The sequence below is a fragment of the Xenopus laevis genome, chromosome 9_10L (assembly GCF_017654675.1).
Source record: "Xenopus laevis strain J_2021 chromosome 9_10L, Xenopus_laevis_v10.1, whole genome shotgun sequence".
NCBI lineage: Eukaryota > Metazoa > Chordata > Amphibia > Anura > Pipidae > Xenopus > Xenopus laevis.
The window spans coordinates 59,453,632-59,597,056 of record NC_054387.1 but is presented as its reverse complement, the minus strand read 5'-3'; the positions used below and the strand labels follow the sequence as shown (position 1 = coordinate 59,597,056).

The window sequence follows — 143,425 nt, the reverse complement described above, 5'->3', positions numbered from 1 at the left end:
TCAAAGGAGAAAAGGCCCCACAGATACTGTAGCAGATAAGCTCTGTAGAAAATGGTGTTATCAGTAATCCACTATACCTGTGCCATATAGCTATATATATATATTTCCCCTGGTCACTATGGCAGCCTTCACACCAAGGGTTATTTCCCACCTCTCAGGTCGATAGGACAGGTTAACACAAAACTCCTCCCCAAAAAAGAAACAACAACACCCCTTAACCCTATATACACCCCTACTTCCTTCTTACTCTTGTCTTTTTTCCTGTCCTCGCTGGAGATAGGACGAAAAATTTTTTTTAGGGCTTGGAATGCTCTATAGAATATTTTATTTTATGGCTCACCAGGAACCCAACATGAGATCCATTAACCTAGGGAGTTTTTGCGCCTCTCTCCCTGGAAGGGTTATGCAAAAGTGTTGCCTCACAGAGGAACAAGCTAACCATAGCCCCGTTATTAGGCAGCCCGGGGTATATATGCAAGATATCTAGAAAATTACCTGCGTGTTACACCAGGTTGCGGGCGGCACCAGGGAACTGTCTCTCTTTCTCTTTTGCGCATAGTATAGGGAAGAGGCGGACGGCGCCATTTTCTTTGTGGGCACTAGCGCAGGACGTGCGCATACTTCAGGCGCTTACCGATGACGTCAGTTTCAGTGCGAAACAAACTTTCTATGCGCTGGAAAGTCAGGCGCGTCCTGTGCTGCACGCAAAGAATTTGGAGCATTTGCTACTGAATGGGTAAGAGAATAGGCTTATGGTTTAGTGAGCGTTTTATTTTTAAAAACTCTCATGATTGTTTCTTTTCGTGTGTTATTAGATTGCTCAATGATGGAGCCACAGGTGCCTAGTAGCCCAGAAAATGCTGCCCAGAGTATTAGGAGGTGAGCCATGTAAAAAGGTAGGTTTGTGTTCTAAAAAGGGTAAAAGAGTGCAGCTATTGTAATGATATTTTTTTTGGTTTTTTCACTTGTCAGTGTGCCTACGCCTAGGAAGAGGAGTGGCAAGGAGAAGAACAGAGTCTGCGTAGCATGCCAGAATACAGCACAAAAACACTCAAAATTCTGTGATCGTTGCTCAAGAAGGCTGGCTGGGGATTCAGCAGCAGATACAGCAGACATCTTAAGATGGATAAAAGAAGCTGTTTCAGAAGGGGTGCAAGAAGCCAGAAAGAGATCCAGAGCTGATCTGGAAACAGAAGTAGAGAGACCTTTACATAGTGGTGAAAGGCAACACGTAAGATAGCTGATGTCGGACGATTCATCAGAAGAGGGGTCAGAGGAGGAAGAGGTTAAATCTTCATTTGATCTCTCACTAGTAGAACCATTGATAAAGGCAGTCAGAACGCAGTTAGAGTTGCCAGAACCACAGGAGGCGCACACATCTTCATTTAATCCTTTTAAGTCTTTAAAAAAGGAAAAAGCAACTTTTCCAGTGCATGAAGTGATAAAAGAGATTATATCAAAGGAATGGGAGAAGACAGAAGGTAGATATCCAATTCCAACTAAGATATTTAAAAAATATCCTTTTTCTCTGCAAGAAGAACAAATACTAAACAAACCCCCTAAAGTAGATGCTGCAGTAGCTCGTTTGTCAAGAAGAACAGCATTACCAGTGGAAGATGTGGTAGCTTTTCAGAATCCCATGGATAGGAAAATTGAAACATCATTACGAAAATCGCATGTGGCGTTAGGGGCGACTACAAAGCCAGCACTAGCATTAACATCGGTTTCGAGAGCATTGCAATGTTGGATTCAAAATATAGAAAAGGCTCTAAAGGAGGGAGTAAATAGAGCATATATTGTTGATTCCTTGGAGGAAGTAAAGCTTGCGACGGATTTCATTGCAGAAGCATCAGTCGATTTGGTCAAGGCATCATCCAGAGCAATGGCGTTATCTGTAGCAGCACGAAGAGCGTTGTGGCTGAGATCGTGGACAGCGGATAAAGCGTCAAAGATAAGCCTTTGCAATTTACCTTTTGAAGGTACAATGCTGTTCGGAGAAAAATTGGAAGAAATAATCAAGAAGGTTACAGGAGGTAAGAGTGTGTTTCTTCCACAAGAGAGGGTATCAATGAGAGGAGAAGGGAATAAGAACAAACAGTTTTTTCAGGAGAGAAAATTCCCTAGGGATCAAAGGTTTAACAGAACGACAACAAAAACTCCACATCCAGTCAGTGGAGAGGAGGTCAGAGTTCTCTTTTTAGACAACAGAGAGGAAGAGGAACAAGAGTTGCAGGACAAGACAGAAAGATGTATTGAGGATTCGGCAGTCCAAACTTCGTTGATACCCAGAAGATTAGAACGTTTTGTGGAGGTTTGGACAAAGTCTACAAAAGATCAGTGGGTATTACAGATAATAAGAAGAGGATACTACCTGGAGTTCGACAGAATGCCGAAAAACAGTTATTTTACAATATCAAATATTCCAGTGGAGAAGGAAAAGAGAGAGATTATGTTGAGTTATGTGCAACAACTATTGATGGATGGGGCCATTGTTCCAGTACCTCAGGAAGAGAGAGAGACGGGGTTTTACTCTACGATGTTCCTGTTGGAAAAGAAGATGGGGGACTACCGGCCAGTCTTGGATTTAAGGCCCATAAATGTCTACCTGAAGGTAAAGAAATTCAGGATGGAATCAATTCAGACAATTATTGCGGAGATACAACCAACAGATTGGATGTTGTCGTTAGACCTAAAAGATGCATATTTGCACATACCGATCGCAAAAAGTCATCGGAGGTTTCTTCGATTTGCGATAGCGGCAGACAAGCATTTCCAGTTCACATGCCTGCCGTTTGGATTAGCGACGTCTCCTCGAGTGTTCACAAAAGTCTTGCAAGCTCTGATAGCAGAAATCAGAAAGAGAGGTATACTAATATACCACTATTTAGACAACATTTTGCTAAAGGCGGAAGATTCAAGAATATTAGAAATTCATCGAGATATAGTGATAGATATCCTTCAGAGTCATGGATGGAGGCTGAATATGGAAAAGAGTCAATTTTGGCCTACACAGGATCTGGTATATCTAGGGGCAAGGTTCTTGACAGAACAAGCCTTAGTAACTTTACCAGAGGACAAGAAGATCAAGGTAAAGATGGTCATGACACAATTTCTTCAAAAATCCACTTGGCCAGCAAGGAAGATAGCCAGTGTCTTGGGACTGTTGAATTCAACAATTCCAATGGTAAGATGGGCGAGATGGCATATAAGACCACTGCAACAAAGTTTCATTCGACAGTGGAGACGATCAAATCAGTCGTGGAGTCAAAGATTTCTGATTGCGAATCAGATTCAAGAGGAAATGAGATGGTGGCTATCACAAGAAAATCTGACCAGGGGAAAATCCCTAGTAGAGGTGCATTGGACGGTGTTGACAACAGACTCAAGCCCGTGGGGCTGGGGAGCACACCTAAATCAAATTTATGTTCAAGGGAGATGGAGCACAGTAGAAAAGCACCTATCATCCAACAGTTTGGAACTAAGAGCTGTCTGGAAGGCAATCCAAACTCTAAATCAGCAATTGTACGGAACTTCTTTGATGGTGAAGATGGACAATCTAGCAGCAGTGATGCACATCAGGAAACAGGGGGGTACTCGCAGCAAGGATTTGATGGAGGAACTAAAACCCATTATGAGATGGGGAGAGAAATATCTTCAAGATCTGTCAGCATTACATATCCCAGGAAAACTCAATCAGTTAGCAGACTTTTTGAGTCGTACGACAATCACCAAGCACGAGTGGGAGCTGAGTCAGGAAATATTCCTGAAGATTGTACAGAGATGGGGGCAACCAGTTGTGGACCTAATGGCAACAGCAAAAAATCGAAAGGTAAAGCAATTTTATGCGAGGACGCATTGTTATCAAGCACTAGCGACGGATGCTCTGGTGCAAGATTGGAGTCGAGGTCTGTTATACATCTTTCCTCCATACCCATTAATTCCGAGGGTACTCAGGAAAATAAAGAGGGAGAGGGCCAATGTGATAGCAATCCTTCCAGATTGGCCCAGGAGAGTCTGGTATCCGTTGCTAATATCAATGCTGATAGACAATCCATGGACGCTTCCAATGAGGACAGACCTACTTCTTCAAGGTCCAATGATACATCCAGACCCGCAAGGATTATCTCTGAAGGCTTGGAGATTGAAAGGAGTAGGCTAAGAAAAGAAGGATTCTCAGAGGCAGTAATTGAGACAATGTTGGCCGCAAGAAAACCTTCAACTAATAAAACTTATCAAAGAGTATGGAAGGTGTTTTTGCCGTGGTTGCTTAAGAAAGGAGTCACTCCTGAACAAGTAACAGTGTCCCATGTATTGGACTTTCTCCAAGCAGGATTTGATAAAAACCTGAGTGTGAGGACTCTAAAATTACAGACATCAGCAATTTCTGTATTAACAGAAAAGCAGTGGGCGAAAGACAAAAAGATAGTAAAATTCTTAACAGGAGTACTACATCTGAGGCCGCCAGTTAAAAAACTCTCAGCAACATGGAGTTTACCTCTAGTCTTGAGAGCATTAACAAAGGAACCATTCGAACCACTAGAAACAGTGGCAGAGATGTTGTTAACTCTAAAGACAACCTTTTTAATTGCAGTCACTTCAGCTAGAAGAGTAAGTGACCTGCAGGCACTTTCATCAGAAGAACCATATACAGTCCTGCAAGCAGATAAGGTGGTGATGAGAACGGTGCCGGAATTCTTACCAAAAGTGTTAAGAGAGCATAATTTAAACAAGGAAATCATCCTACCAGCTTTCTATCCAGAGCCAATATCTGAAAAGGAAACAGAATGGCATACTCTGGACGTAGTAAGATGTTTGTCGATATATCTTAAGAGAACAAGGATATGGAGAAAAGAGAAAAAGTTGTTAATTATTCCAGCTGGGAATAAAAAAGGCAGAGCAGCGTCCACGACTACAATAAGTAGGTGGATAGTAAATTGCATTAAAATGGCCTATCAGGAAGCCGGGGTTCGTTTTCCAAGAGGAGTAAAGGCACACTCCACAAGGCAATCAGTGCTTCATGGGCTTTTCAGGCAGAAGCTTCAATGGGAGAAGTATGCAAGGCAGCATCATGGAGCTCTGCAAATACTTTTTTGAAGCACTATCATTTAGATGTGCGTTCCACTCAAGAGGCTAATGTTGCGTCGAAGATTTTGGAATCAGTATGTGAATAAAGATTTTTTCGTTCAGCAAGATAAAGAGTTTTTTGATTTTTTCCCTCCCTAAAATATTGCTCATGTATATCACCCTTGGTGTGAAGGCTGCCATAGTGACCAGGGGAAAGAAGAAAATTTAAATTCATACTTACCGAAATTTTCTTTTCCTGGTTACTATGGGCAGCCTTTACACTAAACTCTCCCTAACTATGAGCTCGGACAAAAGACAAGAGTAAGAAGGAAGTAGGGGTGTATATAGGGTTAAGGGGTGTTGTTGTTTCTTTTTTGGGGAGGAGTTTTGTGTTAACCTGTCCTATCGACCTGAGAGGTGGGAAATAACCCTTGGTGTAAAGGCTGCCCATAGTAACCAGGAAAAGAAAATTTCGGTAAGTATGAATTTAAATTTTCTTCTATATATAGACGGACAGCACCTCTTCTTCAAAAAAGCTAACTGGAACAAAAAACCAGCACCAAGGGACTTCTTGTGCAAAAATGTTACATTTGTTAAAATTTTGGTTACATTTGTATGCCCTTTTGGGACCTTTTCCATATATATATATATATATGAACTATAGTAGTGTTTCTAAAGCAAACAGATCAGTTTTACCAGTGCAGGGCAGTGTGGGGAGATTGTCGCCCCCCCCGATTCTGCCCATGTGCTTAACCCTAAAAATGTGGCTGCTTGTTTAGGATGCACTGAGCTCCTAAATTTTGGTTCCAAGTGCGGCTAATCTGAATCCAAACCATTAAAATCAGCTGACTTTTATCCACATGACAAAGAAAGTAGTTGATTTTGTGTGTGCTATGACAGTAGGGTCACACTTGCTGGCTTGTGCTGAATCAGCCAATCAGAGCAAGGGGAATCTGTCAGCTACTTGCAGCATGATTTGGTCACAACTGGGAAAATAATCGTAGCTCAGACAATATCCACTGCTGCTTTGTGATTGGTGTATAATTATGGCTATTCCCATTTAAGCAAGGTTTATCTTAAAGGGGTTATTCGTTTTGAAATGAACTTTTAGTACGATGTAGAGAGTGATAGTCTGAGACAATTTCGCGCCCCACTGTAGTGGGGGGGGCAGCTGCACATCCTGCACTTAGTTTGCAATTTTAACATCCAGTTGCTTCGGTCCAAATTATCCTAGCAACCATGCATTGATTTGAATAAGAGACTGGAAAATGGATAGTAGAGGTCTGAATAGAGAGCTGAGTAATAAAAGGTGTCAATAACAATACATTTGTAGCCTTACAGAGCATTTGTTTTTAGAAGGGGTCAGTGACCCCCATTTGAAAGCTGGAAAGAGTCAGAAGAAAAAGGCAAATAATTAAAAAAACTAGAAAATATAAATAATGAAGACCAATTTAAAAGTTGCTTAGAGCTGTCCATTGTATAACATACTAAAGAGCCACCCGTTTAAAGTGGGGTCCCTAGGTGCTGAACCAAGACTGGGGGCAGTGATTCTTAGTGGGATGTTAGTTAGCCACAGGTGTTTGGAGCTACAGCAGATCTTTGGAGAACTGCAGTGAATTGCAATTGTGTGAAAGGATGCAATGTAACAAAGTGTTTCCAGCCCCGATCGCACAGCACACTAATTATCCCCAATACAGGTTCCTGTGAGTTGCCCTGACAATCCTGACAGGTTGTACCAACCAGGTTCCACACTTAGGGCAATATAACGCAAACCATTCCTTACCCAGAAGAACAGTTACAATGGATTTTTTGAAACTAGCTGGCATTTCCTACAGACGTGCCCCACTTCATTGCATGGCAGAACTGCCTTTTAGCAGCTAGCCTCTCAATGAGCATTATAAAAATGCTCACTTGTACCTGAAATTACTTTGTAATATTTGTTATAAGTTGTACAGGCAAGGGGGGGAGGGGATTCTTAATTTAAAGGGGAACTTCACCTTCACCCAATGTTATATTTATATCATTCAAAGCATCTTCCCATTAGATACATATTACACATTCTCATTGGGTTTACAGTTATGTATAAATGTAATTTATTTTGAGTTCAGTGCCTGTATGTCCCTTTCTGCTCTCCATTTCTGATGCTCTAAACCAGCGGTGCCCAAAAAGTAGATCGGGACCCAGTGTCGGACTGGCCAACCGGGATACCAGGAAAACTCCCGGTGGGCCCAGGTGGGTCCTCATGCTGCTAAACATTTATTTATTTCATGGCGATGCCGTATTTCTATGAGAACAAAGAGGCTAAATAGATAGAATAATAGATTATAGTATAAAAAGAAAAGAGACTATAAGAATAGTGGGTTGAGTGAGGAAGAATATTAGTACTGAGAGTGGGCCCCTGTACTAAGGTTTTTGGGTGGGCCAGTGGTATCCCAGTCCGACATTGTCGGGACCTACCAGTAGACCTTTAGCTGGTGATCAGTAGATCTCAAGACACTGTCCACAAACAGCTTTTCTAAATCACCCTCCTATTTCATGCTTTTCATTCAGATATTTATTATGTTAAGGTTACATAAGACATGGTGGTTTGTTAAATATAGCAATATACATTTTCCCATAAATTAATATTAAAGTAATATTTTCCATGAAACAGAATGCCAACAATGCCTTTATGGATGTAGTTCATAATGGGACAATATCACTAAAAGTAGACCTCGCATTAGTAAAGTATGGTCATCTAAACAGTGCAGCAGGAATTCATCTATTTCCTTGCTTTCATAGTCTCAGCACTCATGTGACTATCTATAGCTTCTGTTTTGCTTTAATGTAAAAATCACATGTGGTGCATTCTGTTACCTATACAGCACTCTGACCGCTCAGAATAATTTGTGCATGTGCCAATTGTTTCAGAAGAGAGGGGCAACCAGTATTGTAACTATAGAGGAAGCAGACCCCCCCTTGACACAGGGGGAGTGGGCAACGGCTGGGGCCTGCTTCCTGTATAGCTGAAAAGAATATCCCCATAACCCAACTGCTCTCTTAGGCTAGGACTACATGGACGTTTTCGTCGCGAAAAACGCAGCGTGCAGCGTCTGCATCCGACATCGTGTCACGTGGGATCAACACTGCGACTTCATCCGACATTTCTATCTCTTAAGGTCCCCATAAACGCAAAGATTTCTCTTGCCGAACGACCGATTTTAGGGAAGCCTGACCAATCCTTCGAAATTATTGTGCGGTTAGTGGGATTCGAACGATCGTACATCTTACGATTTTTCGGCCGACATCTGTCAGGAAATTGATCGGCCAGGTCAAAAAATCTTTGTCGGTCCCAGTGCAATCTATCTATGTTTGCAGGGCCAAGCAGGCAGCTCCCCTTTGTTTTCCTGGCAAATTGGTCTTTTTAGTTGATGGTTAATTTGTATGATCTTACGATCGTTCCGAGAAGATCTTCGTGGTCTCAAGATCAGGATCTGATCTTTTAAAAATCTCAACATCTATGGGCAGCTTTACCTTATTTTTGTCGCAGAGCGTCAGATCGCAACGAAAACGTCCATGTAGTCCTACCCAGTCCCAGTCAGGTAAGGAGGATGCAGGCGGTAGTTGGTGATCGCAGTGCACTGGGCCCCAAACATTTTTTGCAGTACTGCGCACTGTAGTTATGCCACTGGTGGCAGCCACCATCAGGGAGGTATAGAGCATACTGCAGTCACATGTCCTATAGAGGAAGGGGACCCCAAGGTGGAATAATAACATTTATTGGTCATGAAAGGGGCAGGGATGGGGTTAAAGTAGATTGCGCCAGTCCATTCAAGGGCCTTTTTTCCTTAAACCTCTATTTTACTTGTTGGCAGGGACCACCACCCAGAGGGCCCAGGTGACCAATGGGTTAATAATGTGGACCCCCTGGGTGGCCCCGCCATCTTAGTAGTATAGGGCCCCACTGGTCTGGGCATTAAAATAGGCCCTGGCATTCCAAGAACACAGAGGCCCATTAATAATGACTTTCTATGGCATCTTACAGTAGCCCCTCTGCCTTTGCCAGAACCCACAAATTGCCAGTCTGAGCCTGGGGCCCCTTGATTACTGATGGTGGCCCAGGAGACGAGTAACCCAACTTCCCCTCAGTAACGTTGCTGGATTTAACTGCAAGTGTCCAATGGAGAGCTGCCATGGGCCCCCAGGTGAATATACAAAAAATACTCTCCTGACACTGACATTTTTTGCCCATGAGAAAGCAGATTTCATCTGAGTGACAAAGCACCCTGTGTGCTATCACCCTTACTTTGAGCTATTTCAGTGTCAAGGGGGGGGGGGCTGCTGCATTCCCCTATGATCACAGTGCCAGATCTATGGTTGTGTCTTTATGTGTGTAGGCCATCTGCCCCTTTCCTTGCTCTCAAGCAGTTAATGTGAATAAAACTCTGGAAGAACCTTAAAAGCTAATTTTTCCCACATGTGTCGGGGAGGGAGCGCACCTCAACTTGCAGCCCTGTGGAAACCACATTTTCTTATGGTATTTTAATGAGCAAGACTGGCCTTCATCCCTTTATTGCTGAATTCTGAATTTGCTTGGATCTTTATACAGGTATTTGCAAAGTAGCGAGTTTGTAATTACCTGAGCCGAAAATAGGGCAGAGTCAAAAATAAACTGGCATGAAACCTAAAGGCCTAAAGGAAATTTCAAGCCAAAAATAAAAATCTGTTTAATGAAAGAAAATGTTATTCTAAGCGACTTTCCAATATTCATTCATTCCTCATGCTCACTGATTGTAACATTATGGGGCCTATAAACTAACATTTGAATTTCTATTTTTTTCTCAAATCAAATTTTTTTTCTCTGAAAACTCCTGTTTTTCTTTATGTCTCTAAAAACTCTACAAATTTGAGATTTATAAAGTGTAAAAACCATAAAATAAAAACTCTAATACAAAACTTTGGCAAGTAAAAGCAGTCGAGGTCCTGTTGGACCGTCATTCAGACTTTAAGTGGTTTTCAATTTTTTTTTACTAGTAATAGTCTGAAAAACACATTTTTTTTAAGGTTTTCGTATTCGTTCAGCATTATTTTATTCGTACTTTTTATTCACGATTTTAGACAAATAGAGTTTAATCGTAATTTTAAAAAAGATATAACCACTTGATATTGATAAATTGTCCTCCCCGTGTCAATGTACTCACTATTCAAAGCATGGTCTGTCACTCCTTTTCTGTTCTCTGCTTGCAACTCTTGAAACAATTTGCCAGAAACCAGGATGAGCTTCTGCTGGGTTGTTTTAGTAGCAATTACATTGCAAATAATTTTAAATCCATTGAACCCTTTTAATAAATGTGTACAGGAAAGTTGATTAGAATTCTATAAAAGTTTCTGGGTTGCGTTCCCCTTTAATACACCCCTACATTGTTACTTAAGCCTTAGTTGGTGGGCCTATTTGACTTTTTTTTTTTTGGAAAGCATAATAGGGGACTGGGATTTTTGGCCTTGTCTGTGCCCCATAGGTAGGGTTGCCACCTTTTCTGGAAAAATATACCGGCCTTCCTATATATTTATCTTTTTTCTCTATTAATAACATTGGGATCAGCCATCATTTTTACCAGCCAGGCCACAACCCTACCTGTAGTTACCAGCGCTGAGGTTCAGTAGCCTTATAACAGTAATTACCCAGGCCTTCAGAGTTGCCCCAGCAGCTCTCCATCTTGGATCTTGTTAGGTCATCTTTTGTGTGCAATGGCTGTTGATTTCAAGCTTAGCTTACGGGTCGTCAGAAATCATCAAGCAGAAATTGAGTTTACATCTGTCATAGAAGCTCAGGTAAGTGACAGTAGCATGTGCTGGGAATCAGCAGAAAGGTACAGACCTGCCCTGCTAAATGGCTGTGGGAGCCTTGGGCTGGTACTGAAGCTCAAACCATAACATAGAATTTACAGCTGAATGTTAGCAGTTGGTCCTCAATATTTTTGTTTTTGCTTTCTTTATCTGTGCAATTTACCCCCAACTGCCTTAAAGCAGCCATAAGGAGAGAAGTCCAAGTGCTGCAGCGAATGAATGTGCTTCCCTCATCAGCTCTCTCTCTCTATTGAAGATCTAGCTGAACTATAACAGCTGGGAACTAATGATGGCTTACAGTAAAGGTAACGTCCAGACCTGCTTAAGATTTTAGGTAAAAAAAAGGACCTTTAATTGTAAATAAACAACAAATTGTATTAACACCCCCTCTAACTGTAAATTCCGAATTTCTGTTGTTTAATAAAGAGCTCAATGGCGCTCTCTGTTCAGGGAACTTAGATGGGAGGGGGAAGGCTGCTAACACCCAGTTCAAGGAAATAATTTATCTCTAATCCACTATTTGGGGAATGGGGTGTGTGTGTGTGGGGGGGGGAGGTCTAACACAAATTGGTCAAAAGATCATGATTTAGTGAATCAAAGTCACCTGGTGTTTGTCAGAGCGGATGTGGAGAAATTGGCCCAGCATTAACATTATTCTCCAGCCCCCTCCCCTTCCATGTTCCTTTGGGGGTCTCTTTGTTTGCAGAGTGTGGCTATGAGCAATTGGGAGTTTGAAGTCATTTGAGAAAGGAGGAAATATAAAGAGCTGGTAATGAAATAAGATTAATGGCTCTGGTCTTGTGCTTGACTGGTTTGGTAGAGAGACATTGCTTTGTGCCGCAGCTGGGCATCTCAAACAGAAGGTTCATGATGGAGCCCCCATATATATTTGTGTGTGTATATTCAAAATATCAACAGTAAGGCAAATGAAGGTTATCAGGGGATGCTGGGAGTAGCAATATATATTATGCATAAATATGCCCCTTGGCTCATTTACACATTGGGGGGGTTATAGCACATTTTGCTCAACTTACCCCCAGTTTTGCACCCAGAATAGAGTGGAAAGTGCAGGGCTGCCATAAGGGGGGTACTGCAGTCAGGGGCCTTGTGGCAGTTGGGGCCACAAAGACATGTGAAATATGATATTCTTAAGGGGTCATGGCTTGCGGGGGAGTGGGTGGTTGGATGGTGGGCATGGGTTTGGCATGATGGGATGTGACTAGAGTAGATCAAGGATGTGGCTCTGAATGGGCAGCTCATTTTTTTCACTGGAGCTTTTTTCTACTTGTTGGTAGGGCCCTAAAAATTTTTAGCGCCTCTTATAATTGGAAGGGGGGGCCTGATGAGGGTGGTCTTGGAAAAAGTTCCACTTTTCCTAATATGTAGTGCTGCCTGTGCCTAAAAACATCCTGCCAATGAGTGCCAAGAGACACAAAGGAGCCATGTGCCTGTGATTCAACTATATATGGGGAGCAGACCTTGAGACTGCAGGGGGTGTCACAGGAAAAAGGAGGCCAAGTATAGACATAGTTACATAGTTAAGTTGGGTTTAAAAAGACCAAAGTCCATTAATAAATAAACCCCAGTGTATGTATATATATAGATAGATAGATAGATAGATATACACATATAACACCAGTAATGGTGTTATATAGATATCTATATCTATCTATATATCTATATCTATCTATCTATCTGTCTATCTATCTATCTATCTATCTATCTATATATATATCTATAACAAACAAGGGAAAGTTGTGCTCACCACTATTTTTTAAAACCATGAGTGCAATGAGGCTGTGACCACAAAATACATATAGACAAATACAAGAGTCCTCTGCACTCAACCCATTATCAATATATTTAAGACAGAGACATTTTGTGCATACTGCTACTGAAAAATGCCTTACCCTTTAAACAAAACAGGGATTGTTTGTCCATATATTGCAATATATTTAAGCTGGCCAACTACGTCAAAGTCATCCCATATCTGACCAGTCCTATGCTCAATTTTATCTGATTCATTAAGAATTCTATTGCTTCATTATACATTTTACAAAGGGACTAGGTTTTACCTGCAACTTACTTGCTGCTATATATATATATATATATATATATAGACAGTATACACACATACATATAACACCAGTAATGGTGTTTGCTTTGCAGACATAGCGGCGATAACAGGTATTCTGATGAGGTTTATGCACCACACAATGAATCTGTTCCAACACCCCATTAAACACTCAGATTGCTCCAGCATCCCATGTTGGGCCCCTCCAGAGCTGAAAGGGTTAGTATAGAGCTCTGGCAGCAAACAAAGAGGTTTATGTGCTGTTTGTTATAGATGGTGTCTGGGTCTCTGCAATGGGACCTGCTTTGGTTCTGGAATTCTCAGCAAGATCTGGCCTACCACTTCCTAAATCTCCCCTTTGTCTGCAGTGAGTGTGTAATGTGAAGCTGGGGGCTGAAAGGTGCAACGTGCGGGGAAGTGAGATTTGCAGGGTGGGGGGAATCATAAAATCCGCAGATGTTTTGGCGACACAGATGTCCTGCAAATGCGCTCAGGAAATTTTATAAAGAAAGGTTAATATTGAGGATCTTTTTCAGCAGTTTGCTGCTAGAGGCAACAGGATCCTGTTTGCTCTGCAATCTGTTTTCTGCCCTCCAGCGACATATGGATAAAAGGAGAATTCTAGGGATCATGATTTTAATATCTTCCCCCCCCCCCCCCGAGGAATACAGTAATAGATTGTGGCGTATGACGCCCCTGCAAAATATCTGCTTGGTAAGCACTATATATCTGCCTATCATAATTGTGTATTTAACCCATTTGCACCAGGAATGTAGCTTTCCAGCTCCTCCAACTTCCAAAGACCATGAAAATATTTAGGAGGGTTGCATTGGTTTTTCCCTGGCACAAGAAGGAGAAAAATTCCAGCGCACAGTTTGTCTTTAAAAATAATTAGAGCAAAAAATGGGGTATTGGTACCACACTTTGGCCAAAATATGTACTCTCATGTGCCACATTAAGGCCCATCATTAAACATGATTTCCACACTGCCTATTTGCATTCTGTAGTTTGTAGTGCATTTAAAATCATGTCCCTCAACAAACAGTGTGACTGAGTAGTAAGACTATGTTGCACTTACACTTAAGGGCTAGACCACACGGGAAGATTTCAGGGAGATTAGTCGCCTGGCGACTAATCGCCGCGTCTAATCTCCCTGAATGGCTTGCTGTTATCTTGCACCCGCTAGCGGGTACGAGATACCAGCAAGCCATTCAGGGAGATTAGTCGCCTCAAAGACGCGGCGATTAGTCGCCAGGCGACCAATCTCCCTGAATCTTCCCGTGTGGCCCTAGCCTTACACAGGAGCTCTAGTGAGCAAGCAAAGCGCTTTAAAGCCACAGCTAATTTTCCAACACCAGTAAGTAGTTCCCTGTTCTAAAGGCTGAATGGCAGCTAGAAGCAATATTTGGCTACAAATCTCTTTGGAGATGATGGAGCTAGCAATAGTGACCCTGGACCTTGGCAGCATCTAACACAAAAGCAATCGTTTCTGAAAGTTCAATAACTATTTGGAGATAGTAGCAATTAGGAGTGCTCAACCCTCTTGTATACCTGTGTAGGTTTCAGGTGCTAAACTGGAAGACCCTTGCCTGCTGCTTGGGTCAACTGCTACATCCAGAGAAAGAAATCCAGTAGCACTCTGATAATGATGCAAAATCTTCAGTGATTTTATTAGCCCATATACAAACGAACAAAGGGCAACGTTTTGGACCCCTCTGCACCCAGGGGTGTAGTACGCTAGGGGTTAATGCAGGGATCCCCAACCTTTTGAACCCGTGAGCAACATTCAGAAGTAAAAGGCGTTGGAGAGCAATACAAGCATGAAAAATGTTCTTGGGGTGCCAAATAAGGGCTATGATTGGCCATTTAGTAGTCCCTATGTGGATTGTCAACCTACATTGAGACTCTGTTTGGCAGTGCACCTGGTTTTTATACAACCAAAACTTGCCTCCAAGCCAGGAATTCGAAAATAAGCTCCTGCTTTGAGGCCACTGGGAGCAACATCCAAGGGGTTGGAGAGCAACATGTTGCTCACAAGCTACTGGTTGGGGATCACTGGGTTAATGAATGAATATTCAATTTATTTGTTAATTAATGGCATCACTGAGAGGGAGAGGTTTGTGACTACACCCCTGCAACACTCTATATATTTCACTGGTGAGAGTAATCACATTAGGCTTGACAAAGGGTCCAGTGGGGCCCGAAACGTTGCCCTTTGTTTGTTTGTATATGGGCTAATAAAATCACTGCTACTGGATTTCTTTCTCTAACTATTTGGAGATGGCCCACCAGCACACCAAACACCTACATATAATAAGAAAAATTGAGTACTTTCATCCATAATGTAAGATTTGTGCCCTGGCCTTAATACCCTGCCACCACCATGTCTTTTACACTTACCCTAGGCCACTGCAGGAGTTTTACAACAATGGTAGATCAAAGTGTCACATGCTTCTGTCCAATTACAAAGTGGTATGGACGGGGGAATGTAATAAAAGTCGTTAGCAATGCGAAAAGTTATGCCTTTGTGCGAACAAATTTTGCTTTGCACAAATTTAATATAGCTTTTTAGCTTTTTAGCGACCACTTCCGACAGTGGAAGAATGTTTGCAAATTTTATAATTTGCACCAATGTGCAGTCAATGTAATAAAACTTCTTACTGAAAAAGTCGTTATGTTTGCTCCAAAAGATTACGACACCTTCAAGCACTTCTTAAGAGTACACAATTAAAAATCGCAATGCGCAATTAGAATTCGCAATGTAATAACAGTTTAAGGAACAATATTACATTGCGAGATGACGATTTTTATTCTCATTGGTGCAAATTGTTTTGCTCTTTGTGACTTTTATTAGATTCCCTTGTATGCCTTTAAGGAGCCACAAAAGAGACTGCCCTATATACAGTCTCCTTACTATGGATTTTATTTAAAGCAGCAAAAGGTGAAACCTTCATACATTGACTGGGGGTTAGTGTCTGTCACAATTAATTTACAGGAATCCATTGAGACAATAAGCAACATGATCCCCCAGAAAAGCTGCCATCTTCAGGCCTCTGCCCCAAATACATTTGTTTCCTTGGGCTCTGTCCTGTTATGTTGCCCTGTAACCCAGTGACACAGCTCAGTAAGAGTTTTACTTCAGACATTCCATAATATCCCTCTGCTGTGCACCCCAGGCTATTATACGTTTCCTCATAGTCTGTACAGAGAGATACCATAAAACTATGCCAGTATAGGTATTTTGCTGTACTAAGCTCAATTCAGCAAGAACAGCACCCTAAGTTTGCTTTTAGTCTGTACAGAGAGATAGTATAAAACAATGCCAGTATAGGTATTCCACTGTACTAAGCACAATTCAGCAGGAACAGCCCCATATGTTTGCTCATAACCTGTACAGAGAGATAGTATAAAACTATAGCAGCATAGGCATTCCTCTGTTTTAAGCAAAATTCAGTAGGAACAGACGATATGTTTGCTCTTAGCCTGTACAGAGTAATCCCATAAAACTATAGCAGCATAGGCATTCCCGTATACTAAATACAATTCAGCAGGAACAAACCCCTAAGTTTGTTCATAGCCTGTACAGAGAGATCCCATAAAACTATGGCAGTATAGGTATTTCCCTGTACTAAGTGAAAGGTAGAAAATTCTAAAGGTACAGTCTCCCTTTACATGACTATAATTCCTTCTGAAATCTGTTCCACCCAAGTCACATAAAGTCACAGAAGGGAAATGGGAATGAGATGCTCAGCACAGTATCCCAGCAGGTGGGTGCTGGTGTATCAGCAGTCGGATCCATGGCAGATGTGTGACATTTGCCCTCTGAAGAGAGGAAGCTCCGTGTATAGAAATGTGTTTATAGTCTGGCAGGGACTCAAGTCTTGTGTAGGACAAAGCAGAGTTGATACAAGAGCAAAGTCACTTTATGTTCAGCTTGTAAGTGATCCCTGGCCCCCTGTATCATGCACACATGGGTGGGAGCTGCCATATTGTTAACTTTGGGGAATAGAGTGTAAGGGTATAAACTGTTATAAAGCATAAAGAAGGGACCATGCAGGGAGTATATATATATTCCTTTGTGGAAAGTGGAATCAAATCTAGCACTACATAGCAGTAATGTAACCAAGTACCCAGTGTGCTGCCCATAGTTACATAACATTCCTGCTCTCAGGTACAGGAGGTGAGAGCCAATTCCTTGCAATAAAGAAATTCTCCAGTGGATCTGCCATTACCTTCTTTATTTATATCGCTGCTAAAGAGCTACAGTGTTGCACTGGTGATGAGGAATCTGTCTACACAATGTGACTTGGGGAGGGAGAACCCCACTAAGCAGCCCATGTTAATCATTGACACCCAGATAATAAGACCATCTGTTAGCAAAAGTGTAAAATGTATTATTATACTTTATTTCTGCCTGTTTGTTGGATCTGCTACTAAATATGTTACATTTAAAGGGGCAATTCATTACATATATACATGCCCAACTGGCAGCTGACTGGCCTCTCAATTGCAATCATTGTAAATTGTGCAGGTTGGTGTAGCCAATGACCCGATTTACTAAAGGTTGAACAAGCCCTGACTAAATTCTAATGCTTTGATTGGCTAATGTTTTTATAATCTGATTGGCTACAGGTTGGTCTAGCCCTGACTAAAATGTAGTGCTCCCAATGCACAGACTGGGTACAATTTGGTTTTATCCCATAAATGTGATCAATTGTAATCATTGTACTGAACTGGTGTCTACATGCAGTCCTAGTCATATGAATTTTCTCGTGATTGGCTATGCTCCTTGCAATGCAGTTCCACTTGAGCTTCCCTGGGTGCCAATACAACGGCCTGGCAATGCTGTCTTTCACTGATTTGACTTCTGAAACAGTGTAGTAGAGGTTAATTCTCCTCCAGGCCTGCTAATGAGCTACATTAATGTGCTACAGTGTATCAGGAGTCAGAACTACTGGTGCAGAGAATATGAATAGCCAGTCAGATGGTGTTTTCAGTAGCAACTACATTTTTCTTTGGAGGGTGGAGTTCCCCTTTAAAAGTAACTAACTTTATTCCTTGATTCTCCTATCCCTGTGACTGTCTCTCTCTCTTGTCATCTTCACTTATGACCTTTAGCCTAAATCTTTAACCTGGGCTTTGTTTTTTCCCTTAGCATTTCAGACTCTGGCCAGGAACAAATCACTTTCCCTTTAAAAACGTCCCTGGCAGGTCTGGACTGGGAGTCAATATAGGCTCTGGCATTCCAAGCACAAAGAGGCTCAAACAGATCCCAGCAGCCCACTAAATAGCGACTTTCTATGGCACCTGATAACAGCCCCTCTGGCATTTGCCAGAACCCAGGCCTAGTCCTCATTAGGACTACCCCAAATCCAAACTCCACAATATTGCCTTCTGGGACATGTGGAGGACCTGAGTTTGTTAGACGGTGGCAGAGTCTGTCTACAGCAACTTCTTCATTTTGCAAGGAAAGCCATTCCTCTGACTTGGAAGGCCTGGAACCCCAACTCTGGACTTTTGGATCAAGTTGATAGACGATATGCTTCCGAAACAAAAACTGCCCAGCCAAATTTGGGAAAATATGGGACTAGTGGTTGGATGATCCACAGACTGGCACTGCTGATTAGTATATATCTTGGGCTGAATGTATTGATATGAACCTGTTACATTACAAAATGTAGGTAACCCATCCCTCTCCACTCTTTTTCTTCTCCTTCTACTTAACTCTCACTATCTCTACTATCCATGTTAAAATGAAAATCAATAAAGAAAAACATTTTTTTTATTTTAAAAAAAGGTCCCTGGCACTATTGTCATACAGTAAGCTGCTTCCCTGCAGGCCCCTTTACTCACATGTCTGGCGTCTTCACTTGTGGCTCCAACAGTAGATCCATCAGTCTTGGGGTCTAGCAAAGAACCACCAGTGTGTTGGGACCCACCACAGAACCTGAGCTAAAGGGCCCTCTACCCCAATCATTGCTAAATCCACCCTCAGTTCAGCCACCAAATAGTCTCCCATTTGCCACTCTTAACACCACCGGCCACTACCAATCTTCCCCACGCTGCATGCTAGCAGTCGCTGACACCCTCCACCTAAGGTGGTAGGGCCCACCAGGACTTTTTTCAAGGTGTCCCAGTGGACCCCCACTTTTCAGTTTTTTGTCATGCCTCCAAGCCCCTCTATTAAGAATATCACAAATAATATAAAATATATTCTAAACTTAATGATGTACTGTAAGCAAATAAGCAGAACATCTATTTATAGGATTGGATTGACTTTATTTTCCTGCCCAATGAGTACTATTTATCTGCATATTTGCTTCCACGCATATTAGTGGAAGCTGCCATACTGTTGCCAGTAAGAGCAAATAATTATAGGTCATCTGCAGTGTCCAGGGCCTGTAGGTGATAATTAGTCTTGACCAACAGTAGAATGCAGTGCAGCTGAGAGCCAGAGTATATTGTCCGTTTAATAAATCAGGGGGTGGTACATATAACCTATATAAGTGGACATTGGGGCTGGACTGGAGGCTCCTGGGATCTCTGGCTCTGTTAATGTTTGCTGGAGCTCACCTGGAGAATGCAGAGCAGTTTCACGCATTGGTTCCTGTTAAAATAAATTCCAGAGCTGCATAAAGTTCAAAGCCAGTAAACAAGAGTAGTAAAAGGAATTGAGCCTGAGTTATGAGCCCAGGCAGTGAGATGGGGGTCTGTATCCCAATATTTTTTCAAATGGCGCTCAAAGGACAACCCCCTTCTTGAAGCGCCTTACAAAGTGCAAGTACATACTAGAACTTAGAGGATAGGGGTTTGCCTTCAGGGGGAAGGATATTCACTGAGCACAATAAGAAGATATGGAGTGCTGACATCAATCTTTCTGTATGGTATGGTTAAAATAAATATATATATACTGTATATATATATATATATAACTAGAGTTGCCACCTTCTTTGAGGCAAAATACCAGCCTTCACGTCCAGATAGGGTTCCCACCTTTTCTGCCGAAGTATATTTGCCTGACTGGGGGTGTGTCCATAAAGGGTTGGCTTATGCCATCGAGTGGGTGGAGCAATGACTTTGAGGGGTCGGAGCCTGACACAAAATGTTGGCTGGGTATTTATTATGCATAGGGGCTAGGACTGCCAGAAAGGGGCAGATCGGAGGCAAGCTGGCAGATTGATTGGTTAGTACAGATTTATCGGCAGATCCAAATTTGTCGCCAGTATATTAGTAATACTGTCCTGGCCCTGGCTGGTATTTTGCCAGCTAGGCTGGTAAAATATGGTGAAAATAGGCAGGGCCGGATTTACATATCGGGCGCTTCTAGGCACGCTGCTGTTAATATCCCTTGTCCCCTCCCTTTTATTCAAGCAAATTTTCATCGGGATTGAAGCAATGGGGATGGGCGCACAGGAAATGTATAAAACTATTGTATCTTCTGTGCATCCTCTGTGTTTCTAAACCAATGTGGGTTGTGGTTGGGCAGAATGCCGCCCCCTAAAATCTTGACGCCTAGACCCGGGCCTTGGTGGCCTTTCCACAAATCCACGCCTGAAAATAGGGCAGGTGGTGATGTAATTTGGAGGCTGGGCAATCAGGCCCGGATTTGTGGAAAGGCCACCTAGGCCCGGGCCTAGGGTGGCAGGATTTTAGGGGGGCAGCATGCTGCACAACCACACCCACATTGGTTCAAAACCACTGGAGATGCGCTTGGGATACAATGATTTTTTTAAATTTCCCATGCGCCAATCCCTATTGATGATGAAAATTTTCACGAATAAAGGGGGGGACAGGGGCACCCACTATGTAAATCCGGCCCTGTGGGCAATGATGTCATGGGGCAGGGAAATGGCCAGGGCAGGTGGGGAAATGGGCAGGACAGAGGTGGGCTTCTCCTTAAAAGGGGTAATCAGGCAGCAGAGATAGGGTTGTCATCCAGTTTTTTGAAGGGCTGTTCAGGTCAAAACTGGAGATTGACACCACGATTGGCCAATCGTCACAGCCCTGCCCCTGATGCCACAGTCCCGCCCCCCATCACATCACGGACCCGCCTCCCCTGGAGTTCGAGGGGGGGAAGGGAAGATGGCAACCCTAAGCAAAGAGGGTGAGGAAATGAAGGATTTAAAAGGACATTACAAATTTACCGACATACATTGCTGATAACTTTGTAAGCGCCAAACGGCAGGATGTTTAACCAGAGCTTAGATAGTCTTTGCAATAGTCTGGTGCAAAGACCGGCCCAATTAAAAACAAAGCAATCTATTTCATGTCCTTTAACATGTATTTATAAGACACCAACATATTCCATTGAGTTGCACAATAAATGGGCCATAAACATATAAAACAATTATTAACAAAAACAAGTGGTAAAGTTGGTCCAGGTAGTATTTGCGACCAAGGAAATAATACTTAGCCTGGATCTCTACTTGTTTTCCCTCCACACACTTGCTCACCTCACCAAACCACCTCCAGTAACTTGACCACTTGCTCACATACTGCAGGTATCCACCTCATTTTGCTGTGCCCCATCTCCTTTGTTGCACCCAAGCACATGACTCTCCTGCCTACCCATAGTTCCAGCCCTGGTAACATGAGTGCAGGCATGTAGCTCTTCACCCAGGGTTCCCAGATAATCATCATACAGCACATCATATTCAGGTCAGGTAAGTGCTACAAGGCTGCTTAAAAAGAGGGCCAGAACTAGGGGTAGGCACAAGAGGCAAGTGAAGTGACTAGGGCGCAAAGCTTGGGGGAGCCAGGCACTTCCCTAATATGCAGCCTACTCCTAGTCCGGCAAGTGTTACCACATTGAAAAATGGGTGCGGTCTGTGAAGTTGAAGTGCTTTGCGCACGACCACTATGCGCGCCGTTGCGCACGCGCGTCCTCGGTTGCGCACGGTTAAGCACGCGCGTCCTCGGTTACGCACGCGCGTCCTTGGTTGCGCACGATTACGCACGCGCGTCCTTGTTTGCGCACGGTTACGTACGCGCGTCCTCGGTTGCGCGCCCATGGGGCAACTGACAGTCCTGTCCCGGCACTGGTGCAGCCTGCAGTAGCAGTGCAAAGGTTACCATCTTACCACCACTCCTAATACCAGCCATATATAACCCCCCCCCCCATGGTACATGGCTAAATAGTAATATATTTTTACAGTGGCAAATGCCAACCCTATGCCAGTCTGTGCTCTGGTACAGTATAAAGCCAACCTGCCTGTAGTTAAAGGCATTTCCAGGAGAAATTTTGTAGCGCAGATGCTCAGAGGATAATTATCCAGAGACAGATCATTAGCAGAATTGACATTTCTTGCTAGCCCCCAACCACAAAGAACTTAGTGAACAGTGATTTCCCATATCTCTTACCTGGCAGGTATTTGTGCATCCCACGTAGCAACGGCTCCTGGCAAATCCCACATAGAAAAATGGTTATGGGCTGTGTGTTCACACACATGCACGTACAAAGCGGGGAACGCCTAATCCACTGCGGTATGCTGTAACAATGCTGATAGGTCTTGGCACCCTCCTCTCTTAGTCTTACAGTCATTCAGGGGCATATTTATTAAACGTACAATTTCCAAGGAAAATACCTGCATGATTGCAGATGAACCACTACCGCATTTTCCATTATTACTTAAATTCTCCAGTGGGCTCATCTTGATCGTGTTTTGTTCCAGAGAAAACTGTGACACCACAACTGCAATGGGGCTATGGGGATAGGGGTGCGTGGATGGTCAGGGTCTGCTGTAAGGTTCTAACCCACCCACAGCAACGTGCATGCAAGGCCCGATAGTGCAAGTCAAATTCCATTTCAACAGACACCAGAGGATGTGCAACCCAGTACCAACCTGATGTCCAAATTATGCTGTATTCTGTAGTGTCACAAACAGGGCTGCAATTAGAAATCCTGGGGCCCCATACTAGCAGGGCCCAGTCTGCCAATTATTAACACATTGGTCACTTGGGCCCCTGCCAAAGAGTAGAATGGGGCCACAATTGAAAAAAGTCCTGTGCACCACACGACCCTATTATGTCTAAACTACTCTCACATTCTACCCAAACCGCACCTACTTCTCCGCAATACCTGATTCGCACATCCACTCTTTTCCATGCACCACCCTGATTGCGGCCCTTGTGAGAGAGCCCCTTGAGTAGGCCGATAATTCACAGTTCATGTAGAGTCACGAACCGTATAAGTTGGAGGGTTTATATTTCCCCCCAAAACTGAAACTAGGGGTAGGCAGAAGAGGCGTGTGCCTAGGGTGCAACACTTGGGGGACAGCAGGCACATATTTGTACCGTTGCATTCCCCCTAGTCCAGGGCCTTTTGTCCCCCCACCACCGCTCTTCTTTCACTGTTGTCCCCAATGGACGGCACGTCTGCATGAGATTCGGGGGGAGGGGATCACGTGCCTCACCAGGTTTGCCTAGGGCGCACAGCCATCTTGGCCCAACCTGGTTTCCCCAAATCTTCTCAGACGTAATCACAGACTGGCGGCCAATTGTTTTGCATTATTTAATTACTCGATCCCCTGACGACACAGGAAGTTACCCAGCCATGGCGCTATTCACAAAGGTACTAGCGGTAGGTGCCAATGTGCCATATGCTGAAATTGATGCTAAAGAGACAAGAAATTACTGCCACCCTGGACCTTGGGTTAATTCTAAGGTTTCTCTAGCACAGGGATCCCCAACCTTTAGAACCCGTGAGAAACATTCAGAAGTAAAAGGAGTTGGGGAGCAACACACAGCATGAAAAATATTCCTGGGTGCCAAATAAGTGCTGTGATTGGCCATTTAGTAGCCCCTATGTGGATTGCCAGCCTACATTGAGGCTCTGTTTGGCAGTACAACTGGTTTTTATGCAGCCAAAACTTGCCTCCAAGCCTGGAATTAAAAAATAAGCACCTGCTTTGAGGACACCGGGAGCAACATCCAAGGGGTTGGAGAGCAACATGTTGCTCACGAGCTACTGGTTGGGGATCACTGCTCTAGCAGGTCAATCTGCACATGATATAAGGAAGGTGGGTGCTAATTTGCTCCCATATTTGTGCATCGAGTGCAAGTTGCACCACTTACTGCTAAATGAGTGCCAGTAATTACCCTGGAATTGTGCATTTTAATTACTGCTTTTTTTTTTTTGTTGCGCTGTATTCCTAAATGGGCCCTCTGGTGCTGATATATGGCCACTGTTTTCTCCAACCAACTGTTCCACTCCAGGCAATCGACAGACCGTTTATTTGGGATTTTGGTCAAAACATGTTTGTTTTGAGTTGCTCTTGCCTCTCCTCCACACTCCAATAACTTGGTCAATAATTGACACTGGCTGCAGCCCAAGACTGGTCCATTTAAAGCAATTCCCAATGAGATTATGGTTAACCTCGGTGCCCTTTTGTTCATGTAACACTTCATGGAAGGGATAGGGCATGCCAAGTGGATCCATTAACATTGTGTTTACTGCTACAGGCACTGACCTCGAGTTCAGATTAAACCTTGCGCTCACAATAAACTTCTCCTTTATCTGCCGGAGGAAGTGGCTTTCTTTTCTTATCCGTCCACTAGTAAAGGCAACACGCACATGATTATAAGTTATGTTTTATTATATTAACATTTAAAACATTTTGAGGCCACTCCCCCTTCAAGGAAAAAAATACAGTAAATCAGGGAGTGAATACAAATATCAGCTTGAGTAGCGACTGCCGGGTGTGTTTGGAATACAAATGTTGTACAGTAAGTCTGCTGGAGAGTGTATCTTATAGAAGAATTGCCCCACAAGCCAAGATGCTAGCCAATAGGTACCTTGATCAGTCCCCCCCCCTTGGAGCATGCATGCTCAAACCCAACCCCCCCCCCCCACCCCGGTGCGGGTATATCCGTGGGTCTCATCTAAATTTCTTATCCTATGTAATATTTTACTCCTTTAAAGTTTTACAAAACGTGTTTCTGTTCCCGCCCACTTGACTTCACTTCCAGTTTGCAGCACCATCACTTTCTGTTTGATGGTGGTCGGCGAGCTGCAGATGAGGCAGTTGCAGGTCCGGGTCGGGTAGCGGATCAAAGTGGGGTTGCAGTTCGGGTCGCGGGCTTGGAGTCTTAGAAATTGGTTCCGCGCAGGACTCTACCCCGTGGTGTAAGCCCCCTTGGGTTGCGTTGTCTGTATAGCTACTTACACCACTGGTGCTAGCACCTTTTATTCTGGAGGGCACAATAGGGTGACTGATCCTGCATAACTTGGTTACAAAAAGTCACAGTGGCACAAAGAGGGTGGGGGAAAGTTTATTTTAAAGGGGTTGTTTACCTTGAGTATATGTCTCTATTTGTCCTCTCAAAAATCGTACTGTATGTGTCCAAAAAAAGACATATTTACGATTAACCCTAAATATCTTATTTCGCCGTGTGCCTGTTTCGGATCAACCTGAGAGGGAGGATCATAATTTAATCTGTGAGAACGGGTCACATGATTGACATGATTCAGATGGGTTTTTGGCCTTCCTCTGGATCAACTAGCAGTTAGGCAGATAAAGAAAAAAACTAAAAAACAAAGCTTGAACTTGATGGAAGTGTGTCTTTTTTCAACCTTACTTACTATGTTACTATGTAAATTGCTGCCTATTTGTCACCCTTTTCTCTTACCATCTACAGCTCTGCAGAAATATAAATGTGTTGAGATAACTTGTCACAATAACTCATCTAACAGAAGCATGGCCAAAAAATATGTTGTGCTCGTAAAAGGGTGAGTATTTTATTTAGCTTTTTTTTGTTGTTGTTAATTACCAAATCGGATTACAGGCAAGAAAATTTAATTATTTTACTGCCTGTGCTGTATGTTATATAGAACTGCTGTAAGGCAATAGGTGATTTTATTGTGGATAATCTCCACTGAAACAGTGACACACGCTCCTTCTTTTACTTTATTCACATCTAAGTGAGCCTGTCCAGCTTGGCAGATATGGCTAGGGTAAAGCTCGGAATCTCTACTAAGAACTTGGGGCAGAACAAGGCACTTTAGGGCCCTGGTGGAATTCAAAAACTGCCAATGTATACACATTGCAAATATGTTCAATACATTTTGCAATGCTGTGAATGTGAACAACCCCTTTAATTAAAGCGCCTGTGCAATTTAAAGGCTTATATCGGCCCCTGCAGGTACATTATGGCAGTGCTGATAAAACCAAAAACCTACTTTTTAAACAAAGAAATACAAACAAATCGCAGACAAAATCTGCATAAATAAAATGATTTCCTCATTCTGAGTAGAAAAGCATATAAAAAGCCAGTTTTAAAACAAAGTAAACAAAAAAAAAACCTATCACATACACGTGCACTTCTGCTTAAGAAGAGAAATTAAGTTCCTAAATGCATTTTATATTACAGCGGAACAACACAAACTTGCAACCCAAAATGTCTGTGGGTATTAAAAGGTCACTGCAGCACAGATAATTGGCTAATCTGATGCTCATTTCCTTTTTGGCTTTGTATCTGGCAGAACCCGCAATAGTCCCATCTCTTTTATGCATTCATCTAGTAGATGGTCTGCATCACTCTGTTCTGGGGACTTGGATGCAACAAGGTCACGTGGGTCCTGTTGAAGTTCCAACAACTCTTCATCCACTGCAATGAAACATGAATAATAGCAGTGTACTTGCAGGATAATACCCACATAACAACAGCCCCTCCCTGCTTTATGGCTGAGATTCTAGCTATCTGTATAACAGAGCATTCTGTCACAGTGACACAGATCCTATCTGATACCCATTGTAAGCAGCAGTCCTGCCCTGCTTTATGGCTGAGATTCTAGCTATCTGTATAACAGAGCATTCTGTCACATTGACAATGATCAGATCTGATACCCATTGTAAGCAGCAGTCCTGTCTTGCTTTATGGCTGAGATTCTAGCTATCTGTATAAGAGAGCAGTCTGTCACAGTGACACAGATCCTATCTGATACCCATTGTAAGCAGCAGTCCTGTCCTGCTTTATGGCTGAGATTCTAGCTATCTGTATAACAGAGCATGTTGTGCTTTGGGGATGTTCCTACTGAAACTAGTGTCAGATGTTATGGCCTTAACAAGATTAACTAGCTGAGAGACTTAAAGTATCAGTAACATCAATTTTTTTAAAAAAAACCACAAGCACAAATTAAACTTTTAAATCGCCAAGTCTTTATTAAGAAATAACTTACCAAAACTCTGTTTGCACTCCTCTTCAGAAAAGGCGATCCAGCGATCATCGTGTGGTGCTCGATTTGTCCTCCCTGCTTTCCTTATAGGAGATAGCCAGGTAGGAGAAATCTAGCACCGCATGATGGATCGTCGCCGTGTCGCCTTTTCTGAAGAGGAGCGAAAGCAGAGTTTTGGTAAGTTATTTCTTAGCAATTTAAAAGTTTAATTGTTCTTTGTGGTTTTTTTTGTTCTATACTAATGATTTTTTTTTTAAAAAATATCTGTCTGAGAAATAGTTACATACTCAAATCAGGGTTGAAAAAAGACAAATTCCATCAAGTTGAACCCTTCCAAATGAAAACCCAGTATCCATACATACACCCATGGATAATAGTCAAGCATAGATGGTCACTACAGTAACTAATATAGCAGCTCCCACTCAAATATATAAATACACACAGGCAGATAAATTCCAATATGCAGAATGAGAATTACAAACACTTCACTGAAGATTTCTGGAAAAATAAAGTGAATGTAAATTCTAGTGATTAAGGAGACATGGGGAGGAGTACTGAATACTGGTATAAGGCTACTGCAGTACAGAGAGACAGTTCACCTCAGTAACTCACATTTTTGCTGTTGGAGCTGAGCCTTTGCTAGAGCTGCCTGAGTATTTTGCAGTTGGTTCTGTAGTTGGTCTCTCTTCTCTAAGAGCACCTTCTCCTTCTTATGATAAGAGGCAATGGCAAACTCTCTGTCCACGTCAGGCCTCTGCTGGTGACGGTCACTCCGAAAGTCGCTGGACACACGGACACTGAAAATATTAACATTATTTATATTCATATTATATTCCCGTATCTGTATCGATGTTATTACATAACCAGAGAAGGCTGTACCCTAATCTAATTGCATGATAAGCACCCTGCCTGTGACTGTACAATTGCATGTGCCCACTAGATGTCACTGTAATCTATGGGGATGGGTAAGTGAAGGCTGTTGCCATGTGATAAGAAAATGAAAAAAATACAAAACATGGCCATGTTGTAACATTACTGTCCCTTTCCTGTAGGAAGTCAAATGGTCCAGGTGAATGAATGCCCTCATACCTGGCGTTCACATCAGAATCAGTTCTTTGGTTTTTCAGCTCTTGGGACACAGACCGGAGCTGTTTGTGCATCTGGGCTTCCTCTGTGAGGGCATCACTCACCTCTGCTGCCTGTGCCAACATGGAAGCATAGAGGTCTCTTTCTGCGCCCCTACAGGAAACCAGAACGGTTCAGTGTTTCAGTGAGTTTGCAATTGATCCTCAGCATTCAGCTCAGATTCAAAAGCAACAGTTATGACCCATGTGCCCCATTCAGGTCACTGATTGGTTACTGCCTGGTAACAAATCAGTGAAAACCAAGAGAGCTGCAAAGCAGGAAGTAGTGTTTGGCTATTATGTTAGACATCCAGTCACTCCAGCCTTTATACATTGCATTTTTAGCTAACTATATTAACATTTTTTTTTATTTTGTACAGCCTATTTACCCAGTTTTTGTTTTTAAACTGAACAATTCCTTTAATTGTCCTACTGAGCCTGCTTTCCCCACCAATTGTACTCCTTAAAGGAGAACTTAACCCCTAATAAGAAATGCCCCATCTACTACTCAAGATAGTCTCCTCCCCACATAGTTCATTATTCCAGAAAGTCTCCCTGAAGGAATAGCTCAGTGGAGCTCATGGGCATCATCGTTGGTCTTTTTTGGATCTTCTTCCTTCCCTTTGGACTGTGCCAAATATGGGGGTGTCTTACAGAAGAAGAAGACCGAAGATCTGGAAAGGTGACGCCATAAGCTCCGCTGCGCTACTCTGCATAAATAAGTGAGCATGCTCTTCAGGGAGACTTTCTGGAATAATGAACTATGCGGGAAGGAAGCAGGGAGGGGACGACAACTATCTATGGTAGTAGAAGGGGCTTTTCTTATTGGCAGAGGGGTTTAGTTCTCCTTTCAATCTGCTGGTATGTGCAACCCCTTCCACCATACGAGGAAAGCTCTGACTCCGTAAAGACTAGTAGATCTAGGCTTTCAGTTGATCAGCACAAAGGGTATGATCCTCATTGGTTGCTGACAGCATATACACAGTAGGTGATCACTGACAGAAGCAAATACAGACCCAGTCTGGCCAGTTGCATTGGCCACCAATCATTATTTGACCTATGGTCAGTGCCATATTTTGGGCAAGACAGTCAGTACCTCTCCAATGTCTCGGCTTCTAGACCCAGCAACTCAGCCTTCATTTGTTCCACGGTCTCCTTGTCGGCCTTCACTTTAGCAGAGAGAAGCTGCACAAAACTCTAAGGGAAGGGGGAGCAGACAGAGAGCAGGTTACAATCTGTGGAATTAGGTGCCAACCTCAACATGAACACTCAATGAAAGGTAAAAAATCTTGGGGGGGGGGGAATTAATAGTATTCTGGATGCACTTCTGAATTACAGTTAACATAAAGTTTATTCACAAGTTTATTCACAATAATTCACAATAATTATAATATCATGGAAAACAAGAGACCTCAAGTTCGGTCACACTGTAGGATAAGAGATTTTCTTCATCCTCAGTCAGAATCCTCTCTAGGGCATCCATCTGGAATAAAAGAATTTAAAGGCATTGGTTCAAATGTGTCCCAACACACAGACAGAATCCAGTCTCGCTCACAGTCACTCCCAGCAGACAGGGGTTCCGGCTACACAGTGTCTGACAAAGGATCAAGACTCTCACACAGTGACTCACAGACAGTCCTGACAAGGGAATCAGGATCCAGACTCTCACGTTCACCCTCGCTACCTGTCAATCCCCAGTAAACCCCCTTGAGCAGCTCAGCGGTTTCCACTTCAAAATCACGTGACGCTGGGACCCGCCTCGGAAACCATAGATACCGCAAGCTCCGGAAGGAAAAGACGATGGCTAGGGGATCTGATATAGAAACTAGCGAGAAGGCAGCCGGCTAAGAGGATACGGGCTCCTACGGTTACGGGCGCAAAATTATGTTTATGCAAAGGTACCAGCGAGTGATCGAGTGGGCGCGCCAAATCCCATTCCACTGACCGCTTCCTATTTGGACCATTGCATCATGGGATAGTGGGCGTGGACGTGGGAGAATATGCGGAGCATTAGCGTGACGGCTGAGACGTACAGGTTCTTCAGTTTGTGGGTGGGGCATGGATATTAGTGGTTGTGGGAATGGGCATGCTATTATAGGCGTGGCTTAGTGCCTGTGAGAATCATACAAACTAACGTGAGGGAAAGAAGAGGATTGGGGATTCATAGATACATAGTTAAATTGGGTTGAAAAAAGACAAAGTCCATCAAGTTCAACCCCTCCAAATGAAAACCCAGCATCCATACACACACCCTGTGTCTGTCTGTTATTATTAAAGGAAGGTTAAAACATATAAATGCATTAGTGCCATGTATTTCCCCAGTGCCTGGGCTCCCAACACCATCTTATCCAGACCCGGTTGGTGAAGGAGTATTTGTACAACAACTTGTATTTTTACAGCAATAAAACGTCATTTAATAAGTGACTGCACACAAAGTATCCAATCTCCAATTATTAGGCCTGGAGTTGGCAAAAGAACAGTTGTGTGAGGGAAGTTGTAATCATTGAGCAGAAGAAGCCAGAGCTCAGACATTCCCTTCAAATCCTTTCCTAAGATGTTACTTCTCCTTATGCACCAGTCCAACCAACACCCAGAACTTATTTATTGCACAATTGAAATAAATTCACTACAGCTTTGAGGAGAAGTAAACCTTGCACAGGCCCCTTCCATATCACCTCAACTCTCAGAAGAGGGGCCCATATAATGGAGAGCCCATTGCAGTACTTGCTGGCTCTTATGTTTGTCCAAACCACAGCAGTGACTGATAACTAGAAATATACAAGGAGAACTGATCTGGCCATGCCAATTTGTTCAAATGCCCGAGTCTGGTGGAGACTATAACCTGGTGTAGTGCAGCCAAACCCCACTATGTAGATGTGCATTGGGCTGTTAGGTATGTCGCACAGGGGTCCCTTTTGGGAACAAAGGTGATGCACAGGCCTGGACTGAGAATTAAAATAGGCCCTGGCATCAGGTACACCGGGGCCCAAACAGCCCACTAAATGCTGACCTTTCTATGGCATCTTATAGCAGCCCCTCTGGCATTTGCCAGAACCCACAGATTGCCAGTCAGGGCCTGATGATGCAGTTGGGGAATGGGCCCCATTGTATAAAATCGGCTTTACTTTTCTATAATCAGCAATACAAGCAAAGCTGCTCAAGGGCAATGCAACTTCTACTAGATCCCCCAGCAGTAAAGTGTTTGCTGAATTCCCTGTCTCACAGTCAGCTGCACTGGCATTGGATCTTTCTGTCAGCAGACTCACCTGTATAAGCAGGTTGAGACATGTAGCAGCCCAGCTCAGAGACAACTAAAGAGGAGCAATAACTTGTAAAAGTGATGTTTTCCTCAGTCCCCCCTGAATATTTATGCAGTAACTCTCTCCCAGGTGCAATCTCTAAGCTCTCTAAGCAACTTTTCCCACTGTTATTACACAGTATCTCTGCCCCCATATTTCCAACTTGTATTTCTCCTGTCTGAGCTTAATGCAGTGCTCTGAATCCAAGCTCTGCACTGGTCCTATTGCCAGGGCAGGGGTTAAGGCAATGCTCTGAATCCATTTTCTGCACTGGTCTAACTGTCATATCTGGGGTTAAGCATTGCCCTGAATCCATATTTCTCAACTGAGCCAGAAGCCTGGTATGAGCAGTCTAGAAAGATCTCAGAAACTAATTACACAAGTGTTTAGAAAATCAAGGGGTATAGGTAAAGTGGAAGGTGAATGCCCCCTTTACAAACTCTTTGCTGGAAAGGTTCCATTATAAACACCGATAATGCGGGGCAGCCAATGAAGCACTTAGACTGGACGCATTAATAAAAGTTCTTATTTTATTTTTGTGTAAATTAAATACAAAATATTCTAACAAAATATAACTGTTTTTCTTACAACACTGTACAGGTGAATATGTAATTTTTTTTCCTGCAGGGATCACAGTGCAAAGTAATCGTCAATCTTCCTCCGCTTGCAGGCGTTTCCAGAATAATCCGTTGGACCGCAGGTGGACTCTCCCAGATCAACCTCCTCACACGCCTCCAGTAACAGAGCCTCATCGGAGTCATTTTCCGCTCCCTGCTCTGAGAAAGATCTCTGGAATAAGTCATAAATGGTCTTCTGTTTGGGATCCTATTGGGTAAAATAAATTGTATTTTTCTAAACATGAGATAGCAACAAAACCGAAGCCTCACAATTTTCCTAAGTTGTTGTGGTCAGAGTCCCCTTGACCACCAGACAACTTTTTCAGCAGTGTGCTGGGAAACGTTAAAATACAGACAAAAAGCATGCAAAATAAATAATGTTTTCATCTATAACACACTGAGCATTAATATAAAGGGTAAAATTCCCCTTTAAGATTGTTGTCTTTACTAGAATTCACTGGAGAGTGGGATGTTTATACCTTATAAAAGTAATCTGTAGACTCCGTTGTTTCTGAAAAATTTGCTTCCGAGAGCCCAGCTTGGCCAAGAACCTTGATCTTCTCCTGAATCATTGGCCTATGTTAGTGGGATAATCCCAAGAAATACAGAATTAGATAAAACATCAGGACCAATCAGATTCTGCCTATCATACATACTGTATATGTATTGGCTAATGTACCCCCTACTGTAAATTATAAGGATATTATAAGTCACTGAGGGGTTCTGTGTCCATATACAGGCACAAGGCTGCAGGCCGAGTTATACAGGGAACTCGGAGTATCACTCATGTATTATAAGGGATAACGTAGCCCATACTATAAATTGTAAGGATATTAGAAGTCACTGAGGAGTCAGGTTAGTGTACTCTGATCTCAGACAGACATTTTATTTGATAAGGAAAAGAACGAACATGAAAGTTATCACATGGGCAATGTGAGCAAATAAATAAATACATGACCCATTTGGTTTATTGAAGGCAATAATACTATATATAATTTCTCCTTTTGGGGATATACTTGCTATGACAAGACCATTACTTACCATAAATAATCATCGGCTGTGCCTTTTGCCACCAGGTAGTGAATATTCACAGAACTTGTCTGCCCAATTCTATGCACCCGATCCTCTGCTTGGATCAAAACCTAAAAACACAGGTTGGATTAGCACGGCAGCACATTTTTATCTCCAGAAATAATTATCATCAGCTATACATTTCTGTACTCAAAACACCCATTAAAGTGCCTCTAGGTTGTAATTTGCCATTGCTTCCCAAAATACAGCAGGATGCCAACTGTTTCCCACCTTCCTGTTTATATAAAGCAAATAAAAGTGCAGCTTTATGTTAATCAGTGTAATTACAGTTTGGAAAGTCAAAAGCCAATTTTATAAATAAGCTTAAAATGAATTATCTTTGGGTTGAAAAGCACAGCGCAAGAGTCTCAGAAGGTTCCGCTGCTCCTGAAAATTTCTGTACTGTGCCCAGCTGCCAAGAGCAAATGGAAAGGGCACTCACTCAGAGCTGGACGGGTCAAGTGGAAGAAGCCAGAATCATGTTGGGAGGAATAATGGCACTGATTGGGTACATTATACAGAGCAGGCGGCAGCCCTGTACAGACGGTACAGTTCTTGGAATGCTCAACTACCTCCATTTCCAGAGCATTACGGGCTCTGCTAATTACCAACCAAACATCCCTGATGGTGCTGCATTTATAACCAGAATAAAAAGCAAACACATTACAGAACAGGATAAATCACTAAGGGTAAAGACTTAAGTGGAACCTAATTTAAGGTAAAATTTAAGTTAACTATTTGTATGTTATAGAATGTAATGTTATTAGCAACTTTTCAATTGGCCTTAATTTTTTATTGTTTTCAAATCAGTCACTGACCCCAGCAGCCAAAAAAAACAATTGCTATTTATGGCTACAATGTTGTTTTTAGTTCATTTGTATTTCTTATCTTTCTATACCCAATCATTCAATTCCTATCCCTTTTCCAGTCTCTCATTCAAACCACTGCCTAGTTGCTATAGTAATCTGGCCCCTAGTAACTAGATAGTTGTTGAAATTCCAAACTGGAGAGCTGAACAGCTAAGCAAAAAACACAAATTGCAAGTTGTCTGCATAATTGAATGGGGTTGCTCACATTCCAACACTTTTTTCAGTTCAGTAGTTTTCAGATAATTCACCAGAAATAAAGACTGTTTTCAGTTACTTGGTTTTCCTAATATTGAAGTTAAAATTTAGATTTTTTTTTTTTGGTCTTTCTAAAGCAGCTCAGGGGGGTCACCCACTCTTCAAACTTTTCTAAATTGATACATTAGTTCATACATTTCTTTTCTTTGGCCTTGCTCAGCAGAATCTCTGGGTTTCATTACAGGCAGATGTTAGAATTGATACAATAGTTGCTAATACTCCAGAGATGCTGCTGAGAAATGTATCAACTAATTATATCAAATTGTAACTGAAACACCATAGACAGGAACATTAAACTTTAATCTTCAATATTGGCAACAATAAAAAATTGAAAGTAATTGAAAAAAAGTCTTTATTTCTGCTGATCAAGCTGAAAACAACTGAACTGAAAAAAAAGTGTTTGGAAGATGAACAACCCCTTTAACGGTAAAGTACCCATTTATAGGGTGATTAAACCAGGAAATAAAAATACCCTTAAATCATTTTTATAAAAGGTTCATAGTATTCATATGTCACATGTGCCAAGAGCTTAAGTTCCACTAGGCACAACAGACTGGGAGGGGGGTTAGACAACAGCTAACAAAGCGGACACCTACCCAGGAGCTGCTTTTCTCCCATCTATTTATGTATATAATGATGGTTTTGTGTCCTCTAACAGGCTCGACCTAACATGCTTACTTACTCCTGGGTTCCAAAATAGTTCTGCAAAGACAACCAAGTCAGCGGAAGAGAGAGTCAGCCCCATATTTGCTGCGGTTATGGACAGGACGGCAACACAGGATTTCTCGGAGAACTGGAACTTGTGACATAGGGACTGGCGGTCTGCAGAGGAGGTGTTGCCATCAATTCGAATGTAAGGGACTTCCTGCAACAGACACAAAGTAAGGGGCGAGGGGATGCATGCAAATGGCCTGGTTTGTACAAAGGGGGCATGGTATTGTGTCTTTTAGGCTTGTGTCTTTTTTTTAATCTCAGTTACTATGCTGCCTTAAGCACAATCCCTTACCTTCTTCCCGAGCTCTTCACAAATGTTGTCCAGAACCAATTTGTGGTGTGCAAACACGAGGAATTTCTCTCGACCACTTTCCAGCAGATCTATAATGTATTCTCTGTGGGTGCAATATGTAGACTCATGTAAGATCCCTTCATATTGTTTTGAGGTAGATGGTATTCTGGCCGACAGGCACTAGAGGTTACATTACCAAATCCCAGTGCCCACCTACATGTCTTATACACTGGGACTAAGAACTGAGCACACAGACTGAACTTGGTCTGCTTTATACCCCACTACTACAGCCAACACAATGTCCATGATGGTTTTATAGTTTGCACTTGGCACCATTCTGATTGGTTTTTAGTGGCTTAATATTATATACAATTCTGCATTGGAGGCATATAAAGTAATGTAGCATTAGGCAAAGAACAGTGGCTGCTTCCTACATTTTATTAGAGGCAAAACGGACATATCCATTTACCCAGGCTAATAATGACTCATGATGTCTGTAAAGGATTTATGGCATGAGTCATTTGGTTGCTACTGGTTCCTGGCATACAGCATATTTTGTCCTTGTTATTACATGATATAAAACCAGGGTTTGATTTGGCCGACAAGACACTGGGGAAAAACCCTGCTGACCCGATCCCACTAGGATAGTAGCCCAGGGGGCCTCACTCCACACCCCAGTCCAACATTGAATGAAACACTCACAAGACGGATCGAATTTTGGCTTCTGCTGTTCTGTTGTAGAAAAGGAGCAGAGCTTCTTTCTCTTGAACTTTCTGTCAATGAAACAAAGATAAAGAGAGGGACTGAATTTGAGTTCATTTCAGTTTGATTTGCCTTTAATCCTACCACCTTGGTAATTTAGAGCAATGGTGGGAGAAAGACATATTTATATACAGAGTAAGACAGTGATGGGTAGGGGTGCCACCAAGATGAGCCAAATACAGTGATACTTGCAATGTTGGCAAATGAGAAGAAACAATTTATTTCAGAAGTGGCCTTCAAAAGGTCAGGGAAGGGCCCACAATTCAGAGTTTACTTGATCACGTTGAGAGGAAAAGGTAAGGACAAAGGGTCAAAACATGATCCATTTGCTATTTGTAATGGAAAATATGTGCATATTTCTCATTTAAATCCCCTCTTGCTGTGTCTCACTGTCTCAGGATAAGGAAGATGTCTGGCAACATTCTCATCCTTCATTTACATTCCCCCTGGAATATCATACTCACGCTCTTAAATCCCTTGGCCATTTCCTTAGCCGCTGCTGCAAGAGCTGCCTTCGTCTTTGCAGTGATGCCCTCGGGGGCCACCACAACCATTTTGCGCTGTTTAGCGGGAAGCTGGGACAGGACCTCGGATTTCAATCGTCTAATCATTATTGATTCTTCCAGCAGAAGTTTCAGCTCGTTTAGATTAGAGGATCCAGAATAATCCCACCCCCAAGGCATCTGTTAACGAGAGTTATTTAACAGTCTGTGCTTCTGTGCTATTAGTATTAACAGGATGCCGTGTGAGCCAGGCTGCGGATAATTCACCTGCTTGGCATCACAGTAACGGATTCCGAAGTCATGGAACCGAGGGAAGAAAGTAGGTCTGACGGCAGCAATCTGTGTGTACAGCTCGGCTGGTCTGGACATGGCTGGGGTTCCCGACAGTAACATCACCCTCTTAGCACTCTGTGTATTGGAAAAGAAGAGCAAGAATATATATATATATATATATATATATATATATATATATATATATATATATATATATATATATATATATATATATATATATATATATATAGTTGCATAGGTAATTTGGGTTGGTAAAAAAAAAAGAAAACTGGCCATCAGGTTCAGCCACTACAATGACCCCACTATTTGCAAGTGGAGGGTTTAAAGGAGAGGAAGGAAGGAAACCCTGTGGAAAAAACCCCCGTACCCCCACCCCACGTAGACCAATCCTATCCAAGACACAAAGGATAAGTAAACCTTTAAAATAGGTGAATGTTAAATTAATCATTGTACTGTTCTAATAATTTTTGCAATGTTCATTCATTTATTTTGTTTTTATTCCAAGATATTAAGGGATACATGCAACTGTTAAAGGACAAGTAACATCAAAAAATGTAATTGTTAAAGTAATAAAAATATAATGCAGTGTTGCCCTGCACTAGTAAAACTGCTGTGTTTGCTTCAGAAACACTACTATTGTTTATATAAATAAGCTGCTGTGTAGCCATGGGGGCAGCCATTCAAAGGAGAAAAGGCTCAAGTTACACAGCAGACAGCAGATAAGCTCTGTCTGTCTAATGGTGTTATCTGTTATCCATTATCTATCCTGTGCCATTTAGCCGTTTTTCAATTTCCGCCATTGCTACACAGCAGCTTGTTTATATGAACTATAGCAGTGTTTCTGAAGCAAACACATCATTTTACCAGTGCAGGGCAACACTACATGATATTTTCATTACTTTAAAACACTTTCAGTTTTTGGTGTTACTGTTCCTTTAATATGAATGAATTCTTTTAAAACAGCGCCACCTGCTGGTCAGTTTCTGATCATTCTGTGCAAGTAGTCAAGGATGTTGTCAGGAGAAAGAAAGAGGCTGCTCTGATGTTCTTCTGCTTAGGAAAGATGTGAGGTTTCTAATTCTTTTTCCTAAGCAGAAGAACATCAGAGCAGCATCTTTCTTTCTCCTGACAACTTCCTTGACTACTTGTGGTCAGAATGGTGGGAAACTGACCTGCAGGTGGCGCTGTTATAACAAAATTCATTCCTATCCCTTAATATCTTGGAATAAAAACAGAATAAATAATGAATGTAAATTACAAAAGTGCTTAGAATTGTAGCCTCATCAATTTTACATTCACTTATTTAAAGGTTTACTTATTCTTAATCTCACTATCATACGCAAGCCTCTCCTCAGACAACACAGCTGTTACACAACCATACATGACAAAAGTGCAGTCTCTACAATGATAGAATCAGAGACAGCCTCCTAGGGCCAGGGCACACAGAAAATGCAGGCTGAGAGCAGCAGAGCCAACACTCTTTTTAATCTGCACTGAAAAGTACAGTTTCCGCAACCTCCACTCCGTGTGCCTGCACGAAACCAGAACCTGCACTTTTCAGTGCAGATCAACTGAGCTGAAGAAGGGAGTAGAACCGCTTTTCTCAGCATACATAAGAAAAAAATGGAGAAAGAAAGGCAAGTAGGAAAGGGAAGAGAGTCAGAGAAGCAGTGTGTGTGGGAGGAGAAACTCAAAAAAGGCTTTGGAAGATAGGAAAACCCGAAGAAGAATTTATAGAGGTAGAATAAATACAAAGCAGGAATGACAGGTAAGTGGGTTGGAGGAGAGCAGGTAGGTGAGAAAGGCAAAATACTTACCTTAAGTAGTGGCATAGCAGCTTTGCAACGAGCAGTTTTCACATTCTTCAGGAAATGAGATTCATCCTAAAAGATACCAAACTTTACATTTCTCCATTGTAATTTTATTCCTACCGGATATTTATTCTATTAATACATAGTCTGTATATATCATATATTCATAAGAATTGTTCCCATATACAGGGCTGTGCTATTATGGACAGGACTCAATCACACTTTGAGGGGCTCTTAGAAAAAAAAAAGTTACATAGATTCTGCTACAAAATTACCAAAATTCTCTAAAAATCCAACTCACAATTTGTTCCTAAGGCCCTGTTGAACCTGTGTCATTTCAGGCGTGCCAGTACCTGCTCTCCCATATTCCTCTGCAGCATATTCCCTGCCACCCACCTTTTTCAGATTTAGGGGACAGGAACTCAAAAAGCATTCAATCTTCTCTTGCGCTAGAAGTGATGCCTGTGCTCTTTGCCCAGTGACACTTCACAGAGGGACTGGACCTCCCCACCACTACTCACTATAATAATGACTTTGAAATTAGCAGCAATCTGCTTGTCCATCTTCCCCAGAAGGTCAAAACTAATGATGTTGATCAGATTGGCGCTCTGGCTGTCTCGTCCAGTCACAATGACATTAACGCTTTCTGGGTTCAAAGAAGGAAGCCACCGGTGAAAGGCCTGCGTGAAAAAAAAAAACAGGAGACAGTGGGCATAAATACTGTGAAACAGGACCTCGGGAGCCTTGCATTCATGGGCCAGGGGTTCAGAGGGAGAAAAAAAAAAACAAAACAACCAGCCCTTGCGAAAACCATAAGGATCATTTATCAACCTAATAGGGCATCATTATCAAGAATCTCAAAGCTTCTCTACTGAGCTGGCACTGCCTGTTTTAGTCTTCCATGTGCTGTGCAGAGTAATGATCCCAGCTGTAGAGTTGGCCACCATCCTGCGCATGTAGTCAAGCATGGATTCTGCACCCTGCGGGTCAGGTTGCCTCAGTTACATCTTCCCTCTCATACATCTCTGCCTCGTGCCTCATTGAGGAAGCTTTGATTAAGCTCCTCCCTTGTGGTCTGCAGCAGGGCATGGAGTCAGACGGGTGGGGAGAGAAGAAGAAGAGAGTCTCTGGCTTTGTGGGAAGAGCAAGTGCTCTCTGTAAAATTGTGACAAGTCTCTTATCCCAATAAGCAGACAAATCAATGCTGCCAAGTCTCAAGAACCCAACTAAATGGGATTCTGGTCAACTCCTCTGAAGCTTTGGTCTGGTCACTTATCTCCATGAGCCTTAGGGTTGCCCCTGTTATTTGCCCTCACAGTTGCCTATGTACAACATATAAAACCAAGCAGGCACATGCAATAAATCCAGCCCTGTGTGCTTATGGACTTGGCCAGTATAGAAATGGATAATTTAAATGGCTGGATACACTGAATATAATATTAGCACTGATCTATTTCCAGCCAAAGTGCATGTTCTCTTATAGACAATAATCCCTATTTCTCTAATACAGGTCAGGACCTGGCAGGGGCTGCAGGGAGTTGCAGTATTAGTTTGGAACCCTGTGCACATGGTATGGTCTATAGTCTTTGATTCAGAGTATATCTAGAATCTCTGCCATAAAGCAAGACAGAGCTGCTGGAGGTAGAGTACCAGAACACACTACCCCAGGAGGCTGTTTAGACCAACCAATGAATTTCCTTGCTTTCAAGTCCTTACAGGGCTTCAGAATTCACATTTGGTTGGTGTAACCCTTTTCATTGCTCACAATTGCTGTTGTAATTGCAAATAGAAATTCAATATCCACGTAATCTGCATGAGAGTTAGTGACTGAAAGGCCTCCACATGTATAATCAATTTGCTAATTACATATACTATAATGAGCAGTCCTGCAGATATAAGATAATTAGAATGTACAGAATGCAGAACAAACACTTACCTCAGCCCATGTGAACCTTACAGAGGAAGGGGCCACAACGAGCAAGGGCCACTCTTTTCGGTAATATGCAGCGATACAGATGGCTTGAATAGTCTTTCCTAAGCCCATGTCATCAGCAAGAAGCAAACGCCCTTCCCGCGATATAGCAAAGCTTTAAGAGCAGTGAACAAGGTGAAGGGAAGGAATAAGAGCAGTTCATTAAGAGCAAGAATCATTAATCAATGGCCTGATGTTTTTAGGGAGATAAATAATGTAATATTATTAGGATAGTTTTATAAGATCTCTCTGTACGGCCTATGAGCAAACTTAGGGGGCTGTTCATGCTGAGTTCAGCTCAGTACAGGGGGATCCCTATGCTAGAGTCCTGCGCGGGTCCATTTTTTGGAACCCGTACCCGACCTGTACCCTGCAATCCGCAACCAGAACCCGCATTCTCACCCGCTTGGACCCGATACTCAACCCGCAAATACCTTATCCACAACCCAGACCCGCTGACCATCAAGAATCAGGAAGTGCTGTTATTGTTAACCGGAAGTGACATCATCGGAAGTAGGTGTGATCAGAGAAAAAGGAGTAAAACAGGAAGTGCTGTCATTGTAAGCCGGAAGTGATATCATCGGAAGTAGGCGTGATCAGAAAAAAGGAGTAAAAATCGCTATTGAGAAGACCCGCGACCAGCAGAACCGCGTCTATACCCACAGGTTTTTGCGGGTACCCGATCCGCTGCAGGACTCTACCCTATGCTGCCATAATGTTATGGTACCTCTGTACAGGTTATGAGCAAATTTAGGGGGTTCCTGCTGAATTGTGCTCATTACAGAAGAATGCCCATGCTGACAGTGTTATGAGATCTCTCTATACAGAGAAAACTTAGGGGCTGATCCTGTTGAATTGTGTTTAGATCATCACCTGCTAATTTTTCTATTAGACAAATACATAGGAGAACATAAGAAATAGCAACACGTTAAGCTGCTTTGGGCACTGGGAAACTGCACAGATTGAAGCAAGTAAGAAACCTAATGTTGATAGAGAATATCAAACATTTACTTATTTGCAGACGGAACGTTCTCTAATGGCTGCAGCTGTGTAACATTTCTGATGGTTTTCCAGCTCATTTGCCCGATGGCAGCAAACTGCCACTGTGGATACAATATGCACTTCCCTAGTCTGGTCATGAGTCGGAGCAACAGTTCATTAACTAAAAGTACACACGCTCCCATCAATGCAGCCAAGCAGTTCATTCTGCGTAGACTAAGCAGGAGCCCGGGATACAGGGAAGAAAGGGACTCCTAATTTAGAATAGATGCGGTGCTGTTAAACAAGGGGAGATATTTCTGCAGATACTGGGGTCATTGCATTGAGGGGGGGGGGAATTTTTGTGTCTTTAGGCTAACCCCCCCCCCCCAAGTAATCGATTCCCAAATGGTGTGGGTTAATGAGTAAAAGGAGTAAGTGAGAATCAGCAGTAAGTGTAACATACCATTCCAACTTTCTATCAACATGACAACCAAAAAAGGAGGCCTGAGAATCAGGACAGTGCAGCACTGCAGTAAGGCAAAGCTGACCAATGTGAGACCTCAGCAACTGACTGATGGATCGTGAAATGCTACCAAGTCCAATACTAGGGTAAAAGTGCTGCTTTCTGTTAATCATATTTTTATGTTCTGTGTTTGGATGAACAATGCACCCAATTTCTCAATAGCAACTGAGAAGCCTTGGCATAATGAGCTGCTCAAAGCCTAACAGGCTGCAGCTGGGGGAAACTCACTGACATTGCTCCTACGTCTGCTCTGTAGGGACCAAGTAGATTAGGGCACCATCCACCACCTATAAAGCCATAGCTCTACCTGCCAGCGGGAAAGAAGCGCATATTAGCGCATAATACCTTATTAAAGGCAAATTTGCCCTGAGCAACCCCAGAAAGTGCTCAGCTGTCATTAATCTCCTTAAGCATAGGGTATCAGCCCTTACTTACTTCACTCCATCCCTCTGGAAGGGCATTAAGTTGCCGACAAGCTTGGAATCCACATGAGATAAATCCACATCTTCAATCTCTGCGAGGCTGATGGCGGTTTTCTCAAACTGGGGGGCAAAGGCTTGGAGTACCGGTCTTGGGAGAGGCTCCACTTCTACTTGCTGAATGTTGCGCACACTCTCCACTATAAGGGACAATATGATGAGCTACAGGGGAGGGGGGTTTCTGCCTCATCACTGAGAAATCACATGCCTTTTTATGTTAATGGTGGTGGAGAGGGCATTATACAGGTTCCAACAGTATCATGATTATTTGGGGACAGTGTAATAATTAATAAAAAAAACAATCAGCAGGAAGCATTTACTGGTTACATGTTGGAAAGCAATTTTCAGGTTAGTTGCTATGCTAGACCAGGAACATCCTCACTGCAGTTGGTGTCCCTACATAACCCATTGTTACATACAGTTAGGTCCATAAATATTTGGACAAAGACAACTTTTTTTTCTAATTTTGGTTCTGTACATTACCACAATGCATTTTAAATGAAACAACTCAGAATCAGTTGATCTGCAGACTTTCAGCTTTAATTCAGTGAGTTGAACAAAAAGATTGCATAAAAATGTGAGGCACTAAAGCCTTTTTTTTAACACAATCACTTCATTTCAGGGGTTCAAAAGTAATTGGAGAAATTAAAAAACTGAAAATAAAAAAAAGGGACTGTACATACAGAGACAGCTTGGTCAATGGAAGAGGGATCAGGAAAAGTTTAGATTTTCAAATATAGCAGAAGGACCCAGGACCGGTTTGCCAAAAGGTAGGAGAGCACTCTGGTCTTTACACAATGCGGCACAAACTGGTTGATTAACAGACCTAGAGAAGAACTGGATTCTGCTACATTGCTTCAAGAGCCAGACAGTTACACATAATTATAAATGCAGCAAGAATGAGGAATGAATGGATATTGGGAAGTTGCTCAGAATTACATTTCACTTTATTATGCAGAATGTAGGCAGGTAGGTTCTGTACAATCAGGGTAACTACAGCTCTCTGCTCGCCCTTAATTCTAAGAAATCACATAAAAAACTGCTTCTCTGAATTCCTTTTGGAACTAGAGAATTTTCAGTCCTTTCCATTTCCAAGGTGCAAGCGTGCTATACTAGTTGGACTCCATATAAACAGCAACAGCCACTTGTGCTCACTCATTCACAGCTTCTCTGCAGTCCATTCCCCTTTACCATCTCCCAATATGCAATCACGATGAAAGGATTACAGGCACAGCTATACGTTGCACCCACCCTGCTGGGATGCAACCATTTCCTCTAGCCTTCAAGTCAGACTCATTACAATCCATCTATAGCAAGAGACTTTATTTTCATGGAAATAAGAAAACATGATTATCTATAAAAGTCTATAAGGGCAGAGACATGCGCTGCTATTTCGAGAGATTAGTCGCCCAGCGACAAATCGCTTCTTCTTCAGGCGACTAATCTCCCCAAAAAGCCTTCCTGCCGGGTGGAATCTAAATCGCCGTTGGATGGCACACGGATTGCTTCGGCTTTCTGAAGTCATCCACAGTTTCCTTGTGGGGGAACTTCGGGCGACTTCATAAAATGAAGCGCTCCGAGTGCCATCCCGCTGGCGATTTTCATTCTAACCGGCGGGAAGGCAGTTCAGGGATATTAGTCGCCCGAAAAAGAATCGGTTTGTCGCTGGGCGACTAATCTCCCGAAATAGCAGTGTGTGTCTCTGCCCTTAGGCTGTCAGGGATGCTGGGAATTGTAATTCAGGAATGTCCATCTTTGTGTGTGTGTATAGCTGTAGCTAGATGGTGTTATGAGCTAAAAGGGCATGGGTGAAATCTGGAATGAATGCTTATTTGTACCCTGGGTACCCCAGGAACTATAGAAGGGTTACCGTTACCCCAATGTTTCTATATATCTGTAACCTTGTTATGAGCTAAGGGTGCTATGGCAAAAGGTTGGACTGAACAAGTCAGATAACCACTGCCCTAGAACACTCAAAATGGGTCTAGGTTCAAGTTCTCAGGTCTTTTATACAAGGAAGAATAAAACAGACCGGGGTCACCTCTCACAAAGAGGACATGGTTAAGGCCAACAAGGGGTGGGCATAAATTGGGAAGAACAAAAGGAGGCTTTTATGTTTTTTTTCTGATTATGGGTAAAATGAAACAGTGGTCAGTAATTGCAGTAATTTGCCTGCTTATTACATTGGCCTCTATTCACAGCATGAAGAGAAAGTCAATTAGGTTGCATCTCTCAGTGCCAGCCTGGTATTATCTCCTGAAATGACCTTTATTTATCAGCGAGTGGGTGAGCGTGAGGCACAGGAGGCAGAAGAAATGTTAAGCTTCACAAACGATTATTCCAGAAAAAAAAAACCCATTTGAAAGATAAACCCATTTATGGAGAGGTTCATTTAACAGGTAAATATGAGAGTCTCTGGCGAGCAGACTCACGGGCAATCAAGTGTTTGTTTCTAGCAGCTAGAATGTGGACGGGCAGTAATTCTGGGTACTGGACCGGTACATACATGTCTGATTAAATGTGAGGCACCATTATACCTCACACTGCACTTATTACCCCCACACAGAGCATTGCAATACCAAATCTGAAGGCAGTCCAGCTCCCCCATTTGGACTAGGCCCCTGATTGGACTCCTACCTTTCCCCTACCCAACCACTGGTGGCAGCACAGTAATACAGAGCCATAGACTCTTGCAGACAGGTGGCTTCCCTCTTGAAACATCTAACAGGATGGGTAGACAATATTATCCTAACAACACATCTGCTGTTTTCTGCATTTCACTGAATGTGTGTTCATTAAAGGCCAGGGTGAGGGAGTCATACAGGGTGGCTCTATTCATGTAGCTCCAGTTAGTAGCTAGCTGCATGACTGCTACTTTGATAAGGAACAGACAGGAAAGGGGAGCCCAAACAAATGTTTGCTGGTGTCATCAGCTGCACTGTGAATTGTCATAGAAGTGCCAATGATGTCATGAGTTTCTCAGACATTTATTAAGTGTTCTTCATGAAACCATAAACCCTGGGAAGTGTCCCTGGTGGCACCTGCCCATAAGCTTCAGCTATTCAGAAGGCTCTAGTGTTGCGTAAAGACTTTCACATGGAGCTTTGCTTTTCCAGGTATTGAACCCCTAAATCAGGCGTGTCCAAACTTTTTTCTCCAAGGGCCATATGCGGTAAAATATACAAACAGCCGGGCCACTCACTGTGGCCATGCCCATTTTGTGGCCACACCCCCTGCTTAACATGTTCATTTTACAAATTGTAAATAAGTAACACACCCACACACACAGTGAAACACAGACAGTGAAACACACACAGTGACACACATACAGACAGTGAAACACACACACAGTGACACACATACAGACAGTGACACACACACAGTGAAACACATACAGACAGATACACACAGTGAAACACACACACACACACAGTGACACACATACACAGTTCATCAGATGCACGAAATCTAGGCCAGGTTAGGCAGCAGTGTAGAAGGGGAATGGAGCCATGCTTTCAGTTGTTTACTGCCCCCTCCCCGCACTACACTAAACTCCTGTCACGGGGGGGGGGGGGTGAGGGCGGAGTTTAGGACAAGCTTCCTCGAGTCTACACTGAAGCACTGTAGGTTCCGCCCCCCAATGACACGTGGTAGGAAACTATTTTTTTTCTAGATGCTGAGAGGGGGGAGGGATTTTTGCACGCTGCGGGCCAATATAAAATGGATATCGGGCCGCATTTGGCCCGCGGGACGTAGTTTGGACACCCCTGGCCTAAATAAACCTGCCACCTATATATCTGCGGACCATAAGCTAAAGGCTCAATTTTGTATGTAAGCAGATCAGCTGCAATCCACTTCTGGGTGTAGTGGATATTGGTGAAAAAAAAGCATGCATTTATGTGCCACAATCCATTTGGTTTTGCTGCACTCAGGCCAGTACAGTACCTGTCTGTGGATCGACACACAGGAGCAGATTGTAGACCCAGTGTGACCTTGGCCTTATTCCTCTCTGCAAAGGTGCTCCACCTGCCTTCCCCCAATCACCCACTACTGACCAGTGTCAGTCAGCAACACAGTCCCAAGCAGAACAATCTTAGACTAGCGCCAGACAATGCATATCTAGGCTTGCAGAGAAACGAAGACCAAGAATCTGACCCTGTGCTGCTGTCCGATGTGGCTGCACCCAAATACATTACTTAGGCTTGGGTGCAGACACAAGAGACAATCCGAGGCAATGTATTTGTTTGGCAGCAGAGCACCAGCGGAGGAGCAGATTCTAGGTCTGCATTTCTCCACAGGCTGAAATCTTCAACATCTGCCCATAGCCTTAGGACTAATGTCCCTGTGGGGGAAGGGGGTGCAGCAAAGACCTGATAAGCTGGGTAATTGTTTACAATTGTCCCATAGCCTATCATAGCTTTGCCCTGAAGCCCGGATGAACTGGTTCCTAGGAACTGACTATGGGGCACCAATTGATCACATGCAATGGGGGATACAGGGCTGCATCTGACATATCTAAAATATGGCACCAGGCAAAAGGATCATCAGCAACAGGGACTTGTATATTGTATACTATATATTGTTGGTAACTGGCTGAATTGTGAAATAGAGACAGAAAATCTGTTTGCCAAATATTGTTTTAAATGTATTTCCCCCAACCCCAGAGAAATTCTAGGTACTCAGACAGGGCAGAATTAAACATTTAAAGAGGAAAACGCTTACTCAGTTTCTGATAATCCTCCAGCATGAAACTCCACTTCCTTGTCTTCGTATCTGCAAACAGATATATAGATTATAGGAAGGTGCTTTATTCTGGGCCAATAATACCAGAACAAAATGGCAAGTGTCCTCATAATGAATAACATTTGCCTGAAAACAATGTGTAATAGTGAGTGACGCAGCACATTGCTGGAAATTGCTTTACTTTAACTAAAGAAATATAAATATTGGGGTCATGTATAACACTATGCAGTAACCCATGGAAACCAATCAAGATTTTGCTTTCATTGGGACACAAAATTGTTAGAAATAAGGCAATTCACTGCAAATTGGCTCAGTGTTAATGAATATTTCCTGGAATCCGTGTGACTATTTCTACTTCCATGTTGCCAAAGTACTGCAGTTGTGTCTTGCTTTATGGCATTTACACTCAGGATCAGAAAACAGGATCCAAGGGCACACTTAGCGTATTGTCTAGTTGCCTCAGCATTTGTTTTTTTATAAACAGGGGAGCTGCACCAATTGAGTTGAGAAACTCGCCATCATCAGGGGGGGCACAGGGGGTACATCTGTACCGGACCTTAACGGGGGCCCATTTGTACTACAATTTTCAAATTAACCAGGCCCCCTTTGACACTGCCGAAACGCCGAAATCCCGAAGAGCCGAATCACCGAAGACCAGAAGTTTCAAACAGAGCCGACGCAGCAAAAAGACCCGAAGTCACGAAAGGAGCCCAAGGTAAGTTCCACTGAACACCAATTTTTTTTTTTTATATATTAAAAATAATTATTTTATTAAACTCCTGGCCACCAATGTATTGTTTTAACACTATATAGGCCCCTGTCCACCAATGTTTTTTTTAAAAATATATTCTATGGAGCCCCTGACCACCACGGTTTCCTTTTAACTTGTAAGGGGGCGCAATGGGCCCCAAAGTTTTTTTTAAAAAAAATTATGGGGGCCCTGGCATCAACTTTTTTTTTCATTAATTTATAGGGGACCCTGGCCACCAGTGATTTTTTATTTTTTTAACATATATTTGGGTCCTAATCACCAATGGCTTTTTAGAACTTGTGTGGGGTGTTTACCATTTTTAGCGCTGTCTGTGTGGCTTTTTTACCATGGTGTGGGATGGGCAGGGACCAGAAAACTTTGTTGTATGGGGCCCCATGATTTCTAATGGCAGCACCTCACAACTTACCAGGGGAGAAAATTTGGCTCTTGGTAGTAGCTACGTGGACTCCCTCCTGGATCCCTCTGGCACTGAAAAGGCAAGTGCCGTGGGGAGGGGCGACTGCAAAATGAAAGCCAACTCAGGCTGCAAAATATACAGGATCACCCCTGGCTTTTATATAAAAGGCTACCCTGGTTACATTGTGGCCGATTAGGGAAATAGCAACACGGCTCCGGTTGTTTGGAGCTGCTCCAAGTGCACTACATGTGCCAGTTGCCTTAGTAATGACAGTGTCAAAAACAAGGCTTGAAGAAGCAGAGTAAACAGTGGCAGTGATTTTTAAAAACTATACAAATATTGAAAAGGTATTAACCTTACGTTTGCTGTCCAGAGAAGACACAATCAGTTTTTTTTGGCTGCCTTATTTATATTTTATATGTGATACACGGCATTTCCAGAGCGACCATGTATAAATGCAGCCGCACAACTTACCATAATTCCTGGTATTCATCTGCTTGAAGAGGCCGATGATTTCTGTGTGGTACCCGATTTCCATTTCAAATCGAGAACGGGAGATGAGGATGCATCTGCCTCTCAGGGTAGCATTGGGTCTCTGCCAGTTGTTACACATTGCCAGCAGTGCATTAATATTTGTTCCACTGCCACTCGTTGGGGGAGGAGCTATCTGCACTCCTTCCATTCCTTCCAAGACTTTTAGCTCCACGCTCTGTACCCGCTGCACCTCACTCACTAGAAGCAAGAGAATGTTCTTTACTTCTGGGTTTGTGCACTGAGTACGGATAATTGTCAGAGATAATCATAATACGATACATAATAATGATAATATTTGCATAGTATGTCCCACTGCTTCAATTACACATATTCAGCACTGCTACCTGTAAGCTTCTATTATAGTTTTTGAGTTATAGACTCCTTGCCCCTAGTGCCCTAGTTTGCCCCACAGACAGCAGAGTATTTCCCGCTCTTGCTAAAAGAATTGCCCAAATATAACACATACTGAGTGATGCAAGGAGTGTTTCCACCCTTGTTTGCCCAGCAGACTTACTGAGAGAGGCATAATCTTCAAGGCCAAAATTCCACATCTTTGTTGCTGGATCTGCGAAGAGAAACAGTCAAGGAAAGAGTTACCATTACAGTGGGATGTAAATCCGCCAACCAGAGGAAATCGGTGCAAACCCTCTGACTGGCCTTATAGGTCTTACCTGGCACCTCTGTCTCTTCTCCACTGTAAATGATTTGGTGCATGATGTGCAACTAGCCACTTGTATCACATGAAACTTTCGTGAACCAAAGCAAAGAGCTACAGTCTGTGTTTTGGATTCTACTTCGGCCATACACTGATACAACAGAAAACCGAACAACAGAACAGAAAAGACACCAAAAGGGGCAGTACAATAGAGATGGGCTTAAAGGAGAAGGAAAGTCTGAAAACAACATTATCCCAAAAACTTAGCCTCAATATAGTCAGAAACATATTTTTCTAACTCACCCTCCTGTTGCTTAATTTGCCTATGAAATGGCAAAGTCGTGTCACCGAATGCAGTACCTGTTCTAAGCCTGTCCAGCTTCCTTTTCTCCCTGAGATGAGATTTCCCTGGGCAAAGACATGCGCACAGCACAGCAGAGAGCTTTTTTTTCTTTCTTCATTTGCATATTCAGCTTGATGTTTCCAGCAGCTTCCCCGTGCAGCTCAGTAGAAAGGGGCGGGGCTGGAGGTCTGCACTAACAGAAGGCACGTGCAGATGATGTCATCAGGGAGGCATCCACCGGCTGCAGGGCTTCTTTCGAACCTCTGATTGCTGCCTGGGGGATTGGGGGTAAGTAATTGTGGGTCTAGGGCAAGGAATCAGCACTGGGAGGGCTCCGATTGCTACTCCCACAGCAGGCAACTGTTTTTTGATGTGCCTGCTGTTTGGGAGCGTGGGTGCTGCAATCGGGAGATCTGCCTGTGCTCACTGCCTGGCAGGTCCTAGTGAGTGCTAATGCCCCCAGATGCAGAGAAACCCCTCCAATTGCCAAAGAACGTATTAGATACGTTCTTGGCAGTTGGAGCATATGCCTGCCTGCACCTATACAATACATGCTTGGCAGGCAAAGCAGCAGCTACATGTGTCTCGGTGTCCATGCTGTGTTTAAGTGCTGCGTGTTACCTGCCAGCAGCTTTGATGATGCGGCAAAGTCAAGGAGAAAAAAAAAAATTTGCAAATGTGTAGGAGCTGCGGGGGAAGTGACGTCAGCACTTATAAAATGGCGCCTGCAAACTCAGTAAGATTCAGGGAACTTGCTGGGCGCATTACTTCCTTATGGATGCGAATTGAGGAGTAAAAATATAGCAGTTCAGGAGGTGCATGTGTGGTAAAGATTTTAATGACATTACCATTTCAAGCCTTTCCTTCTCCTTTAAAGGAACAGTAAAGTCAAAAAATTAAAGTGTTTTAAAGTAATAAAAATATAATGCAGTGATGCCCTGCACTAGAAAAACTGCTGTGTTTGCTTCAGAAACAATACTATTGTTTATATAAATAAGCTGTAGTGTAGCAATGGGGGCAGCCATTCAAATGAGAAAAGGCTCAGGTTACACAGCAGATAGCAGATAAGCTCTGTAGAACATAATGGTGTTATCTGTTATCCACTATTTAACCTGTGCCATATAGCCTTTTTTCAATTTCCGCCATTGCTACACAGCAGCTTATTTATATGAACTATAGTAGTGTTTCTGAAGCAAACAGATCAGTTTTACCAGTGCAGGGCAACAGTACATGATATTTTCATTACTTTAAAACACAAATTTTTTGGTGTTTGCTGCTCCTTTAACACTCAGGTGCATTTGCCACTTACCATATGCCTTGCTTGGGATTGTTTTAAATAAGGCAATGAGTTCAGCACTGTATCCAACTTCAACTCGGAACCGACCTTCCATGTGCTTTACACACCTCCCTCGGGTGGAGCTGGATGCCTTCTTGACTGGTACAGCCTCCACTGAACTGCCAGTGACTCCTCTGTCCCTCACTTCACTTACAGTCTTGTTACTTACGGGCAGAGCAGGCTTGATACCTGGGTTGGCACCATAGAATTTAGAGATAGCTGTAGTATTCCTGATGGGCCCGGGCCCAGGCCCCGCTGTAAACTTATCACAAGCAGTGTCTGAGTCAGGCCTTGAGTATGAATAGCTGGAATTCTTGGGCTTTTCTTGTTCTTGGGTAGTGCAAGCAGGATTTAACTGCCTGGGATTAGGGGTATCATTAAAGCTAGGCACACTCGACACACAGTGAGCTTTTGGTGCAACGTATTTGCCTGTTAAGTTCTTAGAAGAAGTGAAATCCTGCGCTGGGTCAGCAGGCACCTTGTAATCACATGGCCCATTGCCACCTGCTTGCGGCTTATTCTCAGCTGTGCCAGGTAAAGAGGAAGCAGCGCTACCACCACTGGAGGTTTTCTGAAAGGCATATTTATTATTGCTGCCTTGTTGTAAAGGTGCCATACACGCAGCTGTGACATTAGTTCTCTGGCCTGAGAAGAGTGCTCCCTGGTCCACGGTTGATTTCTGGATGTTAAACAGAGTGGAGTGGCTATTATTTGTCTGTTTGAGTGTATTCTGCTGGGCGGCCAATCTCTCGGCTCTCCTAGCCAATGCTCTCTGCCTGTTTTCCTCAATTTTCCGCTTCTGTTCCTCCGTCAGACAGACGGACATCTCTCCGGATTAGTGTCGGCAGGATCCCAGGCGTCTGATTCAGAGTCTGGAAAACAGCCAGGAAAGTGGACTTTAATAGTGAATAGAATGGATATTCAAGCCTTCCCTCTGGCATGCAGAAGGTTACAGACGAACCCAACCCACAAATACAATGTAGCCCAAGGAAAGAAAATATAATTCTAAGCAACTTCCTAATATATTTCATTCCTCATTCTCACTGGAATCATAGTTTTGTGTAATTGTCATTGCTATTGCCTGTCACCGTGTGGCTGTTTATATTTACAATACTGCTGGTTCTGACTCAGGAGACAATGCAGCAGAAGCCAGTTCAACGCTCAATCACCTGCTTTTGCTACATTGTTTCAGGAGTGAGAACCAGAGTGCAGAAAGGGAACAAACAATACTTCTTTCATTTTATAAGAAGGAGCCCACGTTTGGACTAGGGAGGGGGCTGTTCTGTAGAGAAGAAAGAAAGGCTCTTGTATCATGTACTTACCATAAAGTAGGAGGTGCTGCCTTGACAATACTATGGGCGATGCATTTATCTCGCAGTCGCCCTACAATGGAGGAGTTACACTAAACCCAGGCGGCTGATGCACTTCTGCTGCATATTTACAGTTGCTCTTATGCGACTGTAGGTTGTGCACTGTACCCCATGGGAGGAGGAGTTACCCTGCCCCTACTGTGGGTTTTGCATTGGCCCTGCAAACGGAATAATTACCCTGAGGCTTCTGTGAGTGATGCCCTCATTCTGCAGTAAGTCACGGGGGAAGCGCCCAGACACACCCGGGGCGCAAGAGCATAACTGTCCTAACAAGTCACTCACCAGCTTCCCGCTCCCCATTCGGCCTCCATCCCACTGACAGACGAGAACTGGCTCCTCCCCTTGCCCGCCGCTAGGTAACGTACGTCATCAGCTGGCGTCAGGCAAGTAAAAAAACCAGCGCGCAATCCTGCGGCCATGATTCTGTCTGGCAGTTGTGGTTGAAGAAATGCCAATAGCGGTTGGATGCGCTTTGATTGGCTGCAGCAGATCCTTTATCCTTCACGTGACAATTGTATTAACTAATTTGTATTAACTCTAATGATTTTGTTACAATTTCCATGAAGCAAAATGGGACAGATTTGCCAGTCACCAGGGACGTAAATAAAGAGGGGGGCCCAGGAGGTACAGGAGCCCCTTAAGGCCATAATTCATTTACAATTTCAATATATATTGGTAAAACAGCTCAACCTCTAGACATTTTGGTGGCCAACAGATTTTTGCTCCAAAATTGTCTAAAACTGAGGAATGTCACTGGAAAACGGGAGATTACTTAAGAGTTACGGGAGACTGGGGTACAGAGCCCAAAATCTGGTTATTCCCGTCTTCTACAGAAGTCAGTCCCATTTAGGGTTGCCACCTTTTGAAAAAAAAAAATGACCGGCCATGGTGGGGGGCGGGAAAGAAAGGGGTGGGACGTGACACAAAGGGGTGGAGCCCATGAGGGGGCGCAAGCGTCACAAAGGGACGGGCCATGTGGAGTAGCATCACAAAAGGAGCGGGGCCACCGCCTGAAGCCGACAAAAATGTAAGTTTTCATCGGCGGGCAGGGGATTTTGTAAATGGTATTACAAATTACCAGCAGCTACATTGCCTGTAAATTTGTTATACCGGCCCTGGCAGGTGTTTTACCAGGTTTTCATCGGCGGGCAGGGGATTTTGTAAATGGTATTACAAATTACCAGCAGCTACATTGCCTGTTAATTTGTTATACCGGCCCTGGCAGGTGTTTTACCAGCCGGGTGGCAACCCTAGTCCCATTTAGCGTTGCCACCTTTTAGAAAAATCTCTACCGGCTGGTGTATGGGGCGGGAATAAAAGGGCGGGCCCTGGCTGCGAAGGGGCGGGTTGCGACAATTAAGAGGGTGGATCCATGACGCGTGATTGGCTGGGCCAGTCGTGACTTCAAAGGGGGCGGGGCATGACATCACTACTCACTGTTTATAACCGAATGACATCACTACTCACCGTCACCAAAGAGTTTCATGACCATATAAAAGTATGAGGTTTAAGGCCAAATGATTTTATACAGGTCCTGGAACTCAGAGGTGACTTCTAATATCCTCATATTTTACAACAGGGGGTACTTTATTTATTATAAGGCACACGTTTCAGTAAGTCATGTGACAGAAATGACACTAAACACTGATTATAACTGATGACATCACTACTCACCCGTTTACAAGGATATCATTTACAGGATATTCGTGGCTCTTGTGTATTACTACTAAATAAATGGCTCAGAGTAAAAAGAAAGTCTAGCGGTTGCCAGCATTCCTGGTTCATCAGCAGCTTTCATCACCGATTGAATGTATAGTGTTAGACCCAATCGACTCAGCAGTACTGTGTATATATACTTGTATTTCACTCTTCTGCTCCATATTAACCCCCCCCTGACAGCTAAATAAGGCAAAGGCACCACAGGGGCTGAAGCCAAATTAAGTAGTGAAATATATATTGTTGATTGACACAACAGCCACTAAAGCCACTAATGTTTATAAAGTTATTTGTTAGCCAATATTATGTTCAGTCAAAAAGATAGAGCCACTCCAAACTCACCCCTCGCAGGTGTTCCTCCCCCACTTGATGCCTATGATTAAGGGAACTTCTTCCCAAAATGCGTAAGGCGATGTGGATCCATCTCATGTTGGAATAAATGCCTTATTTATTTTATTTGGAGTGCCGTCTGTTTGTTTCTCAATATGATGTTCACCTTCACTTCCCATTTCTCATATTGCCCTTTCTTTAGAGCCATTCCATTTCTCATGCCTTCTCTTTCACCTGCCTTTTTCTCTTTCTTGGGTAGAGTTTTGGCATAATTGGGGAAGGAGTGGGAAAGATCAGGGGCATGTGAAGAGCATTTTCATTGGGGCAAGGCCCACTACCCAGGGGGTTCAGAAGGGCCCCTGGGAGAAGCCGTGGTACGTAGTAATGGACCCCATGATTACCAATGGCAGCCCTGATCTTTGTGGCCAAAGCACACTCCCAACCCTCAGCTTAGACAATTGGAATTACATACAGTGTATTGCAGCAAACACCCTACAGACTTTCAAATGATATTGAATTATATCATCTGCAGCAGCTACACATGACTCCTCACCCCTGATCACAGTTGTCATTATTTGGGTGCATGTGGAATGGGGGTGGGGGTTATTTGAGTGCTAAGTGTATGACTGATCCAGATCACTGACACTCACTGGGGTGGCTACTTAATTGCCAGGGGTTCTTACACCATAGAGGGATCCAAATGACTGAATCTGGCAGTTATTTGCCAGGGGTCTTACATTTTTTAGGGATCCCTAAGAGTCATTATGCAATAAATACTTGCCAGGGGGTTTTAAGTGTAGAAGAAAGCAGATCATGGGTTTAATTGGGTGGGGTAGTGAGTAGTTAATTGCTTGGGAGACTTACCTTACAGAGTAGACCTTATTAGAAAGGACCGCAATGGAGCTGCCAGGCAGTCAGACTGCTATAGCAAGTTATAACAGAGTAATAAAACATATACACTCCCTAGGAGACCAGGAAAGAGGCTGAGGATACCAGGCTGCTATGCCCATGCTTTCTAGGGCACACTTGCTCTCCTTTGTCTATCCTGCTGAGCTGCTAGTAAATGACAATAACTCAGACAGAGCTGCTAGTTCATGACAATAACTCAGACAGGCAGAGCTGATAAATGCTAGTAAGTCAGACGGATGAGAGTCTTCCCAGACAGAGCTGTTAATACATGACTGGAACAGTCCCCCCAAGCCTGGGAAGCAGCAGCCCCTCTGCCTCTCCCTTCTGCCTGCGTCAGTCCCCCAGCACAGTGACGTGGCAGACTGGGAGGGAGCTGTCCAGTGGAACAGAGTGCTGAAACTGCAGCAGCAGCAGCCGTCCCTTAACTCTCAGCGCACTCTCCATGCACCTAAACCCAGCACCCACCCCCTGCGCTCTGCTCCTGTCCAGCGCCCTGCACCCAAGGATATTACAGGAGCATGTTCTCTACTTACCATTCTAGAAATAAGAGGATCTACTGGCATTGTCTCTCTCTCTCTCTTTCTATAGATTGTAACACGAATCCTTCCTTTTCATAGCAAGGAAGGCAGCAACAGCAGCAGCAGGAGAATCATCTTCATCATCACTACAATCCGGATAGGATCTGTCTGACCAGGAGGGTTCTGTGGTAGGAGCTTATCCATCTCTGGCCATAGAGAGTGGGGTGTGGAGGGGAATTTTGGAATTGAGATGGTTGCATGCCATGCCAAGCCTTTTCAAGACAAAGAACATCAAGGGAAGGAATGTTGAAATGGGGAATTTGCTTTCTGGGCTCGGGGTGGGATAAAGGCAGCAGCTATGCAGTGAGCCCACCTGGCACCTCTCAGACTGAGTCTAAATCCTTACAGTGATTCTGTTTGGGTAGTAAATTACTCCGACCTGGGCACCTGTCCCTGAATATTCTATTCCCAGGAGACTCGATAAGGAGTGCTGTGCTGCTTCTCCCTCCTTTAAAGTGAAATATTTACCAAATATGTCATATTGGAGGGCAGTAGCAAAGAAAGGGAGGATACAATTAAACAAATGTTCTATAATTTATAATTGAACTAAATACTGTCATTGTTACTGCTCTGGTTTTGATAATACACATTTTTTTATGACTAGGTGACACTTTTTATTCAAATGGGAATGAAGCTGCTGTTGCTTAGGACACTAGCTCATTTTTCTAGCCAATAGCACATGGGCCAGACTGGAAACTTTGTATCTGAGCCAATAATATGGTGATTTAAGGGAGAGAGTGTAGACAGTGAGCACAAAAGAACCTTATAACTGCTGTATTCCAGTTGTCTGGTCATTAATAGTAGACAGGTGAAAGCACTATACAACCTGGCCATTCCCAATTGCATGGTCATTAAAATACAACCTGGTAGAAGCACAAACAACACTGGTTGTGGATATTTGGGAGAGATGGTGAGCACAATACAAGTTTCTAACTGATCATATTCTATGTTGAGTGATCATTAAATTAATATATAAGGTTGGCTGAGCACCTCACAAACTTACATAAGCACAAACACTGGCTGGGTCCCATTTTTACCCTTGGATTTTGGAGTACAAATCAGGCACATGTTCTTGAGAACCATCCTACTTTTATGGTGCTGCGGTGTACTGAGTTGTAGACAGATGTTGCGCCATCAGGGTCTGCTGAAGTGCCGCTGCCGCATGTTTTTCAATGACTTGAAGGTCTTCCTGCTCCGGCGCCCCCCTCCCATTCCTAGTCTGCCCATGAACAGCTCAGAATGTGACTTTGGAGCTGGGGGTGCTTTGGCCTCCAATAATAACACATTGACGGCCTTGGGAAGAGCCTGGAGAACTGCAGCAGGTGGCACAACCCCAGAGGAGGACTGGATTTATCCTGGCAATGGACTTCAGCACCAGCAGATGTCTATGGTGAGCACCACCTCCTCTGATGACTTCTGCAAAGGGAAAACTGAAGACAGATATTCACTTGGCAGCAGCCTGGACAGTGGTATGAGGACACCTCTTTGCAGGATCTGTTTCCAAGGACCTGAGCAGGTGAGTCCATTGCCCATGTACTTATTTACTGGCAAGTTCTGCACCTTGGGTTGTCTAAGTTGAATCCTGGCTAAGACTTATTATTGTCTGCATAACGTTCCTTAATTTCTGTTAGATATTGCCTTTTTATACAACATCTGTTAGGAAGGCGTAGGTTTCTAAAGAGTGAAGTTGAAAAATAAGGACCATTGGGAGAGACAATTCCGGTCCTGTGAAGAGGTGAGAGTAGCAAGGTGTCTACTAAGCAATGTTACCTCTAAGGTGTGCATCTTTTGAGGAATTTTGTTTGAAAACACAACATTTTTGTATTAATTCTGATCTGACCACATTTTTTAAAAACTGAGCACACAATTATAAAATGTGTGAACAAAACAATTTTTTTGCACACATGGCCAAGAAGAAATTAGAGGGAGCATCACAGCCAAGATCTCGCCACAAATGCAAGTAAGGCTGATCTCATAGTTTAAGAAACACTGGTTAGATTGAAGCTCTGCAGTTTGGAATTTAAACTGCAATCAGGTTTCTAGGAATTCACTTACCTAGCAAACAGGGTGTTGTTAAAATGGAAGATGGTTAAACAAAATGTAAGAAAGGAAAACCAATAAAGACTTCTCATTATCTCTATCATATTAAAAAATTTTTTATATGTTAACGTTTCCTTTTTTAATCTGAGTATGTTTTTCTTAATAACAATATGGGCAATATATGCAAGAACTCAGACCTGGTACTATTTAAGAGGTCTATGGTACACAATTGGATCACCCTGCAAGAACTCAGACCTGGTACTATTTAAGAGGTCTATATTGATTTAAAAATAAAGATTATTAAAGGGGCGGACAATTTTGTAAGCATGTCAAGTTTCCCAGGTGTTTATCACAATCAAGACCAAGCCTTTGTTTAAAATAAAACTCGTATTAAATCGCAGTTAGGTGTTCAGCTGTTTTTTGTAGGTTCTTGCACTGCCTGCAAAGAAGTAGTGGTTACCATGCCAATTGGAATGCAGTATGCCCATTATCTTTGCTTTGATAGATTTCGATCTTCATATATGGAGGCTGAGAAACCCAGTTGGGTTGATCCAAACTTGCAGGCAAATATCACAGCTGAGTCCTCTAGAGTAAACTCACAATAAATATTACATGCGGCTCTAACGCAGAGCAATGATATAAAGCAGGATAAAGAAAAATTCAATTGGCTGCTGCAAAAGTTGCCACTAGAGAAGAAGGAGCCCCATGGAAATGCAACAGTACTGGGACTCCAGCTCCTTAAAAGGAGACGGCTTGTAGTTGTAGACTATGTAGCCTATTTTGTAAACAGTTTATAGAGGTGTAAACTCTATTTATTTAGAACTGGTAGAGTCTGAGGCAAAAAAATAGTGTGGAACGTTCTGGAAAAATACAAAGATGGCTTTGGAAAATGACAAGAAGGAGAAACAGTCTGAGTAGACTATAAAGAGGATGGGTCAGCCTGGGGACAAAGGAAAGAGATTAAAACAGCTGGGGAGAATACAAATAAGTTACAACAGAACAGTCTGTGGACAGTTGCAAGAGGGTGGAACAGTCTGGGTAAATCAAAGATGGTGGAACAGCCTGGTGACATTATAAAGAGGGTGCAAATTTTAAAGACAAAAGGAAAGAGGGTGGGACAAGCTGTGTACAATGGCAAGAGGATGGAGCATTATGTGGACAAATTAAAGAAGTCAGTACAGTCTCTGACAAGAGAGTGGAATAGTCTGGAGTAATATGAAGAGGGTAGAGCAGTTTGAGAACAAAGAAAGGAGATTAGAACAGTCTGGGGACAATATAAAGAGGACAGAACTGTCAGGGGACAATATAATTTGAAAGATAGAAGTCTACCATATTTGGACTGTCCCAAGCATATTCTAACCTCTTAGTATCTTTTCCAGTTTGTAGTCAAGGCCAAGAGGTTGGAACAGTCTGTGGGCAATACAAAATGGAGCAGTCTGGGGCAAAGACAAGAGGGTGCAACACTCTGGGACAAATGTAAAAGGTCGGAAAAAATCACAGAGGATAAAACATTCTGGGTATAAAGGAGGATGGAGCTATCTGGGGCAATAGAAAGGAAATAGAACCTTCTGGGACAAATCAAAGAGTAAAAAACAGCACGGGGACAATAGAAAGAATGTTGAACTGTTTGAAACCAATGGGAAGAGGGTGGAACAGACATTAATGGAATGGTAAAACAGTTGGGGGCTAACAAAAATACTACCTGCCAAGGGAAGACTGAAATACATTACTTTGATTCCTTGTGTAGGCACAAAGCAATCAGAGCAGCATGAAATACAGCCAAGTGTGAATGAGATCTGAGCCCTTTCAGACAGCAAGGAAATGGGCTGACAGTCTGGTCCAGAGGATCCTTATCTTCTGTCAACTTCTATGTTCCTTCAAGAAAGGTTAAATTATGTAGGTCAGGGCATATATGTGTTGGGCAGCAGTCCTAAAATGAATATGGAATTTAAAGGGGAATAATACTGTACTTCTGATTGTGGGTTAATGGTACTGGGCATCAATGTTAAAAATAAATATGATTCCTTCATCCTTTCAAAAGTTGTAACTAGTTCCATACACAACTTTATTTTAGAAAAAACACACAAAAAAAAAAAATTTCTGGTAAGAAAAAACCCCCAGTAATTGAATATCTGACCCTGATCACTAAATTTAAACCAAAGTTAAAGGAACAGTAACACCAAAAAATGAAAATGTTCTAAAGTAATGAAAATATAATTTACTGTTGAGTTGCACTGGAAATGTTGTGTGTTTGCTTTAGAACCTCTACAATATTTTATATAAACAAATTGCTGTGTATCCAGGGAGGGGGCAGCCATTCAAAGCTGAAAAAGGAGAAAAGGCACAGGTAAAACAGATGATAATATATATATGTAGTATACAATGGGATTCTTCAGAATCTTCTTTCTTTCTGAAGCAAACACACCACTTTTACCAGTGTAGGGCAATAGTACCCTATATTGTCATTACTATTTCACTTTTGGCATTGCTATTTCTTTAATTGTTAGCAGGCCCCGAGCTGTGCGTCCCCAGTTCGCCGGCGCATATGCATGCTCGTGGGCGGGGGTAGTGCTAGCAGGCACTAGGACCGTTCGGCCGGGTGATTGGACCACACGGCTTAGGGGTGCGCGTCACAGAAATCCGGCCCTGATTGTTAGGGAAATTTTAGCATTGTGATGTGTCCCCTTTAGCAAACAACAACCAGCCTATTAGCTTGAGGAACTGTGCTGATCCAATAAGATGTTTGATTTTAAACAGGTGACCAGTAAATGCTACCTGCTGATTGGTTGCTACAGGTTACTGCTCCTGGGCAAACTTAGTTTCTTTTATAACAGAGACTCATCAGCTGTTCCACTCTAAATGCACCAACTGCATGGCTGCTACACTTGAATCTCTGTGTGGCATCTTGTAGCAGAGTCAGATTTGCCTGTGTCATAACTAGACAGCACAGAGCCCTGCAACAGAATCATTTTTTAGGACAACACAATCTTTGACAAAGACAATCTGATTTACTGCTGATGAGAAACTGCTTATGTGTTAGGGCCCCCGCTGGGCCATCTACTTTCCCGGACCCCCAGCAGTCACTCAGGATGCTGTCTCTTTTTGTTACACACCTGTGCCACTCTTTAGTAGAGGATTGTAACTCAGAGCCTCCTGTAGGAAAGAGGTCAGGTAGTGTCCATCCCAGCTGTCGCTTTATCCTATGTCTCCACCAAGTTACTAACAAAGACAGTCCGAATCAGTGATGCCCGCTCCTTTTCTTAACTTTACTCAAGTCTAAAGCTGGCCATAGATGTTGAGATTTTTAAAAGATCAGATCCTGATCGTGAGACCACGATCTTCTCGGAACGATCGTACAAATTTAACATCAACTAAAAAGACCAATTTGCCAGGAAAATAAAGGGGAGCTGCCTGCTTGGCCCTGCAAACATAGATAGATTGCACTGGGGCCGACAAAGATTTTTTGACCTGGCCGATCAATTTCAAAACAGATGTCGGCCGAAAAATCGTAAGATGTACAATCGTTCCAATCCCACTAACCTAACGATAATTTCGAAGGATTGGTCGGGCTTCCCTAAAATCGGTCGTTCGGCAAGAAGAATCGTCGCGTCTATGGGGAGCTTAAGTGATACTGCCCAGCTTGGCAGATATACTTTTCAGCACTGATATGATTATTGTAAGGTTTGGAATTGCTACTAAGAACTCAGGAGTAGAACAAATAGTTTTAGGGCCCCAGTGGAATTTGCACTCAACCCATTATCAATATATTTAAGACAAAGACATTTTGTGCATACTGCTACTGAAAAATGCCTTACCCTTTAAACAAAACAAGGATTGTTTGTCCATATATTGCAATATATTTAAGCTGACCAACTACGTCATACATATATATACGTCATATATATATATATAATATATATACGTCATATATATATATATATATATATATATATATATATATATATATATATATATATATATATATATATATATATATATATATATAAATCTGATAGCTGATAGAAGCGACATTGAGAAAACTGGCTGCTTTCTGTGCCCAGAGGCAAGCAGATCCTGCACTCATTTCAATGAATATGGCCAGTGACTCAGAGTGGCATCTGAAGCATGAAAGTCACAGTGTGACCTTTAAAAATAAGAGCATGTTGTGTATTATATATATTGAGCAAGCACCTTGGACGTGTGAGGAAATAAAGGTTGCTCTTTTGTACAGAACGTCACAAGGTTCTGACTCTCTAACATCCTCTAGCGAGAAGTTGTAACTTGCAATAACATAGGAAAGGCAGCGACATGGTGTCATTCAGTTGTAAGGGTTTGTGCCCAGTTTCCTCCCATGTGAGATGTTACTTATGGCAGCAGAGCTGTTTATATAGAGAGGAAGCAAATGGTTACATTGAGGTATCACTGTGTGCCAGGGCTTGGCGTCAGTATGGTGATTTTAAGACATTTATGATGACAGTTGTTCTCTTTAAGCCCCCTCTGCCACGCAGTCCAACTTGTGTTTAGACTCCCACAGTCTATGACTGTGCTTTAGATATATATATATATATATATATTTATATATATATATATATATATATATATATATATATATATATATATATATATATATATATATATATATATATATATAAATACAGTATATATCTCCCATAAGTTTAGCACCATGCTACTCTGTATATGAGCAGCTTCCACTGAACATCTGTTTCAGTGACTATATATGCATGTGCACCTGTGTCTCAAGCTGCAAGAAGCAATTACTTCTGTGTTCTCCCTTTTCTCCTGCTGTGCCCAACACAATACAGTACCAGCTCCTGGCGAGGCCATAGGGGGGATTGATGAGAGCTCCCTCACCAATATACAAAGAATCTACTCATATGTCACCGTCAGTGCTGCTCCCTACATAAAACCCTGTTTCCAAAAAAAAGTGGGAGTAAAATGTAAATAAAAAGAGAATGGTATGATCTTCAAATCATCTAACCCCCAAATTTCAACAACATATCAGGTGTTGAAACTGAGAAATATCAGGTGTTGAAACTGAAAAATAGGGGTTGAGACTGAGAAATATCAGGTGTTGAAACTGAGAAATGTTATTGTTTTTCTGAAAAATATATGCGTTATGAATTGATGCCAGCAATGCTTTTCCAAAAAGTTGGCAAGGGGCATGTTTCCCACTGTGTCGCTTCAGTCTTCTGTTAGGCTATGGACACACAGGCTGTTGTCAGTGGCTGTTGTCAGTCTGGGTATTTTTGTAGGCTGAAAGAAGCAGATCTGCTCAGTGCCCGTGCTCCATTGATTTGAATTTGATCAGCCTGTGTGCGTCACACGCTGACGTCAACTTCAGCTCCACTGTGTGTGACACGCAGGCTGATCAAATTCAAATCAATGGAGATGGAGCACTGAGCAAATCTGCTTCTCTCAGCCTGCAAAAATACACAGACTGACAAAAGTCGATGACAAAAGTCTGTGTGTCCATAGCCTTAAAAATGCTCTGTAACTGCTTGGGAACTGAGGAGACCACTTGCTGTAGTTCTGAAAGTGAAATGTTGTTCCATTTTTGCCTGATATAGAATTTCAGCTGCTCAACAGTTCAGGGGTCTCCTTTGTTGTATTTTTCATTTCATAATGCACCAAAAGTTTTCAATAGGTGACAAGTTGAGACTGCAGACTACATAGACTACGGAGCCATGCTAATGTAATGTGTGCAGAATACAATTTGGCATTGTTTTTCTAGGATAAGCAAAACCTTCCCTGAAAACTTGTATGGCAGCATGTGTTGCTCCAAAACGTGTATATCTGGGTCAGCATTAATGGTGCATACCTAGATGTGTAGCTCCCCATGCCATGTGCACGAATGCACCCCCATACCATCACGGATACTGCTGGCTTTTGAACTGTGTGCTGATAACAAGCCAGAGGGTCCTTCTTTGCTTTAGCCAGGAGGCTGTGGCTTCTATGATTTACAAAAAGATTTTCACATTTTGATAGGTCAGACCACAGGGCAGTTTTCCATTTATTCATTGAACTTGGGTCCAGAGAAGGTGACAGTGTTTCTGGATCAGATTTATATATAATTTCTTCTGGGCATGTTAAAGTTGTTTCTTGCATTTGTGGATACAGCAACAAACTGTGTTCACAGAAAATAGATGTGGGATTTGCACTGATTTCCACTGCAGGTCTGTTTTTTATGCGGTGCCACCTGAAGGCCCAAAAATCACAAGCATCCGATATTGGCTTTCAGACTTGTCCCTTGTGTACAGAGATATCTTTAGATTCTCTGAATCTTTTAAAGGAATTGTTCAGTATAAAAATAAAAACTGGGTAAATAGATAGACTGTGCAACATAAAAAATTTTTCTAATATAGTTAGTTAGCCAAAAATGTAATGTATTAAGGCTGGAGTGACTGGATGTGTAACATTATAGCCAGAACACTACTTCCTGCTTTTCAGCTCTCTTGGTTTCCACTGATACTGCCTGGTAACCAATCAGTTGAGGGGGGCCACATGGGCCATAACTTTTTCTTCTGAGAATTAATTGAAAACTCACTGAACAGTTATGTCCCATGTGCCCCCCCCCTTCAAGTCACTAACTAAGTGAAGCTGAAAAGCAGGAAGTAGTGTTCTGGCTATTATGTCAGACATCCAGTCACTCCAGCCTTTATACATTACATTTTTGTCTAACTAACTATATTAGAAACATTTTTTATTTTGCACGGCCTATCTATTTAACCAGTTGTTATTTTTATATTGAACTGTTCATTTAATGTTATTATGTACTGTAGATAAGGAAATCCCAAATTCTTTGCAATTTTACATTGAAGAATTGTATTGTTAAATTGTTACATTTACCCATTAGTATGTGACAGAGTGGGGTACCCCCTCCAATTTAACTTGGAAAATTCAGCCTCTCCAGGATCTGCTTTTTTAGAGTTACACAACTTTTCCAGTCTTTTGTTGCTCTGGATTGTTTCAGCATAAACCTGCGGCAAATATTAATTCAGCCAAATAAGAATCCCTGCAATTGCTTCTACCTTGTTGGATGCAAGTACAGTATTTGTATATAAGCTCCGTAATTGGATGCCAATGAATATAGATATTTTATATCAATAGAAAGGACAGAAAGGGTAACTTCTGTAACACTTGTATTTTTCCAATGCATTGCTGCCTTTGATATTAGAATTCCTCTCCCCATTCTAAGATCCTAAATATATTTCCGATATCTTGTCCTTATCATCTTTGTTCCAGTCTAAACATGTGGGGTACAGATAATCCTTCCTCTTTGCCCCCCAACCTAGCAGATTATGCCTCTTTAAAGAGCAGTCAGATCTCCCTGGGGACTGTGTCTAAGTAGTACATGAGCGCAGCACTCAGTGGATCAATGCCGCTCATCTGAACGTGTAACGCTTTCTCCATGGCTGCATTTCAGGAAGTCTTAGCCCAGAATTCTCATGACGTGTCAGTACTCAAGGAATCCATGCATCTGTCAGCCGCATTTTCCCCCATCCTACGTCTCTGCATTTCTGTGTGTGGTTGTCCAAATGTTTTAGTGAATAAATAAGCCTGCAGCTTTCTTTTTTTCTTCCCTCTGTATGGGCCTCCAAGACACCGTAAGGAAACACACAAAAAATAAATAAAATAGTGTAGCATGTCTGTAAAGGAACAATTTATCCTCTAATGATCAATGACCTAAGGCTGGTGAAGGAGTACAACAAAAAAAGGAAATACTAGAAAATAATATATAGTGTAGTATTTATGTTTAAATTTAATCTCCACTTGTGCTACTTAGTGTGAAGTGTCACCAGACTTTTAGGTTTAGTTGCCGTTTTCACTCCAGCGTGCAGTGCAGCAGTAAAGAATGACTGAAGTTCATCAGAGCACAAATTACATGACTGAGAACTCCTGGGAAACTGACAATATGTCTAGTCCCATGTCAGGTTTCAAAATTAAATATAAAAAAGCAGTTTGCTCTTTTGAAAAACTGATTCAGTGCAAAAGTCTGCTGGAGCAGCACTATTAACTGATGCATTTTGGGCAAGGGACAGTATCCCTTTAAAGTTTTATCTCCACAACAAGCTTTTTCACCAATTTGTACGGCAGGAATGCCTACTCACAGAATAGTACTTTCTCCCAGTGCCTTTCAAAGATTAATCTTGCTTGTTGAAAACCTCCCTCTCATGGCAATCTGAGGGGAGAGGAGAAAGGTGCATTGCCCATAGTGTAAAACCTTTTATTTGTTAAAAAGTATAAAAGTAATGCTAAAAAATTAATAATTCACAGTTAGGTGCTGGATAGTAGGATGTTTCACTTTCGGTGATTCAGTAGCCGATAATCCCCTCACTCACAGCTGCTCCAGCTTCTCCCAGAAGTGATGTTCTCGCCACCAATGTTCATGGTCTTTGTGTTTAAAGGGCAACTAAATCCAAAAGTCTGATGACACATGTCACTTTAAGTAGCACAATGGGCAATTAAGTTTAAACATAAATACTACACTATGAGGCATATTTATTATGTGTAAAATGAAAATTGCCAAAAAAAAGAGTTTAAAAAGCAGTATAAAATAAACTGCGATTTTATCAAGGTGTGGGTGTAATTTTACATCATGTGAACGCCAGATATACCGCCGCTATTTTACATTGCTTCTGGCAGAAGTCATTCTAAGGAAAAACGTGTAAAAATTTTACGACTTTTTTACACCCTGTCGATGTGTGGTGTAATATTCTGCTTTTTTTTAAACAGCACAATAAATATGCCCCTATAAATTATTTTCTTTTATTTCCCTTTTTTGTTGTACAATAATGCGTTGAGCCTCTAACAGAAATAGGGTTTGCACAGTTTAGTGAATAGGGTTGCCTGTGCCAATATGGCTGGGGTAATCCTTTCACGTTCTGTTATATGTCTCTGCTAAGAAAGTATTTAAAACAAGTACCACAATACATTGTGTTTGACTATTGGAAAGATTTAAATCACTCCAAACAAATGCCAAAGTGTGGGGGCATAGCTTATTGTGAGCTCAGCACATGTGGGTGGGAGCAGCGATAATGCTGATTTAGAGCTGCCTGGCATATTGTTTAGGAACCTCTATTATACACATACTATACAGTATCAGGGTATTATTTTGTGCCCAACATTTCCTTCCCTTTTCTGTATATTTGTATTTATACATATGGGTAGTAGGTGCCATTTTGTTTCCATTAGACAGTACAGTATGAGGGTATAGCTTATTGTGTTCCCAAAACATTCCTTCTTTGTATATTTGTATTTATAGATATGGATGGGAGCTGCCATTATCATTTGGCTTCATATTATTCATATAACCTGTGTGCGCCAATATCCTTACAGCACTATAAAATTCTCATTATTATAAGAACAGTTGGTATTTTAGTGACAGCTTTGCGCTAATCTGTGTATATATCCGGCACACATTGTCTATTGCACTCCTTTCTGTAAGTGAAATCCTGTTTCCTTGATTAATGAGATCAGTGGGGATCGGTTTAATCCGCTGTAATTCGGCCAAGCCTTATCCTGGGTAAAGGGTGAGTTCACCTTTAAATTGGAAATCTTGTATTATAATGTAGTAATCACTTTCACAGACATCTTTTCAGTTGAACTTTCTTTTTACATTGGAATTAAAAGTGATATCTGGTACAGCACCCACTGATGCCTCAGACATACCCCCTCTGCTACTACTAGGGAATACATAGCACCTATGTCATGAAGAAGCTACAACCCAAGGTTGATACCTATATAGAAAACATGGCCCTGATCTAGTCACTGTTGCATGGTTGTGACGCTAGTGTTACTAGGAGAGCAACAGAACAGTGAGACAAGAAATACAATAGTAAAAAAAAAGACCAGCATGGCAGTTGGCCAGACCCTTCCTTTGTACTTGCAAACCACATGGTTACATACAGCGTTTCTTACCGAGTGCAACATAAAGGTCCAGGCAGATTTAAATTTTTGGGAAGGCTAATTAAAGGAGAAGGAAAGCTACGGAGGCATTTTATTGCCAATAGATTAGCTGCAATAGTGCAAGCTAGAATGCTATATTTATTCTGTAGAATGTTTTACCATACCTGAGTAAAAAGCTCTAGAAGCTCTCTGTTTGTTTAGGATAGGAGCTGCAGTATTAATGTGGTGTGACATCACTTCCTGCCTGAGTCTCTCCCTGCTCTGGGCTTAGATTACAGTAGAGAAGGGGGGGGGGGAGAGGAACAAACTGAGCATGCCCAGGGCAATGAGGTTTAAGCTGAAGGCAGGAAGTCTGATACAGAAGCCCATGTGTACACAATAGAAGGAAAGAAATGTGGTGTTTCTTTTGACAGGGGACTCAGAGCAGCACTACTTTGGGGGTTTACTGGTATATTTAGATGGACCTTTCTGATAAGGCTTACTTAGTTTTTACCTTTCCTTCTCCTTTAAAGACATTTTCTATATGGATTCCTTCATATGGGGAAATGTAATAAAAGTTGCAAAGAGCAAAACAATTAGCACAAATTAGAATAAATAGTCTCTTTTCTCAATGTAATACTCTTCCTTAAACTGTTATTACATTTTTTTTTTCGAATTTTAATTGCACATTGCCCACTTTTAAGAAGTGCTTGAAGGTGTCGCAATCTTTTGGAGCAAACATAACAACATTTTCAGTAAGAAGTTTTATTACCTTCACTGCGCACTGGCGCTAACTATAAAATTCGCAAACCTTCTTCCACTGTGGGAAGTGGTCGCTAAACAGTTTCCGGGTTCGCAAAAGCTATATTAAATTTGCACAAAGGCAAAACTTTTTGCATTGTGAATATTTTTTCCGGTATCGACTTTTATTACATTCCCCCAATAGTATCTTATTGTCAATTCCATTTATAATACTCCAGAACACATGGCATGGAAAATTACAGTGCTAATTCCATGTATAATACTTCAGAAAACACAGCAGGATAAATACCATGCCGATCCCATGTATAATACCCCAGAACACAGGGCAAGACCCTATTAGGAATAATTCTCTATTTGACTTGGTAATAACTAATAATGCCAAACTCATCTCTAGCATTTGTGTGGGTGAGCATTTAGGGAATAGTGATAATAACATGGTCTTCCCTGAGATGTTGCAAAGACAACTCTATAAAGTAGTAACAAAAAAGGATCTGATATATCAAAGTTCAAAACTTACATTTTTTTCCGCAACTCAAGTTTTTTTTTAGCTAAAACTCACAGATTTGATTACGAGTTTTACAAACTAGAATTTTAGAGCTTGAGAACAACTCAAATTTAAAAATTCAGCATCTAAAAGCTGCCGATTCTATGTCGAAGTCCATGTAGGAGTTGTCCTAGGCAAAATGGAAGTGTTTTTCTTTGTTCAAGTCAGTTGAGAGTTTGTAGTCCCATTGAAAATATAACTAAAATATGAATTCAATGTATTTGATTTTTTTTTTTTTTTGCGGTTTTATTTGATCAAGTTTTTTACATTCGACATTTTAAATAGATAAGCAAACATTCGAGTTTAAAAGTTCAAGTTTATTCAAATTTGATATTTTTTTTTTACAAATTTGAATTCTGATCATTTAGCCTCAAAGTTTTAGACTTGCAAACGTTGCTGACAAAGGGAGATTTATCCACCCAAAAGTTATCCTGCTTTGACACTCTATGGCCACAGTAAATGGGTAGAACACCTTTTTGATGCAACGTGTGTGCAGCTGCTATTTCTCTCTATTGCTGACTTGATACCCCACCAGGTATATAGAAGGCATCTACACCACCATTTATCTGTTTTGTTCAGTGTGTGGGAACCAGTCAATCAACAGAGCCGACTCCATGGGGGGAATTCACTAAAGGGTGAATTGTTGCCATTGAACCCTCCACCACGCTTTGCTTCACTTCACCAGCCGTAAATTTGTTACCAGTACACTAATTTACTAAAATGGGAAGTTACGTCTCTGTAGCCAAACGCTGGCGAAGTTTTGCAAGCATTAATTCATCGGCGAGAGCATTTCATAGTGAACTTTCGCTAACATTAGTTTCTGCCTCTTGTCTTCGTCAGGGCTCTTAGCTTAGGTCATTTTGAATAGTGCGGGTACATATAGGTCTTATAGACGTCTTTATAGAAATGTTGGTGCAAATGATTGAAGTGGCCACTTTTTAATACAAATGTCCAAGGAAGCAAAATAAAGACAAAAGTGATCCTCTAATGCCCTAGACATGAGCCCACCCTAAAACAAATGTGGCATGACCCTCAAATGGTTGGTAAATAGTTAGGACTTTTGAAGGCAATTTTAAAATATTAAAAAACACCAGCGTTTTTTAGTTTTTTTATGACTTTCCTGCATACAGTATATGATGTCACTGACATAAGATTGAGGAGGATGTAGCTTCATCTTATCAGTTCACCTGATCTAAGCTGGGGAAGGAAACACTGGGGTAACGTTCTGTAAAATTTGCACTTTTGTGAATTTGCGGAGTAACGATCATTCGCCTGAGCTAAAATTCGCCTGCTGATAGGGCACAGAACTATCAATGGTCTCTTTCATTAGCGAATTGTCCTCTATGCCTGTTGGTAAATGTCCCTGCGGATTAGATTTCTGTCGAATTTTCACTAGCAGCGGCCACTTCGCCCTTTAGTAAATCTGCCCCCATGTGTTATATCTGTCACGGCCGGCACCCAACACCAGAACAAGTGCTCGAATCCTGGTTCTGAGCTAAGCTTCACCAGTGGTGTGACCACCTTTGAGCTTCGGGAGGAGCCCTCAGCCTAATCGGGTGCCACCTGGTCTTACGAGAGGTTCAAGCAAGTGTTCTGGCAGGCAATGGGGCACGGCTGGTAGCTAGAGTCTTTGGGACCGAGGATCACGGTAACAGACAAGGATAAGGCAGAAGGATCGTCAGACAGGCTGGGTCGTGGCAGGCAGAAAGCAAGGGTCGTCAGGCAGGCAAGGGTCAAAACCGGGTATCAAGCAGGAAGGGTACAAGCAGAAGAGTAGTCGGATATCAGGCACAGGTCAGGATACAGAATTCAGGATGGTCAAGGTACAGGCTGGGTCAAACACGGATAATCAGATTCAAACAGGCAAAATAGCACAAGGCTTCAGAACAGAGCACCAGAAACAAGTTCTATCACGGGCAGTTTGCTGGGAGTGGAAGTGGCCTATTTATACCCTGTTTGGACGCCAAGGTTTTCGCGCCAAAATCGACGCACACGCGTCAGGATCGACGCGCGCGCGTCCGCGTCAAAATAAAGGAAACGAGACGCGGGCGCGCGCGTCCTAAGGAGGCAAGATGGTGGAACCACGAGGCGGGCGTCCCCGCGGCCGGCGTGGCGGGCGTCCCCGCGGCCGACTTACAGCACCCCCAATCCCAGGTAAAACAGATTTCCTTACATTACCCCCCTCTCTAGGGGGGACACCGGACCCCCAGGCTTCCCAGGAAACTTTAAATGGAACTGCTTCCTAAGACGATCAGCCTTGATGTCATCAACTGAGACCCAGGAGTTCTCCTCAGGACCGAATCCTTTCCACCTAGTGAGGTACTGGAGTTTGTTACGTACCATTCGGGAATCAAGGAACTCCTGGATCTCAAATTCAGGCTGACCGTCAACTTGCACTGGAGGGGGAACAGAAGTAAGGCGAGTATTAGCGGCAGGTTTAAGTAAAGAAACATGAAAAGAATCAGAAATCTTGAAATTAACAGGCAATTTAAGGCGAACAGACGAAGGGTTGATAACAGTAGTGATGGGGTAAGGACCAATGAAACGGGGACCCAGCTTAAGGGAAGGAACCTTTAGCTTGATGTTTTTGGTAGAGAGCCACACCAAGTCTCCCACTTTATACTGGGGTGCTTCTCTACGTCTTTTATCAGCAGCCCTTTTCTGAGCAGAAGTAGCAGTAGACAAGGAATCATGTACCTGGGACCAAATCAAGGAAAATTGTTCGACAGAGGAATTAGCGGAAGGGACAGAAGAACCAGAATTAGAGAAGGAAAAGGCTTTTGGGTGTAACCCATTAACAACAAAAAATGGAGACTCCCCAGTGGAGGAGTGGGTAGCGTTATTGTAGGCAAATTCTGCCCAGGGTAACAGTTCTGCCCAGGAAGATTGATTTTCGGACACAAAACATCTTAAAAATTGCTCTAAAGACTGGTTCACTCTTTCGGTTTGCCCATTGGTTTGTGGGTGATAGGCGGTTGAAAAAGAAAGATCGATCCCCACTAACGAGCAAAATGCGCGCCAGAACTTAGAGATAAATTGAACACCTCTGTCTGAAACAATATTACTGGGAAACCCATGCAACTTAAATATATGTTGAATAAAAAGTTCGGACAAAGTTTTGGCAGATGGGAGGTGGGGAAGAGCAATAAAATGACCCATCTTACTGAATCTATCCACCACCACCCAAATTACTGTTTTCCCCTGGGACACAGGCAACTCCACAATAAAATCCATAGAAAGATGGGTCCATGGTCTTTCAGGAATAGGGAGGGGAATCAGTAACCCTTGGGACAAATTTCTAGAAGACTTGGAGCGTTGGCAGACAGGACAAGAATCCACAAAAGATTTAACATCTTGTTTACAGGTCGGCCACCAAGCACTTCGAGTAAGTAATGAAATAGTTTTACTTACACCAGGATGTCCTGCCATCTTGGAATCATGAACCTCTCTTAGAACCTGTTCTCTAAGATCTTCAGGAACAAAAAATCTCCCAACAGGAGTGTTAGAGGGAGCGTCTGTCTGAACAGGGGATAACAAAGAAGAGAGGTCAGATTCCAAAGTAGCCACAATGACTTCACCCGGAATAATTGTACTACAGTCATCAGTTTCAGAATATATTGAGTCAAAGCTTCTGGAAAGAGCATCTGCCTTGACGTTCTTTGTACCAGGCCTAAACGTCAAGGTAAAGTTAAACCTAGAAAAGAACAAAGCCCACCTTGCCTGTCTGGGATTTAGACGCTTTGCTGACTCAATATACAACAGATTTTTATGGTCAGTGTAGACCGTAACCTGGTGTTTAGCCCCTTCTAATAGATGCCGCCATTCTTCAAAGGCCCACTTGACAGCTAATAGTTCTCTATTCCCTATGTCATAATTTGCCTCTGCAGGAAGAAATTTTCTAGAGAAAAATGCACAGGGATGTAACCTATTAGTAGTCGGGTGCCTTTGAGAGAGAATTGCCCCTGCTCCCACCTCAGAAGCATCTACCTCAACTATAAAAGGTAGTGTTGTATCGGGATGGCGGAGGATTGGGGCAGAACTAAACTCCCTTTTGAGGAACTCGAAAGCTTGGATAGCTTCCGGAGGCCACATACTGGGGTCAGCACCTTTTTTAGTAAGATTTGTGATAGGAGCCACAATAAGAGAAAAATTTTTAATGAATTGCCTATAATAGTTGGCAAAACCTAGGAACCTTTGGGTTGCACGTAAAGAATATGGTTGGGTCCACTCCAGGACAGCTCTTACTTTGTCTGGATCCATTTCGAGACCCTTGGAAGAAATATTAAATCCCAAGAACTGTACGGAAGCAACCTCAAAAATACATTTTTCCAATTTTGCATACAGGTTATTAGCTCTAAGCCTACGCAATACCTCACAAACATGAAGACGATGATCAGACAGATTGGCAGAGAAGATGAGGATGTCATCTAGGTAGACCACTACGTATATCCCCAGCAGGTCCCGAAAGATGTCATTGACAAACTCCTGAAACACTGCTGGGGCGTTACATAGACCAAACGGCATAACAAGGTACTCGTAGTGGCCATCCCTAGTATTAAAAGCCGTTTTCCACTCATCCCCCTCCCTGATCCGAATGAGGTTATAGGCACCCCTCAAGTCAAGCTTGGAGAAGATCTTAGCATCCTTGACCTGGTCAAATAGTTCGGAGATTAATGGTAAGGGGTAGCGATTTTTACAGTGATTTTGTTAAGCCCCCTGTAATCAATACAGGGGCGTAAACCACCGTCTTTCTTACCCACAAAAAAGAACCCTGCCCCCGCAGGGGAACAGGAGGGCCTAATGAAGCCCCTGTCAAGATTTTCTTGTATATACTCTTTCATTGCCTGGGCTTCGGGCAATGAAAGAGGGTAGGTTCTACCACGTGGAGGAATTGACCCAGGAACTAAATCAATAGGACAGTCATACTGCCGATGCGGAGGTAAGGTCTCAGCTGCTTTTTTGGAGAAAACATCAGAAAAAACAGAATATGCTGTGGGTAACCCCTCAAAAGAAGTAGTGGCTACTACAGAGGGAAAACAAACCCCACTACATCCTGTACCCCATTGAGTCACCCCCTTAGAAACCCAGTCTATCAGAGGGTTATGCCTCTGGAGCCATGGTAAACCAAGAATAAGAGGAGAGGAAGCTCCCTCAATGAGGTATAGAGCTATCTCCTCACAGTGTAGATCATTTGCACACATGGAAAGATTTGTGGTCTTTTGGGAAACCACCCCTGATCCCAAGGGTCTTTTATCGACAGCCAGAATTCTCAAAGGAGGATTGAGGGCAACCAAAGGAATTTTATTTTTAGCAGCGAATGCTGCGTCCAAGAAATTACCCTCCGCCCCAGAATCAATGAAGGCTGACAATTTAACAGTGCCCGTAGGCCAGGTTAATTTAACAGATAATAGGACCTTGGAGGCAGATTGGGGAGAGGAAACGCCTGCACCCAAATGGAGCTCCCCTTCTCCATTTAGGCTAGAGCGTTTCCCGGCCTCTTGGAACATTGATTGAGGAAGTGACCCTTCTCCCCACAATACAAACACAACCCAAGAGACCGCCTCCGTGCCTTTTCCTCAGGAGAGAGGTGAAAGATGCCCAGCTGCATAGGCTCCTCCTGAGGTTGAGACACAGAGGGGTTTGACAACTTAGCACTAAAATTATGCTTATACAAAGAAGAAGTACCCTGTTCCTCCCGATTTTCCCTCTGTCTCCTATCTACCTGGATAACCAGAGACATAAGGTCATCCAGACTGGTAGATAGGGGGTAATTGACCAGGCTGTCTTTGACAGATTTGGCTAGACCGATGCGAAACTGGCTCCTTAGAGCTGCATCGTTCCAGCCAGTCTCCACCGCCACCTACGAAACTCTGTGCAGTAAATTTCCACCTCCCGTTTACCCTGGCGTAGTTTGCGAATAGCGGAATCGGCCGAAGAGGCGCGATCCGGGTCATCGTAAAGAATGGCCATAGAGCGGAAGAAAATATCTAAAGAGAAACGGGCAGGGTCGGTGGCTGGCAATCTAAGTGCCCAGACTTGGGGGTCACCCACTAATAGGGTCATTACGAACCTGACCTTTTCCTCGTCAGAGGGAAATGAGTGGGGGAAAAAGCTGAGGTACAGCTTACAGGCTTCTTGAAAAACAAAAAACTGGGTTCTGTCCCCACCAAACTTGGCCGGAAATGCAATCTTGGGTTCCTGAGGTCTGAATACAGCACCCCTATCAGGCAGGGAACCCACTGAAGGAGTAGGAACAGAACTGGCTGGCTGCTGCGAGGGTTCCAGCTGGCGTGTTAGGTTATGAAACCCCTGGAGTAGATAGTTCTGCTTTTGCTCCTGCTCCTCCATGCGTTCCAGCAGCGTAGTTAGCAACAGCTCGGAAGAAGATGGAAGTGGAGCAGCGGCAGCAGCTTCGGTGTGATCGTCGTCCTCCATGGCCCGTGATAATGTCACGGCCGGCACCCAACACCAGAACAAGTGCTCGAATCCTGGTTCTGAGCTAAGCTTCACCAGTGGTGTGACCACCTTTGAGCTTCGGGAGGAGCCCTCAGCCTAATCGGGTGCCACCTGGTCTTACGAGAGGTTCAAGCAAGTGTTCTGGCAGGCAATGGGGCACGGCTGGTAGCTAGAGTCTTTGGGACCGAGGATCACGGTAACAGACAAGGATAAGGCAGAAGGATCGTCAGACAGGCTGGGTCGTGGCAGGCAGAAAGCAAGGGTCGTCAGGCAGGCAAGGGTCAAAACCGGGTATCAAGCAGGAAGGGTACAAGCAGAAGAGTAGTCGGATATCAGGCACAGGTCAGGATACAGAATTCAGGATGGTCAAGGTACAGGCTGGGTCAAACACGGATAATCAGATTCAAACAGGCAAAATAGCACAAGGCTTCAGAACAGAGCACCAGAAACAAGTTCTATCACGGGCAGTTTGCTGGGAGTGGAAGTGGCCTATTTATACCCTGTTTGGACGCCAAGGTTTTCGCGCCAAAATCGACGCACACGCGTCAGGATCGACGCGCGCGCCAAAATAAAGGAAACGAGACGCGGGCGCGCGCGTCCTAAGGAGGCAAGATGGTGGAACCACGAGGCGGGCGTCCCCGCGGCCGGCGTGGCGGGCGTCCCCGCGGCCGACTTACAGCACCCCCAATCCCAGGTAAAACAGATTTCCTTACAATATCTCTGTCATGTGTGTTGAAGGAAATTCATTGGCTGAGCATCCCCAAGCCCTCATTAAAATTCACCTATGGCTGCCTGGGGAAACACTAGCAAATGCCCCATATGCTGCTGCATTAAAGACTCACAATCCCGTGCTGAAGGTGCTGCACATCTCGTCCTGTCTCTGGCTGATGATTTAATCTGAATGACAAGGTGCTGAGTGCTGAATCAGAGACGGCTAAACTGTTTTAATGAATAGTCGGTAATCTGGGGTCAAACACAGTGCAGGGATCTGCTGTCCCTGTGTCTGTAATGTGTCTGTGGCTGGTTGCAGAAATGGAATTTCTCTGAAGCACAATGATCCACGGTGAAGAGATGTGATGGATGTGCAGAAGGCTTGGCATCTTGGAAGGACTGTCCCCACACCTGCAGCCGCTATATCCATTAACCCACAGTTACAGCCCCATCCCATGACACCATCTTGTCTTGTTATTTACACTGTGCCACATTTACTGCTCCTTCCCACAAGGGCTAGATCTGATGGGGCACAACACATGCTTTGTGGAGCCCAAAAACAGTGGATCCTAGGGCATCATCCCTGCTGAGTAATTTACAACATCCCTGGGCAGATTTGCAAGAGCCCTAATGGGGTGCAAAAACTCCTATGTGCCAGGCCAGGCCTGTGTCCCAAGTACAAGTGGCTCTGTATTCATGGGGGCGACAGTTCCAAAATCAAGTATAGAGACTAGAGGCAATTCAAAGAGAGTCAAAGGCAAGTACCCAGAGCAGCTTTTTTGCCGGCCTTTGTTTTTTCAGCTGCTTCATTGGTGCAGCAATCCCAGCTAATGTGTTCCTGACTGTGCCTGGGAGAGCAGCCATTTGTACAGTACTTGTCCTATCACTGAGAATTGGAAAGAATGTGTTCTCCCAACCTCACTGGCTTTGTATTTTGAATAGAAAGAAGGTTAAGATTAAATTCATGTTTGAAAAAAAAAAAACACTTTGGAGGTAATGGAACCCTGGGAAAAATAACTGCTTAAGAAATGTACATTATACTTACATCTCATTTCACTATAAAAAAAATAATTTGGTTAGTGACACAAGGGGGACTGCGTTCCAATGAGCCTGCTGTTATAATGGGACCGTCTGTAACCATGTTCCTTATATCCCAACAAATATCTTTATTATAATATAGCGATTACCTGGGAGGGAAACTTTCATTTGGCTCCGCTGCAAATCTTCTTTGGCTTTTGATTTGCTGCAGCTGAGGATGAGTAGGGAACAACAGAGCCCAGGTATTTTGAGGTCACACAGACATGGACACCTAATAGACAGGTCTGCACCTAAAGGGATAAAGATAGCTAGAATCTCAGCCATAAAGCAGGGCAGGACTGCTGCTTACAATGGGTATCAGATAGGATCTGTGCCACTGTGACAGAATGCTCTGTTATACAGATAGCTAGAATCTCAGCCATAAAGCAAGGCAGGACTGCTGCTTACAATGGCAGGTAGAGATGGAAAAGAGTTATACAGTAGATGAAGGTGGAAGCATCAGAGAGGGTTATAGAGAACAGTAGCAGACAAGGGTGAGAAGGTAAGGCTTATTGTAATAGTGGGTGTGGCTTAGAAATGTGGAATGGGCTTGTAATGAGTGCCGCATTATGTACGGCGCATATAGCATCCCTCCACTTTTTCCATTCCTGTACAAACACTGCTTCAACAAACAATACTTTATCATAATAATACTATATTAATACTATAACACTACATTAGCCAACATAAGTAATACATATATAATAAAATGGAATAACTCCCCCTCTCATACATTTCCCTTTAAGAGACAGGGTTCCCACATGCTAGGATGAAGCAGGCAGCATAAGGATACAATAAAGTGATTTCTTCCCAGTCTGTTGTGTGTTGTATCATTTCCCTTCTCCCCGCTGTAGCAGGACAGCCCCCCGTTGATGTCTTGCTTTTGCCTTGATTGCACTTAGAAAGATTCACATTTATATTTCAGAATGTTCCAGCTCTGTAGCGAGATGCAGTAATTGTGTGAGCTCTGTATGCACGATAAAGCAGTGTTTCCACTATCACAGTGTAATGGGACAGGTAGGAGACTTCTTCATGCAGCACTGACAATCTCATTGGCTCATTAGCAGGGATGGATATGTATCAGCCAGAATTTGCCTAGGAACTCACTGACCCCCTGTGCTCTTCCCTCTGTCAGTCCTGTAGCACGGCCCATCAGCCATTATCCCCACTGCAAATAGAGACACTATCTCTATCATAACATGGTCTCCTGACAGTATGTTACCGAGACAACTGGGGTAAATTTACTAAAGGGTAAAGCGACTTTGTTTAGTGAAAATTTCCCAAAATGACAATTGGCATGGACATCGCCAGTTTACACAAAAGGCAAAGAAGGTAATTCGATAGTGAAAAAGTCAGCACAAGAGAAGTTTGACGTTGTTTCACCAGGTGAATTTTCTCCCAGCGAACGGTCGTTAATCTGTAAATTTATCAAAGTGTGAACTTTACGATACTTTTCACTTTTCACCAAAGTCTATTTCACCACATGAATTGATAAGATGAAGCTACATCCTCAACGTTATGTCAGTGACATCATATCCTGTATTCTGAAAACTTTTTTTCATGTTTTAATGTGGGATTATGTTAGTTGTAATTGTTAAATATATGTTATTTACACTTTTTTTAAACATTTCTAGCTCATGCCACATTTGTTTTAGGGTGGGCTGATGTCTAGAACAATAGAGGATTTTTTGCCTTTATTTTGCTTCCTTGGAAGTGGCCACTTCCAGAAATTTCAGCATCACTGATAAATACTTACATATGATTTGTAGGCACCTGCCATATTTAAATTGACGTAATGTTAACAAAGTTTTGTTAGGAAGAAAATAACTCGCTGATGAATTTTCACTGGCAAAAGTAGACAAGTGTTCATTTGCTGAGACAAAGCTTTGCATTATGATAAATACGCGTATTTGCTATGGAATAACATCTGACGAACTTCGCACCTAAGTAAATTTGCCCCTATAACTGAGAAACTAAAACCTTAAGTTTTAGCCATGCAGAGTTTGCAAGTATAAGGGCATTTGTCAGACACTGTTGCAAGTTCTAAGCAAATGAGCACTAAGGGAATGATTTATTTATGGTAGGAATGGTCTACACTCAGCTCTCCCAATTTTCTTAGCCCTTTTAGTGCCACAGATCATAGAATCTATGATCTGTGGATAAGGACTCAACTGCCACAGATTATAGATTCCTCCAGGTTGGGGGGGAAGAGGAGCGTCTTTTTAAGCCGCTCTGTCCCCACTCATTTCCCCAGCCCCTATGTAACGAGTAAAAGCAGGCAACCAGTGGCCCCTGGGGTACAATTGCCCAGGGGCCTCAATGCAGCAGCAGGTACGTTAAATCTATATGCTGCAGCCCTCACTTCCTGGATCTCCTGCGTTGCCCCCCCCCCCACCAGAGCGATGAAGACTGCCTCTCCCGGTTCCTGCATCTTCTCCATCCCTCCTGGATGAATCCACAGCCTCCCACCCCAGGTTAGTGTCCCACAAACACACACTTATTACAAACTTACATTCACACTTATACACACACACACATTTTTTGGGGGATCAGGGGGGTCACACACTTGCGCAGCATGCACACACAGAAACACACGTGCACATAACATGCAATTTGCCAAGTGTCGACACACATATGCACACATACAATTTTGTGCCTTCTTTATAATATTGTATGTTTTTTTGCATGAAAAAACCCGAATAGCGTATTTGCTGACTGCACTGCGCAATAACTTTTGTATGTAATTTCAGTGAATATATTGCAACTTTGCTGCATTTTTTTTTGTTTGTCTGCTATATATCCATTTGGGGTTCTCTCTGCACCACATAGTTTGGTATATCTATGCATACTGGGCATCAAACTTTTCAGTAGGCTCTGTTTTATGCTGATACGTTATGTAATGAGGGACATGTAATAGGGTAAAATGCAAGCTTTGTGACAATTTTCAGAAATTTGATAAAAACCACTACGTTCAGCATAGCTTTACAGTTTGGTAGTTTGCAGTAGAAAGATGTATTTGGCTATTTGTATTTTCCAAAAATATATGGTTTTCTAGAGTCTCCATACTTTTAGGGACAAAACGGGTGCTTATTTTGAAGCAGCCAGACAAAGAAGCAGCGAGACCGCAAACAGTTGACAGTGGGCAGGAGGGAGGCTCTAACACAAAAAGTAGGTTCGAGTAGAAAGACATGTTTACCCATTTTGGATTTGTCTGAATGCGTACTTTCCTAAAATATATGTTTTTTGGGGGTCTACTTATTTTTGGAGGTTTTACCCCACAAAAATATAGCACCCCCAACTTCACTTCCCCCATGAGCTATAGATATGGCACCTGGTGTGTGAGAGGGATTCAGCTGTGCTACACAGTATAGTCAGGAGCCAACACAGGGAATGCTCAATTGTGTCAACTGTGACATATATACAGTATTTTGGGTCTCTATCTCTGTAATGCTTTGAGAAAACAAATTACACATCAGCTTGTGATTTAATTGTGTTACTCTGTTTCTTTAGGTCAGTGATGATTGTGGATTGTCCACCAAGGATGTGATTTGATGCATCCCTGCTCAACTGATCTTCATTTTCTCTTTTGCCTCTCTGTAAACGCTAAATGTTCTCTGGTTGCTAGGGTCAGTGACCCTGTCTCATGTATCTGTAGGTTTAAAGGAGAAGGAAAGGTTAAAACTAAGTAAGCCTTATCAGAAAGCTCCATCTAAATATAACAGTAAACCCCCAAAGTAATGTTGCTTTGAGTCCCCTGTCAAAAGAAACACAGCATTTCTTTCCTTCTATTGTGTACACATGGGCTTCTGTATCAGACTTCCTGCCTTCAGCTTAAACCTCATTGCCCTGGGCAAGAGCATGCTCAGTTTGTTCCTCTCCCCCCACCCCTCCCTTCTCTACTGTAATCTGAGCCCAGAGCAAGGAGAGACTCAGGCAGGAAGTGATGTCACACCACATTAAAGGAACAGTAACACCAAAAAATGTAAGTGTTTTAAATTAATGAAAATATAATGTACTGTTGCCCTGCACTGGTAAAACTGATCTGTTTGCTTCAGGAACACTACTATAGTTTATATAAACAAGCTGCTGTGGAGCAATGGCGGAAATTAAAAAACGGCTATATGGCACAGGTTAACTAATGGATAACAAATAACACCATTAGACAGGCAGAGCTTCTTTGCTATCTGCTGTGTAACCTGAGCCTTTTCTCCTTTGAATGGCTGCCCCCATTGCTACACAGCAGCTTATTTATATAAACAATAGTAGTGTTTCTTAAGCAAACACAGCAGTTTTACCAGTGCAGGGCAACACTACATTATATTTTCATTACTTTAAAACACTTTTATTTTTTGATGTTACTGTTCCTTTAATACTGCAGCTCCTATCCTAAACAAACAGAGAGTTTCTAGAGCTTTTTACTCAGGTATGGTAAAACATTCTACAGAATAAATATAGCATTCTTGCTTGTACTATTGCAGCTAATCTATTGGCAATAAAATGCCTCCGTAGCTTTCCTTCTCCTTTAAGCCCCATATTGCCTACAAAAGTAGACAAATGAGTTTCTATGGTCAAGGATTCAAGCTAAATATCAAACTGTAGAGATGCAAAATAAACAACTGTAAAGCTTTCTCTCTATATACATAATTATTTTTAGTCTGTGACCCTTCAGCTGTTGTTGGGCTGTCTTTCGGTGCTAGGAGTTGTACTCCCTAATCTTGCCCTTCTGAGTCCCTACTGACCTACTGTCACAATCCTGGCCCATTGTTGCCATCATGACCTTTCAGTGGGTGCTAGGAGCTTTACTGCCTATATCTTTACCTGTGGTCTCCGTCTTCCCCAATTGCTTCCATCTTGTCCTACTTGTCTCTATCTTAAACTATTGTTTCTATCTTATCTTACTGTTTTCATCTTGTCCTACTGTCTCCATCATGCCCTACTTTCTCAATCTTGTCCACTGCCTCCATCCTGTCTTACTTGACTCTATCTTGCCCTACTGTTTACATCTTGCCCTACTGTCTCCATCTTCTTCTACTCCATTTCCATAGTGCCCTCTTGCACTGCTGTACCTATTATCTTTCACAGCTAGAGGCAGCAGGTTGCACATGATGTAAATACATGACTCTCATTGGTAGATGTCTGTGTTTCTGATCCTGTATCTTTATCTGAAATGATTAGAACCACAATTCAGTTCCAATTTAGTAAGGATGACTCAGAGCGGGAGAAATGCAAGTTGAGAGCAGGGAAAGGGAGAGGAAAGAACATCCAAAATATTGTGTGAGAAGCACAAAAGGACAGAAAGAGAGAAGGAGAAGTCGGGAGATGAAGAAGACACTAGAGAGGCGCCTTAATCAAATGCTTGTGCATTATGTAGCCAATCATGTACTAATGTGTTTTTCACACACTTTTATCCTTTTATGATTTGTTTAGCAACTCTGCAGTCTGGAATATAAACTACATTCTGGTTGCTAGGCTCACTGGCCCATAATTCTGTGGTATATGAGCAAACATAGTGGCCGTTCCTGCTGAATTATGGCTGCTTCTTGGCACCTTCATTGGTTGTGAGCTTGAGTTTTGCCTTTTAACCATGGTGCAGTTATATTTTCTCTTTCCTCCAATAATTCCCTACAGTTTCCTTTGATACTTTGTATGATTTTAACTTTCACTTGACAGACACCTTGTATCACTTGTGCAGAGCAGTGACCAACTACTAAGCCTTTTCCAAAAACCTCTTCCATGCCTCACATATGGTGATTTTCAACAATTGAATTAGCTAAAGAACATAAAATAAAATGAATATGTAATGTCTAGAATAATTGTGGATAGGCAGAATGTTCTGGGCACACAATAAGCTTTACCTATAAACAGTATGGTCTAAGGGAAACAATATGGCACCACCCACACAGATGTAAAAATACAAATATACAGGGAAGGAATGTTCTGGGCCCACAATGAGCTTTACAATGTACTGTACTGTGCAAAGGAAACAATAAGGCACCTCCCACCCAAATGTAGAACAACAAGGTGCCCAGGTCTTTGGAGGCTCCCAACATCACCTACGCAGCATGCAGCACACCGCCCACATGCACTGGAAGCAATAGCACACATTTTTAGTGATTTGAGTGACTATAAAGGAAGTTGTCCCTACAGTCTGCTTCCTCTGTAATTATGCCACTGGAATGTTCTGGGCACACAATAAGCTTTGCATTCACACTATACTGTTTAGGGGAATATGGCACCTCCCACCCATATGTATAAATACAAATACAAAGAAAAGGAATGTCCTGGGCACACAATAAGCTGTACCCTCAATATGGCAATAATATGGAAACAACATGGCAGCTTTTTCCCATATGTATAAATACAAATAGACAGTGCAGTATGAGGTTATAGCTTCTCTGTATAAGAGAAACAATAAGGCACTTCACACCCATATGTATAAATACAAATATACAGAGAAGGGATGTTCTGAGCTTTACACTTATATCATACTGTGGATTCAATGGGAAATTATTTATGATGTACATGGTCCCATATCTATATCCAGCCCATTGCAATGCAGCACACACACTATCTTTGTTTTCCCACATTTGCTTGGCTTCCTGGGACACATTATCACAGCTGATCTGACCTATTTCTGTGTGTATCGCTGGGCGAGGGCCGGGGGAGGCAGATTTCATTATTACTGATATACAAACATTACATTGGCCAAAGCAGCGGAATAAACACAGGCACAGTGTCTGCGATTTTCCTGTCACTTCTGCCTGCAGTTGCCTTCTGGTTCATTAACGTGTCTAGCAGAGAGTGCGCTATGTTTGGGCTAATTGTTTGTGCATCAGCCAGCCAGCTTCTTTCTCTATAGACTTTTAAATATTAAGTGCAATGTGGCCTTGATGGTGCTGCCCCAGCCCAAACCTGGAAACAAAATGTCATGGCTATTTAAAGCAGCCTTTGTTTATCCATTTTGGTTATCTGTCTCTTAAAACAACGTAGCAGAAGTTAGCTTTCCTCTTCAGGACAGTTGGCATTTGCTATATTGCGTTAGGAGTCAGAACCAAAGGTGCAGCGACTATAAATTTTAATTGAAATTTCACTCACACATGACTAAGGGAATGTTTAATTAATTATTATTGTGAATTTTTTTTTTTGAATTACATTATTCCCATCAAATAAGAGTTAAAGGGGTGGTTAAGTTAATTTTAATATGTTATAGAATGGCTAGTAATAAGCAACATATCAATTGGCCTTCAATTTTTTTTTTTTGAGTTTTTAAACTATTTACCTTCTTCTTTTGACTCAATTGGGAGGGGGTCACTGACCCCATCTAAAAAAAACTATGTTTTGTAAGGCTATAAATGTATTGTTATGACTACTTTTTCGTACTCATTTTTCTATTCAAGCCTCCTCCAATTCACATTGCAGTCTCTTATTCAAATCAAGGCATGGTTGCTAGTGTAATTTGGACTCTAGCAACCACATTCCTGGAATTGCAAACAGGAGAGCTTCTGAATTAAAAGCTAAATAGCTAAAAAAAAACAACAAAAGAAACCCAATTGCAAAGTGTCTCAGAATATCACTCACTATATCATATTAAAAGTTTATTTAAAGGGGAACAACTATAGCACCTACCTGCAGATATTGCCATACTGCCCCCTGGTGGTGGAAACTGCAAGTCACAGTCCTACAATAGGGTTACAGTCATTCAGTAACTTGTGTAAGAGCAAAGCAAGGTTCATTTATTAGTCTATATATAATTATTGTTGGATACAGACAGTCTAGCAGTGCTCTTTCTTTCTGACATTTGCCCTCCTGCCTGTTGGGTCATTGCACTGCCCCCACCCCCAAAGCACAGGGAGGTGCAAGAGCACAAGGGGTAGACTTCTGCCTAGGGAGGGAATGGCAGTGCTGTGTTCATCACACTGGATAAGAATCCTGGCACCAGTTGCACAGGCCAATCCATAGAGCAGGTGTTAAGGACAGGGCTCCATTACAGTCTGCATCCTCTGCTGCTCCCTAACATGTGCGTCTACATTCTGAACACAGGCAGCACATTATTCATGGGGGTCGCCTTTGAGAAATGGAGAGCAATGTCAAAATGCAACAGAAATTGTGTATTGCACCTGTTTTATTGCACACTGCCTTCACTTAAGCAACTGACACCTCTACTGACACATTCCTTTTAAAATCTGGAATCAGGTGCATTGTGGGTGATTTGAGCATTTTTATTTGCCCTGTTGTCTTGTCTTCCCCCTTCAGAATTTTGTTTTTGCTCTAGAGTCGTAATGCAAGGGCAAGCAAGGTCTTGAGCTGTATTAAAAGGGGAATAGATTCTTGAGAGGAGGGGGTTGTTTTTACACTGTATAGAGCACTGGTAAGGCCCCATCTCGAATATGCTGTACAGTTTTGGTCTCCAGTGCTCAAAAGTGTGATTATTGAATTAAAAAAGGGTCCAGAGAAGGGCAACTAAGCTGGTAAAAGGTATGGAATATTTCATCTATGAGTAGGATTGCCACCTTTTCTGGAAAAAAAATACCGGCCTTCCTATATACTGTATTTATCTTTTTTCCCTATTAGCAACAAAATTTTCTTAAACTCTGGTCTCCCCTTTTTAAAATTCTGAAGTCTGATAAAATTTACATAATAAAATTTATGTATACTTCAGATGAAAACTCCTCTTCTTGGGCACATTGTAAGTCTAAGATTGATTGATTGAAGATGTGATAATTTTGTTATTCATTTGGGTAATTATTTTGTTATGTTTGTTGATAGAGAGGAAGACTTTATCTTATTTTATTTTATTTAATTTTGTTTTTCTTTGATGAATTTTGTTGATGTCCTTACTTGATGTTTTGTTAACAATGAACTGCTACATAATATTTCTTATTATTATGTAATTGGTTAATGTTATGCTAAGCTATTGCTTTGCTGCTCTTTGTTCTTTCTGTTTTTTAAAAATGCTAATATAAACAATTGAAAAGAACAACATTGGGATCAACCATAATTTTTACCGGCCAGGCCACTGAAATACCGGCCAGATGGTAACCCTATCTATGAGGAAAGACTGGCCAAATTGGGAATCTTCATGCTGGAGAAAAGGCGCTTAAGGGGTGATATGATAACTATGTATAAATATATAAGGGGATCATATAATTATCTCTCTAATGCTTAATTTACCAGCTGACATGTCGGCACCATTCCGATCAGAAGAAAGGAGGTTCCGCCTAAATATTTGGAAGGGGTTTTTCACAGTGATAGCTGTGAAGATGTGGAATTCTCTCCCTGAATCAGTTGTACAGGCTGATACATTAGATAGCTTTAAGAAGGGGTTGGATGGCTTTTTAGCAAGCGAGGGAATACAGGGTTATGAGAGATAGCTCATAGTACAAGTTGATCCAGGGACTAGTCTGGTTAGGCAGGTTATATATAGAGTTAAAAGGCTGAACTTGATGGACATGTGTCTTTTTTGAACCTAACTTACTATGTTACTGTGTTACTATGTCCTTTCCTGCCGCAGAAACATCAGTCCTGCTGTGCATCCCAGACTAATAAATGTCCTCTATGTTCCATTTGAAATTCAGATTGATAGACAAAATAATTGCCTGTACTGTTGTTGTACAGTGCTGAGTGTGCAGATGCTTAGACCATTCCATTTCCATTCATGTGAATAATAGGGGCCACAGTGGGGTGTCAGGCTGAAATACGCTGGCACAGAAACTCTACATGTCCCGTTACCCTATGGAGTTGCTACAATAAGATCAAAGTGGGACATCATTTGTCTTTGTCAGAACTTGCAACAAATTGGAGCAGGAGATTTTATGAGCACAGATTTCCTTGCATTAATAGCGACAAATTCAGAATACGTATTAAGTTTCCGGCATGTGTGCAGCCCACTGAGACTTCACATTGTCATTTGAGAAGTCTAAATAAAATGGGGGTGATACATTGTAATTGTCACACTGTGAGCAGCACAGGGGGGCAGGCAGAGAGGAGGGAGCTTGGGATTTCTCTATTAATTACCAAACTGGTCCTGTCTGTGTGGCGCTCACACTTGTAACCGTTTAAGCCATCTGGCGTCCCACTGCTGCCTGGAACATCACTTTGCTGACACGGAAATTTCATGTAAAGATTTTTTAATTACCCCATGTTGCAAATGGAAGTCTCTGTTATCCCGGTTTTCAGACAGAACAATCGGTGATAATTCATTATTCCTCGTGCAGCTGTTGTTGGCTTATTAATGATATCTCCCAATTTCCCTTCCCCATCTTTTTTTCTTTAATACATACTGTATATATATATTTATGGATTTTAGTTTCTAAAAAATCTGTTTCAATATAATTAGGACAGGAATTCCAATGGCAGCAATCCTCTAGGGAAAACACACAGCAGGTAACAAGCAGTCGAGTTGGGATTGTTCTCATTGGAGGCTTAAATGAGAATTAAAATCTGAAAAAGTATCAGGCTAGGAATACTGTATTTTATATACTGAACTTACTGTACAAGACTAGAAGTTCAGCAGCTCTTTTATCAAGGCCTTTCAATCTATCCACATCATCTAATATTTTGCGTGTCAGTGGCACTGCACATGCTCAGTGTGTTCTGGGCTAAGCATAGGGGAAATAGTGGGAAATCATTATATAACATTAGTGAACTAACGCATCTGCCCATGTTGGATTGTGTTTTGCAGGGGGAGCTCCTGAGTCCGTGTCGGTGTGACGGATCAGTACGGTGCAGTCACCAGCCATGCCTGATTAAATGGATTGGTGAGAGAGGATCATGGAGCTGCGAGCTTTGCTATTACAAGTACCACGTTATCGCCATTAGCACAAAGAACCCTCTTCAGGTAAAGGTATATAATTCCATTATATTATCTTTATTATAAACACTCCAATACAGGGTATATGACTTTGCATTCCCGCCCATTTCGGGGTAGCATGTGGGTCCAGAGAAGTGACAATTTCTTTCGGTTTGGCCAAACCGGAGGCAACTCTTCCCTGGGTGCATATGGGCACTGATTTCCCTGCTCTGTTTCTCTACATTAGGAACTCAACCACTTTTATTTATTCTTATCATCTCATGCCTGGGCTCAATCTCCTTTCTATATACAGCTAATAATAAATGGCACATATGATGCCGCCTCATGCCACTGGGTTCCCAGGGTGAAGGCCCAATTAAACTCTATTAAACAATAATATATGTAGAAATAAGTCAAATATTGAACAGTAATATATGTAGAAATAAGTCAAATATTAAACAGTAATATATGTAGAAATAAGTCAAATCAACTGCTGTGTTTTTTTCTTGAAGACATGTCAGAATTGAGAAAGCCAGTTGGATGACTGGTGAAACGTCTTCAAGAAAAAACACAGCAAGTCCAGTTGATTTGACTTATTTCTACAGATATACCATAACCTGGATGCATGAGAATCTTCACAAACAAGTAACAATTTGACCACTGGTGGGTGGAGGGAGTATTTCAGATCCTCCAATAGTTATTTAATTTGACCTACAAAGACCCAAACCTGTTTCCTACATGGTCCAGCACTGCAGCATCTGTCCGACTCGCTATCTAACAGTGACACAGCAAACACCCAACCAGATTTAGGCGAACAGGTTATGTTCTTTTTTGATGATCCTTCATTTCATGTGGAGTACAGGGGTCGCCCAAATTGCACAGCTCCTTGCATCTGTCAAAATTAACAGAGATGGGAAATATTTGTGCTAGATGATCCAGTGGCAAAGAAGTTTTATCGTAGGTGTTTTTCTATTGTTAAATCTCTCTCTCTCTCGCTGCCTCTAATTTTTAATTCCTCCATTCTTTCCCTATCCCAGCTTGAGACTTTCTGGATCTTTTATAAACTACAAAACCCTTCCTTTGACACAGTTCGTTCCAAACGATCTGCCAATACGTATAACTGTCTGCGCCCAATCTGCCCAATTCCATGTGATCACTCTCAGATTGTCACTTGTTCTGTGGTTTAATGATTTGCGTCACCAGAAATCCCAATATGTTCTGCTCTAAAGCGACTGTGATAGGAAGTTGTTGTGGTGGCAGTGCCATTAGGCTCCATTTGTTATTCATCTTTTGTGGTTTTAGAACATTTCCATACTCTCTTTCCAGGCTATTGGCTGGGGTCAACTTGCTCATAAATCTGAAAGCAGTCTGGCTGCACAACTGAATTTCTTGTTGATATATTTTCATTCACACTGCTGCCTGGTTGCTGGTGACACAGTGGGTGGTGCGGTCCTAGAAGTAGTAACAGAACTGGCCATGTGTCTGACAGGCTAATATTCTCCCCCCAAACTAATGTGGGCCCTATCCGGTGCCTTTGTCTCCTTATGTTCCCTCAGTGGCAAGCCATCTCCCTAACTGTCATCGAGAAGGTGCAGATTGCAGCGGCCATCTTGGGCTCCCTCTTCCTTATCGCCAGCATCTCTTGGCTCATCTGGTCGACCTTCAGCCCCTCGGCAAAATGGCAGCGCCAGGACTTGCTGTTCCAGATCTGCTATGGAATGTACGGCTTCATGGACATTGTCTGTATAGGTAAGTGGTACAGACCAGATGTACAGAGATCATATCATGCAGCACTTACACAATGGTGGGTAAATGGGGCACAGGGATGGATTGTCCCATTGGGATACCTGGAAATATGCCGCTGAGCCCCAATCCTGTTGGACCCCAGTCACTGCCCACCTGCCTCCCTCCCTTCTGGCCTGCCAACTGACACTGATTAAACACCTTTGCTGGGCCCCACCACCTCCCCATTGCCCTGCTGCTCACTACATCATCTCTTGCCCTGCTGGCGCCCATCATAGGGCCCCGCCAACGACTTGCTGGTAGACTGAATGAAGGTAAGAAAAATTAACAATGGTTGTGTGTTCCACTATAGAACATGACAATCTTTTTTTTTTAAAGACTTTTATTTTAAATGTTTAAAAAAACACAAACACTTTCAAAAGAAAACAAGAGAGAGAGAGGGGGGGGAAGGGACCACAAGAGAAGGGAGGAGGTGAGGAAAGGGAACAGGACAAACATAATGCATGTCCATCTTTAATTTTCCTTGCTGCCTTCATGATCAAAATGACAAACAAAGCTTGGAAGACAATAAAGGGAATCTTTCAAGATGCAAATCTGAGGCAAGTGCTTGTGTCACTGAAGAGGTTACACGTAACTGAGTCTGCAGCAAATTATCAGAACATTCTTTGGCTGAATTTTCATTTAAGGTGAAATTATGAAACCAAAATAACTTAATATAGTCCCCAGAGAAAAATGTTGTTTCTGAAATCTTAATCTTAAAAGAACATATCAGTATTTTTGGGGTTAATATGCCCAGTATCCTTTTCTGTAGTTATCTTGCTGGCATGCATAGGGTTAATGTGCTCATAGTCCATTTCTTCCGTGATGTAACTAGCGTGTCTAGGGTTAATGTGCTTAGAATGTATTCTGCAGTGATCTTACTGGTATGTCTGAAGTTGATATGATTGCTATCCATTTTTTGCAGTGATCTTACTGGCACGTCTGGGCTTAAGGTGCACATTGTGCATTTTCTGCAGTAATTATACTGGCACGTCTAGGGCTAAATGTGTGGCAAAGGGCCTAAAGATAGCATAGTGGCACCCTGCTAAGTGCAGTACATTTTTTGGGGCCCACTAACATTCCTCTTAGCTGTGCACATTTGTGCACATAGCGGGGGGGGGGGGGGTAAAGATAATGTAAAATCTGTGAGGGGTGGTGGCAGATTTGTAGAGTGGGCCCCTAGAATGAGATTCACTGGTGGGCTCCAGGTACCCCATCCCATGCTGGTGTGACAAGTGATTAACAAGTTATTATTACATCAAGGTGTTCTACTGTTTCAATATTCCATACTATTTACATACTATTATTTTCTTCCTCTTGCCCTGATGTCTCCATGTTGTCCTACTATCACCATGTTAACCTTATGCCTCCATTTTTCCATACTGTCTCTAACTTGTCCTACTGTCTTCATCTTGTTCTATTGCCTCCATCTTGCTCTGCTGTCTACTGTCTCAGTCTTGCCCTTTTGCCTCCATTTAAGCTTATTGTCTCTAGCTTGTCAACTGTTGTGTCGTACTGTCACTATCTTGTCCTACTATCTTCATCTTTTCTTCTGTTTCCATTATGTCCAGCTGTCTCCATCTAGGAAAATGTCTCCAATTTGCCATACTGTCTCAGTCTTGACCTCCTATACCTCTTATACTATGTCTAGCTTGTCTTATTGTTTTCATTTTTCCTTGCTGTCTCCATCATGTTTACTGTCTCCATCTTGCCCTACTGTCTCTATCAGCATTTATTTATGCAGCTCAGTCAACATATACAATGCACTGCCCTATTATCACAGAGAAAAGCAACACAATCCTAAAGAGTCACTTCTTTAACAGATTTGTTAAACCTGATTTGTAGAATCAGTGCTAGAATGTCCAACCTGAGGCAACTGAGGCATTTTGTGTGTTTTGTGTTGACTTGGGAATGAGAGCAGCGAGCAGCACTGATTAACCAACGCAGACTTTGCTCCCTCATTGGTAGTGTCTCATCTTCTAAAACTCATCCAGTCCTTTGAATATTTCCCAGCACAGAAGGAAACATTCTGTGAATTATCTGAGGAGCGAGGGATTGCTAACAGCACGAAGCCTTCTCTGTGCAACAAAGAGCGACTTCTGTCAGTATCAATGGCACATAATGGGCAGGAGAATGATACCCAACTGCCTGGGGGCTTTATTCCTCCTTTTATTATTGTGTATAAGTATTTCCATGGAAATAGTCCTCATGTTCTATTATCATCCTTTTACCCTGTGTGAGCGTGGCTGATTATTAAAGGGTAACGCCACGAAAAAACGGTTTATTTATGCATAATGGAAGAAAATGAACTTGCCGATATCCATTCATTCCTCATGTTGAGGAGAACCAAATTTGCTATATTGTTTCAGAACCAGAGAAACGAGAGGGACAAACAAACATGCTTCCAATAGCCATTCCATTTATATTTACACCCCAGCCCTGGTGACAGTAATGGAGTCCTGACAGCTAGCTAGACAGTCTGTACAGCACAACACTACAAGGAAAGCCTGGAGCCGCTGATGGCCCAGTACCAGCGGCAAACATTTTACCACTAAACATTTATAATTTTCAGCTGATCCACAGCCCAACTCGAGGCCTCCGAAACGGAACATAATCCCATTTATATTTATGAACTCGGAATAAAACTGCTTTTGGCCAGCACCCATTTCAATTATAAATTCTCTAAAATTCCATTTTAGTGTTTTCTTGATTTAGGAGGCCAAACGAAATTAAATTGGCATTAGCAGTCTTGTAGTGATTTCTGTAGCCCTCCAGCTGTAGTTAAACTACACCTCCCAGCATCCCCTAACAGACTGGAGTGATGATGGCTGGACATTGTGGCCTTGGAGACTATCCAACTGTACAAGCACGCTCATAAAATAAAAATGCAAATAGCCTTTTCTAACACTTATGCCCATTGGCATAAGACCTGCATGGCTGGAAAATCAAACTTTCATTCTTTCTCTTTCCAGACTTAGACTATACCATTAGTGTGTGCTGAGGGGAAGGGTTGGCAGAGAAGGCCATAATTGTGGGTGCTGTGCCCAGGAACTGGCAAGGCAAGGGAGTATAATGTACATTGGCAGCTGGATAGAGTTATGACACCATAAAACAGTGGAACAAGCTACCAATCTGATCTGGCACTGACCAGGCCAGTGCCCTCGGCCCATCTGGACAGATGTCATGCTATTATTTAGTTGAGTATGTTCATGTGAGTGCAGGTGGGAATTCTGCAGGAGCACGGGGGCCTGTTACATTACTTTCTAGCATTATTATCTGTAAAAAGATCCTGTGTGTATTTTCCTGATTAGGAGGTCTTTTTCACCCAGACACAGCAACTCCTTGTATTAGTCAACAGGGGGCACTCTGCAGCAGATCTGCTTACAAGAAAGTGACTTTTATATTCACAATTGAATTCAGTTTTTAATGGTGTCATTGGAAGTGACCAGTAAGTAGGGATGTACAGAATCTAGGATTCTGTTTGGGTTTTTGGCAAGATTCAGCCTTCTTCGGCAGGATTCAGACTTTTCGTTACACAAACAAGAAAGTGAATACATTTTTAAACCACACGCTGCTCTCGCGGTTCTCTTTTCTTCCCAATGTGTGTATATATATTTCCCTGTTGTCTCAATCTTGTCCTACTGTCTCCATCTTGTCCTACTGTCTCCATCTTGTCTTACTGTCTCCATCTTGCCCTACTGCCTCCATCTTGTCTTACTTTCTCCATCTTGCCCTACTGTCTCCATCTTGTCTTACTGTCTCCATCTTGTCTTACTGTCTCCATCTTGCCCTACTGTCTCCATCTTGCCCTTCTTTCTCCATCTTGTCCTACTGTCTCCATCTTGGCCTACTGTCTCCATCTTGCCCTATTGTCTCCATCTTGTTGTACTGTGTCCATCCTTATTATGTCTAGCGTCCTTCATTGTAACCACCATTTTCTTCTCTTGCCATATTTCCATATTGCTTCAATCTTCCCTAAGTATCACCCTAAGTATCACCATCTCTACTATATTGATATTGACCTACTGTTCCATCTTGCTCTACTGTCTCTATCCACATTGCTTTCCCTGTGTCAACCTTTCCATATTGCTTTCATCTTACCAACGTTTCTCCATCTTGCTCTACTGTGTCCATCTTTCCCTACTATCTCTATATTGCCTTATTGTGTTAAATTTTCCTTACTGTCTCCATCTTACCCTACTGTGTCTATCTTACTCTACTTTGTCTGTCTTGTCCTACTGTCTTTATCTTGCTTGCTGTCCAACTTTCCCTACAGTTTCCATCTTGTTCTACTGCCCTACTGTCTCCATCTTGCCCTACTGTCTCCATCTTGCCCTGCTGTCTCCATCATGCTCTACTGTCTCCAGCTTGCCCCACTGTCTTCATCTTGCCCTGCTGTCTCCATCTTGCCCTACTGCCTCCATCTTGTCCTACTGTCTCCATCTTTCCCCACTGTCTCCATATTTTCCTCCTTTTTCCATCTTGTCTCATTCTTCTGTCAATCTTGCCCTACCATTCCCATATTGTTCTGGCCTTCAGTGTCGCTCTTGCTCTACTGGTGCATTCTTGCCTTACTATGGTCAGAATAAAATGGCAGCTAGCCCCAGTTGCACGACAAAGGGAGTTTTGTGGTTGATGCTCATTAGATCATTCTTTACCCTGCTAAATATAACTATCCCTTCATTTAAGTTAGGCAGAAATGAGTCAGAAAATCATGTTGGGGGGAAGAGAGGCAGCAATTCCCTGTCACACAGTGTTGCATACACCCAATATAATGGAATCGCTTTAAACTGACTCACCTAAATGACTCCCTGCCCTTCCGATCTGAGCTATTCTGTAGTTTGTAAAGACAAAACCAGTTTAGGAATTTATCACCTCTTAAAAGGAACTAAAATGTTCTGAAAGCTTGCTATGATTATCACCTGTATACCACATTTTTTTTTTCACCTTCTACATCAACACCTACAACAGAGCTGCCCAGCTCCTTCTGTGTGGAAGACCTGTAAGCTGGCACACTTTATGTTTCTGGGCTGGATCATATAAAAATAATGTTATATACAGCAGTCTGTGGAGCCATTGATAAGCCGGGCCATATAAAGGGCAACAGTGTAGCAGAAGTCCATTCTCATCCAGGTTTGTTAATCAATTGACCTCTACTACAGTATTTCAGGTGTCAGAACCAGCAGTGCAATAACGCAGGGCCAGGCTTTCATAGAAATTAATTACACAAATACTTCTAAAACTAGTGAAACTGTATGTAAATTTGGAGTTACACTTTCACTCGGTTTTTGGGTTAAGTTGCCCTTTAAATAAACAACCATATCAATAAGCATGATAAATAAAAAATACACAGCAACAGCAATATGAAGGTAGGATTTCCCTTTAAATGCAGGTAGCGCCTGTATAGAATGTAGGAAATTCAGCAGTGAGTCCGGTGTGAGTTGGCTGCACCAGCCAAGTATAAAGTAGTGCCTCTGGGTTTGGAGAATTGATTAATTGATGCAGCCGTGAAACAAGTATTTTATTTCAGACAAGTTTTAGAAGTCGGAATCCTGGCCCCAGTCCAGCGCTTGGGTGCACACGTGGGGCTGAAGAGTCTGAAATTTCACTTTAAATGAGTAACAATATATCCAGGAACCTGAACTGCTTCACATAGAAAGAAAAACTAGGAAAAAAGTGTGGCAAGTTACAGTTGTGTAAAGTGATGAGCTACACTGCGGAAAATGTTGCCACTATACAGTATAAATAAAGGGATATTATTAGCAGAGATTAAATCTTGGAGTTGCTTTTTATTTCCTCTTCAATACAGTCTGTTCCCCTGACCTTCATATCATTTTAAAGGGGGATGTAAACCCCCTATTGAAAGAAATTATCACACTGAGCAGCTTTCCATTATACATTCATTAAAATAAAATCATGTAAAAGTGATTAATGCTTTTTTTCTGAGCACTTTTGCAATTGGCATTGTTCCTTTTTTTTTGTAGTTTGCAAGATATTAGCAGTTCATACACTGTGAATTTGAGTTTGAAGCAACAGTGCCACCTGCTGGTCATTTCAGAGTTCCAAACCTATAAAGAGCAACTCTCTATCCAACCCCCTGATGAAAGCTGATAATATCTCTCCAGCTGTTTATATTGCTTTGTCTCTTCCAGATTAAACAACGCAGCCTTTTTCCAGAGAAGTGACAGATGTTAATAACTTTTCCTGGGCAGTTTCGTGATGCGGTGGCATCTGGGCAGTTTGCAGGCCAAGTTATGGCTGTCAGTCAGTATCGCTCACAGGAGCCCAATGAATTAAATGTCAGTCATATGGCCATCTGATTCATTCAGTCATGTTCCAACTGATGATTATTGGCTTCTATGAATCAGAGCAGGACTGTAATGATTTCTAACATACTGTGACCCTTACAGGTATAATTTCCCTTATGTATAAATACAAATATACAGAGAAGAAATGCTCTGGGCACAATAAGTTATACTCTCATACTGTACTGTCTAAGGAAAACAACATGTCACCTCCATATGTGTGTATGTGTGTGTGTGTGTATATATATATATATATATATATATATATATATATATATATATATATATATATATAGATATATACACACACATACTGTATATGTATATACAGAGAAGGAATGTTCTGGGAAGGCAGTAAGCTATACCCACATACTCTACTGTCTATTTACAGGTCAAATAAATGGAAGGCAATCCTATTAGCCATCTCTGATACCAGGAGAATCTGGGAGTGTATTGGGGTTATGATAACGCACTACAAATCCTTTCAATTACACTGGATGCCCCTTGGAAACACAAGTGTATTTATGACCCATCCGTTAGTGTTTCTCAATGCACACCCCCCCCCCTTCCATGCGCTCCTCTCAGGTCTCAGCTACTTCTTGGAAAAAGCAATTATTATTTTCCCAAAGACATATTTATTTTCAGCTTCTTATTTGGATCTAACATCTTTGGGGATAATGGTTTAGCCCTTTAGCACCAAACAAAATAAGAAATTATTACGGCACGGAGCCAAGCGGGATGTAACTCCCAGCTCTGAAATAAGCTGCGTCCAATTGGTTTGGGAGTGAATTTCACCACGCACTTGTAGCTATTTCACACGTATAAAGAGCCAATGCAGTTTTATCTGGCCGCGTTTAATAAAAAGATTGCTCTGATGCTGGTTTCCCACCTACCCGGCATAGAGAAGGAAAAGGTGGAATATATATATATATACAGTATATATATATATATATATATATATATATATATATATATATATATATATATATATATATATATATATATATATATATATATATATATATATAATATCAAAACAGGGGGGTTGTGGGAGCACTCTAAAGGCTTTAAAGTATATATAAGTATAATAAATGCTATTGCATATGTACCCAAAACAGGGGTTATTTTGTTACAAAGTTATGATCATAAAATTGATAAGCCACCATACCACGTCAAGGTAAACCCCGAATGGCGGTCCCTAACTTGTTTTATATTTTATGTGCATTTTAGCATTACCTGTAATCAATGTCCGTTGAACGCTGTTTTTTCACTAAGGGCTAAATCCTCCCCAGCCAGCAATCAGGCTTTTAAAGGAGAGATATTCCCAAAACAAACGCCCAATTTTAAAAGCATAGGATCACCACTAGTTTAAAGGGGGGGTATGTTTAAAGGTGTGTATATATATACACACCTTGGAAAAAGTCCCAATGGGGACCGAAACGTCGGTTGGGCATACCATGCCATAATACAATATATTTTTTCAGCAAAGACCCTTGGTGCTGTTTTCTTTGTTTCTATATATATATATATATATATATATATATATATATATATATATATATATATATATATATATATATATATATATATATATATATATATATATATATACTGTATATACTGTATATATATATATATATATATATATATATATACTGTATATATATATATATATATATATATATATATATATATATATATATATATATATATATTTGCAGTGATGAACCGAACTCGCAGGTCTTATCAAGAGGAATCAGATTTTATTAGGTACGACTGACGTTTCGCTGGTACACCAGCCTTTTTCAGAGTGAGAAAGGCTGGTGTACCAGCTGAAACGTCAGTCGTGTCTAATAAAATCTGATTTCTTTATATAAGACCTGTGAGTGCGGCCTCATCTCTGTAAATTTATATATATATATATATATATATATATATATATATATATATATATATATATATATATATTCCAGTTGATTTCAGTAGAATCCAGATTATGTTTGATGAGATCTTTTAAGAATTATCATCTTACAAATCCTTTTTATCTATATGAAAGGCCAATGCTGTGCTTAATAATAGCTGTGCTGGGTCTTAGAGAAACAGGGAAGTCTGACCTATTAGAGGCTGGGAGTTAATGTGCTGTAGGTTGAGAAAGACTAATATAAACAGGGTAATGGAATAAAAAGGTAGGAATTTAGTCCAGTTTTCATACAGTTGACCAGTTATGTCTATCTTGCCATTCTGCTGCCATTTTTCTGTCTCTATCTTGGCTAGCTGTTTCCATATTGCCCTACTGTCTCCATATTTCCTTACTACATGCATTTTTTCCTGCGTCCACATCTTGCCTATAGTTCCCATCTTGTTCTGGAGTTTTGAACATGATTTGCTGTCTCCATCTTGCCCTAAAGTCTCCATCTTATCCTGCTGTCACTAACGTTTCTTTACTGTTTCCATCTTGCTCCTCCATCTTTATCTGGACTTGCTATGCTTTTCTTACCCTACTGCTGCCATTTTTGTTTTCTTCCCTATCTTGTCCTAATGTCTCCATCTTACCCAAATATTACTATCTTATCCTATGGCAGCTCTTGTAGTGCTATACCTGCTTTTTACCACTCATTATACATTTATTTGCTGCTTTATGGGGCATCTCTTTAACCCCCCTAAAGACAGCCCTGTTAAATGGGATGCTACATATATGGCATTGATGTGTGATTTGGTGGGACAAAAGGGATTAACCTTAATTAGAAAATGTAAATAGACGTACAAAGTCTTTCAACAGATTACTTGCAAAGCAAAATTGCCCTTATATGAGATTTAATTCCTTTAACTCCCCCCCCCCCTCTGAGGCAAATTGTAGAGGCTTCAGATGGGGTTTTTTTTTTGCCTTCCTCTGGACCAACTAGCAGTTGAGCACATTATATATAGACTTAAAAGGTTGAACTTGATGGACGAGTGTCTTTTTTCAACCTAACTTACTATGTTACATTTAAAAAAGATATATGCCTGCATTGCCTGGTGAGCAGCACATGAGCAATTATATGACTATGAAGATTTTCATTCATCCAGGTCATGGTATATCTAGTATAGGTAAATCTAAAACAACTGGACTTGCTGAGTAATGGATATGAATACATGAATCTTAGCAATTATATTTTACCAATGTTTGATTGAGATAGGACACTACAAAATCCTTTAATTTCTCCAAAAGGAAAGACAAATAGAACCTCTTCATGTAACACAGTTGTTTAATATCCACTAAAGTTTGATTGGAAGTTGCACATCAGTAATATCTCCCCTTCAGAATATGAATTCCCAATGTATCACCTGTCTGTGAATAAATCAAATCTCTGAACATGTTCCGCCCTCTGTCTCTTCCAGTTTGGTGCTCGCCGAATGCAACAGAGTAAAATCAATACTCAATTTTAAGGCCTGTAATGGAGGGGAAATAAAGACAATGAGCTGCTATTATTTGTACATTTGGCTTTATTGGGTGATGGGCCTCAGCGTTGTCTCCCCTTTATTTATCATTCTGGGATGGCCTCATGAGCGGATAATGCACAATCTTGTCCAGACATAATGATACCGGTGAATAAGCAGTTTGAAATCTTAGTTTTATTGATGTTGCAATGAAAAATATAATAAAACCATTTTTTTTGCATTTCATAATGAATATTTGTCATGAGATGCATGATGTTATTCCTGTTTTATCTCTCTCCATTTGAAGGGTATGTTTGCTGGGATAAATCATTGGCCCACCTCTCCCCATTATTTACCCTGGAAAGATTTTTGTACTTGCATATTTTCTGTGCTACTCTCTTTCCTTGTTGTCTGCCTGACCATGAGAAAGAGAGCAGCTCATGAATAGAGTCCAGAGACTGGATATTGGATTCACATACTAGGAAAAATGTTTTTGTGGATAGAATGGACATGGCCCCTATCCCAAGTGGGACACAAGCACTGGCAGCCTACAGGAGTTTATATTTGTCAATACACCTGTTTTTTATGCATCTAAATCATGCCTCCAAGCCTGGAATTCAAATATAAGCACCTGCTGGGAGTAACATCCAAGTGGTTGGTGAGCAATATGTTGCTCGCTGGCCACTGGTTGGGGGATCAGTGATCACTGCTTCTAGTACATATGAAAAATTTCTTGACTGCATTTGGAATGACAGTAAGCAATCACTATGATGTATTTTTGATTTGTATTTGTTTTACTTTAGGTTTGATCATTCACGAGGGTCCGTCAGTCTATCGGATATTTAAAAGGTGGCAAGCGGTGAACCAGCAGTGGAAAGTGATGAATTATGACAAGTCTAAAGACCTAGAAGACCAGAAATTAGGGACTAGCCAGCGAACCAACCAGCAGACAATATCTAATAATAACAACTCCTCTGTTGGCAACCCAGGCAGTAATACCACTCCTGCCGACAGTGGAAACCATGTCAATGGCCACTCTGGGACTTTATCTGATCACCACTGTGCTTATACCATCTTCCACATTCTAAGCCACCTTCGGCCACACGAACATAGAAGTCAGTCTAACGCTAACAGAGAGTTTGTAATGAGAGTGACCACTGTGTGAGGCAACCAGGAGGCCTTATCTGTAATGAGCAAACGCATGATTCTCTGTGCCTTTTTGCCTTACGGCCTCAGCTTAATCCTCTCACCAACAGAGAGGTTACTAGAGGCTGCGGAAGCTGAAAAGGTGCAATGCCCTGACCACGAACCAAGTGCAATACCGACTGTATAGAGAATTCAGACTTTTAAGCATGATGATAGATTCAGTCACCCAATGGGAAGGTTAGGGAACATGTGACGAGGCAAGATAGAAAAGTAGATTGTTGGCCTCCTTTTCAAAGGCTGAGGAGTACAGAATAAGTTTGTGGTACACCCTCTGCCCCATTTCCATAGACAAAAAAAACCCTATTGAAGTACCTGATGTTGCCACCCTTGGCATGGGTGCTGATATATAGAAATAAGGTCATTACTGCGGGCATCTTTTCCTACTATCACCATATGTTATACCAAATATGCCCACACTCTGACATTTTCTGAGGGACCTCAAGAGCCTCAACAGTCACCTCTATTTGCACCCCTATAGAAAGCTCTTGAAGCACAAATATGAATCGCTGAATTTGTTCTGTGAAGGAACCAACCCATCCTGTCCCCCAAGAATCTGTTTATTGCAGAGCTTTAAATCACATGAAAGAGTCAAACCATCCTCCTCTATCTCCAATCTCCGCCAAATCTACTGGGGCTATCTAAATTTATCAGGCTGTATAAATGCATAACACAACGTCCATCTATCAGAAGAGCATGAGGAGCCTCCAGCTCAATTGACCTAAGGAGATAATTCTGCAACCTGATCCCCATTACACTAACTGAAAGCCCAATGAGAATGTGATGGTTTTATAAACATGATCATATTCTTTATTGCGTGAGGATAAAAATGCAGTGTTATGATTTATTGAACCCTCGGCTGACATGAGCTTCTCTAAAGTGAAAATATTCTTCTCTGAATAAAAGGCAAAGGAATTTATTGGAAAACATCTACAACTAATTAAAACAAATGATCAAGTGCAACAGTTCAGAAACATTTCAATAAAGATTTTGTTAGAATTTGACCCTCTCTGTTCTTCATATATACATATATATATATATAAATGGGGGTGGAAGGAGCCCACCAAGAAACCATAAAAACAAGGTGTATCTACTTCTCCTGTCTTCATGGCCCAGGTTTTACATCTTCTTCTGCTATCATTTTAACCTTCTTGCCTTCTGCATTAATTTTCTATCTTCCTCTACTCCTTCCCCTTTTATGCTTATACAATTTTGTCTTTATCCCTGTTTTTTGTTTCTGCCCAAAGTTAAATTAAGGTTCTTACTTAACACCAAAAAATGAAAGTGTTTTAAAAGAATAACAACATAATGTACTGTTACCATGCACTGGTAAATCTGGTGTGTTTGCTACTACTACTACTATAGTTTATATAAAGTTGCTGTGTGGCCATGGGGACACCCATTCAAAGCACAGGACACACACAGTAGATAACAGATAAGTTCTGAACAAGAGCTTATCCGTCATCTGTAGGGATGGGCGAATTTGACCCGTTTCATTTCGCCAAAAATTCGCCAACACCCATTAAAGTCTTTTTTTTTGATGCGCAACACCATACAAGTCTATGGGCATCATTTTTGCGGCGAAACAAGGAGAAAAAATTCACGCATCCCTAGTCATCTGCTGTTTATCCTGGGCCTTTTCTCCTTTTCCAGCATTGAATGGCTGCCCCCATGGCTACACAGCAGCTTGTTTGTATAAACTATATCCAATATAGTTTCTGAAGCAAACACACCAGTCACCCAAAGGAGATGTTGGGCCAAAAACTAGACAAGCAAGATTTGGAGAAGCCGCACTCCACACAAATCCAAAATTACGTATCCTGGTGCCCAGCGATAGAGGAATCGACCACCTCACATCAAGGGTAAGACGAATTTCACTGGCACACAGTAGTTGCGGTAGCAGGGCAAGCCCTTGCAATTTTATTAATGCAGTGGTGCAAACTAGACCTCAGATCCAACATCCAAGTCCTAAAACCCATGGTTTAGGTACAGATATTTTGAATAAGAATGGACACAATTGTTCCTTTGCACCCCAAAATCCTTTGCTTCAGAATTGTTGGTGAACTGAAGGACATGATTCCAGGAAGAACAAGAAGGAGAAATCCTGAAGGTGTTTCTGATTCATCAAATCGGATGTAAGAAATGGGTCATATTTCTGATTCGGGTTATACTGGGTACTATTTCAACAGGTTTGGCTGACAATATACAGTATACAAGTATATTTCTTAGCACTGCCATGGTTGAGTATACAGAGTAATATGGTAACATGAAATTAATATCTTCGGTTATGGAAGAGAGGAGAGGCACAACTACCTGTAAATGTAGAGTACCTTTATAAAGAGATTAGCAACTTCTGTTTGTAATTTCTATTCCAATTCCAGTTTAAAAAAAATTTGCAGAACCTATTAAGTGGTCTTGTCCTACTGTCTCCATCTTGCCATACTGACTCCTTGTTTTACTGTTTCCATCTTCTCCTGCTGTGCCTTCTTGCCCTACTGTTTCCATCTTGTTTTTTTGCCTCCACCCTGAGCTACAGTTTTTATCTTGCTTTACTAATTCCATCTAATCCTACAGTTTCCCTTGTTTCATTTTGTTTCCATATTGCCCTACTCTCATTGTGTTGCTCTATCTTAACTGCTAAATCCACTTTCTTTCAACCTACACTTGTTTGGAGCCCAGGAGAGCTCATGTATCTTATTGGTGTTACTCACTATACTGACAATTACTCAGTCAAGCCATTTGGGATGTATGTTCTTTATACCCTTTCTCTGAACACACAGCTATTATATTCCCTAACAAAGGAAACCATATTGAAACATTTGATATTTTATATGCCAAACTTCTCTGAAATTCTGAACTGAAATTCTCATGTTGAGTTCTCATTCTACAGACTTGAAAAGCACATCTAAGGCAAATATCATTCATGTACAGGGGAATGAAAGGAAGAAAGGAATGGGAATTTATCTGCCTTAAAAATCAGGCTTTACATAAGCTAACAAGTTGTTGGATACAAGCCTTGCTTTGACCCGCATTCTCACTGATATTGCAAATTCCATAATAATTGTGTGTACAGGATTATTTATATCATTCACAATATAATAAATATCAAAGAGCTATTAGAGTTTCCTGTAAAGCCTTGTGCCTTGTATGGTCACAGAACCCCTCAGCAACTTTGAATATCCATATAATTCACAATTGGGGGTACATTATCCCTTAAAATACATAAGTGATACTCACAGTTTCCTGTATAACTCAACCTGCCGTCCTGTGCCTTTATATGGTCACAGAACCCCTCAGTGACTTCTAATATCCTTATAATTTACAGTAGGGGGTACATTATCCCTTATAATTCATGAGTGACACTCAGAGTTCCCTGTATAACTCAACCTGTAGCCTTGTTCCTTTATATGGTCACAGAACCCCTTAGTGACTTCTATTATCCGTATAATTTACAGTAGGGGCACATTATACCTTATAATAAAGCCTTGAGCCTTTATATGGTCACAGAACTGGTTCTCCTCTCTATAATATCAGGATATTATCGCTTACAATGCAGTGCGTGAGGCTGTAACTGATGTGCTTGGCTGGTGCTTTCACGGATCATTGGCTGTTCATATCTAATGGAGTAGAACCAGTACACTGATCTGTTCCACTTCCACACCGACACATTCAGTAAATATAACTCCTGGAAGAGAAGAGAAAGGTCTCTGAGGGTCACTGATGATTCTCAACAATATATTTCACGTGTTTATTTTCTAATTTATATTCTTCATCAAGAATGAATTAGTTGTTCAGAGGATTGGCAAAGGTTAAGTGTTGGGTGGGGGAACAATGTAATAGAAAGCTGCAGAACATGGGGCCAGTGTATAACTGGATCAGTGAAGGCAAAACACACCTAGATATAAGGAGCTGCTTCTAAAAAACATCAGTACAATGTGTCACTGACTAATGAACTTTGTCACACAGGACTTATCTCCAATGGAATACTGAGGTTTAATGAGCTGTTGAGCTAAAAGTGCATTATTATCCCACTCTCATATACATGGTGCCCCCCGATAGGACATTTCCATTAGCGGAGAGTATGTACAATGGGTTCCCTACCCTGATCATTGCCTTTGTTTTATTTCAGGCTCACAATAAAGGCACAGGGGATGCTGTACAGTCTCACAGCTGGTGACAAGCAGGTAGTACAAGGGATTGAAGCATCGAGATGACAGAAACTTACCTCGTTGTTACTGTGGGTTCTGAATGGCACAGTAAGTGGCTGTGTAATTGATAATACAAGTCTCCTGCCCTGGCACAGTAGCTGGGACTGTTTTCATAGCGGCACAGTCTTCTGTTATTATGTATTCTTTTTAATACATAATTCACCTTTAAGTTAATTCTTATTATGTTATAGAATGGCTAATGATAAGCAACTTTTTAATTGGTCTTCATTATTTATTTTTTTAGATTTTTTCAAGTTATTTGTAATCTTCTTCTGACTCTTTCCAGCTTTCAAATGGGGGTCACTGACACCTTCTAAAAACAAATGCTCTGCAAGGCTACAAATGTATTGTTATTGCTATGCAGAGGCGGGCCAGGCTAGCCGGGCGCCTGAGGCGACCCAGTCGGCCAGCTCGCCCTCACTTCCCCCGTCGCTTGCGCATTGACGTCACACGCTTACACGCAAGCGTGTTGATGGGGCGCCGTGACGCGCATGCGCGCAAACTACACAAGCTTATGCGATAGGTGCCGCCGACACTCGCATAAGTGAAAGTTAAGTCTGGCGAGTAGTAGAGTCTGGTCTAGGGGTAGGCAGAAGAGGTAGCTGCCCAGCGCCTCTCAAGTGTTGCGCCCTAGGCAGCTGCCTCTTCTGCCTACCCCTAGTTCTGACCCTGTTGCTATGTTTTATTACTTGTCTTTCTATTCAGGGACTCTCCTAGTCATATTCCAGTCTCTTATTGAAATCAGTGCATGGTTGCTAGGTGAATATGCATCATAGCAACCAAATTGCTGATATTACAAATTGGAGAGCTGCTGAATAAAAAGCTAAAACCACAAATAATAAAAAATGAAAACCAACTGCAAATTGTCTCCAAATATCACCCCCTACATCATACTAAAAGTTAATTCCAAGGTGAACAACCCCTTTAAACCTTTTAAAGGGGATGTTAACCAAAAAAATACCTTTTGTTTAATAAAAGGAGATTGTAATTCTTAGCAATTTCCCACTATATAAGCATCAAAAATTGTCAGTGTTTTTAAAAATATTTGTGAATGTAATAGCAGAATTCAAAGCAGTGTCTGCCTGGTTGTTTACATTCTCTGCACTGCTGGTTCTGACTCCTAAAAATTGTTTCAATAGTCAGAACCTCAGACAGACACTTTCTTTTACCCCAGAATACTAATAACTCTGCGGGGTTCCTATCATACCCGCTCTCTGCATTGTGCAAGGAATAAAATTCCATAGCACTGAGCTGATCAATATTCATGAGCTAATGTAACCGTCGGAGGTTGTGAATTAATCAGCTTTAAGGGAATAAAAGAAACCCTCATTGTTTCATATTGTGTTTATATATATACCCCCTCCCCGCGTGATGCATCTGCGTGCAGCCATGATTAGACACTCGCATGTAAGGAGCCAACTGGCAGCCGCCAAATCAATAAAATAAGCAAATATTCCAACTTCCCCTTAGTCTATTGCCATTTACTCTCCGACTCTGTTTGATTTAACACTGACATTTTTGGGGATAATATATAAATATAATATATAATAATAATAATGCAATTTTCTCTGTATGTCTTTTTAGCAACTTCATTGCTTTGTGTAACTAAAGGAGAACTAAAGCGTAAAATGTGAAAGAAATGCTGTGTATGTTAAATCATATATTGAATATTGGGAAAGGTTCTGGCGGGTCATTATTCATTTATTATTAATTTATTATTTCTGTATGAAGAGAAAGGGAATGTGTCACATACTGAATATGGCAGGGTTTATTTTTATAAACTCAAAAGCTAACAACATACCAAATTTGAGGCTGTTCTTCCTATGATCCATTACTAATTTGTATTTATCTGGTATAAATGTTAGGAAGGTGTTACTTGCTCATCAATAATGATTAACAGATGTCTGTACCATTATTCCACTGACAGTATTTTACACCCCTTCATATAAAAGAAACAGCGACCGACAGTCCCTTCCCAGGGGCTATTATCCCACTGCTACTATAGGCACAATCTCTCTCTACTATACTTGCTATCCCACAGCCACAGTCCCTTCCCAGAGACTATTATCCCCACTGCTACTATAGGCACCATCTCTTCCTACTATACCTGCTATCCCATAGCCACAGTCCCTTCCCAGAGACTATTATTCCACTGTCCTATAGACACCATCTCTCCCTACTATACCTGCTATCTCACAGTCCCTTCACAGAGGCCATTATCCCCACTGCTACTATAGTCATCATCTCTCCCTACTTTACCTGCTATCCCACAGTCACAGTCCCTTCCCAGAGACTATTATCCCACTGCTACTATAGACACCATCTCTCCCTACTATACCTGCTATCCCACAGTCACAGTCCCTTCCCAGAGATTATTATCCCCACTGCTACTATAGGCACCATCTCTCCCTACTATACCTGCTATCCCACAGCCACAGTCCCTTCTCAAAGGCTATTATCCCTACTGCTACTATTGGCACCATCTCTCCCTACTATACCTGCCATTCCACAGTCATAATTCCTTCCCAGAGACTAGTATTTCTACTGCTACTATAGGCACCATCTCTCCCTACTATACATGTATCTGACAGCCACAGTCCCTTCCCAGACGCCAATATCTCCAGTGCTACTGTAGGCACCATCTCTTCCCACTCTACTTGCTATCCCACAGTCCCTTGCCATAGGCTATTATCCCACTGCTACTATAGGCACCATCTCTCCCTACTATACCTGCTATCCCACAGTCACAGTCCCTTCCCAGAGACTATTATCCCACTGCTACTATAGGCACCGTCTCTCCCTACTATACCTGCTATCCCACAGTCCTCTTTCTATTATTTCCTACACTTCCCATATGAGAGGAACATCTATTAAGTGGTTCTGCTTTTTCTCTGTACAATTGTTGCTCTGCAGCACAGCTTCTTCTGCTTGCCCCCCATTACATGCCGCTCTAGATACATCGATTCATGTATTGCATGTGTGTAGGCATCTAGTTCCACCCTTGTCTCTCCCTGTTGTTTCCATGCTATTAGACAATGCACTAGTCTGATATCTCATTCTGGAGTGGGAATTGTACCCAGTGCTCTCAAATATTTGTGCCTGTCAGTGAAAGGCACAAATTTCAGAGCATTTGGGCATCCCCCATTACTAGGAAACCAATGGGCACTAAGTACAGGGCATCCTTGCACCCCATTCTACTTGCCGACAAGGCTCAACTACCGGGGGTAATAGGAGAAATTGAACCGGCACTACAGACTCCATGCAAGCGGGACAAGCCCTGCGTGTTTACTCAAGGTAACGTTTCGGGGGCATGCCCCTTTGTCAGACCTCTGTGACTGTGCACCGGACTTATTTGGGACCGAGAGACCAGGGTGTGCTGGTGGGTTCTTGTGTTTCAGTTACCGGGGGCTCAGATGAACCAATAAGGCCCAACTTTCTTAGTAGTATGGAGCACAATAAGTATTGATGGTAGGCCCAGATTTCACTGTAATCACAGCATGGCAATACAGCAAGTAATCAGTGGGATCTCTGTATTTGCACTTTAGATGTGCCTACTGGTAAAACAGCCCAAAATATGCGATTTCCATTCCCCCACACTCCTTCATAAAACGCCTATAATTTATTTTACAGGAGACATGAAAAATTCTGCAGCATAAAACATGTCCATAAAGCATTTAGGGCATTGGCTGCTGGATACATTCAATTTGTGAGTAAAGTGCCAATGTATATTCTCTTCCAAACAAAAGCCGCACATGGATAAATCCAATTTATATTCTTTATCAGAGTGTCGTTTTCATTTACATTTATATATCAGGAAATAGCACTTCCCCAAACAAAACCCTTAAATCTCTACGCCTTGTGGTGATACATTTATATCCACTCAAAAGCACCCCAGGGAGACCGCACGTTGGAGGTTTATTGGTTAAAAACGATCTCCGCAAGCAAATCAGCGATCCTGCCGTCACCTTGAACTGCTACAAGGTTGACTTCTCCATGTAAAAAGTAAATTGTAATCAATGGTAATTAGCAACCCAACAACTGGCAATTGCTTTGTACATAATAAATTGAATTTCTGAGCAACTTCCTAATACACATTGTCACTGGGTTTATATGTATGTGTAAATGAAATGGCTATTGAAAGCAGTGTTTCTGTCTGTTCTCTGTTACTGACTCTTTAAATAATGTAGGAGGGAGCTGTGTCTGCTAATCAGCTGGTTTCTGCTACATAGTTTTCAGGAGTCACTGCCAGGAATAGAAATGGACAAACAATATATCTGGGGCTTGAGTTTGATTGTGACCAGCTCTGTTCTATTTTTCACATGGGTGGGTTTCCTTACACAATCAAACTGTTTAGGGACAGTTATTTACTACACCCCCTTCAAAAGGTTATGCCAAAATGGCAGAATATTGTATTTATTTAATCAGTAGGGCATTAGGGCAAGATTGAGACAGCACAGCAAGATAGAGACAGTAGAGCACGATGGAGACAGTAGGACAATATTGAGATGGTAGGGCAACATAGAGACAGTAGGGCAAGATAGAGAAAGTAGGGCAAGATGGAGACAGTAGGGCAAGATAGAGCCAGTAGGGCAAGATGGAGAATGTAGGACAAGATAGAGATAGTAGTGCAAGATGGAGAAAGTATGGCAGTAGGGCAAGATGGAGACAGTTGGACAAGATGGCGCAGTAGAGCAAAATGGAGACAGTAGGGCAAGATGAAGACAATAGGGCATTAGGGCAAGATTGAGACAGCAGAGCAAGATGGAGACAGTAAGACAATATTGAGATGGTAGGGCAAGATAGAGACAGTAGGGCAAGATGGAGACAGTATGACAATATTGAGATGGTAGGGGAAGATAGAGACAGTAGGGCAAGATAGAGACAGTAGGGCAAGATGGAGACAGTAGGGCAAGATGGAGACAGTAGGGCAAGATGGAGACAGTAGGACAAGATAGAGACAGTAGGGCAAGATGGAGACAGTAGGGCAAAATGGAGACAGTAGAATAATATTGAGACAATAGGGCAAGATGGAGACAGTAGGGCAAGATGGAGACAGTAGGACAAAATGGAGACAGAAGGGCAAGATGGAGACACTAGTACAATATTGAGACAGTAGGGCAAGATGAAGACAGTAGGGCAAGATGGAGACTGTAGGGTAAGATTGAGACAGTAGGACAAGATAGAGACAATAGGACAAGATGGAGACAGAAGTGCAAGATGGAGACAGTAGGGCAGTAGGGCAAAATGGAGACAGTAGGGCAAGATGGAGACAGTAGGGCAAGATGGACACAGTAGGACAATATTGAGACGGTAGGGCAAGATGGAGAAAGTAGGACAAGTTGGAGACAGTAGTGCAAGATAGAGACAGTATGGTAAGATGGAGACAGTAGGACAAGATGGAGACAGTATAGCAAGATGGAGACAGTAGGACAAGATAGAGACAATAGGGCAAGATAGAGACAGTAGGGCACTAGAGCAAATGGAGACAGCAGGGCAAGATGGAGACAGTAGGGCAAGATGGAGACAGTAGGACAAGATGGAGACAATAGGGCAAGATAGAGACAGTAGGGCACTAGGGCAAATGGAGACAACAGGGCAAGATGGAGAAAGCAGGGCAAGGTTGAGACAGTAGGGCAAGATGGAGACAGTAGACAAGAAGATGGAAACACTTTATTTATATCAATATTGTCCCACCAGCAGCAGTTCAGATGTATAGAGTTGTGCTTTAACAAAACATAAAGGGCCTGAAAAATATGTTTATGCCGTTAACTACAAAAGACAGTCCTGGGAATACTTTTCAAATTAAAGATGAATGGGCCCATTTTTTTCTATCCCTGATCCCCCCACACCTGCTCTTGAGTTGCCTTGAAATTCTGCAGCCCAGTCCTCTTTATTATGCGATGCCAGACATAATTGCCAACATGCACTACCCCTCATTTCTGCTAGTCTCCCTCCTGTGTGACATGCACAAGCTAATTGAGAGGAGCTGATGAGAGAACTGTATGTACTGTCTGATTCAGACCTGATTCTGTCGAGTCAGTGACAGTCCGTCTCACCTATCTGCCAGCTAATAACAGCCTAGTTTGAGGGGTCACTCCATCACCCATTAGAACCATAATTAAATGATACAGGAGAGGGATCCTCTGGCCTCAGACAATGATTATCTCACCCAATGCTTAATTCTAACACTCAAATTCCCCTCGACTGTGGTACAAAATAATAATAATATTGAGTCATTGGATGGAGTATCTCTTTATTCCTCTCTCTTTATAAGGTTCACAATCCAGTGAGAAATAAATGCAGTTGTTAAATGTTATGGGGTTGGTTTTTTATTTGCAGATTAAGCATAGATATTTGTGGAATAGCAAGTATAATAGGGAGAGATAGTGCCTATATTAGCAGTGGGGATAATAGTCTCTGGGAAGGGACCGTGGCTGTGGGATAGCAGGTATAGTAGGGAGAGATGGTGCCTATAGTAGCAGTGGGATAACAGTCTCTGGGAAGGGACTGTGACTGTGGGATAGCAGGTATAGTAGGGAGAGATGGTGCCTATAGTAGCAGTGGGGATAATAGTCTCTGGAAAGGTACTGTGGCTGTGGGATAGCAGGTATAGTAGGGAGAGATGGTGCCTATATTAGCAGTGGGATAACAGTCTCTGGGAAGGGACTGTGACTGTGGGATAGCAGGTATAGTAGGGAGAGATGGTGCCCATAGTAGCAGTGGGATAATAGTCTCTGGGAAGGGACTGTGGCTGTGGGATAGCAGGTATAGTCAGGGCCGGACTGGACATTGGGGCCCCCGCATGCATGGGCCAACTGTGTGCAAAACCAGCACAACGCGAAAACGGCAGTGTGCATGCACAAGGTCAGGCCACTGTTTGTTTTTTTTGGGGAGCTCAGCAGATCAGGGGAGGGGGGTCTGGGCCGGCAGGAGCCCATGAGGGCCTAGGACCACCGTTTTTTTTCCCAGTGTCCCATCGGCCCAGTCCAACCCTGGGTATAGTAGGGAGAGATGTTGCCTATAGTAGCAGTGGGGATACTAGTCTCTGGGAAGGAACTGTGGCTGTGGGATAGCAGGTATAGTAGGGTGAGATGGTGCCTATAGTAACAGTGGGGTAGTAGTCTCTGGGAAGGAACTGTGCCTGTGGGATAGCAGGTATAGTAGGGAGAGATGGTGCCTATAGTAGCAGTGGGTATAATAGTCTCTGGGAAGGGACTGTGGCTGTGGGATAGCATAGCAGGTATAGTAGGGAGAGATGGTGCCTATAGTAGCAGTGAGGATAATAGTCTCTGGGAGGAACTGTGGCTGTGGGATAGCAGGTATAGTAGCAGTGGGATAATGGTGCCTATAGTAGCTGTAGGATAATAGTCTCTGGGAGGGGACAGTAGGATATTGACGGTGACACTTTATGCTACAAACTACAGGTGAAAGCCCTAACAAACACAATAAATGTAATAATAATACAGAGGGTCAGGTTATTCTGCTTACAAAGCAAGGATCTGGAATACAATACATTATGCAGCACAGATCACCCACATAGATTCAATCTGTAAACGAGAACACAGAACCTTGGGCTGACAAGCCCATTTATTCTCCAGTCACAGCAAATGCAGGGGTCTCACCAAACTCCATTCACAGTTTTATTTGAGTCTTGCTTCTTGCAATACAGTGTGACAGCTCCCCTGCACAACCTGCCCACACGTCTTTGGAAATCACACAAATACAACCCACCAGATATTCACTGGGGGACACTGGAATGTAGAATTGGCAGAAACACAAAGAACGCAATTAAAACATGAGCTATTTAATGAGAGGCAATAAAGAGCAGCCCAGAGGTGAGAGAAGATATAGTAATCCATAGCAACCAATCAGATCAGCTTTCAAACAGCAAACAAGGGTTACTCTCTGACTGGTTGCTATGGGTTACTAGACTGAGGAGGGTCTGGGTGATTTGCACCACTGTAGAGAAGGCCACATGCACACTCCACCTGGAGTAGCATTGAAGTTCATTGAATGAAGACTTGGCAATGAATGAGTCCTTTTCAACATTTTTAAATTATGCTGGGTCACTAGAATTAGAGGTTCACCAGTGAACCCAAGCACGAATTGAGGAATGTATTGGCAGATCAACATGGCTGCCTGGGTCCCAGTAAAGACGTGCTCAGTTGTGTGACCCCAAGAATGTACCAAGCTTGGTACTGCACATTGAAATCAAGAGTTGAATGGAGAACAACTAGGGTCTCTAGCAGGCCACAGCACAGGATCTAGGGTGAGAAGAACAGCCCTTTCTTAAAAGTTCATCTATCTCATCCCCCTCAAATCTGAATATGCAAATATAGAAGTTACTTTTTTGCTGCATCTCTTTTTTTGACTTGTCCAAATACTGCCATCTTGCCCTACTGTCTCCAACTTGCCCTACTATCTCTGCCTTGACCTACTGTCTCCATTTTGTCCTACTGGCTCCATCTTGCCCTGCTGTCTCCATCTTGTCCTCCTGCCTCCATCTGGACCTACCGTTAGTCCTACTATTTCCACCTTGTCTTATATCTCTATCTTGCCCTATGGTCTCCACCTTGCCCTACTGTCTCCATCTTATCCTGCTGTCACGATACTGCCCTGTTGGCTCCATCTTGCTCTACTGTCCCCACCTTGCCCTGCTATTGACATATTTCCCTACTTTCATCTTGTTCTGCTATTGCCATTGTGCTCTACTGTCTCCATGTTGTCCTATGGTAATCATATTGCCCTACTGTCTCCAATTTTCCCTTCTATTTCCTACTGTCTCAAACTTTCCCTTCTGTTTCCTACTGTTTACAACTTTCCCTTCTATTTCCTACTGTCTCAAACTTTCCCTACTGTTTCCACTTTATCTACTATCTCCATCTGGTCCTGTTGTCACCATTTTACCCTACTATCTCCTTCTTGTCCTGCTGTCATTATCTTGTCCTACTGTTTCTATCTTGTTCTACTGTATACAGTATGTGCAATATGTGCAAATTACTCTTAATTGTATACCCTGAGGCAGGGGTCCCCAAACTTTTTTTTTTTTTTTAAAGGTTTTATTTTGTTTTATTACATTTAAAACAAGAACATAGACACGAGAAAGAAAGAGGTATACACTGTGTCTACACACAAAACCATAGGAATATAAATATGCATTTCAGTATGAGAAGAACTTACTACAGGATCCAAATATTCCTGACTTACAAGGTGCCAAGCAACAACGTTACATAACTGACAGGTCTTTAAATGGGTGGTTAATTAGAGGGCTCAATTGCATGACTATCCAGCCAAGGGGACCATATCCTATCGAATTTCGATGGGCATCCTCGTCCTTCATAGGTAAGTCTAATCGCAGGGAGAATTTTATTAATCAAGTTGATCCATTGGGCAATTACAGGTGCTGTGCCACCCATCCAATGCATAGCTATCAACTTTTTAGCATAAAATAAGAGTAACCTAGCTAGAGGTCCCCAACCTTTTTTACATGTGAGCCACATTCAAAAATAAAAAAAGTTGGGGAGCAACACAGGTATGCAAAAAGTTCCTGGGGTGCCAAATAAGGTCTGCAATTGGCTAGTTGGTATTCCATATGTGGACTGGCAGACTACAGGAGGCTCTATTTGGCAGTACGCCTGGTTTTTATGCAACCAAAAGTTGACTCCAAGCCTGGAATTCAAAAATAAGCACCTACTTTGTTGCCACTGGGAGCAACATCCAAAAGGTTGGAAAGCAACATGTTGCTTGCGAGCTACTGGTTGGGGTTCACTGCCCTAAGGCTAGGGCCACAGGAGGCTGAAATACATAGGCTGATTTCAGCCCCTACTGCAGGCAGTAGCCTTTTTTTTTTTGCATCCGGAACAACTATTTTGGCTACCGACGTGACCAGTGAGATTTCAGTGTGAAATGCAAAGTCTCAAGTTTCTTCGCTAAAAACCGCAGAGTAAATTCACTCTGGAGCTGACACAATGGTTCTGGATGCAAACAGAAGAGGGAGGCTATGGGCTGCAGCAGGGGCTGATTTCCAGCATGCATATTTCAGCAGGCTGATTTCGGCCCAGTGTGGCCAAGGCTTAAAATGTCTCTATAAAAACATAGGGCTTAAGCCATACTTCAAGGGAACAGTGCAAAGAGCTCAATGGGACTGGTTACACATGCAGTGCCACTGAGTACCAATTAGGAAAAGATTACGGGTTTGCAGGGTTTTTTTGGCGAAAGCATCAGAAAGATGAGCAACAAATGATAGGAAACCTTCTCTTCCAGCCTCACGGTTTGTTTATGTACTTTCTGGTATATTTAACAGCATGGCAGTTAGCGGCGAAAGCCTAATTGTGCATAGTCTATTGACTGGCAGCGCAGATCATACCGCATGCCCAGCTTTTGTGGAGGAGCCACACTGAGATGATTCTGTTGAGGCATTGATCTGAGTTCTTTAGCGCTTCTAATAACATTCCAAATGAAAGCTGTACTTGACCTGAAAAAATACAATTTTATGCCGATATTTCTCTGACAGTAAAGAATACTTTCAAAAAAAGCACAAACGAGTCATCACGTGGATATGGCCTGGATTCTGCATCAGACACACAGGGGTTAAACGGAACTATTGTACACCAAAATACAGGGAAAATCAGGGTACACAGTTCACCCCCTTAGGATGTCACATGACATATCCTGCTGGCTCTTTTTATAAATCATAACACAACAGGAGGGCAATGAGAGGACATATGGGAGGCTGTGAAAAGTCAACCTCACAACAAAGGAGATTTCTGCAAAACCACAGTTGCAAGTGGAGTCAGTAACACTTAGCTGATAATATTTCCATTAGACAAATACAAAGAGAATATTTGTATTTAGCTCTTCAGATCTCGCAGCACATGATCCAGCAGCAGCACAAAGGTTAATCACAGCGAATGAGTCTTTATTGATTTGCCGATGATACTTTCCCTTCCAATGGTCTTTAAACAAAAGCAATTGCTTGACTAACACTTCACATTAAGCACCTAATGCAGACAGGTTTGTCATGGAAGCCAATTAGGCTGTTCCATTCTCTGAAGCTGTTCCAGCCTTTTACTGCAGGCGAGCGGCGTGACTCTGCCCCTTTAAGGGAGGATAAATGGAAACAAGGGATGGATGAAGTCGACTATTAGGTTCCTGTCTCTGTGAATTCATGGATGTCTATAATACAAGGGGACTGTGTCAGGGAGCTGAGGATGAATAGGCCCTGGAAGCTCTTTGTAGGCAGAGCGCCACTGCAATGAGACCATTACTTTCCTCATTAACTACATTTTTATTATCCTTGGCCTGCGATGCTGTCTTTAACAGGGCCTGGCAGAGCTGGAATTGGGACAGCTTAATGCACTAATTATTAACCTCTTCAATGTACAGACAGGGAAGCTGTAAATAACATAGTAGCACCTATAGTAGCAGTGGGGATAAGAGTGGATATCAATAGTCTCTGGGAAGACAGTGGCTGTGGGATAGCAGGTTTAGTAGGGAGAGATAGTGCCTATAGTACCAGTGGGATAATAGTCTCTGGGAAGGTATTGTGGCTGTGGGATAGTAGGTATAGTCAGGGCCGGACTGGACATTGGGGCCCCCGCATGCATGCGCCAACTATGTGCAAAACCAGCACAACGCGAAAACGGCAGTGCGTATGCACAAGGTCAGGCCACTGTTTATTTTTTTGGGGAGCTCAGCAGATCAGGGGAGGGGGGTCTGGGCCGGCAGGAGCCCATGAGGGCCTAGAACCACCGTTTTTTTTCCCGGTGTCCCGTTGGCCCAGTCCAACCCTGGGTATAGTAGGGAGAGATGGTGACTATAGTAACAGTGGGATAATAGTCTCTGGGAAGGGACTGTGGCTGTGGGATAGCAGGTATAGTAGAGAGAGATGGTGCCTATAGTAACAGTGGGATAATAGTCTCTGGGAAGGGACTGTGACATAGCAGGTATAGTAGGGAGAGATGGTGCCTATAGTAGCAGTGGGACTAATATTCTCTGGGAATGGGCTATGGATGTTGGAGGGTGCCTTTTGAAGCAGTAGGATAATAGTCTCTGGGAAGGGACTGTGGGATAGCAGGTATAGTAGGGAGAGATGTTGTCTATAGTAGCAGTGGGATAATAGTCTCTGGGAAGGGACTGTGGCTGTGGGATAGCAGGTATAGTAGGGAGAGATGGTGTCTATAGTAGCAGTGGGATAATAATCTCTGGGAAGGGACTGTGGCTGTGGGATAGTAGGTATATAGTAGGGAGAAAGGTTCATTGGGATATGCTAGCACATAAGGTACAAATAGTAGGACGGGGAAACTACAGTTGATAAAAAAAAATAACATTATTGTTTCTAGTTACTACTCCAGTTTTTGGCTCCATTAACAGACATGAACCATATAAAGGGAAAATGGGTGTTAACTAGGTTTTCCTACAGCTATTTATAAAGTAATGTTATTGAGCACAGCCACTTTTAGACCTGTATTCTGGTAAGATCAACATTTTTTTTTTTGGGGGGGGGGGGGGAAACACAGATCATCAAAAATATTTTATTATGGAAGAGAAATGTATGTGCACAGAGCTGTACTGGGTCTAAGGCACGTCTGTGGTACTGTAAATGAATGACTGGATCGATATTAGGGATGCACCGAATCCAGGATTTGGTTTGGGATTCTGCCTTTTTCAGCAGGATTCGGATTCGGCTGAATTCCTTCTGTCTGGCCAAACCCTGATTTGCATATGCAAATTAGGATTCGGATCGGTATTTGGCCGAATCTTTCCCGAAGGATTCTGGGGTTCGGCCGAATCCAAAATAGTGGATTCGGTGCATCCCTAATAGATATACTGGATAGATATCGATTGCATGACTAGCTGGGGATTCTGGCAACTGTTCATTCACATATATAACTGTATCATGCATTCATACCCAGAGTGAGAAGTATCACACGCGTGTACAGAAGTGCAATCGAAATATGCCAAACAGCCTGACCAAATCTGGGCATGTATAATCAGCTTTATCATTTATATAAGAGCAGGTCTGCAAGCAGATGGGGCACAAGTAGGGCTGCCACCTCACCCCAATAATACTGCTCTCCTATTGAATTCTCATCTTGCATGGCTAATTAGTAATAAATGCATATATTGCATGGCTGCAAAGAAATCAGTGCTGTGTGCAGAATGAAAAAAAAAAAAGAACTGCAGGCTATGCATTCACACAGATAACTAGCAAGTATTATAGGGTATAAAGGATTAGTTTAACTTACTCTCATTGTATAACACACATAAAGCATTGCAGAAAGGACACAGAGGGTGGCTGGGGTATTTGGGGTTATATGAGCACACAAACAATGCAACAGAACTTATAGCAGCCACGTGATGCCTGAAGTACTATATAAAAAGCCTAGCTGCCTATACCCAATAGCTTAGCGGCAATAACTGGCAATAACTGGCCTATTCTGAATGTTTCTGTAAATCACTAGAAAACAGTGCCTCGTTCAGGAGGTACCCTATGCATAGTGCAATGGTCTGGCATAGAAAAAGATTTTGGGTACATAATAAACTACAGGATATGAATACTGTAATAAACATGACAGCGCTCAGCCCTTCTTTATTTCCGCATGGAATGCAAGAGTGTATGTATCATATACAAAAAAAAAATCTGTTGGTCCTGTGCACTGTGATGCACTAACACAATCTGGCCTGCAGAATCGCATGCATGTGAGATGCTAAAGGCAACGGGTGTCTTCTATTTTATAGTAAGTGCTTCATCTTCCTCCAGCCTGTGCATCATCTTCCTCTGGTCTTTGCTTCAGCCCCTTACATCATGTCAAGCTACAAAAGAACACAGAAAAAAAGCCATGAGCCTCAGTGCAGGAAACCAAGCAAACACAAACAAAACGGGGTGTTATTCTGCTCACCAAGTCGTCGACATCTCCCTCGTCCTCCATCATGGCTGCCTCTTCCACTTTCTCCTCTTTCTGAGCCAAGAACTGTAACAAGAACACAGGGATGTCCTAATCAGTTCTCTAATGCCCAGGCTGATACAAGCTGCTGATTTGGCCCCCTCCAGACTAAATTGTAATCCTATTGGCCTTTATATGGGGCATATTCAACCACTATGTGTCTCTAAATCACCCAGATATCTATCATCCCTCTCTGCTAAGCTACTACTACTCTAAGGTACTCCTGATAGCCTTTCTATACTCATTGTAAGCAGCATTCCTGTCTGGCTTTATGGCTGAGATTCTAGCTATCTGTATAACAGAGCATTCTGTCAGTGTCAGAGATCCTATCTGATACCCATTGTAAACAGCAGTCCTGTCCTACTTTATGGCTGAGATTGTAGCTATTTGTATAACAGAGCATTCTGTCACAGTGAAACATATCCTATCTAATACCCACTGTAAGCAGCAGCACTGTCTTACTTTATGGCTGAAATTCTAGCTATCTGTATAAAAGGGGTCTGCATTATGATCCAATCATCAGTCAAATTTACCCAGCACATTGGAACATTTCCCAGAGACCTTGTGACATGGACACTTATTATTACAGAAAATGACTAGTTCCACAGTTTCATTCATTCATTCATGAACCTGACAAATCCCTGCGCTTTCTCTACCTGCTTTGCTTCCTCAGGAGTCACTGAGCTGCCTTTGGATTCTGAACTTGTGATCAAGGAAATTTCCTCTAGAAACAAAGACAACAAAAGATGTTTTAGAAGACTATGGATGCAGACTTGTGGTTCGATTATATAATTGTACTTTATGTAGAGCAAATATATTCCACAGCACTGTACAGAGATTATTCATCATCCCCATCAGTCCCTTCCCAAGTGTATCAAAAAATATAAGGTTCATATCACATTCACACACAATAGGGTCAGAGGTGTGTGTGTGTGTGTGTGTGTGTCCCACACAAAAACAGGGAGAACACACAGACTCTCTCTCCAGTGTCCTGGCTAGGATCAAACCCCCAGAACAGCAAATCAGCAATGCATCTGCATCATCCTGGATTAGAAAAAGGAAATGCAGGATTTAGCACTGGCTAAAGGGACAAGACATTATCCACATTATACCTCAGGGAATGGATCTTTCCCACATCTCTATACAATAGTGGACCTTACAGACCAGCTCACATTTCATGAAGACGTCTTGCCCAGAACACAACACAAGGATGAAACCCCTGGTATTGGCTGCTTGCAGTTAACACAATCTTGGGAGTCCTGGCAGTAATAGGGGTTGCTGGTGCCGCTTCAATAAAAATGTCACCCTGCACTGAGTTACCTTGAACAATAATGTCCCAGAATTCCATGAGTGCACTGCCATCCACCTTCTGTTTAAGCAGCTGAAGAAAATCATTAAAGAGCCGGACCTGGGACAACTTCCATGTGCAAACAGAACAAAAGGAGCTTCTGTCACTTTAGGCATCAATTAATTGCTTCTTGAATTTATTAGCCTTTATTTGCATATATGAATAGATAAATATTTCCTTACCTTGATGGCCTCCTCTCTGAATGTCTTTATGCAGAGGATGCTCTTCATGTAGTACTGAGTCTGCTTTACGTCCAGACACTCATAAATGCGCTTTATCAGCTGGTCACTTACTGCATGGAAGGGAACAAGTGGAGGCAACTGTTCAATCAATGCAAAGCATACTGGAGGTGTGTGAGGGTGTGCAATCTGGCTTTTAAAGATCAGGGCTTTAGTCTATAGCGAGACACAAAACAAACAAAGGTGTTGGCTGCACTGATTTACACGATTATGACTCTCAAATAATGCAAGCCCCTCTTTGCATTAAATCCCCATAAAAACATGAGTGGCTGGTAGAAGAAATGAGCCTTTACACACTCAGCTTTGCTTCCCAGCAGTATTTGTGTGTCATTAACGGCAATAACGAACCCGTCACCATTATATTTCTTACCACTCAGCATCCCAAATCAGTTTAAATTCGGCTTTGGATTCCCCCCCATTAAACATTGCCATCTCTTAAATTAAAGTCATAAAAACAATATTTAAGCTTCCCCTTTTATCCTACCGTATTACTATGCACACTGGATATTCATTGGAGTGTTAAATTGAAACCTCAGGCGCTACTTCTGTACTCAACAACCAGAGAAGGTTCTTTAAAACCCGTAAACATTAAGTTACAGAGAAAGCTAAAGGAGGACAATTTATTTTTAAAATGTTATACAAATAGCTAGAATCTCAGCCATAAAGCAGAGCAAGACTGCTGCTTATAATGGCTAATCAGATAGTATCTGTACCACTGTGAGAGAATGCTCGGTTATACAGATAGCTAGAATCTCAGTCATAAAACAGGGCAGGACAGCTGCTTACAATGGGCATCAGATAGGAAGATAGGATAACCGCCCCCAAGACAGACAATCAAAGTAGTAGTTTAGCAACATCTAAAGGATTATAGGGTGACCATGTGCAACAATGTGACACTCAGTAGGAGCACAGGTATAAGATATGTGGACATCCTTACAAAGTCTGATGATTAAACCATAGGCCAGAGTTATACCAGCACCCACAGTCTAATTACCATACATCTTAGGCCTGACAATGCTCCTCTAGCTGGCACCCTGCCTGTACCCACCAAGCTCTATCTCTCAGTTTTCTTTCTATACCTACCTACCTATACACTGCCTCTATTTTAGCAGACTGCTGTAAATTACCCAACGCGTTTCGGGAGTGAATCCCTTAATCATAGGCTATTTTCATAGGATATTTTCAGTGTCAGTCCAGACCTGACCCCTGCTCCGTATATAATGCACCCATTGTTGAATATTTGACGTTTGTATGTTCTGCCGTATGAAGACGTGAGGAACTCACCATGTTTAAAGTCTGTGTTCTTTTGTCTCAGCAATGCCTGGAAATCCTGATCTGGATTCACGCTCCCCACCTGCAACAAAGTGAAATGACTGACAGGCTGGTGGGGTAAACAACGGAGGGCACAACTTTTCAAATTGCTGTCACAAGAGATGTTAGTGCAAGAACTAAAGGGAACTATACCCTAAATCAGTGGGGCTGCCATATTGCTACTGTGTAATATGGAACCATATCTGCAGCATCAGTTCCTTACAAACACAGCGGACTGGACCCTGGTCTAAAAGTGAGTTGCTCTTAAAAATTTGTCTTCCAGCCTGTCGGGGGTGTCTTTCCCTCAACTATACTCTGAATGCAGATCCCAGAAATTATTAAAAAAGTTATCAGAGAGAATCATGGGCTAGTGCCTACTGGGTCAGTAAATCTGCAGCTGGTTGTTTTGGTGCCTCTCAGAAGATGAGGAGCTGCAATCCATATATCCTGCCGTCTGTCTAACTCACCATCCCCTGCACTTCATCTTCATGACGTGAACTTGGAACGTGCAGGAGAGATGGCACAAAATCAGAGAGCAGAGCTGTGATTCACTGAACTGGCAAGGAACACAACAAGCACAACAGCAATATGTAGAGCCAATGCCCAACCAATTTCAAAGTAACTCAAATGCAATCAGGTGCGGATACTTGTTCCTACCACCAGGGGGTATCAATCCTGTAAAACAATTCTATAGTGTTGCAAAACCTGTCCTATTGCTTAAAGGGAAAAATTTACCACATATCCAGTGCCGTACACGCCGGATTTCAGTGGCGAGCGGGCTGCCGGGGGGCCCTGAGGGGGTGCGGGCCCTGGTCCGCTCGCACCCCCTGCTCCCCCGGTAGTTCAGCCACTGCACATATCTAATCAGATTTCTTTGCCAACATATAGTTAATTATAAAGGTAATTGCTCATTGTTTGTCCAGAACAATTCTTCTCTGTATATTTGTATTTATGCATATGGGCCTATTAAACACATGGTTCCACCTATACTCAGGCTCAATGGTTGAGAAAAGCCGCTCTATCTCTTACTGAAGTGACGTTCCCATCTGCCAGACGCAAGAGGCTGAAACCTTCATCATCTTCCTTCAGTTTTTTAGCATCAGGTTCATCAGTCCTGAGAACGACAATAAAGAAGAGTCATGTGACTGGGGTAACAAGGGTAAATGTTCCAAAGCATTTTCAGTTGGTTTTTACATTATTTGTAAATATAATTGTTATTGAAAGCAGTGTTGATTTATTGTTTTCTGTTGCCGGGTTCTGACTTTTGAAACAATGTAGCAGAAGTCAGTTCTCCTACCAATATGTTAATCAGCGGCTTCTGCTGTTGTCACCCTGTGTATTTTAACAGGCCGAGAGAAGCAGATCTGCTCAGTGTTCCTGCTCCATTGATTTGAATCCAGTCAGCCTGTGTGGTGTGTGTGTGTGAGCTGAAGCCGAGGTCAGTATTTGGATTGACCTCCTCTATGTGACTGCACACAGGCTGATCGGATTCAAATCAGTGGAGCAGGGGCACTGAGCAGATTTGCTTCTCTCAGCCTGCAAAAATACAGACAGACAGAGCCATCGGCCTATGTGCCCATAGCAAGGTGTCAGAACACGCAGTGCAAAGATTATAAACAGCCAGACAGATAATTTTTCCTCCAAAAGCAAGCAGCAGCTACTTGGCCTGGAGTGGCTGCAGTATCACAGTCAGTATGGAGCTGTGGGGAAATGGATTTTACTTTCCTCGCCGACCTCTTGCCTCTCTATCACCTGTGTTGCAGGCAAGGTGACAGCTGGATAAGGGCCACTGGTCACGGGTCATAAAAAGATGCCACCAGAGTTCCGAACTACTTGGTGACATTTCTGTGGAACAGGGGACAAGCTGACCTTTCAATTAACCCTTTCAGTGAGACCCTGCAGCTTTTAGTAATGAAATGATGGCGAGGATCAGCTGAGGGACGCCTTTGCTCACCCTTTAGTAAATGGATATATCTCAGATATTACCCTATAAGCAGGGGCTAACAGGAATACAGAGGGGCTGCCTAGAATTGAAACTAACTTTAGGTACACACAGATAGATAGATAGATAGATAGATAGATAGATAGATAGATAGATAGATAGATAGATAGATAAAAATTGAGTTTAAAGGGAAAGTTTGACAATTACATTTTGGTATGATATAAACAATAAGACAATTTGCAACCTGATTTAATTTATATTCATGTAAGATTTTAAACGATTTCTTTACTTTTTTCCTGCGACTTCCAATACTGGTATTTACAGTACTACCTAGTCGCATGGATCAGCACCCCCTTTAACCAGAGATTGCATTTTTATCTGCATTGCTTTATTAGTTGCCTCCCTGTCCAAAACCTCTCCATCTGCCAGTCACATCAGCTAAGGAGCTACGGAAGAAAAATTTAATTCAATGACCACAAAAAAGACAAAGTGCAAGCTGTAAAATAGTATTGGTTCATTACTTTCCTAAAGAGCAGATTCCTAGTAGGGATGAACCGAATTCAGGATTTGGTTCGGGATTCGGCCAGGATTCTGCCTTTTTAAGCCGGATTTGGATTTGGTTGAATCCTTGTGCATGGCCGAACTGAATTTGAATTTGCATATATAAATTAGGTGTGGGAAGAGAAACAACGTGACTTTTTGTCACAAAACAAGGAAGTAAAAAACATTTCTCCCACCTTTTCCTTTCCCGCCCCTAATTTACAAATGCAAATTAGGATTCGGTTTGGTATTCGGCCGAATCTTTCACAAAGTATTCTGGGATTCGGCAGAATCCCAAAAAAGTGGATTCGGTGCATCCCTAATTCCTAGCATACTGAACAAGCACCATGATGCCATATATCATGCAAGTCCTCTCTCCCATCTTTTACCTTCCCACTGCAAACTTTCAGCCCATCACTGATAATCAAACATGTAAAGCAATAACTACAAAAAGACAACTTTGAGCACATTTACTTATATATTCTTTCTTTCTATTGTCGCCATCTTGCCTTGATGTCTCCACCAGACAGAGTCAATCTCCATCTTGCCTTACTCTTCGACCAAGTCCTACTGCAGCCACCTTGTCTAAAAACCAAGCTCCTCTCATCTCCATTTTGCCCTACCTTCTCCATAATGTACCATTTATCCTATTGCCTCTCTATCTTGCCATACTATGCCCCACTGCCTCTACCTACAAATGCTGCTGAGGAAGGCCCTTAGACAGTCTCCTCTATCTGGATCCATAAAGACAGCTCAGTAAACACCATTGGGGAGCTATGAAATCTAAGACCTAATGTTTAGCTGCAGCTCCCACAAAATTCCAGATTAACACTGCTGACTGTCGGGTTAACCTTTGCAATTACTATGATTGTTTCACATTCATTTGTACAGCAGGGAAACACACAATAAGAAATAAATAAAAGGAGATGAGGCGGCCCCAGAGCCATTAAAGCTGCCAGCAATTACACAGTGACTATTAGATGATGAGACTACCCTACTAAACACAAGTGCTGGGCCAGACAGTGGAAGACTATGAGCAGAATGAGTCAGAGAGGGACACAGGCTATTGTGCAGGGGCACCGCAATCAATAACAGGCTGAGCAACGTGCAATTGCCTAATCACTGAGCTCAAACAAAAAGACGGCTGGAATCTTACGAGGAGATGCACAGAAATCCAGCTCTGAGGCTACTAATAACCCAGCGGCTCCTCTATAAACCCAGGGTTTGTTCTAAAACCAAGATATTATCAACTGAGAGCAGAAACTGAAACACAGGCAGAATGCATGGTTGGTTCCGGGATGTGTGGCCAGAAAGTCCACTCATCTAATTGGCTTGTGACACAGAGCCCACCTAACTATAACTGCCTCTTGTTATAAGGACGCGTGGGCAGGGGGAGGAGATGGAAGTGTGTACATTCTGAGTGGGTGTCTGGTCTAATTGGCATGTGACATTTGCTGGAGTGGCTGCTAATTGCAGAGCAGGTGGCTTACATTTAACAAAAAAAAAAACCATACAGTAGTTATGATTGGAATCAAATGTTTTAACCCTTTACATGACATTTTAGCAGCAATGCAGCGGCTGGATTTAATGGTCACACACCCTTTAAATAAATGGAGCAATGCAGAAAACAGAATATAGGGAGTTGTCCCACCCATTGCTTGAGTTATAGACTCTTTGTCCCCCCTGTAAGCTGCAATTTAAGTGCTCTAGTCCCACCCACTGGTAACAACATTGCCATGAACAGGCCATACTATAACACAGAAAAGTTAACTTAAAGGTGAACGCTCTCTCTAAACCTGTTACACAACATAATGCTGCCTGGTTGCTAGTGTTATTAAGCCCTAGCAACCACATCATTTAAATTCCAAGACTAGGAGTTGCAAAAGTAAAAATGTGAATAATTCATAAAAACAGGCAGTCATCCTAGCGAACTGTTAATTTAATCAAGTATAAAAATGTGGAGGTTTCCCTGTAATACAAATCACTGAGGCCACTTTAATAAAAGGGCTAATGGGGCATCTGCCCAGGGACCGCTGATTTTGGGGACCAATTGCCTTGGAAACAATTATTTGTTTCATTAATCCATTATGCAGTGATATTACTGTCATGTTTGTGTTAATGGAGTGCACACTCGCCATTTCTGCAGTGAACATACTGGCATGTCAGGGGTTGTTTTTAATGGTTTTTGATATTTATTTATGATCATGGATATTTGGGCATATGGCTAAAAGGTGGGTATACCTCCCACCCTCACAGCTTTAACCCCCGTAAACTTTCATATGGAATTCATGCAGCTGAGAAGCCAGAGACTTACTTCTTGGTGAAGATCTCGTCTGCAGTTTTCACCTCCTTCCTCTTTGTGGCCTCTTGCAGTGGAAAACAAGCCTTCACTGTGGCTAGGGGGGCCATGCATGCCTCTTTAACTTCTACTGGGGTTTCAAGCATGTCCAGCAGGTGCTGATCAATGGGCGGCAAGGGACTCTCTGGGTTTAGGGCCTTGTGCTGCAGACACTGCAGAAGACAACAGGAGCCTAAAAAGGTTAGGGTGCAAGAATTACAATGGTCCCTGCCCCAGACCAAAGGTGGCCATATCCCAGGGGAATGTAAGAAAAGCTGTTGGATAATTTATGGACACCTTAAACCACATGTAGGGAGTAGGAAAATTCTGCAGTATTGCAGCTGCAGTTAACTGTTCATTTTCATAAACCCTATTAAGCATCTCTATCTGGTTCAGTGAATCCAAGCTACTTCCAGCAATTTAATATACACGGGTTCTGATCCATCCTGCTGGTTGCTCCTGTGCCACACTCATTCAGAAAGCCAGAAGCTTGGACAAAGCCCGAAATGCTAATAGGTATTTTTCTAATGAATGGAACAGGAAAAGCCACGTAAAAGAGTAAGCTCCCTCTTGTGGTCCCAGTTTAGCATTAAAGCTCAACATTGCTTTTCCTTTTCTATAGAGATCAATACAAGGATAAAATAGTAATACCAGAGCAAATTATCTCTAGGGACTTAGGTTTAATGCCAAATAGATTTAGGACAGTGAACCAAGATCAAAATCCAAATTAAGGTGCTGCCTGGACTTGCAATTGCCAGGTAAATTAAAGGGGAAAGGGTGCACTCTTGCAATCCTTAGTGCTCTTACATCTAGGGCATTGATAAGAGGGTCCTCTAACATTTTAACCAATACATACAATCTGAACCTTTAGCTTGACAAAAAAAAACACAACATAATATAAGAGGTTTCTGAAATTATCCTTTTAAATTAAATTAAATTATTAGCTGCAAAGACAGAGTTCTTATCCAAATCTCTGGTGTGCGGCAAAGTGTTAATATATATAATGGTTTATCCCATATACAGGCTGCTTTTATGAATGAGGTCTCCTGCTGAGCCATTACTGCTGTCTGTCTCCCATCAGAGAGTGTTAAAGAGACAGAGGTCTCAGAAAAGCTCTGACATTACAGGTTGCCATGGCAATGGCTGAACCGCTTTCAAAAAAATATCAATGAACATATAAAGGGAGGCAGAAGCCAAGTGCTTACAGTCTCTCAGATCCACCTATTGATTGACGGATAACAGCGCCAGACCATGATGCATCACACAGCGCCTGAGGGTTTTAAAATTGGGGTCAAGAGCATTTCTGAATGGCTACACAGCTTATCTCTAAATTAAGCACGAGATGATCGAATGGACAGTAACAATGGAGTAAATCCAAGCAGCTCACTAATTATAAAGGGATGGTGACTGGCCGAGCAGTGACAGAATCTGTTCACCATACATAACACTTATGTATGGTGTCGAGACACTTACTCGACCAGCTAGCCAGCTTGAGCACAGAGCGCGAAGCCCCCTCTAATTCTTCAGATCAGGCACATTTAGAATTTAGCCTCCATAGAGTGGGAACACAGCTGGAGGGGGAGATAGAGGGGCCAGTCTGCAGTCCTCCGTAGAGCGTAAAGGCTACCGGGCAAGCTGCTGTCAGGCTCCTAGCCTAAAGCCGGTAATGGGGTACTGGAAAATGTATTCACTGATCCTGTGTGGCATGGCCCACCACCAGGGTTCGGGTCAATTGCCCCTGCCACCTCATGTCCGTGCTTCTTCCTTTTGAGGACACTAAGAAAAAAAACTGAACCAAGGAGGAGGAGGCAAGGGATGAAGCCCAGAGCAGGAGGAGGAGGAGTCAACTTAAACTACTTCATATCCACTCTCCAAGCAGGATCTTCATCCCCATTGTCCCTGTGTCCCCCAATCTAGGGGGCAGAGAAAAGTCCAAAGAACAGGGCTTTGAACGCTCAAGAAGGGTTTGAGGGGGAAATTCTATGAAATATATTACCTGAAACAACCTTTGGAACTGGGGATTGGGTAATTTGCTGGTTTTGAATAAATCCTCTTTAGTCTCTCCATCATCATATATCAAACTCATGCTGTCAATCAGGGAGTCAATGGCCGAGTTCTGGGATTCTAAAGAAAGAAAAGTGGAGCAGAAATCAGCAATTATGAAGCAAAGAGGAGTAGGAGATTCACACAACATGGGGTTTTGTAAGGGAGGGTTAGGGTTGAGGCTCCTTCATTGGCCACAGTATCCCTGCAAACCCTTGGCAACAATGGAAAACAACACAGGTTGATAATTCTGCACAGACAATTGTACCTGTTGGGGTGAACTTTTTATTGTTCTTGAGAGAGGAGAATAAGTACTGCCTGATGTCTTCCATGAATGGCAGCTGAACATATACAAGGCACTGGGAGGGAGGGAGATGTATTAGTGCTGGGTTGGCATTATACAACACAGTCATACATTTCACTATTGTATTTAGTACACAAATCCTAATTTAACCCTTTACCTGCACGTGGCTTTGCTCTTGCAGCACTGCATAAACCTATAATCTATGGCAGTGGCAATTAATTCCCAGACAGTCATGCCCATTAATTTATTGTTCTACCCCCCCCCCTATCAGGCTGATAAGTAAATCCTGTGGGCAGGTCAGCCCAAGAGTACCATAGATGTGCTTAGAACAGTCCATTAGTGACATATTGGCAAGGAGTCACATGGTTAGATCAATGCAGAGTCAAAACTTTGATCTTCCACATAGCTCATGTGGGTCCCATACACAGACACTGGTTTACACTCAAATACTAAATGAAACAACATTATATTTTCAACTTATTTGTACTAAACAGAATTTTAAGGTCCCCATAGACGCAAAGATTTTTCTTTGCTGAACGACCGATTTTAGCGAAGTCCAACCAATCCGTCAAATTATCGTGAAGTTAGTGGGATTCAAACAATTTTTCGTCAATTATCTGTCAGAAAATTGATCGGCCAGGTTAAAAAAATGTTATCGGCCCCAGTTGCAGGGCCAAGCAGGCAGCTACCCTTCAGTTTTGCTGGCAATATCGGCTGAAATGGTCTTTTTAGTTGATGGACACATCGTACATTTAAACAATCGTTTTGAGATAATCGTGATCTCACAATAACGAAAAGATCTTTTAAAGGACCAGTTACATCAAAATTCGATCAGGATAATCATTTAGCCCCATACCGAAACAAACAGCAGTTGCGCTGTACCAAGCTTTTAGGCGCCATGGACAATCTCCTTTGTATCTTGCTGCTATTTAGCCATTTGGGAATATTAATTATACGAGCTAACGGTCATTATCCTGGTTTAAAGTGTATTTTTATAATTGTAATTGCAGTTTTCTCGTGTCCGTTCTCCCTACGCTCTGTGTGTTATTAGTGCCCAGTATAATATATATGGGGCTAAATGATCATGCCGATCAAATTGACGGTGAATTTAAAACATGACAAATCAGTAGCGCAGTTCTTAGGCCGTATGTTATTAATGATCAAGTCTCTAGTTGGTGCGCTAATCACAAGTATAGGTAACAACTCGGCGCAGTCATTATTTCCTTACTAAATGTTTTCTTTCTCCGTCTCAGAGAGTGGCAGCGCCTGACGTGCAGAACTAGCACTAGAGCAGCTCTTTGGGAATTATACTTCTCATTCTGTATAGAAACATATCATGGTTTGGCATTATTATTGCAGGCTGGAGCCAAAGGTAATGGCAGGGACTGGTTCAGCCTGGCCCGGGAGGAGAGGCTGTTCAATCCCGGATCGGCAGTGTTAGCGTGGCCACGTCTGAGAGCAGCATGAGCTAGAGGAGAGAGGGAAGCCAGGGAGGAGAAATCGAGCGTCGCAGGATGGATGGTCGCCCTGTCACCTTTTGTGAAGAGAACAGGAAGTGTTCTTTCTTAATAAAGGCTTTGCTATTTTAAAGTTTAATATGTCTTGGTGGGTTTTCTTTCATTGTATACTAACTAATTTTTAAAAAACATTTTTTGATGTGACTGGTCCTTTAAAGATCTTTACATCTATGGCCAGCTTTAGAGTTGGTGCTGCTGTTAAGAAGTCAGGGCAAATACCTCATACTTATCCTTGATGTGTGGGAAGGCCACTCCCACCTGTGGATTGCTTCGCCTATCATAAACATAGCGTACAATGGAAACCATATCCATCTCATCCAAGGCATGAATCAGAGCCGAGAGGGCCACACTGGCAGCCTAATAAAGAGGCACAGGACAGTGCAATGGTGAAAAAATATGGCACCCAGAAGCAGTAAAGAAAGACAAACATAATGATAAAGAAACAGATGGTTAATGTCAAGGCTCAGTTGCTGAGCATTAGTGACCCCCAAGGGTCTAAATTGGGTAGACCCACATGAAACCAGCACTTCTACTGGCTTGAACATTTTACCTGATCTAACCTGCAACTGCTTTATCTGTAAATGACCCACTTCCAGCTGGCCATCATGAAGTGCACTTACTGCAGACCAGATGTCAGCCATAAATGAGTTAAGGAGGTAAGTGAGGCAGAGAAGCCTACTTTGAGACCCGTGACTAGCACCCAGAGTTGCCTTCATGGGGGGTCAAGTGGGAATCCAGCTGTGGCCATTTGGCAGAAAGGGACCTGGGCAAACAGAATACTCTGATTCATAAACTGACTTGTAGCAAAAGTTGGATGAGTTTTGGTTGGCAGTTGGTTTGTTTGGGCATAATGGGGCATAGCCAGGGCAGATCAAGACATGGTTATGTCTGCACTATTGAAGAGCGTTTTTTTATCAGATGGGCCTTCATTCTACTCAGTTGACAGGGCCCCTTAGGTAAAGGACCCTATAAAGTAAGTAGCAAAGGGCAATATAATTTTTAATGCCACACCTGCCAGCACTTATACCTGTATCTGTAGGTACCCTCCCAGTGCCCAGCCCAAAGCAGGACGATAACACGTATTGACGATTGGATATACACTCATGAAGCAAACGCGAAGCCTTCCTGTCCTAACAAGGCTCCTGTAGTACTGTACTCACTATTAAATATACCACAAGTACAATCTGCCTTTATTTAGCAAATGTTAGCCCTGGCAAAAAAGAAACTAAACTGAGATTTTACCTCGTCATCAGAGGGAGCAAACATCCTGATCACTTGATTTCCCACAAACTGGTTACTCAGCACCTACAATAAATATTGAAAACATAGCTATTTATGTCACAGTTCCGGTGAGTAAATGCAAATATGTGTGAGTAAATGTACATGAGTCTAAATGAGTGGCACATTCCTTGGGAATGAATACCCACAGTACCCGCACATGATGATATGGACAGCGAAACCCACCATGGATGATTTAGTGAATCCCAGAACTGCAAAACACTTCCCTTCTGATTTGTATTTCATCTGTTCCTGATCCACCTTTGAGAAGGGCACAATGTCACTCCCATAACGGAAACCTGACGGATGAGAATGCACAGTGAGCAACTAGTTTGAGAATTGATACTATCACATACAAAGGGGGCAAACTGAGGATTTTCATAAGGAATACTCAACACCCATATTTTACCTTGAATGGTATCGTCCTTTTCCACTTCGGTCTCTTCATCGTTATTCAGACAGTAAACTGTTTCCTTTTTTATGTCTTCCTTTTTGTGTGTTTTGGCATCAATGTGAGTCCAGGTCTTTTTTACTTTCTCCTCTGTAACCTGGAAACCATAACTAATGTCACTAGGCGGCACAGTAATGTTTAAGTAAATATTGGTTTATTTAAACAGGTTGAGAACTAGTTATAGGTCAGACCTGCAACTAATGGTAATTCCCTTTTAACATAGTAACATAGTAAGTTAGGTTGAAAAAAGACTCAGGTCCATCAAGTTCAAAATTTTATGTCAATATATGACGTGCCTAACTGCTACTGGATCCAGAGGAAGGCAAGAGCCCCCTCTGAAGTCAATTCAATTTGCAATTTGAGGGGGAAAATTATTTCCGGACTACATGATGGCAGTCAGAGCAGTCCCTGGATCAACTTGTTCTATGAGCTATCTTTCATAACCCTGTATTTCCTCACTTAAAAAGCAATCCAAACACTTCTTATAGGAAAACTATACTCCCAAATTGAATACTTAAGCAGCATATAGTTGATGTCATATTAAGTGGCATAATAAAGAATCTTACTAAACTGGTTTATATATTTAAGTAAATATTGCCATTTTACATCTCTTGCCTTGAACCACCATTTCGTGATGTTCTGTGTGCTGCCTCAGAGATCACCTGACCAGAAATGCTGTAAGAGGAAGTGTGGAAGCAAAAGATAGAACTCTGTCTATTAATTGGCTCATGTGACCTAACATGTATGGTTTGTTTGTGTGCACCGTGAATCCTAGGGTCCCATGTTTATTTACATGAAGCAGGGTTTTACATATGAGCCATTTTATCCAATATATTTTTGGGGGCTATAGTTTTCCTTTAAAGCTATCTAAATGTAAATTAAATGACTATGAATAAGTAGTATGAAAAAAGAAATCCTTGCAACTTATCAACTGGTCTCTTTCCAACTTTTAAATGGGGGTCATTGTGAGGCTACAATTCTTTTGTTATTGTCATTATTTCTCTCTCTCCAGTCTTTAAGTGTCACATTTAAGCCATTGCCTTGTTGCTAGGGTAAATTGTACCCTAGCAACCAGACAGCTTCAAACTGGAGAACAAAAAATAAAATAACTTAATTTATTGTGTATTATGTGTGGCTTTGAACTTGCTGTATAATGTAAGTGGGTAAACAACAAAATCAAAAATCTCAGTTACACTTACAGATTTATAGCCCACGATGCGTATGGAAAGGCTTGACCCTACAGTCAGTTGGCATGGCCATGGCATAGGCCTCCTCTCGATCTTCTTGAAAATGCTCAGCCTCTCTAGACTATCCCTAAATCACACAATGTGCACAGTGAGAAAAAAAAAGGAAAAACATTTTGGACAGAAAATTCCAAATTCCATTGGAATAAATCATTCAATGAAGGAATACATAAATAAATGGGACATGTATAATGTCAAATTCTTACAGTGGAGAGTGAATTTTCTATAACTCCTTTCTGCCAAAGAACAACAGTCCTGCCTTGCTTTAAGTGATACTGAAACTCAAGATCAACTTTTTTAAATAAGAATGTACTTTAAAAGTTACCTCTAGGTCATGTTGATGATTTTTTGCTGAGAGGTTTGTTTATCCAAGTTATTATTAGTTGAAGTTCCTAAACCTGACTGTTTTGCCATCCTGACTGTCCCATCTCAGCCTGTCAGTTAGAGTTTCTAATGCTAACGGAGTCCTGCTGCACAAATATGGCAGCCCCCTCATACAGGAACATGGGGGATCAGACAGGTATTGTAAAAGCGTTGTGCAAATACTTTGTGGCAAAGTTATAAGTAGCTTTCAAAGGCAATATTATGATAGATGTAAAAAAGAATTTAATTTCTGGTGTCAGCATCTCTTTAAGACTGGCATTATAGACAAACACTCAACACAAGGCAGGAAAAGTTGAATTTTAGTCTACATGGTAAAAAGTAATCAAGACACCTGTCTGGATGCATAGTGCCAATGGTAAAGTTTGGTGGAGGTGGAAAAATAGATGGGGGCTCTTTACAGGGTTTGAGTCCCATTTTCCAATAAAACCTTAAGTCTAAAGAAAACAATGACATTACTGACAATTCCATGATTCCTACTTTGTGGAATCATTTGGAGGAAGGCTCTTTAATGTTAATGTTCAACAATGCCCCATGCACAAAGTCAGGTCCATACAGAATGGGTTTACTGGGTTAGGAAAACCCAGATTGCACAGACCTCAACACAACTGAAGCTGCATGGGATGCATTGCGTTTTTGGAGAGCAACATAAGCCTGCAGACTGTGGTATCTTCTTCCTGGAACATATGATACTATGATTTACTTTAGTAATGGGAAGGTGCCACTATGATTTACCTAAATGTAAAAACTTCACTTAGTCCTTCTTCCCCGTCCAGAGAGAACATGATCTTCCTCACCATCTCAATGCCTTCTTTCTGTTGATCAGAGAGCCCTTTCCCAGGGCCACACCCTCTGTCCGAACTGCCTGCATTCCCTCTGTTATTACTGGAACCTCCAAACTCTTCTTCATCAACAGAGAAAGGCAGACTAGAAAAGTTGTAAGGAACAAACACAAAGATCAGCACCATTATAGGGACAGTGATGCATACAGTACACACAAGAAAGACTGCCTTGAAACATAACCTACAAATTAGATTATGTTACACAGAAAAATCTACAGCCCCTTTCCTGACATCAGTACACCAGACTAAAGAAGAGGCAGGTAAGAGAATAGCAAGACTTTTTAAATTGCTTTTAGAGTTTTAAAAAGTCCACTTTAGTTTAAAGGGTAAAGTTCATTTGGCGTGCACCATTTGCATGAACCCCAATATAAACCTACCCATGGCTAATTTTATCCTATATGCTTACTCTATTCTCCTGGGCTGTCCTCTTTTTTTACAGTCAAGCAGATGGGTAGAGCTTGGTTGTTGGGAGCTTCACTTTCGCAGATATTAGTTAAGTGTTCTCAGTTTATATTGATCCCTTTGGGCACTATAAAGTATATTTGGTCTACAAAGTGGAGCTATATCAAATTGCTTTAGATCGATTGGACTGACCCATAGAGACCAGAGCAATATAAATCCAAGTTGTTCCAGATCTGCTTCTCAGTCTGATTGTCCCACTTCCTGATTGTGGTCTCCTCCTCCACTGTACTGGGAAGGATGGTTGGGCTGACTCTAGGCTCTGAGATCTGGTTGATTCCCATTGAACTGAACTCTAAGGCCTGTTTCATACAAGGAAAGCCACATACAGCCAAAAACTGTACAGGTGCATACAATATTGCAGCTTCTTAGTCGGTAAGAATGAAATGGCAGCACTTACAAGAACTGAAGGGTGATTTCAGCTTTTTTAAGGTTCGCGATAATAACCTCAAGTTGGTCCACACTGAAGGGGCTGCTGAGATCAGAGAATACTGCAATGTGCAGTCGCGTGTACTTCTTTCCCCTGTGAGAATAAAGAAAATAAATGACACTGCCTAATGGCTCTGTCAGCCTATCACCCATATGCCTAGAAATGAGGCTGAAATCAAGACAAAGGTCAAGTGCAATTTCCATCTCATTGAAGATGTTTTTGGACTGGTAATATTTGTCTCTCTCATGAATCAGTGCTGTTTTAGTATATGCATCTGCTTTATAGCAAATATGGATCAATTTATGTTACACATGGCTGTCGTAAAAGTGCTGTAATTTAATAATATCTGAACAGATGTGTTATGTGTAAGAATAACTGCCCCTCTCTGAGCATTACTTACAGCGTCTCCTTCTGCAGAAGATCCATTGATACAATCAGAGCATCAAGAACTTTGGTGAAAATGTTAAGAACCTTATAAGTTACACAATTAGATCATCTCTTTAAAAATTACTAACAAAAAATTTGTTTTCATGGTAGAATTGATTATATATTCTTTAAAATGACATGGCATTCTGCACATGGGAGCTGCCATATTGTTCCCTTTAGCTAACAACAGCAAGAGCCATAAATGCAAGTAGTATATGTTTTAGCAGTGGGATGAGCTAGAGACAAATGTCCGTAACTCACTGGCTAGACAGCATAGGGAGCATGGTAGTAGGGTCCATTTGGTTGGTTGATATTGATGTTACACTGCCCTATAGCCCATGAGAAGGATACAATCAGCTTGCACAGAGCCTGGCTCAACTACATTCTCTATTTGTTCTAGAAGGTCAAAGTCTGGAAGCATCAGGTGGCGATGGACAGAGATGTTCTCATACTGATCTTCACGAGCCAGGGCATTATCTGTGGTGTCCGTGCCATACAGAACCACTGCAATCTCATCCTTGCTTTCTGCAAACACCTAGAAGAGAATGAAGGATGGGTATTGGACCTAATGGCAACACTTGGGAGGCATTAAATGAACTAGAACACAAGATGAGGGCAAAAGATTTAAAACTAATGCAACAGAAAGCAGCCAAAAGGTAGAGCACAAGAAATAGGTGACATGGGAACATGGCAGACATAATGACATATGATAATGGGGAAAAACATAAGAGTGGCTGACAGACTGAGAGGGCTAGAGTAGCTGAGTAAAAGAAAGATACGGAAGTAAAATAGGAAGGACAAAATTTTGTAAGAAATGGAAGAAAGGACAGTGAGAACAGGAGGAAAAGGGACAGGGCACTTAAGTCATTACTAGAAGTTTTATAGGCCCTCAAACTGTTCTGCACATACCTTCTACTGGGTCTGCTGCTTACCCTGAATATTAGGGACCAGGCATATTTCACAACAGTATTGCTCAGCAGGACATGGACACATCTGAGCCCAAGCATTGAAAAGTGAGCAGGTGGGTGTAAAACCACAAGCAAGACACAGATTAGGGAAGATTAACACTAATAGGTCAATTTGTAAACTGAGGCTCAGTACTCCTTATAGAAATTTCTGACTAATCCAGGAATCACCAGTACCTGTCTCTGCAGGAAGAGCATCATAACCTTCTTGGCTTGCTCAAACGGAGACTCCTTGCCTTGGTTGGAATGGCTCATTGCGAGTCCCACGTCCATACACAGCACCACGGCACTCTGGGAGAAATCACATGATCATGTCAGTGAGAACTGACCAAATTCTTTAGAAAATCTTATCTGACCCCAACACAGAGGAAGCAGTCAGACAGCTCCCACTCATATTATTGAATAGAAACATAAAACTATACCTGTAGAAAATTTTCTTTTTTATCTGCTTTATAAATAGCTTGATGAGTTACAGCCACAGCTTCTGGATATCATTTATGACACAGTAAAATGCGTGATCTTTTTGAAGAAACTTTCTGCGGTAAAAAGGGTCTGCCACTTGGTCTGCTTTCAAATAGCTCCTGCATGTCAGAATATCTATACAACAGCTAGGGTCAGTGCTATGGTACCAGATGATTCTGTACCAGGCATTATTATACAGGGAATATAGTACCACCTACTATAACATAGCAGCATATTAGAAACCACAGGGGAATTTTATATCATTGCTGACTTGTAATATCCACGTATTTTTAAAAAATAGATTGCTTTTATAAAAGACAATTTAGTCATGTGACACAGTGACATCATTAAGCACCAAAATTCAGCATTTATATAGGTTTCTCTGGACTTCTTTGCATTATCTGTCCATCAGCCTTTGTATGCAGAGCAGCACCAGACTGTGAAACTTTATCTTTAAAAAGCTTTTATTTCAGCTTTGGGCATCACCGCAACGTTTCAGGCCATGGCCTGAAACGTTGCGGTGATGCCCAAAGCTGAAATAAAGGCTTTTTAAACATAAAGTTTCGCAGTCTGGTGCTGTTCTGCATACAAAGGTTGTCATGATATCAGTAGAAAGTGGCCACTGAGGAACGCGCACCAATTCTCTACAGGAGAGATAATCGATGTGCTGACTGCTTTTCCAAGGTTATCTGTCCATCAGCACATAGTAATTTTTAGTGCTGCTGCCCTCCAGTCAAAGCACCACTGTCCACCTGTCATTCCCAGCTAATGTTATCGAATGAGAAGCACCCAAAGCAGTGACTGGCCAGTCTCCCATAAATGTACACAAGGGACAGTTTATGAGCAGAGGTCCATCTGTCACTCCTCCAGGTGCTTCACATTGGCCCACTGATTTCATCGAGTCATGGGATTCTGGGGCATGATCAGTGCGAAATTTGATTTATTTCCTGGTATTTATTACATCAGAGTTTACACTCTATGCCCCAATTACATTCAGACACTATAGGGTCAGTTTATTCAGAAGCCAGTTAACCTGCCTGTGTGTTTTTCGAGTGTGGGAGGAAGCCGGAGTACCCAGAGAAAAGACTCAAAGGCATGGAGCGACAAGTTAAAAAAAAAATTGGTGGCCAGGGCTCACCACCTATACAAGTTAAAAAAAATTGGTGGTCAGGGCATACCAGACCCGTACAACTTCAAAAAACACCTTTTTGTTCTTTTCCGTTGCAGCTTCTAAGTTCTCTTCTGTAGTGGTCTTCTTCGTTCTTTTCAGTCATGGCTTCTTCATTAATTTCAGTCATGGCTTCTTCATTCTTTTCAATCGCGGATTCTTCGTTCTTTTCTGTTGCGGCTTCTTCGTTCTCTTCCGGAGCGCTCTTCTTCGTTCTCTTCCGGAGCGCTCTTCTTCCTTCTCTTCCGGAGCGCTCTTCTTCCTTCTCTTCCGGAGCGCTCTTCTTCCTTCTCTTCCGGAGCGCTCTTCTTCCTTCTCTTCCGGAGCGCTCTTCTTCCTTCTCTTCCGGAGCGCTCTTCTTCCTTCTCTTCCGGAGCGCTCTTCTTCCTTCTCTTCCGGAGCGCTCTTCTTCCTTCTCTTCCGGAGCGCTCTTCTTCCTTCTCTTCCGGAGCGCTCTTCTTCCTTCTCTTCCGGAGCGCTCTTCTTCCTTCTCTTCCGGAGCGCTCTTCTTCCTTCTCTTCCGGAGCGCTCTCCTTCCTTCTCTTCCGGAGCGCTCTTCTTCCTTCTCTTCCGGAGCGCTCTTCTTCCTTCTCTTCCGGAGCGCTCTTCTTCCTTCTCTTCCGGAGCGCTCTTCTTCCTTCTCTTCCGGAGCGCTCTTCTTCCTTCTCTTCCGGAGCGCTCTTCTTCCTTCTCTTCCGGAGCGCTCTTCTTCCTTCTCTTCCGGAGCGCTCTTCTTCCTTCTCTTCCGGAGCGCTCTTCTTCCTTCTCTTCCGGAGCGTTCTTCTTCCTTCTCTTCCGGGGCGCTCTTCTTCCTTCTCTTCCGGAGCGCTCTTCTTCCTTCTCTTCCGGAGCGCTCTTCTTCCTTCTCTTCCGGAGCGCTCTTCTCCTTCTCTTCCGGAGCGCTCTTCGTCGTTCTCTTCCGGAGCGCTCTTCGTCGTTCTCTTCCGGAGCGCTTCGTTCTCTTCCGGAGCGCTTCGTTCTCTTCCGGAGCGCTTCGTTCTCTTCCGGAGCGCTTCGTTCTCTTCCGGAGCGCTCTTCTTCGTTCTCTTCCGGAGCGCTCTTCTTCGTTCTCTTCCGGAGCGCTCTTCTTCGTTCTCTTCCGGAGCGCTCTTCTTCGTTCTCTTCCGGAGCGCTCTTCTTTGTTCTCTTCCGGAGCGCACTTCTTCGTTCTCTTCCGGAGCGATCTTCTTTGTTCTCTTCCGGAGCGCTCTTCTTTATTCTTTGCCAATCGGTTTACTTCGTTCTTATCTGGAGCGGTCTTCTTTGCACACCTCCCAACATTTTGGAAGTAAAAAGAGGGACAAAAAATTTTTTTGTATGTAGAGCAGCAAATTTTACAAAATTTGGCAGGTTATGAAAGTCTGAAAATATTTCTCCTTATCTAAACAGTTTTTTTGTGTCTGAAAATTGTTACAAAGTATCTTATTTGCACCTGTTAGGTGTCCTATGCTCTCTGCTAAAAGCCAATTAAGTTAGAAACTTTGTTTCTTTTTCTGCCTGTTCAGTGCAGAGAAAATAGGGACTTTCCAGTACAAATGAGGGACTGCAGGTTGAGCTGTCAAAAGAGGGACTGTCCCTCCAAAAAAGGGACAGTTGGGAGGTATGTTCTTTGTACTTTTCCGGGGCTTCTTCTACAGAACAACCAGGCCCCCCCCTAAGAAACCGAAATTGCTCGGGCCCGGGACAAGAGTAACCCCTGTACCCCCTGTTTACGGCCCTGCCTGGCTGGACTAAACTCCGGCCCCCATCACTGCTAAATCAGGTATTAATGCTGAACAACAACCCTGTTGCCTCAGAAATAACATGCAATATAATGATATTCTATTTGTCCAAAATAATACAAATCCATATTTTTTCTGTCATCATTATATTTTTTATTTTGGTGAAAGTTTCCTTTTAATATGCATACTGCATTGGTTTCTGTCGAGTCAAACAGGACCAATTGAAACGAGCTGCTTAATGGGCTTACAGCTACTCTCTGGTTTATTTAGGGGCAGGAGGCACCGGCTGAATAAAGTAACAATGATATAAAGTCCACGCACTATAAAGTGCATTAATTGCAATAAGGTGGACACATGGAATGGAAACAAGCAGAAGGGTCCAAGCCATTCCACGGCTGCTATAAGTCCCCTACAGGAAGCAGAAGGGACAGTTGCCCCCTTCCCTATACAGTAATGATCCCAATTCCCCTCTCTTACTTTGGCTGCTCGCGCCATCTTGCTGCTTCCGGGCTTTCTGTGCACAGCTAAATCTGTTGCCCGGGAATCTCGGCTCTCGATATAAAGTTCCGCATCTGCTGCGTTCGGCTGCCCCCAGGTGTCGCCTGTGTGTATCGCATTTAAACAGCCGCCCCGACTAGACTGGACAAGTACACTATTGCATGAAATGAATAGGCGCCATTTGGTGCGCTGCCTCTAGACGTCGCTTTTGTGTACTGCATCATTTCTTACATGAATGAACCATTTTTCTGCCTGTGTAGGTGTCTGGATTTATTAGCTTCATTTCTATTGGCTTCTAAACACACTGATACTTCATCCATACCTCCCAACATTTTGGAAGTAAAAAGAGGGACAAAAATTTTTTTCCCGCACGTAGCGCAGCAATTTTTTGACCACACCCCTTTCTGTGGCCACACCCCCTAATTACCATGTTTGTTTTTAAAAATTTGGCAGGTTATGAAAGTTTGAAAATATTTCTTCTTATCTAAACTGTGTTTTTGTGTCTCAAAATTGTTACAAAGTATCTTATTTGCACCTGTTACCTGTTCTGGGCTCTCTGCTAAAAGCCAATCAAGTGAGAAACTTTGTTTCTTTTTCTAGCTGTTCAGTGCAGAGAAAAGAGGGACTTTCCAGTACAAATGAGGGACTGCGGGTTGAGCTGTCAAAAGAGGGACTGTCCCTCCGAAAAAGGGACAGTTGTGAGGTATGCTTCATCGCTTTCTACATGGGGAGGCCTCTTTATCAAAATTCTCGTTTGTCGCGTAATGGTAGGATAGTATTTGAGCTTTTCACCCCTACTACACTGATTCCAGTTTTTTACATTTGAGTTTTTTCTTAATTTAGAAACCATGAGTTGTGAGTTCATTAAAGCTCTAAAAAACTCACAAAGCTCTAAAATTCAAAGGTCGAGTTTGTGAGGTTTTTTTCTACCTCGAACTAACGCAAATGTTTACTTATTTATGTAAAAAAACTCGACTACTCGAGTCCTGCGCACAGGACTGCCATCAGAAATCGCAGGGCCCCATATGACAAAAATACCTGGGCCCCCTGGGCTGCACCCATCGCAAGCCCCACCTACAGGTCCGCCCCCCACCACACAGTAAAAAAACAAAAAAAATATTGGTGGCTAGGGTTCCTACATGTTAATAAAAAATAAAAAGATATTGTTGGGTAGGGCCCCCCATAAAAAAACATTTGTGGTCAGGGCCCCCCCATTAAAAAATATTGGTGGCTATGACCCCACATGAGAAAAAAAATTGGTGGCCAGGGCCCCCCCCCCACATTATGAGAGAATTGGCGGCCAGGGCCCCTTAAACGTCCATGCCTTCCCGATGTCAGCAGCTCTCAGAAAGATGGGGGGCCCGGCTAATCATGTAAGTGTGGCATGGCCTTACCCTTGGGGCCCCCTACAACTTTCCCCCCGTCCCCCCCTGATGGCTGCTCTGCCTGTGCGGGTCCATTTTTTGGAACCCGTACCCGCAACCAGCATTCTTACCCGCATGGACCTTCTACCCGACCTGCAAGTACCTTATCTGCAACCCGGACCCGCGACCATCAAGAATCAGGAAGTGCTGTCATGTAAACTGGAAGTGACATCATTGGAAGTAGACGTAAAAAGAAAAAAGCGGTAGCTTTTGAGAAGACCCGCAGAACTGCATCTATACTTGCAACCGGAAATTCTACCCGTAACCCGCAGGGTACCCGACCCGCTGCAGGACTCTAGTTCAAGGGACCTCTGCCATTGACTTCTACATGACCTTGACAGGTTTTAGATGGTGTATATTCAGATTAAAGCTTTTTGCAGCTTCGAGGCATAATAAATGTCGAAAAATGTGAGGTTTTTTTTATCCTGAAAAATTTAAGTTTTTGCTGAAACTACCCTCAGGGGGGTTATTTATTTAAAGGTCAAGTTGTGTTTTCCTGAAAAATTCAAGCTTTTCAAGGGCAGTTTCACTAAAAAGTCGAATTTTTCAGGATAAAAAAACC

At 42.3% G+C, this 143,425-nt stretch overlaps 4 protein-coding genes across 10 annotated transcripts; 1 reads left to right on the top strand and 3 right to left on the bottom strand.

Moving 5' to 3' along the window:
• Positions 1-24,537: 24,537 nt before the first annotated feature.
• Positions 24,538-30,276, bottom strand: MGC147242.L (uncharacterized protein mgc147242 L homeolog). Of its 3 annotated transcripts, none has more exons than XM_018234573.2 (6): positions 29,946-30,276; positions 29,673-29,744; positions 29,358-29,458; positions 28,227-28,376; positions 27,750-27,934; positions 24,538-26,569 (listed from the first exon to the last, which is right to left on the bottom strand). In XM_018234573.2, exons 2-6 carry the CDS (start codon positions 29,742-29,744, stop codon positions 26,415-26,417), a joined length of 663 nt encoding a protein of 220 aa, XP_018090062.1. In that variant the 5' UTR covers positions 29,946-30,276; the 3' UTR covers positions 24,538-26,414. The 3 variants fall into 3 exon arrangements, with proteins under 3 accessions (XP_018090062.1, XP_018090063.1, XP_041433316.1); XM_018234574.2 differs by having other exon boundaries at positions 29,892-30,271; XM_041577382.1 differs by having other exon boundaries at positions 30,164-30,236.
• A 1,796-nt stretch (positions 30,277-32,072) lies between these two features.
• smarcal1.L (SWI/SNF related, matrix associated, actin dependent regulator of chromatin, subfamily a-like 1 L homeolog) lies at positions 32,073-53,246 on the bottom strand. Of its 3 annotated transcripts, none has more exon segments than NM_001096199.1 (17): positions 32,073-32,385; positions 32,657-32,753; positions 33,219-33,319; positions 35,055-35,237; positions 35,379-35,481; positions 36,081-36,151; positions 36,605-36,823; positions 36,911-37,051; positions 38,755-38,820; positions 39,270-39,428; positions 40,685-40,835; positions 42,660-42,843; positions 47,426-47,476; positions 49,090-49,347; positions 49,664-49,714; positions 51,457-52,355; positions 53,136-53,246. In NM_001096199.1, coding segments are annotated over 16 exon segments (2,883 nt in total). In that variant the 5' UTR covers positions 52,310-52,355; positions 53,136-53,246; the 3' UTR covers positions 32,073-32,190.
• A 2,627-nt stretch (positions 53,247-55,873) lies between these two features.
• marchf4.L (membrane associated ring-CH-type finger 4 L homeolog) lies at positions 55,874-102,224 on the top strand. Its single transcript, XM_018236845.2, has 4 exons — positions 55,874-57,902; positions 88,564-88,725; positions 90,228-90,420; positions 100,979-102,224. The coding sequence occupies exons 1-4, from the start codon at positions 57,453-57,455 to the stop codon at positions 101,338-101,340; spliced, it is 1,167 nt and encodes a 388-aa protein (XP_018092334.2). The 5' UTR covers positions 55,874-57,452; the 3' UTR covers positions 101,341-102,224.
• A 16,919-nt stretch (positions 102,225-119,143) lies between these two features.
• On the bottom strand, positions 119,144-141,574 carry xrcc5.L (X-ray repair complementing defective repair in Chinese hamster cells 5 L homeolog). Of its 3 annotated transcripts, none has more exon segments than NM_001087658.1 (21): positions 119,144-119,401; positions 119,488-119,559; positions 120,189-120,256; positions 120,853-120,949; positions 121,063-121,172; positions 122,404-122,473; positions 123,460-123,544; positions 127,227-127,423; positions 129,247-129,374; positions 129,562-129,652; positions 131,334-131,471; positions 132,357-132,419; positions 132,579-132,691; positions 132,802-132,940; positions 134,043-134,157; positions 135,204-135,395; positions 136,170-136,292; positions 136,600-136,648; positions 136,977-137,160; positions 137,768-137,881; positions 141,419-141,448. In NM_001087658.1, coding segments are annotated over 21 exon segments (2,181 nt in total). In that variant the 5' UTR covers positions 141,437-141,448; the 3' UTR covers positions 119,144-119,386.
• Between the last annotated feature and the right edge of the window lie 1,851 nt (positions 141,575-143,425).

What these genes read in the sequence shown, in the direction of transcription:
- smarcal1.L (XM_018234594.2), bottom strand. Translation starts at nt 52,309, where the DNA reads ATGTCCGTCTGTCTGACGGAGGAACAGAAGCGGAAAATTGAGGAAAAC. An exon ending in GATGAATACCAGGAATTATG is followed by an intron (nt 47,477 to 49,089) that starts GTAAGTTGTGCG and finishes ATCTGTTTGCAG; the next exon opens with ATACGAAGACAAGGAAGTGG. An exon ending in ACAGCCGATGATTATTTATG is followed by an intron (nt 32,754 to 33,218) that starts GTAAGTAATGGT and finishes CCACTAACATAG; the next exon opens with GCCAATGATTCAGGAGAAGA.
- MGC147242.L (XM_018234573.2), bottom strand. Translation starts at nt 29,744, where the DNA reads ATGGATGCCCTAGAGAGGATTCTGACTGAGGATGAAGAAAATCTCTTA. An exon ending in GAAGCCGAGACATTGGAGAG is followed by an intron (nt 28,377 to 29,357) that starts GTACTGACTGTC and finishes GGTTTCCTGTAG; the next exon opens with GGGCGCAGAAAGAGACCTCT. An exon ending in GATTCTGATGTGAACGCCAG is followed by an intron (nt 27,935 to 28,226) that starts GTATGAGGGCAT and finishes TAATATTTTCAG; the next exon opens with TGTCCGTGTGTCCAGCGACT.
- marchf4.L (XM_018236845.2), top strand. Translation starts at nt 57,453, where the DNA reads ATGTTCTTGAGAACCATCCTACTTTTATGGTGCTGCGGTGTACTGAGT. An exon ending in AGAACCCTCTTCAGGTAAAG is followed by an intron (nt 88,726 to 90,227) that starts GTATATAATTCC and finishes ATGTTCCCTCAG; the next exon opens with TGGCAAGCCATCTCCCTAAC. An exon ending in CATGGACATTGTCTGTATAG is followed by an intron (nt 90,421 to 100,978) that starts GTAAGTGGTACA and finishes GTTTTACTTTAG; the next exon opens with GTTTGATCATTCACGAGGGT.
- xrcc5.L (XM_018234127.2), bottom strand. Translation starts at nt 137,863, where the DNA reads ATGGACGTGGGACTCGCAATGAGCCATTCCAACCAAGGCAAGGAGTCT. An exon ending in GCATCGTGGGCTATAAATCT is followed by an intron (nt 132,941 to 134,042) that starts GTAAGTGTAACT and finishes TATGGTTTCCAG; the next exon opens with GTTACAGAGGAGAAAGTAAA. An exon ending in TAAAAAGTTCACCCCAACAG is followed by an intron (nt 129,375 to 129,561) that starts GTACAATTGTCT and finishes TTCTTTCTTTAG; the next exon opens with AATCCCAGAACTCGGCCATT.